A 135,658-nucleotide genomic window follows, 5' to 3' on the forward strand; every position below is an offset into this window, starting at 1 on the left:
CCGGCGGAATGATGGACTGCTGTGTCAGATGGAGAGAAAGTGAAGGAGAAAAGAAAAGGAGAGGGGAAGGGAGGGATGGAGGGAAGACAAGAGGGTTTTTTACAGACAGGAGGATGAGGGTGAACGGTGGCATGGGTGGGGGTTAAGGGGGAGGAAAATGTAAGGAGGAGGGTTAGTGAGACGGGGTGAGATTTAAGCAAGAGGGTCAATAAAATGCAAAGAGAAAAGAGACGACTGAGGAAGAGATGAGAGCAGGAGGCGACAGCCGAGTGAGTTCATCTTTATTAATGGCCAAAGAGCAGAGAGGGAGTTATTAAAAAGGAAAAAGATGAATGAAAGAATGAGTGTGAATGAGGGAGGGGGGGGGGGGTATATATATGCCACCCCCCCCTTGCTCTCTGAAATGCAATAATAACACTGAGGAATGGTCCAGCAGCTGGACTGAGGGGTGGAGGTGGTGGAGGAGGAGGAGGAGGAGGAGGAGGAGGCCGGGTCATTTAGAGGAAGCAGCCAGTGGAGACCAGGCAGGGGAAGCAGAGAGACCCACACTCTGATAAATAACCCCATATGGGGCTCTTTATTACCACTGATCATAACCAAAATGCCATGTCACACATCAGGCCCACAATTTTTTTTAAATCATCTGCTAATATCTATATATGAAGACCATCTTAAGTATCTGTATTGTATCGTCTGTATAATCACGATACGACATCATAATACATGGTCACGATACGGTGTGTCACATTACATTGCACAGTGTCACTGAACAGATCACACTGAACTGAAATGCTTTAAAACTAAAGGGCATATTGTGCAACTAAAGAATAATTCACTAATGGGACAGAGGTAAAGGTGAAAAACAATGACTGATGTATTTACTTTTGCCCAAAGGTTAGAAACACTTGAGCTTCAGGTATGTTTACAAATGTTTGCAGTTGTATGTAACATCTCAAACAAAGAGTGATATTTCTTCATGCATAACTGGTGAATGGAGACTACACACAGTGAAAGAAACAGTTAATGCATCTTCCACTGAATGATGGTCTCAAATGTGAGTCGAAAACAAGCTCCTGTTCTTTAAGTCCAGGGAATGGAGATGCATTTAGGAGCTCAGTGTGACATCACTTGATGTACGCTTGATGTGGTAATAGTGAAGACAAAAACATTCAGCAGTACATATCTAAATGGCTCCGGGACAACAAGCTGCATCACCATCAGGCTTTTAAAAAAGCATTTTAAATAGTGTCTGAGGATAAATGTTCCCCTGAAGTCTCGCTCCTCTGCACAGACAGAATCAGGCATCCTGCTCTGCAGGTCTTTATGTTTCTGTTTCCACAGGACATCATCCATCACGGCTGTGATTTCCAGCCTTCAGGATGCTCAGATGTTTCATAAATCACTGTTTGGAACTTATTCTAGACTGAAATGACAGCAAAGCATAAATACAACCAGCAGTGTTGAGCACAGCACAGCTTTGGGTTCAGTGTGACTGCCTTTCCGACACTAAAGAACTGCACTGTTGAGTCCTGCTATCGAGAAATATTGTCAACATCCTTCCATGCTATGCAGCTGCAGTACATGAACTGACCAGTTGTGTGGAGGGTTTGACTTTGTGGAGATGCCATTGTTCTCTGTGTTGACTCTGTCGTTGCACAGCTGCAAACAGCAGAGTGCAAACAGCACCTATCAAAGAGCTTCAGATGATATGTGATGACAGAGTCCTCACCAGTTTTTTAAATCCTAAAGTCCACATCTAGGCAGCTTTGTGCATCACGCAGTGTGGTCAAACCTGCTATGCTCAATATATATACCAATAATGGAACAAATGACTAGAATAAAAAAGCAAACATTCAATGTCAGACTGAATAATGAACATAGTGCAGCTATAGAGCCAAAGATTTATCTGTGGAGGGGGTGGAGACCAAATCTGAGCTACAAGAGAGGGACTATTGGACCAGAAACAGATATGTTTTTTCACAAAGAACACATTGTGTCTATCCTCTATACAAATGCATTGAATGCATTTGCTTCCTTATTAAAAATATTTTAAACATTTGTGCTTTTGTTTACATTTACACATCACAGATATGTGAATCTCTATAAAGCTAATATCAACCATCAGTCAAGAGTTGGTGTCTGTTCTTAATAAACTGCTGTAACTCTCTTAATTGAGTAAAAGTTTGAACCCCAGACTTAGAATTCTGTTTATTCTTAAAAGACATGCAATATTTCAGAATAAAATATTTGCACAAACATAACAATGCCAAAAATTGTCTTGCTTGCATCGCTATGATTTTTTCTGCATTACCGCCACCTGTAGAACGTTGAGATTTTTTACATTGGCAGAAATGTGTGTTATGTTGCCAACATGACAGGCAAAAAAAACTCCATATGATTTCTTTAATAAATGATAATGCATCAATGTTGAGCCGATACTCCTGCTGCACTGACTTAATTAGTGCTGTGGAAATTGACTTTGGACTTTATTTATAACAGGAGGATGAGAGTTTGTGAAAACTGGGAAGAGAGGATTTTACAAATGGTTTTCTCTACCAATGAGGTGAATAAAGGAACGTCCCTCTATTTGAGAATTTCAAGTAAGTTAAATCTAGCTCAGCTGAAGTATTGTATTTACATTTTCCTATATTTTAAGATAAACTGATACAAGGGGTGGAAAAAAACTCAGTGTCTCTGAAGCTACGGCCTCAGAGACAAACATGCAAAGCAACAAATGTTAGTACCAGCACAGAGCGGTGAAAACTAAACACGTGCACACACCACCAGCGACACGCCTACGTGCACAGCCATACAGGCTGATGAGTATTATGTTTGGGATCCTCGGGCTCGTGCATCACCTTTTGTGGGACAAGTAAGGTGACTCCTGGCAGCCCAACGAGAAGTGGCACCACATATATCTCTTAATAGAGTCACTCACGGCTCCTCCCTCCCTCGCTCTTTATTTCCCTCTGTTTAACAACCACACACATACACACACACACACACACATTCACACGCAAACTGATGAACTGGTGCACAGCTCATTCATCTGGACTTCTTAAGACAGATTAGCTGCTCCAGCACCGTGGCAACTACTCATCTACCATTATTACTTAAGCATGTATTACTCCCGACACATATTTACTGGCCGAGCAGCAACGCTCCCGACTCTGCAAGATTAATACCCACAGACAGGAGTGGAAGTACATCTAATCAAGTACAAATATGAGGTTCTTTTCTTGTATTCATAGTTATTTGACAGCTATAGTTAGTAGTTACTTTACAAATTAAGATTTTATGAACAAAAGATATTATTTTTCCTGTACACTACAGCCAACATGTTGGGTGTCATATTATTAAGTTCACTGACTGTCTGTCCTCAGCAGTGATGACCCTGATCGTGGCCCTGTAGTGGTTGAATTCACAGACTCGTGCAAGTCGTCCTTCTTGGGCATCAATGTGTCCAAAACTATGATGAAAAACAAGAAGATTCCTATGGTCATTTCTCCTTTGCTGTGTTGGAAACGGTAAACCCATTTCGATAGAGGTTTAGCTGGCAAGTTAGCAGAACAAGTCTGTAATATAGGTGTTGGTGGCCGGTTGTTTCTCCGGCAGCTCGTCAACAAATGCATGTGTGTGCAGCTTATTTCATGGGGAGGCTCAGAATGCATCTCGTATTTACGACAGTGAGTTACGCATCCCACCTGTAGGAAGAGGCAAGAGTTTGTCCGAGAGCAAATCTTGCATTACGTTGCATAAAGAGAAACGTGATTCGTATCAGCAGGTGGAATTAGGCTGCAAACTAGCGTGACATCACCAGAGTAATCTGGCTTCTGTGAATGGGACCAAAATGCCTCCGGATGCAATTGGACGGAGCTTCAACTAAACGAAACGTGTGACACTGCATATCGCATTATTAAGTCTGGTTTCCAGGAGAGCTGGAAACAGCTGCTTGCAATAGCAATATATTGAACCTGAGGTATTGGTACTTTTACTTAAGTGAAGTATCCGAATACTTCCCCCTGCACAGCTCACAGGGGTGACTTTAGCGATTTCCACCCACTATAAAGCACGCCGCTTATATCATTACCTAAATAGAGAGAGAAGTCAGTGGTGTCTGACAGTGGGACAAGTGCAGAGTGGAAAAAAAGCGGATGTACATGTTAAAAGATTGAAGTAGTCAGCTGAACAAGGGATGAGAGGTGAGAAGGGAAAAAAGGGGGAGAATGAAAAAGAAGGAGCTGAAGCCAGACAAGCTCATTAAAGAGAGGGCAGCCGTGAGACAAATGATGCATGGAGATGGCAACACCTCCCCCCTCCCATCCTCCACCACCACCTCCTGTCTGGGTAAGGAGGTGCACGGAAAAGTGCACGTGCGCATAGGACTGAGAAATACTCCTGGTGCCACGGCTCTAATGGAGAGAGGCCAGGGCCGCACGGCTGTTGACAGATGACTTGTCAAGGGAGGAGGAGGAGAAAGGGAGGAGAGGTAGTGATTAGATAGTTGTGCTAATGCTTGACCTCCTCTCTACCCTGGTGTCTGTCCTTCATGGAGGATGAAGAAGAAGGGGTGGAGGAGGAGAAATAGAAAAAGGGAAAAAGAAAAGGAGGAGAATGACAAAAACTGGGGAAAATGCTGAGACAGATTTTTTCAGAGAGAAACAATTCATTAATCCACTCATCAGGGATTTATTATGCAACATAGTTTAAATATAAACTGTCAATAGCATATCCAGTATTGTTTTACTTTACTTCTAAGCTTTGTGAGTAATGGGTACATTTAATTTTAAGTATTTTACTCTAAGAGTAACTTGCAGATAGATTTTCTCAATAACATTTTGGAGAAGTTTTCCACATAACTAAATAGTTTTGGCCCAGATTTGGCCCAAACTGCCACACCGTCATCAGGCCCACATACTGTGTGGAGTGATGACACTTGGGCGGTCCGCTCCTGTTTGCCAGATCTGGGCCACAAGTCAACCACGGAAATACAGAATTTCAACGTAATGTGCCAAAAGTGGCCTGAATTTGCTTTGTGCTATTTGGGCCAAATTGTCCATTTACCACGTGGGCCACTTTCAGTCTGCATCCAGATTAAAACATTGTTTTGGGACATTTGGGCCACATTTGCTTTTTTACAACTGGGCCACTTTAGGCTCACATTCATTTCATCCGGGCCAAAAGGCCAGAAGTGCTGCATCATTGCCTGACCTGTCCCTAGTACTGTATGTATGCTTTCCGGGTTCCTAAACCATCACAGATTTAAATAAAATTTGGCTTGTTGATCTGGTAACATGAGAAACCAAATCCCACACTACAGTGGGATTTAAGTTATTTTCACTCATTTCACTTAAGTCATCTTAGATAAAGCTCCTCACTGCTTTTCAAATCAAGATTTTAAAAACTTAACATATGATCATAACTGATGAAAATCATTAAATGTCACCTAGGTTGGAAGCATTAGCGTCCAACTGCCACTTGTGTCAACATTCCTTCTTCGAGCCACAATAACTCACGGAAACTTTGACACACACTGTGAAACACGCATTTTTAGATTAGGTGTGACTTACTCTTTCTGTTGACATCATTATATCCGATGTCCATCCCGAGAGAAAGTTAACAAAGCCGCTTAGAGTCCAGACGAAGAAGACGCTCCTTTCAACTCCAGAACTTGCCTGAGATTTATCAGATTTTAAATCACTTTGCTTGAGTATAAAAGTTCTTCAGCGAGATTAATCTGTACATCCATGGTTATCAAGCAAACAGGAACTCATGATGTCTCATTCGGCATGCTTTGAATTGTGTCAGTTTGCCTAAATGTTATTAAATACGGCATTGGAGCCTCTACTAACAGGAGCCTCTGACTTCAGTTTGTGCTTTCTGATTATATTCCCTGAAACATCTTGGGAAATGTAGTTTCCAAACTTAAAGCAGGATTATTTACCAAATCATAGTCAGACAAAAAATATCTATTGAAATGAAGATATCCATTAACAGTAAGGTTTTCTTTTTTCATGTTATCAGATAACTAATAATCAATCACATTGATCCAATCATGAGATAATACTTTATATGTCATATTGGTTTATATATAATATACAAATGTCTATTCATTAATATTAATTTGTCAACTATACTATGTTACTAATTCTTATTACTAAATAAATACTGGGACTCCAGGACTTTTAATTGTGGAATAATTTAATTGTGATATTGCTACTTTTACTAAAGTAAAGGAAGGAAAGAATACACTTTTAATGACTACAGAAACTGATGATTTAAACCCAAATCAATGTTAATTTATGTTTATTTTGTTGACGTGTATGCTTGCCTGCAGCAAATCACACATTTTTACACGTTCGTCTGACCAGCACAAGGTCAACAGTCACAGGAAAAACTATTTTATTATTGAGAATTTATTTCTTAATGTAATGTGGCACTTTTACATTTGCTGTATTGCTGCGTTTGCGTCTGCGAACCTGAATACTCCCACCACCACTCATGTCCTGGGTTGAGTTATATCTCGAGGTGGCCTATACCTAAACTCCAGCCTAAAAAATGTGTGAGGAGATGTACCAGGCACAGTGCCACTGGGTCTGTGGTTGGCTGAGAACGGAGCGGAGCAGGTTGGCAGCATGAAGCCGGCAGCTGCTGTGATTAACATCCAATTTCTCCAGAGAGACGCAATGTGATCAAAAATCTGATTCAATTTAGGTCCATACTGTAACAACAGCAGAGATACAATCTCCTATATCACGGCCGTTTACTTTTGTTTTGTGACCCCCTGACGGTTGGGAAAGATATATATTAACAGTGGCGGAAATTACATTAACTTAAAGTGCTGCACTCAAGTTCTACCAAATTCCTGTGCTTTACTTTTTAATTTCTTAATTTTCTACCTAACTGTTGCACTTTTTACTCCACATAATTTATCTGATAACTTTACGTTCCAGATCAGTTTAGTAAAACTAAATATAAGCAATAAACACATGATGATATTTTATTATGGTAAGATAAATAACCTTGATTGTGTGTTGAAATTAATAAGCTATCCAACAGGATAGGTATACACCAAATTTACCTTTAACATGAACAAATTAGCTACATTCCAATAATTTACATTCATTCTGAAAGGGACCATTGTGCACAACTTATTTTCTTTTGTAAGTAAATTAATTAACAAAAACAAATTGTAGGCTATAGAACAATACTTCAATCATTGTATTTAACCTTCTGAAATCTGCAGTCACGTCAACATTGTTTAATCACGTTACGTGTCTTGTTTTTAGGTCCATTATGTTGATAATTGATCAAAAAGTGAAAGAAGAAATAATTGTCTAGTCATATATGCAATGTTGTGCTGAAAATAATTCAAAAGCTGTCAAAGTGGTCCGGTGGCGTGTACTACAAGGTCATCAGGATAAGCTTTTCAGATATCACTCTCAATCTGTATATGCATGATGGTACCTGTTTATTCAAGCAATGTGCAGGTCTGTCTCTTGTAATGGGATATTTTTAAAGTTCTGTATTTAGGTAAAATGTCTACAGAGCTAAATGTAATAATGTGTGATAAAAATGTAAAAATAACCTCCTACCATTTAAGATATTTCTGATGAGTAAAACAGAATAAAACAAAGAAGTTTAAATACACTGATCTTGAACAACAAAAAGACATTTCCTAACATCTGAAGAATAAATCTGTGGCGTCTCTCTTTCTAAATGATTATTGCTTGTCAACAGCTAATGAACACATGCAGCAAAGAAGCTCTAATTTACCTAAATTCCCAGACAACTTGTCTTGCAGTAAACACAGCTGTTAAAAAGGGTTTGAACATTTTATTATATGGTACAGTAAAGGCATTTTCCAAGAGGAGAGTTTTATTTATCTATGTGCGTGTGTGAAAAGATACCTATCCCTGTGTGTGCATTACTGGGAGATAAGACAAGACAGCTACAGGGACGGAATAAAAAGAAAACAGTTTGCACAGGAAAGGCAGTCAAGAAGAGAAAGGGGGGGAGGAAGCAAAAAAAGAAGAAGTAAGAAAAAATGAGTGGGTTTGTTGGGATTCAGGCAGCCACACTGGGACTATCATTACCATACATCAGGACAATGAATGAGGCTTTCAGCGAGCGGTAATAAGAATTTGATAAATCATGAGCCAAGAATTAACTAGACGTCAAAACAATGAGAGCACCCTGATAGATGAAGAGAGGATTATGGCATAGATTAGTCAGAGCAGGGTGTAGGAGAGGAGCTGTGGAGGAGATGAGGAGAGAGGAGAGTCCGTTCAAGGTCAGTTGAGGTCTGAGAGAGGATGAGGAAAGGTCGGCCCCAAAGACAACAAGAAAAAGTATAAATAACATGATGGAAGAAGGAGGAGGAGATGGAGAGTAGTCCCAGAGAAGAGGCTGACTGGGGAGGTGATGGAGTGGAAAATGGGGAACTGAGTAAGGGTCAGGGAGTGATAGCGACAATAAAAAGCTCGGAGATGAGGGCATTGTAAATTAATGGATGATACAGTAACACCTGCGTTTATCTGCACCGCGGCTCAACGGGTGATAAATTAAAACCGAGCTTCTTCAGATCAACATGTGGGGGTTGGGGATGGTTTTAAAGGAGCTGAAAAAGAAAAAAACATAAAAAAACAAAATGCAAAACGCAATGAACAGAGATGAAAAATAGCCACAAATGGAACCAAATCTGTGTTGGCTATAAAGAAATTAAAACGTTCTTCTAATTCAGACATGAAACAAACTGAAATGTCACATTTACAATAGATCATTTTCTACAGATTACGTCAATGTTGTATCTTCTCTCCTGTATGTGTTTGTTTTTCTCAGTATTCGCATAGTGGTTGGTAGGATTCATTAATTCGCAGTTTCTTTAAGCCCATTTTCTAGAGATAACTTGAATTAAAAACTTGGCTGATGGAAGCAGAATTTGATTAAGCAGAATCTGTAGGTGATGGACAACACGTAGGGCCGGAAGTCTTCTGGTTTCTGTTTCTAGATTGAGCAATCATGTTCGAGCAGGCTTTGGTTGCCCACAGGTAAACAGTCCATGTGGAGAGAAAAAGAGGAGGAACACATTGACCGATATCCATCGACTATTGGCTTTTTAATTTAACTACATTCATATACAGGAATCTGTTAAAGAGATTGGCCAAAATGGTGTCTGGACCTAATACAGCTAAAAAGGTATGGACATTGAACAGTGTATGACAAACCTCTAAGATTCATCCTCCTTTCTGGAAAGAATTAACAGTTTTTTGCCGATATCCATTCGGTTCAATGTTGACATATTCTATAATGGGTGAAAACTTTGACGTGCTGGTGTTGCTGATAAAAAAAATTAAAGATCAACATCATCATTAGGATTCATCCTCTGGGATCCATGTCGGAACAAATTGACATTGAAAATGGAAGAAGGTTTATCCAAAAGTCGTCAAAACCTATTGTAAATGCTCAAGACCTTTGACGTTAAGCCAAAGTATCAAGCTGCTGTTGGATCAGTGAATCATAAAAGTCAGTGGGATTCATCTTCTGGGAACCATGGAAGTATTTCGTCCATCCAGCAGATGTTTTATTCTGGACCAGCACGGCTGAAAAGCAACTAAGTCAGCACAGCGAGCCATAAACGCCCACTGCAATTCTGCTGCAGCTTTGGCTTTGACTGACAAGTTTTTCATTAACATTCCACTTTATTGTCTGTCTCCCTCGTCCCTCCCCTCCCCTCACCCCTTCTGCCTGGGTTATTCCTCTGCTCATAGGGTGAGGGATGTGACAGGGGGATGTTTATTTAATGAGAGCAGTCTGGAGGGGGTAATGAAATCTAGCCTAACACCATTAACAACCAGGCTTATCAGCTCGCGGGACACACGTCATCATGCTGCAGCCTTTTGTTCTCTGGCACGAGGCTGCCACCGACCCAAAGGACAGATTACGGATTCTCTGAAAGCCCCTGACACATATCCTGAGATATTAAAAACTGACCGCAAATCTCTGTTTTGAAGTAACTCTTATCATTTCTCACGTAGCTACTCACAAAATGACATGTTAGGCAGCGGGGGGGCCTGATAAGAGGACAGGTGTCTGGCAGGCGCATGTAAAGTATCTGTACTGTGTGTGTTCAAGTGTGGGAGGTGGTTGGTTTGTTACCTGACCGCACAGACACAATCAATCTACCTCCATGTCGCGGTAATTGATGCCGATGGATGGACGTGGACTTCTCTTTGTCTGACACGCGTGCACAGACAAGCCCCGAGCCTGCACATTAACACACCCAGGAAGACAATAAATACATCTTTTTTTCCTCACTCTCACGCCGCACTCGTTTCCAGTCCGTGTGTTTTGGCCGTAAGTGGCGTCCTGGTCCCCCTCTTGAATCGTATAATATTCTCAGAGAGGCTCGTTTGCTGCACATTACATTAGAGCGAAGCTGCTGATGGCCACACAAAAGCCATGTAAATGAGCTGTGAGAGAGGCCCATCAGTCATCATGCCAGATGCATGCTCCCATTATTATTTATGGCCATAATTGGCCCGTGTTTCCTCAGGCAGTGACTCTGCACTGATGGATCTGATGATAACTTTGCTCAGCCCAACAATCAGAGAGCAGTCAGAGCAGAGGAAAGGGAGGACGAGAGAGGAGAGAAAGTTTGCACATGAGCTAAAAAGAGGAACGAGCTGTGTTGAAATGATGCAAAATGTTGCCTGAGCCAAACTAAATTGCAGAGCAAGTGTGAATATGAGTAGCAAAAATTCAGATTCATCGAAAACGCTGATGAATCCTAGCTGCTGAAATGGAATTTACAAATCAGTTTGCTGATTCACATTGTTTCTGTAAGATCTGGTCAAACACTATACTTGGCTGCGTTCAGGCCAACTGTAAAAAATGCATCCCTCTCATTTTATATATCTGGTGATGCACGGGGCGCTGGCCAAAAACGTGTTCAGCAAAAAAGTTCGACCAGGCTCAACTTTAGCTTCAAAACAATTTAACTTCATCTAGACACTGTGTTGGCCCGTGAAACACATGCAACCACACATCCACGTGGTGAACTGCTTTATAATGACCATTGTATAGATAAAAATCCCATTCATTTACTGAATACAAATTCTGATTATCTGCCATAACAACATCCAAGGCAGACTTACCACAAGCTATTAAACTGTGAAACAATATTAGATCGTCTTGAAGAAGCCACAACTCTGTATGATATCAAGAAAAATAAGTTTTATATGCCATATCAAGGAAAAAAACTACACTACCCACAATCCTCAGGCTTAATAGCAATATCTCTAATTGGGGGAGCTAGCTGTTACCGTTGAATTGAGTTTACCGAAACTGCTCATGTCGAATACACTAAGCTACTCTCTTATACACCATGGAACTCTAAAAAACAATAATGTACAGTCTTCTACCCTTTCCTTTATGTCCCTTTTCCAACAGGAGCCATTCTAAAAGTGGGCAGTCACTGTTCACTCTATTCCCTCTGTTTACCTCAATGTTGTGCACAGTTTCTCCATTTGACAAGCTTTCAAACGCAATAATCTGTCACTCCAGCTTAATTTAGAGTTTTTAGTTTTGTATTGTCTCACCCTATGGTCTCACCATTACCTTAGATGACACAACCCCAGCCTATACAAACCTCCTTATATTATTTAATGCAACTCTGCTCCAGTCTGAATCCCTTCTTAGTCACCCGTCAACTTTCCATGCGGTGCAAATTATAACCAAATTTCCAGAATACCATCACAAGAAAATGCAAATCAGTGGCCGTCTCATTTTCACTACTGTTTCCCTGCACGCATCAAGATAAACGTTGGTGTCAGTTCTCCACCATGAAACCCATGCAGGAGAAGAAGATTCAACAGGACATTGTAATTAAAATAAGGACCCATAAAAAACCTCAAACTGCAGGAAACTCCTCATTGCTCCGCACACATCTAATGTTTTCATCTCTTCAGTGGAAGCCAGAGCGGACGTTTAAATCATATGTTTCATGTACGTCAGCCTAACGTTCCGTCTGCGGCTGGTTAGACTTGTGGCCGACTCCACTCGTTATGTACTGTTGAGTACAAAACCAGGCCTATACAAACACTGTTTATAAGGTTCATAACTCAACAGCCACCCATTTGCAACAGACATATCGCATTATGATTGTTTCTGTGGCTTTCACAGTATTTTCATGAGCTTGTGAGCAGGAAGGAAAAACCACAGCTGAGTTTAGAACAGAGCTCTCGGTTGTATTTGAGGAGCTCCACCGCTAACATCCACCGACTCGCACAGGAAGAATGGTACAATCAGATCAATTTCACAATCAGAATAATTTATTGAGCACACAATCAAGTCGGTGTGTGGTGTGGAGTCGGACATCCAACCCTGCCTTACTTTTCTACTTTACACAGCAAAGACTCCTTCTGTTGGCTCCCCCTTGCCAACCTCGAAAGGATAATCTGTATAGAAAACGGAGGGATGATATAACCAGGGTCAAATAAATCTCTGGACACTTCACCTGTAGTCAACCCTGACCAATGTCATTATTATTTTGATTATTGAACTCATATTTAATTAGATCCTCCATATATTCACAGGGTATGATGCACAGGACACAGACACAAGGCAAAAATTGACTAATTCCACAAATTCATTCTGGGCTGATTTAACTCTCCTAATATGAGTCTTCATGGGCCGTTGTGCATTCAACAGCAATCATGAGAAACAGAGGGTGAATTGAGATGAGGGTTGTCAGGGGACTGACGATGGATTCGCTCGGCCTCCTCCGGGATTGACAGGCAGAGCTCGGAGGTCATTGGGTAAGTGGTCTATCTTGGCTCCTCGCCTCGGATGTGACTCTGACCTCGACTCCTCATGATCCCGGCCTGCGTCTGGTCCTGCCTCAGCCTGGCCACGAGGTATCCACTCTCTGTCGGGGCAGACTGAAAGGCGTGTTGGTGTCGAGGCTGCACGTCACGGATTGTCGTCAGTCATCAAGAATGTGTTGACAAGTCCTGTCAGTCTGCCTCTGCCTCCTCCAGTTGGCAGGTAGATTCCTTGTTGGCAGCTCTATTTCCCCCTTGTCTTACACCGAAGGGCATCACATCAGATTAGCGTGTGCTTGTTGCGTGCAGGTGCACTGAGCAGGCATATCTAATGTGTGTGACTCTGCCAGGCTGACTCAGATAATGTGTTTTGCCGTGTGCATTTGGCCCAGAAAATGCTGACCCCACGTAAACCGATGATTTGTGTTTCCTCGAGGTTTTTCCCCTTTGAATGTTTGAGCGTTTGCTCAGATAGAAAGACATAAAGCACAGGACTTGCGTGCAGATTGCTGTCCCCTTTCTGACCCGGTTATTACACAGTTGATGGACGTAGACATTTACAGTAATTCTCAATCCAAGGACGCTGCAACAACAAACCACCACAGTGACTTACAAGAATGAATAGGAACTTGTTTGTCTGAGCTATTTAGCCTCAGATCTCTTTAAAACTAAAAGATTTTTATTAAATTAATAAAGTTTATTAAACTTTGTATTCTAGTATTTGTATTTGAGTAAATCACATGAGGGAGAACAATGACTATTCCATTTGCAGATTCCATTCTTGGTTGTCCTCATCCAGTTTATTTGAATATGGAAATCCTGGAACAGGGATTGGTTTTGCATGAGAACACATTTCATTTGAAACACAGATACGTTTCATGGAAGACATACTGACATATGGTAATTCTGTTTACCTGATATTCATCTTTATCTTAATGTGCTCTGGCGTCCAATCCAAATTCAATACCCTTCAACGTTTTTAGCCCCAGGGATGGTATGAACCTCAGAAGATGAATCCAAACGACTATGACTGTTACTGTAGCACATAGCGTTACTAAAATTCTGCCTCGGATGTACCTGGTGTCCACACTACTGCGGAGTTTTAGAGCCGCTCAAACAGAGAAGTTTGGAAATTCTGCTGACCCCGTTTTAGCTGCGTTTTTGTCTGGACAGGACAAGGAAATGGAGATATTTGGAAACAATGATGTAGTAGACGCTCACAACCACCTGCTGATTGGGTCTTTTCGGTCGCGATGTAGCCTTCGCTGATTTGTCAGGCTCCAATCAAGTGACACAGTAATCAGAATTTACAATAATTTACAAGGTTTGGTACTGGTTAGGTAGTTGTGTATAACATTTGGAAAATGCTGAACCTGTAAATTGATAAATAGGAGCAATGTTACGTTCTGCGGCATGAATGCCGTCTCAGTTCTCAGGTTCAGAGTCTCTGAGCTTGATGTTGAAGCCGCCTCAAGTCTCACAACCAAAACCACAGGATTAGTTAAGTGAATAGAATTTCCTCTCTGGCAATAGTGGCTCACGACCTGGTGTTTTTCAGTGCCTCCAGTTTAGTGTTAATCTGACCCTTGTTTCGTACAATGCCACGATTTCCACATGTACGGCTCCTTTTTTTATATAGTTCAGTGCATGTTTGAAAGCAGCTACAGAGTCACTGACACTGACGAGATGCTGTGTTGAGGAAACACGAAGTACACAAATTAACAAAACACAGTTGAAAACAACAATGGCAGAGTAATCAGCAAAGGCGGGAAGGCAGACAAAGACAGGAAGTGAAGTGAGAGAGAGGAAAAACACAAGGGAAAAGGGTTTGAAATAAAACAGGAAGTAAAGAACTCAAAGTGTAAATAAACGTATAAATTAAAGAGAAGTAATACAACAAAGTCCATAAACACAGTGAGCATACATTTATTTGATCCATTGTAAATATGAAATATAAATGGTATGTAACTAAGTACATTAACTCTGTTACTGTAATTGGGAACGTTTTGGATCTGTACTTTACTAAAGTAGATTCATTTTCAGATACTTTTACTTCACTACATATATCGGCAAACCTGCAGATAAATATGATACTTTTACTTTTTGTCAATTTATTTGCACTCTTACTTATGTACTTCCTCCACCATTGATTAAAGTAAAGACAGGTAAGGTAACTACTAATTCTGTGCAGTCTAATGACTTTGTTGAAACTGTTTACAGGAATAAATATCACTCACAGTATTTATTGTCATGTGCATTCTCCTAAAACCATTATGACATTAGAGGACGATGAAAGCAGTGTGTGTGTGTGTGTGTGTGTGTGTGTGTGTGTGTGTGTGTGTGTGTAGAGTAGATTAATGACCACCCACCAGTTCTGATGAATGGGAGATGGTGCTGCAGGGAGAGTGAATGTGTACAGTAATATGTGAAATAAAACATGTGGTGTGGGTTGTTTCCAAATGATCTCACTCCCTCTCCACTTCTGAATATCAGTGAGGAGCTCGACCTGGACAGCGAGAGGTGCAGTTAGTCACAACATGGTGCAGCGGAGTTTATAAATGTTGACTGGTGAGTTCTCTGTGTGGATCATGTGGAATGACAGAGCTGGAGGAAAGCTGTTGGCTCAGAACACGTCTGTCGCCTGGTGTTGACAGACGTGCAGTCGTGTCTTGGCTGCTTCCACTCACTCGATCACATAATAACAGAGAAAGACGGAGCTGCCTCGGCCATGAACTTCGTTTTATTCCACTTGACATGTGGTTGTGAGAACGGCCCAAACCTAAAATTAGTTTCCTGCTGTCTATATATTCCTGCCGTGCTTGCGGCATTGCTCCATGGATTGCAAAGTTGGCCGTCAGGCCGTCAAACTTTAGTCATGACTGAAATTTCTCTAAAAATATCAAGTGGATTTGCCAGGAAAGTTTGTAGAGATACAGTATGCATGGTCACCAGAGGAAGGATCCTAACTGAGGGATCCCTGACTTTTCCAGTAGCACCACCATGAGGTTGACATTTTTTCCAATGTAATTTGATTGTCACCATACAATATCCAGTTTATTTCTTTGTGATTAGTTATTTTTATGAATATATATTATTCTATTGATATTTATGAATTATATTTAAAAAATTAAGAATTAAAAAAATATTCATCCATATATTCACAAGATTTCTAGAAATTGAACTTACTCTCTACTGGAAAGAAGTGCATAGTTATACTTTGTATTTATTTTCTTACATATTTAGTTCCTCATTTAACAAAGTTATTATTAAAAAATATGATTGAAATACTGAATGATTTATTGATTCCCTAATATATTAATTTACAATTGTATGGCATTTACACTTAATTTAGAAAAAAAAAACTCAAAAATTACACTTTGAAATATAAAAAGTGCTGGGCCAACTTAAAACAATTCTTTCGATTTGTAGCACAACAATTTCTAAAGTTTGTTTAACTTAAATTTAACAACTTTTATTCACACAATTGACAACTTTGATTGCAAAGTCTATATAAATCAATTTGCGTGTAACCAGTTGAAGTTTTTACAGCGTACAGTCAGTGAGAAATAACTTTTAGCTTTAATCTTGTAAATAAATAAAAAAGACCTCAAACTCAAAAGAATTAGAAGAAAAAGAACAAAATGTCATTGCATCACTTTCTCGAGTCAACAGGTTGTTAGTCCTTGAAATCAGTATGAGAGTTTCTCCCTCTCTCTCTTTATCTCCCTCCTCCCCTCTCCGGCCTTCGCTGCCTCGGTCTTTAAAGCATCTTTCACGGAAGTCAGAATGTGCTCTCTGGTTCTACCAGGAGAGGATTGATGCATCTCCCGCTTCTGTGACTGACAGAGCATGTAAACAGCTAAATGTGCGGCTCAGAGCTGTCTGGCAGCCGGGGCCCCTGTGTGCAGGCTGATGTCCTGGGGGCCTGTGAGGGAGGAACGAGGGCCGAGGGCTGGCGCGGCTCTCAGACGCCTACGCCCCTGATGCACATACTCAATGTGCAAAGTTGGTATTCTGAGCCGTGCATGTTATTTGTCCTTATTAACTCGTAATCTTAATTAATTCATGAACATTTGGATACGTTTTGGAAGCATGTGCGATGCTTCCTGTGATATGTCCTCACAGCATGTGTGTGATTTTAGCTCAGTGAAGCTCAGACGGGAGGAAGACTGACAGCTGATTTTTGTTAGTAACACACACACAGAGACACACAACAATGATAGTTTCAATATTACTCGCAGTTAATCCACTTTCTCCATCTGTTTGCATGAGAAGCCCTATTCGGACCAGTTCCCTGTTTGTGAAGACAGGCTGATGCCTCCCCCTGCTGGTCACATTCAGTACATCCACACACTACAAGAAAGAATGGTGAAAATGTACAGGTGGGGAAATACACTGAAGGTACAGAAAACAGAAATAAGTGTGACTAAGTCTCCATCTATGGAATTTTAGTGGAATTCCCTCTCATGTTAAAAACTCTTTTTATTTGGTGAGGTGGGACAATTCATGTTCCTGCACAACACCAACACAAAACCTACTCAGTCAAAACTTTATACAGACTTCGGACACAAGTTTTTTATTTTTATTTTGTAAAGGACAGAGAGCATTTAAAATGTATTCACTCTTATAATATGTGCAATATTCATATGTCTGTGCATTGTATTTCACTGCATATATTCTCACAACTGTATAATCTGTTTACACTTTATATAATACTTCTATTCCATTATAATTTTCACATTTTCTCGCATTTATTATATCGCATGTTTATTTTATCATACTAATGTCTGTTTTTGACCGTCCTCTTTGATGCTGTAACAAGACAAATAAAGAATTGTCTTATCTTATCTTATCTTTTCTAAATATACATAATTTGGTTTCCATCCATCATCTATACTACTTTATCCTTTAAGGGCAGCAGTGGAGCTGTAGCCAATCCCAGCTGACATTGGACAGGTCACCAGAGTATTGCAGGTCTGACTTTGACAAACATTTACGCTCACATTCACACCTACGGTTAATTCAGAGCCTCCAGTTAATTTAACCCCAATCAGCATGTCTTTGGGTTGTGGGAGGAAGCTGGAGAACCTGAAGAAAACTCCACTCAAAACAACTAAATCACTGCAGCATCCTGCTTCTCTAAAAATAAATCTGTTAAAACGTAGCTTTGTTACTCCATTAGTCAAATATTTAATAGATGTTCCTCTTCAGGCATTAAACTGTTTTTATGAAATCCTTTTGGAAGTTTAGAGGGAAAATGTGTCCTTAACGAATACATTTAAAAAGCATGGCAACGAGCCCCAAATGCGCTGATCCTCTACTAATTCACCAAAGAACTTAGGTACAATTAAAAACACGTTTTATAAGAATATCCTACATTCAACGTTTATCTGTAAAGCCGGGAGATGTAGTGCAGTTGCATTTAAATGAAAATACCCAACACATATTTTTGTCCATTGAATGTGATTTATTTTCTAATCTTTACATAGAAAACAGATAGGACAAAAAAAAAAATCTATCTTTGAAATTTTAAACGTACAGGTAGGTTTTCACTGTTAGGAAAAGTTATCCAGTCTATTTCCTTTAGTGTTAAATACACGATTCTACAATGTTCTCAACTGGTCGTATGATCTGTCTTTGACATATATAAAAAATAACTTTTAAATATATAGTTTCTTTACTTTGTGCATATTCAGCATTAAGGAAAAGGCATTAACATGAGGACTCCACAACAAACTAATACTGTTAAACAATATTATATTACATGATGGGGCTGCGGGTGATTATCCACATCTTGCATAATATAACATGGATAAATGAGTCGTACATATTTCTATATTTCATCTCTCAGACACGTTGCAGTTAAATCAGGAGATGTTAACACAGTGTAATAAGGAGGAGGCTGGAGGACGACTAGACGACCACCTGAAGGACGTCCACAGCCTTCGAGACTTTCAATTGGGTGGACTCGGACTTGTTGCGCGCCCCTTTCTCCGGCGTGCTTATCTTCTCACAGTGGCTCTCCGGCTGACCGCTCTTCTGGTGGCCGAACTCAAAGCTGATCCTGAGCTCTCCCATCTGACAGCGAGGGAGAACGTCCGGGATCCACTCGATCACAAAGGGACTGGCCTCCTTCTGATCTGCCGCCATGCCAGGTCCTGGCAGAGACACCACAGTGTGAATGTGTGCAGCTCTACAGTCGTAGGTATCACAGCTGGATACGGTCACTCACCGACTTTGAGGAAGGTGCGGAGCTCCATGGGTCTTATGGCCTGCGGCCGATCTGTCCTGTATCCCTCTGGTAGTTCTGGCTCGGGAAGAGGCTCGGGACAGCGAAAACGGGAATAAGAGCCATCTATGTTTTTCACAAAACTCTGATAGACCTCCAGAGGCAGCTGGAGGGCAGACAGTGAGGTGGAGAGCGAGAGAGGGAGAGGGAAGAAGAGGTGAGAGTGGCAAAGTCAATGAAATCAGAGTTTAAATCCACTCTGTCATTTTATCTAAAACAGTCTGTAAGTGTGGAGTTGTTTTTCCAAAATGTTTTATAAGCACAAATACAGCAACTCATTCAGATGAGATAACAGAAGCATAATCATTAACAAAGTAACAACATAATGCAATTCATCTGCCCAGGGCTTAAAAAGTGTTTTACATATTATGCTGGAGTCTTATTTGAAGGCAAAGTAGATGAATGATATTTTTAAATAGACTCATCTTCTCTCATCTAGATTTTGGCAGCAGCAGCTTTTTCAGTCTGACTCAGAAAGCACAGGACACAGGATGAAAAGTGAGGGGGACATGTCTCCTCGTCCTCAGTAGAACTGACACCCTGGCCTAAGAACAATGAGGAGTTTACCTCTGGCGTTTCGAAGAGGCGTTTGACCTGCATGAGGTTGGTGATGTGCCAGGTGTACTTGGAGAAGGAGCCGAGAGGAAGTCCATCATTTCTCACAAAGGCTGACGTCAACACAAAAAAGACACAAAGAAGAGAGTCCAGATTTATTTACATGTTTGTGGTCTGCTTATCCAGTGGTGGAATAAGAATTCAAATCCTGCTCTTAAAGCAACACAATGTTAGATTTGCTCTTGTGTAAACTCTGGTTTGAGTCTCGCTTCACACACAGGGGCACACACATGTACATTTTATATAAGCTACTATATATACATACACATTATATACTGTATGTATCCCATATGTTTCATAATAATGCATTTGAACTAGGGTTGCAAAGGGGCGGAAAGTTTCCATGGGAAGTTAAGCTCGGGAATTTTGAAAAAAAAAAAAATATACGCAAAGTAACGCTGAGCAATAAAAACATCATTCAAAACTCTATTTTAAAGATGTATGGAATGCAGCACACGCTGCACGTTGCAATTCAACCCTCCACTGTGCATTCTTCCATCACATGCACAGATAATTCCCAGCATCCTGCACACTACAGCAGGGCTATTGAGGCCTGCTGTAGTGTGCAGGACTAGTCAGGTAAGTTTCGATGATATTACTGGTGCAAATATATTAGCATGCTGATTGAGGATTGTTCATCTGTTCATCTAGCCTATTTCTATTAATTTATCCATCAATTGTAAAATATTTTTACAGACGAATCCAATTGTTTGGCTAACTATTTATATCTCTGGCATTGCATTATTGTTTTTTTACAAACTTTCTTCTCATCTTATTCTACAGAATCTCATGTGTGGAGACATTTCACTCCATCCAATGTAGAAGGAAAAGGCTGTGTACATTTGCAAATACTGTGCAAAGACCTATGTTAAGAATGACACAACGATGCAGAAGCATATAGCCAAGTGCCAAAAGTTTCCTCAGGGCTCAAATCAGCCTATGACAAAACAAAATGTTTATATTTTTGTCTGTATATGACAAGGTAAATACAGTTAGTATAAATTACCTACAACATTTCCAGTTTATTCCCGTTTATTCCCGTTAATTCCTGTATATTCCCGTTAATTCCCATGGAAAGTTTCCAACTTGAATATTCCCTGAATTTTGCAACCCTAATTTGAACATTTGAAAACTACCTTCAGTGACTATTAGCAGCACCGGGACAAATCACCAGCCAATTAAAACATTCATAAAATGTGTACTGTCCTCAGTACATACTGAGAATACTGAGCTAGCTTTTTCTTATAGTTAACTGTGTACTCCAGCTCACAGCTCATGTTCTGGTTGGTGCGGTAGAGTTACAAAGAGCTATTCCAGGCACCCGGGGAGCCCTGTGGCAAAGGAAGAAATGCAATTCTCTGAATTGTAGGTTGGTGTACCACTGAAAAGATTTTAAAGCTATTATTGTGAGGTTAAAAACAACTAGATTTACACACAGATTCAACAATGCTAAATCATGCATGGTAGAGAGTAGAGAAATGTACGCTGTGACTGACATAGTATTATATACTGTATGGCATTGTCAGATTGTTGATACTGATGCATCAATGCATGGGTATTACTTACTACTGTAGGTTTTCCCACCTGTTGTGAAGTTTGGCAGCCTCCTCTTCTTCGATCCGAGCGAAAGACGATGCTGCAACGCGTTGAAGAACTCCTGAGAAATGTGGTACACCAGAGGTTGTGGTTTCCCTGAAGGATAAATGACAAAAACAACATTTCACTGTGAACTGTGTTTACTTAACAACATCTCAGTTGCTTTGCTGAGAACAAAGTTATTAGAGCTGATGAGCTTCATATCTAACTGGTTCCTATATGCGGGATTTCAATCTTCTTTAGCTTTACCATCGAACTGGTAGTGCATGGTCTGGTGGATCCTCTCTGTGACACTGGCCAGCCACTGATGGAAACCCAACGTCACTGTGCGCTCGTCCACAACCTGCGTACCCCCTGAGGCATAAACACACAGATCAGATGATCAAACAACACAAAAAGCTCACATTCATTATTGTCTTACTTTCTACAATCAAGATATTTTGTCTAAAATTACTCAAAGATTTATTTAAAGGCCTGAATATTACCGGTCATGGAAGCCAAAGTATGAAACATATCAATGGTTAACATGGAGAAAATACAGATTATTTACTGAGACTGATATAACTTTTTTTTGTTTATACATCCCAATATTAACCTTGAATGTTAAACGATTTAATCTTTAAATAATCCTGAACTATTTCCATTACTTTTTGTGGAGGGCTAAAGTACAATCTATAGAAGAACCCATTCAAGTTTTGGTGCAGATCTAGGATTTTTTTCTTCTTTTCTTTAGCATTGCAGGATATTGATCTGGGTCCAAACCAAAATTGAATTGGTTCTTCCCTGACTCAAACCACATCCCTCTAGTGTTTTTGTAATCCACCTTGCGTTATCCTGCTGACTAACAGACACACATAATCTCCTTGCCTATAGAAAGCTAGAAATATACTTAAGAGGTTTGCAGGGCTCTTTTCTGGATGAAGATCTGCAGATACTTTGGTTGTGTCAGTCATGAATTAAATGTTAAAACCGCAGAGTTCTTTTCAGAAGTGGATGAGGATTAGTGCTGCAGGAATAGACAGAGGGATGATAAAGATAAAAGCAGATGTCTGAGACGATGCAACAGTCAGATTGCAAGCAGCAGGGAGGTGAGAAGGCGATAGAGGGCGTGGGCTCAGTAGGAGGAGGCAGCACCTGAAACCTTCAGCCCACCAGCCCACTGGAGGGTTCTCCTCTGACCAGCTCTTCTCAGGCTGGAGGCTGACACTCCCTCTCTTCCCACACCAGAGGCATGGGGCGCTGAGGGGGGGTGCACAGAGGCAGGAAATGAGAAGAAGGGGCAAGTTGGGAAGGATAAGACAGAAACAGAAACAGAAGGAAGGACTATGAAGAGTCAGACAAACATGCGCTGCAGACTCATCCTGCATTTCTGAGTGGTTGATGCTCTGTAGCAAGTCTTTCAGGGGGCATTGAGATGAAATCACCAGAGAGAGATTCCTCCAGGCGAACTTTCTTTGCTTTGTGATGAGAGTTGGCTGCTTCGGCCTGATGCTGCAGGGGCTTCTCACTGTGACCTGCTGAGCCACTGGGAGAATTTCGCTGCACAGCTGAGAGGGAAAAACAAGGAGAGAAACACAAGCACAAACAGAATAAGTTAAAGGAAGTGTTTGACGATTGTTCAACTATAGTCCAGGCAAATTAGCGTTTTACGACCGACTAATTATAAAATAATTTTTTTCATCATAGATTATTTCTATGAGGTGTCCAGAACAACATACTAAAAGTCCTAAGAAATCCTAGTTGAGGAAATATGTTTAATTCTCATCAATGTGTGCCAATGAGGCCAGGCAACAATACACCCCAAAGGGGGTATTTTTTTCCTTTACTCCTACTTCTATTTTTGGCTCCAAAATGGGCTACTTTGCCTGGACTACTATTCCTTTCAGACAGGTTACGGTACAGCTAGCGTACCACTGGGCGTGTAGCCGATGAAAGGAGCGAACTCGGCAGCCAGTTTCTCATCGCTCGCAAAGGCGCACACGCAGGCGTAGAAGTGAAGGCAGGGTTGTGGTGAGGCCGAGCTGGGAGGAGAGTGAAAGGCTCCACCTGCTCCATCAACACCGGGTTTGTTCCTCCTGCTGTTGCTGCTGCTGCTGCTGCTGACCTGGCAGGCACAGTGGAAAAAACTGTGCTGCTGCTGCATCTCTCTGCCCTTTCTCTGACTCTTGGAAACCTCGGACAGTCCGGCGGCACCCACGGTGAGATGCAGGAGGCCCAGAGGATGATGGGAATCCGTGTGGCACTTCACCACCAGCATGTCTTTGGAGACGCGCTGCACCAGGGGGCCCGGCGACTCGGTGGCCAGCCTCCACAGCTCCTCCCTGGCCTGGATGGAGGCCTGTAAACTCTCCAGCACGGAGCTCTTTAGGGTCAGCGGAGTGGCGCGGCTCTGACACTCTATGGCTTGTTTGATGTGGATGCAGAGGCTGTCCGAGGACTGCTTGGAATTGGCCGCCCCCGAGTCTGCCTCGCCCTGATTTGACCTTTGACCTTGCCTGCAAGAGGGCAGAAAGCAGCGGCCCAGGTTGATGCGGGTCAGCAGGGTGGCGCCGTCACCGGTCGCTATGGCAGTGTCGGTAGGGACAAGCTCAACGAAGCCCAGCTGTGTGGCTGTGGCTCCTCTCCCTCTGTGACACACTGAAAACACCTGGACTCCTCCGCCCGTGCCGCCGCCCAGGACTCCTCCTCCGTCGCGCTCCTTCCCAACCCTCTCATCGCTGTCTATTATCACCTTCACCACCTCCACCGCACATTTCTTCCTGGTTCTGACTCCCGCTGAGGCATTTCGGAGCGATACCCCGCAGGCCTTGTTCTTGCAGCTGAGCCCCCGGGTGCCGTTGTAGACGCCACACTGAGGACACTTGCGGATGCCGCGCAGGGTGGCCCTCCCCAGGTTGGAGAGGAAGGATGGAGTCGTGGATGTGCTTTTCCTGCCGTCTCGCTGTTTCGCTGCCAGGTTGGCCTGAGTGGTCAACGTCTGCGGAGCGGAGGAGGAGATGACGCTGGAGGAGGAGGACACTGTCACTTCAGTCTCCATTCTGCTACTGAGAGTTCAGCTGGAGGTGAAAGGATGTGAACCTTGTCAAAGAGGGAAAAGAAATAGAGATGATTTTTAACTACATAGCTCAAATGATGTTGGTAGAAGTCATGACCTTTGATCATGAGTCTGATGTCAATGATTTCAAAAGTTTTATCCAAGACCGAATGTACAAAAAAACAAAGACGCAATCGTTGATTTTAGAAGATTACAGCTATGTATCAAACAAACTTTAACTATACCGTATGTCGATATCATTCCTCAGTTCAAAGTTTTTTATTCAATCTTTTAAGGTGTGAAATGCTTTTATAACTATATTCCATCTGTATTTAATAGATCTGTTGTTCCAGTGGACTGTGAATTGTTTCCTTTTGCTGTGGTTTTGTCTCTTTCTGGATATTTTGCGTGTTTGCAGATGTTTTTCATGTCTCTGTGGTAATTATTTTATTTTTATTCTTTCATCACACAGACCAAAACAAAACAAGACACACAATTCAAACAAAAAAGAAATAATCACAAAGGACAAAAAAATCATAATAATATCTGTGGTAATTTTGCATCTGTTTTGCAAAAAAACTACAAAAATAAAGTGACTATTTATTATGCAGCTTGATCATTTTACATTATTGGATCATTAGCAGTAATGCATTCACATGCCAGCTGGCTCAGGATGGAATAGATTTACCAAGCTGCTGTATATAGAGCTGATACCATGAGATCATTCAAAATATATATATAATAATTACTTTGAATTGTAATTAATTGTTTTAAAACTTTTTGAAGCAACAATGCCAAATCATGTACTGGCTTCATGTTATTAGCATGTTATTAAAATTCGTTTGTCATATATGAGGATATAATGAATTGAAATCGTTGGATTTTGCTACTAAGACAAAACACAAATCTGAAGACACAGACAGATTCAACAGGCCCTTAGGCAAATAATCCAATAATTGAGTCAATAATCTGCCCATAATGTTAATAAACTGCAGCACTGACTTTGTATTCATCTGTAATAATTTATAATTTTTTGTGATAGTGTTAATGTGTTTTGCACGTTTCACCTTCATTTTAAAAGTATCAAGTATTGGAGCCTATAATATAAATATTGCAGGGTAACAGAAAGAATATGTTACTCAGAATTTTTTAAATCAACTGTTATAATAAGAAAAAAATTAAAAAGAAAAGAAAATTAATTTAAAACTGCACATGAGCAGAAATCTATAATAACTGACTTTCTCCCACTGTCAACGATTATAGATTAGTCATCATTGTCATCCCTGCACACTGTACAAAACTAATTTCGCTGCAGGAACAACATATGAAATTAAAGTTCAAACTATATGTTTTAAGATGCATAATGACGTGATTAAACTTGAATGAAATGCACTCAGCCTTATCGAGTTCAGTGGCTGAACCCACGTGGCTGTTGAACACGCAGCTGCTCGCTGTGGACTCGCCACCTGTGTGACGCGTGTGTGCGTGCGAGTGAAGTGCTCACAGTACCTGTCTCCGGCTCTGTTTGGTCAAACCAGCTTCACTCTGGCTCCAGATCCGCCTCGACCGTCGCCATTGCTCCTTACATCCCGACAGCCGCATTGCGCCTGTAACGACACTCCCTATTGGTCAGAGCAGGTCACGTGAGGAAGAGGCAGGAGAGAAGGGCGGGTGGAAGGGGGGGGTTGACTCTGTCGGAGCGGTGAATCATGGGAGCTGGAGTTCACGTGCACCGATGGCTGAGTTTGGCAGGAAGTTGAAACATGGGGAAAAGAAAATAAGTTTTCAGCTTAAAATTAATTAGTTATTATGCTCAAAAAGTAATGCATCTAATATGATATATTATACATGTAGACTTGATTATGTGGATGAGCATTAAAAGAAAAACACCTATAAGTGTGAATATCATTCAATCAATCAAATTTGATTTGTATAGCCCATATTCACAAATCACAATTCGTCTCATAGGGCTTTAACATGGTGTGGCATCCTCTGTCCTTAACCCTCAGCAAGAGTAAGGAAAAACTACTAAAAACCCCTTTAACAGGTAAAAATACGTAGAAACCTCAGAGAGAGCCACATGTGAGGGATCCCTCTCCCAGGACAGGCAGAAGTGCAATAGATGTCAAGTGTAGGAAAACATTCAGTTAAGGATCGTTCGGTCTCAGTGTTGGGATCCCCAGTGTCGGTTTTTAAGTGGTTGGACAAGATGTTCTTGTAAGTGTGAATATGAGTTCAGACAGAGTGAATGCATTTTTTTTAAAGATCTGTTTGTATGTATATATGTTTCACAGGGTTGGACTGGGCCACAACAGATGGACGAGGGGCCTCTACTGCCTCTCACTCAGCAGAAATGAAGCCAAATCATCCCAGATACCAAGGCTGCCATCTTGTGCATCAGGAGCCAGAGTCTGTGCAGTGATGATGCAGCCACAGCAGCGAGGTCACCTGTTCCCATGTGCTCGACCAATCGCGGTTCAGTTTCAACCGTCAATCATGCCATTTCCTCCTGTTTTTACAGCATCGAATAACTAATCAAAACCAAACTTACACCTCACGTGGATTTGATATTTTAGTTTTGTCCCTCCTCTTTACCCTGATGTCTCAATGTAAATATCATTTCTGATCTTTGCAAGTTCTTTACTGCACTCTCATTGAAACAATGCACAGAAACATTAAGAGGCCTTATGTCAAATTACATTTTAAACCCCTTTACTTTAGTATTTACATTTAAAAGAGCTGCATCTCAATTTAGTCCATCTAAACCCAGAGCTACAACAATTGGCAGATTAGTTTTATCCAGGACACATGCTAGAAAATTACAGACCTATAAGATAAACAAATTTAAGTTTAATTTCCCAATAATATAAACATCAAAAGGCTATTTCAATTCTACTTTAACCTCCAGGACAAAACTGAATCCTTCATTTAAATGTAATCTTCCTGGAATCAAACTTACTTACGAGAATATTTTTTTAGTTGAATGTTGCACATAACCATTAAAATTAGTATAACACGACCTTAGTGTCCTAATCCTTGCATTTAATCAAAACGTATAATTTTGTCATTTTTAAGCAAAATTATCAAATATTGTGATTCAAATTTGGGATGTTTACAGAATGTATGATCTTACAAGGCAAGGTGTAGGAAGACATCACCCTAAGATTGTGCATTTTCTTGAAAATCTGAAAGACCAAATCATGATCAAACCAGATTTAAATTAATGTCAAGTTGCAGCTATACACCAAAAACTGGAAATCAGATGCTCGTTACTAGGCCTCCTGAGAGAAAAACACGTGTAGTATAATGACCACGGAGACGTCTCTCCCTCCACAAGTTGTTTCAACAGCCTGGTTGTAAACATCAGATGCAAACAGTGTGAATGTGAGCTGTTTGAAGCATCAGCATTTTTAATGGGACAAAGCAAAAACACAAACCATGGGACTGAAGCATCAACAGAACTTCCCTCGCCAAACATAGGTTGAAAACATTCTCAGGCAACCGCCTTATCTCTGGAGATTTTTGGTTAAATTAAAAGTAACTCACTGATAAGGCAACACAATGGATGTTCCTACTATATTAAAAATAACGGTGGCATCAGTGAAAAACAATCTGATCCTCGTGAGGTTGTTTCTTAAACTACAAAGACAATCGTTATTTAGGTTTAAAATAGAATAACTTAAGTTATGCATCACTCGTCAATTTAAAGGCTGTTCGCATTGCATAGCAATGCAGCTTGTCCTCCAAGCTTATGGAAGAATCGAATGTTGCACTGTCTGTCCTGTACACGGACCGGCACTTGACAGGGGCGCTACGGTCAAACAGCTGTTTCTGAAATCCACTTCCCCAACCAGAAGCAAGCACGCTTCCTTTATTAACATGTTGTCTTTATACAGATTCAGTACAATTGAACAGACTGTTTGGTTATTTACATAAAAACAGACTTCCAAATGAAATTACAAAAGAAGGTGGAATGCAAAAACATAAAAAAAACCTAGTATTTCAAATTTTGCGAAAAGATAACCTTAAGTATTTGTGCAATAGTTGTCTGCCTAAAGTAAGGTAAGAGTGGCAGTAGTCCCTGCAATTGGTTTTTATTTGAGATATTGAAAATCTAATTTTAAAAAATAAGGTTGACAGTTGACAGCCACTTTGTGTTTTATAAACAAACATAAAGGTTTCACATGTCACATGGTGTCACTGCAACGATTCTTTATAAGACAGTCCTGAAATGAAACAACAAAAAAGGCAAAAGCTCTTTATACAATGTCATCGTTTTTAAAGTTGCTCACAAGAAAAAAAAAGGGGAAGAAAATGACACATTTTTCTATTATATCTGGAGCAAAAAAAGGAGGCGTAGTCCTTTTTTGTCTCAGGGGAGAGATGAACTGGACGTTGTCTTGTGTGTAAAAGCATCAGTTCATGCACACACACGTAAGCACACACACGTTTCGTATCCTCAGACCGGACGCTCAGTCTGTTCAGTCCATTCAGGGAGATGAAGTGAAGGAGCGCTGGAAATGTGACTCGTCTTTCTTTGTTTTGGTGGTATCCGCTTTCCCTCAACTGGCCTATATCTACTCAGTGATTCCCTACATTTCACAGAATGACTTTACAACACCCCGAGAACTTGCTTGGACTCATGATTCACGTCAGTAACGGGTGGACAGACCAGACAGAACAGTGGGATCGAGATGTTCCAATCGAGCAAAAAATTACAACAAACACCCCTTAGTCGACACTCATCTTGTGGTTGCGTTGCATTATAATGGACTATTTGAGTATTTTCTGTGGCAAAGTTTCTCGACTCTCCTCCCTGTATGATTGTTAAACACTGGTATAAAATCTGCCCTTACTCTTTGGCTCTGAGGGGCTGAAACAAACAAAACCTGCTGTTCGACTAAAGACTATTTTAAACTGAACTGTGGAAGAAATATCTTCATAATTTATCATTTTCATTTGGCCACTTATCTGCAGTCATTAGAAAAATGCACCAAATCATAAAATGGGCCCAGGAATGCACAGTGCATTAGCATTAGCTGTGTGTGTTCTGGAGTGGAGAGATTTGATTACACTTGCAGATTTGGGCAGTGGGTGAGGTTATGAGCTGGAAGGCTGATAAAATGGCGCACCAGCCTTCCTAACAGAGAATAATTTCTTGTGGTAACAGAGAGAGCGCATCTAATGCACTGCTTCCCCAGCAGAGTATCATCCTTTGTGACCTCAGAGGCTTAGAGAGGGGACTACTGGGATCAGTGGGTGTGGTAGCCAGCAGCGCTCATGCCGGCCTGGTTGGTCAGCATCGTTCCGTTGACTCCCTGTCCAGGCTCCACCATGCTGCCGTTGCTCACGGCGCCCACTCCTGTCCATCCGGCACCGGCATGTAAATGACTGTAAGAGCAGAGAGAAACAAAACAGTTAGACAAATAAAGTCAAGGAGAGCCAAGTTTTAAAGAAACAGGACATTGTCAGACCGCTGCACAGTCGACACGACACGACTTGCTGTCTTGTGATTCCAAGTCTTGTAGACACTGAGTTCCAACTGTAGCTGTATTCCCCATTTTCATATTAATTATTTGTGATTAGAACTTAACAAGCAGCCAAATTAACACTGCTGGAGGACTCGAGGTAGAGCAGTGAGTAAGTTATGTGCATGCAGAGAGGAAGTACGGACATGTAACTATGAGATAAGCTGATTTCAGAATAGCAAAATAAAAATAGATATGTTTGCATGCAGAACACCAATATTTGCAAAAGATAATCTTTGCATGTGCACTTCTTCTGCGCCAGGCTCCCCTCTGGTACTCACTTGTAGCCCTGCTGATCCCAGGTCTGTCCATAAACTCCGTAGCTCGGCACCTGCCATCCATTGGGCACATATTGACCAATCTGCTGCGTGTTACTGTACCACTGACCCCACTGGCTGTAGGGCTGCGCCGCGAAGCTCACCGTGTTCTGCTGACATAGAGAATGATATTTTAGGTGGCAGAGTATCAAATGACAGCAGCTTCACACAGCAGCCATGTCAGGATCTCACAGTCACTACAGCAGTTCACCAGCAGGGGTTAATTGAATGTAAGAATTTCAGGGTGATGATTAAAAGATGTAGGGGGTGATCCTTGTTCATACCTGTGGCATATGTACCTGCTGAATGGGGCTAACCATGTCTGTTGTTTCTTTGCCCCAGTAACACTTAACAACATAGCCCTCAATGGACGTGCCATTGACCGAGACAATGGCATGAGCTGCTGCCTCATGGGAGTTGAACCTGCACGCAGAGGAGAGCATACAAATCAGATTGCTTCATATCAAGTCATTCCATCGAGATATTAGGGTAATATATTTAAAGTATCATGTAAGCAAATAAATCAGAAAGTGATCTCACCTAACAAATGAGTAGCCTTTGTCTGGGAAAACACGGATTTCCATTATTTGGCCGAAGGGTGAGAAGGTCTGTCTCATAATTTGCTCTATGAACAAAAGAAAAAGAGGTTAATATTTCATTTGTTTCTTAACCTGCAGCTTGATCTCATGGACAAGCTGTGACTCACCTGTGAGGCCTGTGGTGACTCCTCCACAGTAGACAGTGCAGTTGCTGGGGCTGGACTGGCTCACCACCTCTTCAAAGGACAGCTGCTTGGTACTGGTTGCTAAAAGATAAGAGTGATCAGCTTAGATTTGATCTTACATGTGAATAATACCTTTTACAACACATTCATTGTGAATTGATACCGGTTCAAAGTAAAACTGGCCAAAGTATGTCAAATATAATCAACATAAACCAGTAGGAATATTAAAGTCTGGAGTGCATGATAGAGTGCATTAGATTATTGATATTTATATTCTTTTTCGGACCTGACTGACAAATGTTTTTCCAGTTTTTGTTCTGAACTGATTTTACAGATATTTCATTTACGTTCTTGTAAACTTTGATGTAATAAAACTCAAACAGTTTAGCTTTTTGATGTTAGTTCATCACCACAAACTATTTTTCATATTGATCCCTTATCTGATGAAGAGCCTATTACAACTCATCACTTTTCCAATCAATCCATTGGACCCGTTTTTTCGATAACATTAATTGTAAAATGCATGTCTACAAACTAGGCAGTGATGACGCAAGACAAAAAGGGGTCCCAAAGCTGTATAATTATATATATATATATATGACATTTAGAAGGTACATCTAGTAAGTACAACAAAATTGCCGCTATATACCATTTTATTTAGTCAACGAAAGGATCAACATCTTATGGTTTTATAAAAACAGGATATGACTAAGTGTCACCTTGGTTTTCAAGTAAAAATCGAAAACCTCAGATTACTACTTCCAACTTCAAAATAAGAAATCAAAAAGATTTGGTTAAGATTTTTTATTTTTTATTTTGGGAGCAGGGCTACCACAAAAATGTATTTACTTTTGTCCAGCTTTGTTACAAACTACCATTTCCTCTTTGCCGTGTATTATAAAAGAATAGTGTCCATAATCATCCATATTCCCAATTATGGCAGTGAGTGAAACCAGGGAATCGCTAAAGTTATAAAAGCGTATCCTGGGGGACGCATGACTATCTGATAGTAGTTGAGCTACTTCCGTCTAAGTAGATGAAATAGATCTGCTGCTGGATCTAGCTCTCAAGAGTACATTCCTTAAGTGTGCGTCTGAACACTGTGCACCAATTTAAGTCCACTGGTCAATCTAATTACTGAGGACTTACTTTCATTTGGAGTTTTAGGAGCAGGCTTCCTCGTGGCCCAGTTGGTCCTGATCTGCCGGCCTCCCAACCACTGCCCTCCCATCTGCTGTATGGCATTCTCTGCATCCTGATTGTACAGAGGAAACACACAGAACAAACTCCTGGGTCACAGACACCAAATGCAAAACATTTGACTGTGAACCTTGGCTCCGACTAAATCAATAAACAGAACCTGCTAATGTTTTCTCAGTCCTCTATCACACAGGCACTACCGACACACTTACCCATTTGTTGAAGAAGGACACAAAGCCATAGCCTTTAGATTTACCTGTGGCCATGTCTTTCACCACTCGACAATCCCTGTGGACAAATATAAACACTCTGTAAGTCAAGAAATACATTAAATAGAGTGATTAAGTTGTGATATTAGCAGAGTACCAGAATAATGTTATATAATATCTTTTGTTGTTTAACTGGGGCGATTTTAAGTTTTATCTATGGTGGGGATTTGGGTCGAAATGACAATGATATAAGGTTTAAATATAAAAACAAACTACATTAGCATTTGCTGTTATATACTAAAGATTGTAGTAAACTAAATGCATAGATCAGTCTCAAAACAAATCCAATAAAAAATACCAAATTCAAGGAAGAATTTTTTTTTCAAATAAACATTCAGTTTTTCATTCAATGTATTCAGCTGTGCCATAGTGCTCCACTGTTAAAACACAAGTAAACTACTGGTGCACTGGGTGACATGTTTGAGGTCTTCATGAGTTTACAATAATCGATCTGATCTTAATATATATCATGAGTCCAAATAAAAGTGAATGAATGAAAACGTATAATTTTTTTGTGACTTGTGTTTTAAAATTGTTGTGGTGGAAACCAATAGTTTTGGGGCTGGCAGCCACAGCTCGGAGGACAGAATTGTACAGACTAATAATTATGTGAGTACACTTACGATATTTTCCCAAAAGGAGCAAAGGCTGCTTTTATGTCATCTGTGGTAATTTCAGGACTAAGATCCCCAACAAAGACATGGAAGTGACCTAAAAGAAAGATTCAAATTGTAACATGCGGTCATTCATACCAATATGGGTTTATTGCGTTCATTTAATAAGACAATTAGCCAACTGACAGGTTAGAAACAATGCAACATTGTGATCTTGTTTCTTAATATTTAGATGTGCTACTTACTGCTTGTGTCTTTCTTTTGACTGGTTGGCGTTGTGGCCCAGTTGACCTTGACCTCCTGTAAGAGACAGATGTGGAGAACGGGGAAGAGGAAAAAGGTGAGGCGTAAAATACACTTGCAGAGGAGAGGAAGGTGCTTTTTTTTCTGTGATTAGAGGTTTGTCACACCACTTTTACTTAAGTCATATTTTGTGATTGAGAACTTTTTATTTAGTAAGGTGGTGGGGTCTCTGTATGCCACACTTGGGTTCTTAAAACCACCACTTAAAATTGGTCATCATCTAATTTTACATACCTTTGCATTAATTAATAAAACAATCAAATACAGTGGAGAATATCAAAGGGATTTAAAGATTTCACCTTCATAATCAGGAACATTGCACTCTCAGTCTAGAACAAATTTGGAGCAAAACTGAAGGAAGTAAGGTCCAAATAACAAGGGACTTACAAACAAGTGATTTTTACGAACTTGTTATACTCCTCAAATGGTCCTTCAATACCTGTTGAGGATAGAATATTTTCAACTGAGTGTATTTTTCTTGAAGTTGCTCTTATGTGGATTCTACGTGGAAATAACTTTGCAAAAAGAACACACAGCAGTAAAATGTAGGGGGAGAGAAGAGCATCAAGTAAAGTAGATCAGAGAATCTAACATGTAGAATGATTAGACAGCAGGGCCACGAATAATTAATTCATACACAGATTGGAAACGCACTCAAGGAAAAACCTCATTAAAACAGACAGCATGAAGTGACGATTAACTGAAAATGTTTTTACATCTGTGTTAAGGCACAAAATTACCCTGATTTTGATCAGTTAATGAGTTAAACCAGTTACGTAATTTGGAAAATTAACCTTTAAAGCTTATGTGAGCTTAATGTTAAGCATGTGTTGAAACAAGATGCAACATGACTACACTTAGATATATTTGGGTCTCCTGCGCCTACTAATGTGAGAGAATACATTAAAACAAGTTAATAATTAATTACTGTGGGCGACAAATTAGCTTTTAAGATTAGGACAAGAAGTTGCTCATTATTCCACCGAATGTTTTTATATCATGAAAATGAAACCCGAAAATCGCACATTGTTGTATGTTTAGTTATTATGATTTCTGGACTCTTTACAGCATTAACATGGCAGAGATCAGTCGTGTTCCCACCCCAGTCATTTCAGAGAGTGCACAGACAAATATTGTGCACATGGGAATAAAACAAATTAAGTGAAGTGGAAGAGGGAAGTAACATGAGTGAGATAAGGTTTAATAAGATACAAGCTTTTCCAGTTGCTTCATTTCAACCCTGCCCACCAAGCCTTGCCCCCGTGGACTCACCCAGGAGATATGATAGCTTACCTTACCCAGTATTTTCCGACCATTCATGGCTGCAATTGTGGCAGTGGCATGTCTATGCTCATAGAACTCCACAAAGCAGTACGGATCATGACCTGCCGTCTGGAGTGTACAGGAAACACAAAGTAAGTCAGTGTGGCTTCTGTGCAATTCTTAGGAAACATAATGACCTCATTTGGCATTAAAATGGTGGGAAGTAAAGCTGGCTGAAACTGGTAATATTAGAGGGATCATCAGCTCAGCAAAAAACACTTGACAGTGAAAATAGATTTGGATGGTCCCTGCACCCCACTCAATAACTAAAGCATCAAACAAAATCTTAGTATATGTTACGTGTTAGAAATGAATAGAGGCTAATATACACTTATCAGTCAAGCACCTAATATCAAAAGGCAACAGTTGTGGATCAACAGGATGAAAAATAGAAGAAGCAAAGGCAGATTGTAAGGACAGGAAGTCAGGCGCCTCTCATTGATTCCTTAGAAGCAACAATGTTGTTAGTAGTATTTTCTAAAGTTAGAAAAAGATGACAACTGAACTCACATCTACTATCATTTTACAGCTTTTGCAGGGTCCAATTTGGCCAAACAACTCCAAGATGAGGGCCTCTGTCACGTCCCGGGACAGATTCCCCACATACCTAAACAGAAATATAAACAAACAGGACAGAAACAACAGTAATTGCTTAGCAAGACGCTGTTTCCAAATCCATGTGAATTTAGACTCTGTGAACAAGTTCTGTTACTAATATTAGTGATGGAAGAAGAATTTAGCCCTAAACTTCATGAACATATCACAATCCAAAAATACCTAACTTAAATATAGTGTCTCAAATAAGTTATTAATGCTTTTTTGTCACATAGTGACCGTAAACTTAAATGGCTGCAGCCTCGATTTGCTGGTTTTCATAACATATATAAAACAATACACGAGGTCCACAAGGATTCTGGGAAAAGTTTTTTGTGCCGCATTCAATAGACAAATGATTAGATGATTACTCATTAAAATTGTCTGCAGATTAAACAATATTGACCAAAGGCTAACTCTACGATAATATGTTTTAGTTTTATAGCAGCGTTTCAAAACGAAACAAATCTCTGTCAAGATGAGAAGATTATCTTCAAATCGAAATAATTCTTGTCCATACTTACACACCTGGAACACATCACACAACCATAAATGCACATGGGTCATGCACATTAATCAAATGTCTCCATTTCCTCCCGTTAAGGATGAACGCAACCACAACATTTTCATACTTAAAGGGCGCCAGCAGTGTTTCAATTCTCTGTTTTAGGGGTTATGAATCTCCGGAGCAGTGCGGATGCCAGGCATACACGTTACTCTGAATTAAAAAATAATAATTGGAAGTCTAATAATCTGCACCAAATTGTACAACCTCATAAAAATTATTCAACATAATTTTCAACATCAACATTCATAAATCATTTTCCTGAGAAACTGTGTGGTGAACTGCTACCCCTTTAACTAGATCTCCATAACCATTTATTGGGTTTTTCTCTGGCCAATTCCCCATCCCTACCCTAAGTGGTGTTAATTGGTTCAGTACGTTTGAAACAAATCAGGAAATTAATCCTTTATTTTGTTAAGCTAATAGTTTACCATTGTGTTATAGTGTTGATAACTTTTAGCTCAAACTTAATTAGATGTTTCTAGTTCTAGTAGTTTTCCAAATGTGATGATTGGTGTTTTTTCGGTATCATACACGATAGTGAATAATTGTAGATGCTCGACTATTGAAAACAAGACATTTGAATGTCAGTTTGATCTGAGGGTTAATTTAGCAAATTACCATTAGATAATTTCTGACATATTCCCGTTTTAATTGAGGATAAATAATAATATCAATAACAATATTGATAGCTTGTGAGAAACGTGTATGTGTAAATGCCAACATCCCATTCCCTCAAACAAACAAACAATAAAACACCTACGATCACTTAACAATATGTAACAAATACAGCCATTATGAGTATTTTTTATCCACTCGTAAATGCAAATGTCTCAAGGCTGTTTGCAGGAAGTGATTCTGAATTCAATAACTATCTCTTCAACCTAATATACTGAGCAGCCGAGGACAAGTATTATTGAAATACACAGCTACTGACCTTGCTTTACCTCACTGTTGGGTTTAAATAGACTTAGCTTACTGTTAAGGCGGTTAATAATAACAAACCAAAACAATAACATCTGCATTCGCCTTTGTTGACATTTAGCCACGTAGCTTGTAGGAGAATGACCCATACACATAGATTCATAGGCCTCGGCCACAACATGTTTACAGACAAAGTAACGCAGAGGGTGATACACCAAACTCCATTGAAAAAGATGGTAGTTTAATGATCTGCCCATCGTCAGTCTATGCCGAATTAATCAAATGCGTAAATTAGCGAAATTCATCAAACGCAAAACACACCAAACACTAATTACAAATAACAATTCTTCTTTGATTCGGTTTTCTCGATGCAGCAGTGTGAACAGACGGATTTTTAGAGATTTTGATTTTTCTGGAATTTCGCTCGCTGGTTAGCATGCAAACCTGCTTGGTGATAACTGTGCACTGGTGAGATCGATACACTGCGTTTTAATTCAATAACGTGTTCATTTTAAAACACACACGGGTGCGATGTGCAAGTGCAGGAGAAAACCAGCGTGTAGAGAATTGAGTTCGCTCTGAGGAGACGAGCCACTGCTGCCTGTTACGTGACGAAAACAAGTGGTTAGCCTGTTAGCTAGCTAGCTGGCGGTACCGCAGACACACGCACACTTACAGGGTTTTGGGCTGGTCATCGTCCATTCTGTCACACTTGCTGGCCGAGAACAAGTCGCAACCCTGGGTGTAAATCCACGACTGTCGCGGGCAGCGGCCTGTGACACCGTCCGGTGAGTTTAATGCGCAGTGGAACTGATTTAGCGCCGCTGTTGTCTCCACAGTGAACAATGGGGGGAGCCGACAAAGATGGCGGACGGACCGGGCCTACATGAACCGCGCATGCGCAGTAGTTCATCGAAGGCAACTTCTGGCCACCAGAGATATCTCGAGTAAACACTATATTACAAGTACTTGTACTTTGTTAATGCCTGAATGGATTTTTACATTAAAAAAGACACTGAATTTACTTTCTAATTTGAAATATCAGACACAGATTTCATTCACTTAAATCAAGTGTTTTCTAATATTATTGACTAATTACACAATGTCCACAGAAACACACATTAATTTATGAACAATATGCTTGGTTTTGGTTAACATTTGTCTCACTTAAGTTTGGTAATTTTTATATATTATTGATAGATAAAATAAGACTGGATGGATTACTGAATAGGCTTAACAGGCACAGGCCTTATTTCTATCTATAAGCTGTATCAGTCTCAATGTCTTATTTTATCCTAACCTATAGTGATACACCAGAAATGAATTGTTGATTATGAGTCATCAGATTCTGTGAGGGCAACCTCTTGCCACATTTCAATGTACTGACCATCGGCAAATCAAGCACAGTACACATTATATACGTATTATTTTTTGTATATCTAAATGTAAAGTTTAGTACATTGCATTTATTTGCAAACTTTAGTTAGCAGTTACTTCGCAGATTCTGATTAATACTGATCAAAAATTAATTGATGATGCATTACTAGAGCTTTGGATGGGTTATTGAGTGGACCATGAGGTACAGGCCCACAGCACTAAGAGGTCAGAGGTCATCTGCAAAATTTTAAGAAACAAGACACAAAGCAACTACCAAGAAATACTAGTCTCCTGACTATCTGTCAGATAGGCCCCTGCTCGTTTGGCTGTGGACAGCCCTGTCAAAGCTGGTGATTATAACAGAAAGCGCCACAGGGCACTTTCATGTCTCCACTAATGTTCACTCTGCTCTCCTCAGATTTCTATAAGCACGCCACCTACAGAAGAACACTTGATAGCTCTGGTCGTTGGCTGTATTAGAGACTGATGACAAATTTCGTGCCGTTTTGCGGTGGGAATCATGTGCTCCTAAATGTGGAGAAATGTAAAGACCTATTTAAAACCAGAGTGCAATTAAATAAGTATAAAAAATGTAAGCAAAAAACAGTCAGTACAATACGGCTTTGATTTATTTATTATATCACAGTTCCGTACTTCCCAGCAGTATATAACAATATTTTTTAGGATAAAACTAATCAAACTTTTTACAATTGAAATTGAATTCAACGCTTTTGCTTTAAGACCTGCAAGTTCCCTGTTACTGTTTATTTAACAGTTCTCTGAGCCAAATGTGGAGATCTTACATCCAATCTAATATTTCCACATTTATTTCACTTTTTTCTCCTCACTGTGTCTTTGGTAGTTTATCTGAATGAAATCAGCCCTTCCATATTTGAGCACCTGCAGAACACAACTACCAAAATGTTTATAAAACACAAGAAGGAATCATGTAAACTTTTTTTAAAACAATGAAAGTCCAGAAACCTGACTTATTGTCACTCTGACAATTCAACAACAGCTTTGTCATCAATTAACTTCAAATTAATGACAAATACATAACTTACATTGACCTGCTTCCAACTAATTTTTTTATTTCCCATAAGTCCCGAGGTCACCATGCCTGTACCCTGACGCTGCTGCAAGTGGGTGAAACAGTCCTGTGCAGCATATACAGAGATGAGTCAAGGCTCTTTTCTCTGCTCAGTCCCACTTTCATCTGGGGCAGATGTTGTGATCGGTGACAAGTTTCTCCATTCTCTTAATCTTGCGCTTGTTCTTGGGCATAGGTTTGTCGTACATGCCGTTCTTCAGTAGATGCTCCTTGCTGTGATGAACCTGAGCGCCGTGGTCCAGCTGGAAGGAGCACAGGGCTTTGAGGGGCCTCAAAAGAACCTGGACATACAATTTGAAAAGGGAGAAATTAATACGAAATACAATTATTCAAAATGATTTCCCATTCAGTTACTTTCGATATATAAAAAGGTTAACACTGGTGTTATAAATCCAGAATGTGCATGTATCAAAATAACTGATGAAGGGTAAGCATTTGAATTATTTTAAAATTATAGACAATAGGATCAGCAACACCTATAATTGATTATCAATTTTGCGTTCTACAGTGGTAGTTGAGACTTATGCCTGTTTCTTTCTGGAAGAGGACCATGTGATAGGAGCCTGATGAATCAACAAAGGTTAGGTCATGACTGAGAAGACCCAATCATCAGTGGTGAGTCTTTACATCATTGTTTCCAAACATGGCAGTTTTCGCCCTTCTTTACTTAAACGCAGTCCTGGAGTTTTGACACGAAAAAGAGACCCGTAGCATTTCCAAACATCCCTGTATTAGTGGCCCTGGCCAGGTGTATCTGTAGCAGAGTTGATGCGAGTCAAACCGAAAACAGAGTCCCCCCCCCCTCCCTTTCCTTAACATTACACCCCCTTGGAATATATATAAAGAGCAGCTAAACTAACTCTGTAAGTAATTTCAGATTCACTGTGCAATCTGTGGGACAAAATGCTTGTCACATCTATATTTTCAGACAATAAATCATAATTATTTCATCACATCACCTCTTGGATGGCGTCATTCTGCTCCAGGATAGACAGAGCGACAGCAGCACATTCCAGCGTGGACAGACAGATGTTAGAGGGTTGTGTGCGGATCACGTACTGACTGCACAAAGTCCTGTTGAGCTGCACCTGGTAAACCAAAGCAGAGGTCATCAGTAGTAGTGTGGTATTATCACGCTGTTGGCAATGGCTCTTATTGATTCATGTCTAGAAGTTAAGAGATAAGCTGATAATCAGACAGCAGCATGATCTACAGATTTGTATTGAATAAAACGTCTTTCAATACCATTTGTGTTTGCCTTTTTTTAGCAACACCAAAGCTTGTCTCTGTTTCTGGAAAGCTAGCATGCTATAATAGAAAAATATCACACAAAGGGGCAGCAATATACTGGCCTTTTTTGGTGACTCTTCTTAACAGCAATAGTGGGATCCCGGTTTAAAAGGGGCTATTGGAAAAAGGCCTTTCTCTATAACCACTAAGATTTTGTGATTTAAGCTGATAAATAAAACACAAATGGGACACAACAGAGGACAAGGATTTTCAAAAACTTTAGCCAACTTCACAAATTTTAAATTTTCTTCACCCCACACTGACTCATTGATTCAAACCTGTTTGGGCAGGTGGAACAGGCTGTTTTTCAGGAACATGCTTTTAGCCTGGTTCCAGGTGCCGTCGATGATGATGATGTTATGTTTTACAGCTCCTACTTCCTGGTGTTTCACTAACTCCTCCAGGTTTTGAGAACTAGGGCCTGGGTACAAGATCAGCGTCCTGCTGTCCCGACACAATGCAGCAAGGTCTGGGTGCCTGAGGGGAAATGAGATTAAGAGCAAAACAGTGTTGCAACATCCGGATATCCGTGTTTTATATGACAATAAAAAAAAACTCCTTACTTTTCCTCACAGAATCGCCTTCCTACTATGACATTGCATTTTCCTGGAGGCAAACAAGCAGCAAGTAGAGGCACTGTGCGAAGAACTCTGCTCTCCTGAAAGACACGTGATTTGACAAGTTCATTAGAGCCACAAATGTAAAATAAAGACATAATGATTGTCATCAGCTAGGATGCATGTTTAGTGTTTAATTGTTAAAACAATTACATACAATAGAGTCTGTTCAAAAATGGCAAATAAAATAAAACTGTATTTTAACTGATAAGAAGTAAACAACCCCTTCAGGAAACAAACATTACAATTAGCATTTCAACTAGTCAGTGCTGAAACTGATTGACTTTAAAAGTGAAAGGGTCTGTATTTGTAAAGAATGAGAAGGTTTAAACTTTTCCATTTCGCTCCTACCTCCACCACAGAGTTTGTTTACAACCATTGGTTCACCAGCAGGACTAAACAAAAATTACTGTACAGATTCCCATGAAACCTGGTGGAAGGATGAGATATGTGCAGGGAGAGAACATGTTGGCATGGATCAGGACAAAGGGGCAGATTCTGGAAGTGTTTGTCACATTTTTTACCATTGTGAGCTAGATCCTACTTTAGGAGATTCACTTGTATTATTGATGAAAAAGATGAGGCACATTTAAGGGACTGCTAACCATGAGTGTTTTGAATTGGACTGTTGAAATTTCAATGTTGCTATGTTATATTCTCTACAATTAATGAATCAATAAATCAATAAATAAATATAGATAATTACTGTCAGTTTTATTGATGATTAAAACAACATTCGTATTGCACTTTGCTCTGGGTTTGCACCCTCATGGTTGGATGCACTTATTGTAAGTCACTTTGGATACAAGTGTCATCTGCATGCTATGATATGTAATGTATAAAGCATGCAGATCCATTTTGACCTGTATGGACTCACCTCTGCGGGATGCTGCACTACGTACAGGTATGTGGAGATCTCCAGGGGTTGTGGTGGCAGAAAGGGGCAGAGACACACCTTCTGAGGGCGACTACATGGGAGGAAAGTTGAAGACGTGAAGCTGTGTTTTGCCCGTTACTTCCCCTTGCCTATAGCCCCCTCTCTCTGTTTCAGCTGATGTGCAGATTGCTCTGTAGCGACATGAATCTGTTCCCTCATCAAAGCATGCCACTGAGGGACGTGCTGGGACAATGTGTACAACCGACCGTTAGGCTAGCTACATAGCATTAGCTTCGCTTTAATTCAGCTCTCACCGGCACCGCAAACACGTCGGTCTTCTCTCCTCGACCTCGACCGGAAGGGTGGCCAGGTCTCTGAAAGCGTCGACCAGTCCGTCTTCCGTCCCGGAGCTGTCGCAGGTCCCTGGTCCATTCTCCTCGGGAGACACAGTGGGGCTCAGTTTGGGGGCATCTTCCATGGCGGAGTTAGCAATATGCTAACTTAGCCAACTACTCAAACTCACCGGCTTTACGCCGTACCCACCGAGGTGGGCAAGGGCCCGCCCATGTCCTGCATCTGATTGGTTTAGCTCAGAGCTGCGGCTCTGTGATAGGTTTAGAGAGAGGAGTGGTGATTGGTTGGTCAGAGTCATTTAAAGAGACAGTCCACTATAAACTTCCATCTTTCCAAATAAAAAAACGACATTAGTAGTACAGTATCAGTAGAGTATCAAACATTTGATACATTTATTTTATCTCTGTGTCCACTCTGTCAATTAATGCCTCAATTGAAGGATTATATATAATATAGTAATAACTTCAGACAGACAGACAGACAGACAGACAGACAGACAGACAGACAGACAGACAGACAGACAGACAGACAGACAGACAGACAGACAGACAGACAGACAGACAGACAGACAGACAGACAGACAGACAGACAGACAGACAGACAGATAGACAGACAGACAGACAGATAGATAGATAGATAGCTAGCTAGATAGATAGATAGATAGACACACAGACAGACAGACAGACAGAGAGACAGACACAGAGAAAGACAGACAGACAGATTTTGATATTGATCAAAACAATTCATAGATAATATTAAAAGTAACAATTAAACATTGTCTCCTTGATGAAAATGCATATATTTCCCCGGATTCTCTACTCGTATCACGGTGACACACACGGGTAAAACTGTTTTTCAGGGGCATTTTAATCCAGCAGGGTAATATTTTGTGATTGACAGGTCATATTCTATAAATGTCAGATATAGGGCAGATTTTCCTGTGTATCCGGCCTTTTATGTGATAAAATCTCTTTGTTTCTAACAGCGGTTTTGCTTGTGAACAAAATTTTTAGAGACCAAAGAGGATCCGCAGACCATCAATTAAAACCTTCATCCTCATTATGATCTTTATGACAGTTGTTGCATGTTGCTTATCTAAACACATTTTCATATTAGATATGATTTGTCTGCACTATTTTCTCAGATAGTGAGATATTGATGAATTAAATCTAATCTCTTACCACACCCTTACATTTTACAAACAAAGTCCTTCTTTTATACTCTTACATAGAGCAGTGAATAAAGTACAGCACTTACTTTAATGTGATTGTAGTTGTCATGTCCATGGAGAGGAGCACAGTTGAGGCTGTGAACGGAGGAACTTCAGCTGCTCTGTCTTGAGTGAGATCCTCCTGATGGTGGCGCTGCTGGATAAAAAGCAGAAAAAGCAGCACACACTCTTGACTTGACTGCTTGAGACTTGTATGTTACAGAACATGTGGTTCACAGCTCCCTCTACAGGCTAGAGGTTCCTCAATACCTGTGGAATTTAAAAAAAGGGGAAAAGGGTATCAATAAAGTACATTTACATATATTTTGTGATGTATTTGTGGAAATATTCACATCCCTCCTCCTTTTCCCACGTTTAAGAAGAATTAAGCCTCAAGTTGGTCTGAGCTAATTGCCCATTTCATGAGCAAAAGAAGCTGAGGGGTGGTTTATTATTTTTTGAAATAGCATAAAGACATAACAAATAAATGTCAAAACAGGCACATAAACATTACCTACAGGCCCTGGTCCCAAAGGCGTTAAGATAGAACAACAGTGTTGTGTACTCTTTAAACATGAATTTACAACTGAAACACAGACAAGAAATGGAATAATTCATATTAACAATAGCACTGACACTTATCTCCTCCTCCTGATGTTATAATATGAAGTTATAATCTTATTCAGACCCTACAACTTTTTACAGGGTGATATGTTCTTACTGCATGCTGCAATGCCCCCAAGTGGCCAGAAGAGTCAATGAATGAGGATAATAGGAGGTCAGGGGGACTGAATAGAGAAGTTTATGGTAAATTATCTGTCAAAGAAATGTCACAGATGGGTGTTGCCTTGCTCACCACATTAACCCATCTGAAATCAAGCACCAATCACCCAGAACAGGGGGAAATCCTTTGTCACTAAGAGAATTGTGTGTGGCTGTGTGTGTGTGTGTTTTCTGTCCTCAGATTTGTGGATAGCAGAGAAACCTTTATTGACTTTGGTCCAGAAAAGTCGATGAGTCCATCAAACGGGCCAAGACACGCTTCAGAGAGGAAGGAAGAGTCCAGTTGACACAGATAACTTGGAACAAATGCTGACAGGTCTGCGCTGGAGAGTAATTCACAAACAGCTAATCCAAATGCATAAGCGTAGACTATTGGGTGCTCAGTGCAGGAGTGAGTTCTGTTTTCTGCTGGCTGACAAATAATTGACAAGCTGAAAATGAAGAGAGATGATAAACTGTTGCACTATTTTTTGTGATATAATATCCAAGGCTACGCCCGTCCAGTCCACCGAGTGTTTTCCCGCGGCCCCTGCAGAAAGCTGAATGTCCAAAAGAGGAACACAGGTCTCCCAGCATGCAACGGGACAACTTGGAGCGACAAAGGGCTAATTGGAGCTCTACTTTGAGACAGAGATAGAGATAGAAAAACAGTTTAACAGCACAATGCCTCTCGTCATCCAACAAACATGCTCAGAGGCTGCTCTTATTGTGTCAGGAGCCCCTGTAGACCACTATGTAAACATCCCCTCTGTACTCCATCTTGACTATATTCAGACCCTGAGCAGGAAGTGATTTCATATCCAACATCCACCTCAGTCTTCCTCTCAGGTGGTGACCGTTCGTGGCAGCAGACCTCCCAGATCGAAGAAGAGGGCGATGCAGAGCGGGCAGAACCGATTCTGGTTCTCACAGAAACTCCCTTAGTAAACCCCCCAGTAAAAACTTGATGTGAGAACACAGCAGGAGATCCTCCAGAGGATGCCCCAAGAGTGAGTGGGGGGGTTGATGAGGTTTCTAACATGTAATGTACGCGACAATAAAAAATAATACGAGAGTGGTGCCATACATGTAGAAGACATAGACAAAGATGTCAAGAGAGTTTATGTTGATACGGGCCAATGCCAATTTCGTGATCTCCACAGCTGAATGAATACGTTACATCCTGCTTCTATCTGCACCACCCCTCCCCTGAGAAATCCAAAAATGTATGTGTTGTTTTGAACACGTATGTTCATGTTAGAAAATCAAACTCCGGAGAAAGTCCAGGCTCAATTCCACGGACATTCTCAGGACTTCATGTCTGAAAACTGCTGGGCTATGTACATAAAAGCCCATAGAAAATAAACATGAAGGTAATGTGATATGAATCATAAATGACAAATTACATGTAGGTTCAACATCGAAATTGACTTTTCAGAAGTAACTTAAAGCACAAAAATGATTTGGCCTCCCCTCTTCATACAGGTCATTCCAGAGCCGTAGACCCCTGACCACAGAAATACGGTCCCCGCTGATCTTAAACCCAAACAGTCTGCAGGTTCCTGTCTGAGAACTTCAGGCTGCACTTGGGTTGTTGATGAGGGGAAAGAAACTCTGGAGCGCGGCCATGAAAAACTCTCAAATGTAATCAATAAAATCTTTAAATCAATCCTAACATAATGTGATGCTCGGAGCTGAGTAACACGATCTCTCTCTCTGCTTTATGTTAGATGTCCATAGCTGCATCTGTTGTGTGGGTTGATTTATGAGGAAACAAAGGGATCAGTCTCTACGTTTGTATCTTTAAACTCATCAGTTTGCTGGGGTAGAGCACATGCACCCTGTTTGCAACGTTTTATGTTTACTTAATGTAGAAAATTTAAACCATTAAGCATGGTTCAGTGATGTTAAGGCAGTTATAGAGGTATTTAAAATATATGAAAATCAGGCAGAAATAACCCCCAACCTGCTCCTGTAGAAACAGTCTGGTTTATGTCTTCTCAGTTTATAAAAATGTAATAATCTAAATCTTTACAGTTCTTTTGGAACATTAACCTTACATCTGAAAACCAACATAATATCCACCGTGGACCTGTCAGATTGACCCATTCAACTCCACTGGAGCATAAAGTTGAGCCAAGGAACCTGCAGGGAGCTGAGAGACGGACCAACAGGACTGACACGTTATAAGGTTCAAGCTGTGTGGAGCAGAGCCAGAAAACATTATCGTCCCGTATTAAAACATATACTCGGCCTGTCGGCCACATGTCACGGGGTGATACGTGCTTGGTAATGAGACAACAGAGAGAATCAATGAAAGGTAGACATGGGGATGAAAGAGAAATATATAGAAGGATGCCAAAGGGTTTTATTCATTTATGAGACATTATGGTCCAGTAACTTTCTTTTACCTTCGCCAAGGAGGTTATGTTTTCATAGCTGTTTGTCTTTAAGCAGGATAACGCAAAAAACAACTACTGAACCAATTTTTTTGAAAATTGGTGGAAGAGTAAGGAATGGGCTGTGGAAGAACTCATTAACTTTTGGAGCGATTTGAACTTCTCTTTAGCTTAATTCATCATTGCATGATGTTGTTTTTTTACATTTTTGGCAATTTCTCAAGAAATAATACAGAGATCTTTATGACAATAACAGATTTATATCAAGCATGTTAACAAGTGAAATTGTGAGAAGATATATATTTAAGTTTTTTTTTATAGTTCCTTGTCTTTATATTGTATTTTTTACTTATTTATTACCTTTACTGAGTGTGTATTTCACTATTCCTTTATCGCTGCTGTAACACAGTAAATATCTTACCTCACCTTATCCACATTATTTGCCCATCCTAAAATAGGCTTACAAGACACCATTATTTAGAAAATCAAACCAAAAAAGAAATAAAGAAACCAGAGTAGCAGCTTCAACAACACAACTAAACTAATAAACCATACATACCAAGGAGGCACGCTTATAAGTATTGAAATTAAAAACCCATTCCATTCTGTCATAATTTCTAGGTTTTGAACATTATACGTAAGATATATAGTCTTAACTCATCATGTTAAGGACAACACAGATGAAAATGTGGTTTGTTCTCAACCTTTATTCACACATATCACACAACCTGTCCTCCTCAGGATTTTTTTCAAATTTTCCAGCTTCGAGGGTTTCTGATCTCAATACAAGGATGTGTAATATCGTGGCCAATCAGTCTGTGTGGAGGTATGTGCTCTCCGAGTTCCCCTCTGCCTTTCTGAGTGAAAGTGAATCACTCTGTCATTCCCAGGTTGAGGATTCAAACTCCAAATTGAGCCTAATGTTGGTGTGAGCTCATCAGTCTGGTACATTTACAAAAGCACTGAAGTTGAACAGTGGTGCTACTTATTATTTTCAAACGCCTAAAAACATGACAAATCTGACTTGAAATCACTGGGCCTTAACCACAATGAAAAAAATATAAGGAAACGTATAACAAGCATAAATGCATAAACCCCGATTAAAGCTAGTTTTTATAGTTACTTGTGTTTGACTTCTTTCAGTGATTCGTGAGTCACTAAACTTTACGAACCAAACAAAGACCACCGAGACAGCTGAGACAAAAAAAAAGTTTTCACAGAGACAAACACACCTGTGATGACCTCCAAGGTTACTGGCCCTTCACTCATGTTTGCTTGTGTCTGTGTGTAAGTGAGCCAGTGTCCTTCTGGTTTAAAAGCTAAATAAACACACAGTGAACTGGGGTCAGAGATTCTCCAAACATGTGAAATTAAGAGTGACTTGAGCTGAGGCTTGACTCTCTTGTTAAATCGTGGATACAACATTGAACGTTAAAACACACAGTTCAGTCTCCTTGGTTGTCTGAACTGTTCACGATGCTGTAAATGTGTCCACTATACAACTGAACCAAAGCAACGACTGGATCCAAAACAGAAGTGAAACTTTCGGATTATCTATCGACCATCTGTCCCCCCCCCGCTGTGAGAGGGTCCTGAGAACAACCTGCCGCAGGCAGACGAGTGAGGGATGAAATGAGGAAATCCAAAATAAATAAAAGGAGGGAAAAAAACAGCAGGGGGGGGGTGGGAGACAAACAAGCACAGGGCTGGTTTTACACCGACCTGCTCCGCTGACTGCTCTTCACCAGCTTCTGACCAGAATTTGATGAACCACTGAGAGAAGAGACGCTTCTCTTTGTTTGAGCAGGAGAAATATTCAGGTCCCTTACTTGAAGTTATTTCAGGAAGTGTTTTTTAAACAATAGATGGCTAATACATAATGTAGAAGGTTTTCGGTAATCATATCAAAGAATTATCAGCCGACACCGCAGTGTCCCTTAGCTCCATGGAGCTTTTAACACCTTTCATCTCATTGTTTTGGTTTTCCACCGACAATTATACTGTTTCCATTCCCTCTCACCATTGTGTTTCTTGTGTTTCAATGTAGCCGGCAGCTCTTCTGAGAAAACCCCCCACTGTACACGACTATACCTCAAACTGAACGGCAAAAAGACTAATGGTGCTGCTGTTATTCTGTGTTTACTAGAAACTTCAACAGACAATTATATATCAAACAACAATCAAGTTAACAAGCTGCTGATTTGTGTGGACAACTTAAATTGTAAGGGGAGCAATCAAATATTTGTGAAATAAAATGTTTCGGTAATAGCTTTCTAGAAATAATCCAGTTATAAAGTTTGTTGAAGCATGTTAATAATAATAAGTTTATAAATCACATTGGTTCAAAATGTCCTGCTGGACTTTTCCAGAGGGTAAGTGGTCAAATATTGTAACACTCTCCTAATTAAAAAAGCTTAAAAAGACCATGAAACCATGAAAAAAAGTATAATTACTGCTAACTATAAATAAGACTCTTATCAGAAGGTTGTTAACTCTGTTTATATCAGTAACAATCAATTAATACGTCCTGAAAGCAAAGAGGATTTTCATACCCCCTCCTCAAGTGGAGTAACAGTCTTGAAAAGATAAGTAGGCTTCACACACACACAAACACACACACAGACACACACAAATCACTTTCCCTCTAAAGGCTGTGAAGTGACACTGAGGGATTGAATAGATGGTACCACAGGCTCAGCTGAGAGATAAGAGTTAACAGCCTGAAGTTTCTAGACGGAGATGGAGAGCGTGAGGTCACTGAAGCCAACGGTAACCTTCATAACGCTGGGAATCCTTTTCATTCACTGGCCCATCCTTTACTCTTTGACCCCCCCCACCCCCACCCCTTCATGGATTACACACACAAAAGACAGGCACTCACACAAACAGAGATAACGAGTAGAGAGAAGGAGTCCCAAGCTTTGATTGGTCCGTGAAAGTGCAGACAGCCAATGGAGCAGGACACTGATAAGAGCTGCTCGTGAAGTTGGTGATCAATGGCCACACACACCATCTGTATAGGCGTGTGACTGGATGTTTGTGCTCCTGTTAAATCTCACTGCACTGATTAACTGCCACAGACACACACACAGACACACACACACACACACACACACACACACACACACACACACACACACACACACACACACACACACACACACACACACACACACACACACACACACACACACACACACACACACACACACACACACACACACACACACACACACACACACACACACACACACACACACACACACACACACACACACACACACACACACACACACACAGACACACACTGTGTTGTCCAAACGGATACAGACTTCACCAATTTCTTTTAAATATTTTTTTATTAGGTTCCGCCAAAGAAGTTTGTTTTTTCGTGTGCCTTTGTTTGTTTTTGTGTTCGTTTGCAGGATTACACAAAAACTGCACGACCCACGGAAAGACCAATTACATTTTGATGTTGAAAAACATAGATTTTTGTGTTTTTACAACATTCTTGCTGATTTCCCAGAGAATAATTCATGGATCTTGATGAAAATATTCAGGAGAACTGATATTTATGATTGTAGGCAATTTGGTGCAGATCCAAATAAAAAATCTAGATCTAGTGATTTTAAATTACTAGACCACAATTTCTACTATTTATACTTTTGCAACTTCAGCACAATCTAAATAGTTTTCTTTATGCACCTACAGCACTGTAACCCCCCCCCCCCCCCCCCTCAGCCTTACCAGAAACCTTTCTGTGGCCTATAATCTAATCCAGGCATTATCTCATGGGGGTTCTTGGGTGTCAGGTCCTGGTTTTTGTGTGTCCACTGTTCACTCTGACATCACATCTATGAGTTGCGTGCAGTCTAGAAATGATGGAACATGTCCTAAAACATGCAGTGATCATGATCCAGACAGTAGCCGACTATTAATACATTTCCTCCCTCGGAGACAAGTAATCTCCTGACCATATGATTATTGTTAGAGCCATTACCGTGTTAATGTATACGCAAAATAAATCTGGCACTGGCTGGGATGTAAGGCAACAGAAGTGATTTGTCTAAGCAGTAGTACAAAGTTGTAGGTTTGTTCAGAGGATGCAGAGTCGTGAGCTGAGCAGCCGCTCCGTGACGGCGACATTCAGAATGACGTTAGGCCCCTTCGTGCCCAGTTGTCTCCGATGGCGCCTTTTCCAGTGAGACGTGGTTCATTTGTCAGCCTGATAAATCCCTAAGCACAGACTGACAGGCACTCTGGAAAGACGGATGAGCCTGCGGAGACTTGTTAAAAAACAGGGGGGGCTGGGGGACCCTCACTACACTGCTCTGGGCGTGGAGGCAGTAGGTGGTAGTCACACCGGGGGTCATCGTCTTGGCCTTTAAATCTCACCACCAGTGCAGAGAGCGCAGCACGTATTCATACAGTGTTGTTTCTTAGAGGGGAAACTTGAACTCACACATGTATTAGTGTGTGTGCGCTCGTGTGCAGGCATGATTGAAGCGTGGGGTTTTCCCTCTATATGGGATGTCAGCACTTCATTATGTTTTTCACCAGGAGGTTGTGCTTCTTGGGAGATGTGTTTTTCAGTGTATACATTACATTCTGGGAAACGGTGCAGATGGTGCCAGTGACAGAGACCCGAGAGAATGATGAAGAGGTGGAGGGACAGAAACATGAACGTCTGCATCCACGGAGCAGCAAACCCGGGCATCAGGCTTGTTTGGTGTCCTTGCAAACAACTCAATCCTGACCCAGGATTGTGTTATGCTAGCAGTGCCCATTCAAAACCTGCCTGTTTGGAATGTTCTGTTCTCTTGTCCTGTGTTAATGTTGCAGAGCTACTTTAGATTAAATCCTCGTCATTAGTGAGTCCTCCTCAAACAGTTCTACAATATACTGTCACATTTTATTGTTTGTGTGCTGGACGTTGTGTGCAGAGCTTTTTATAAACATCTATGGTGGAGTGAAGTTAGAAAACTTTGTGTTCATCCTATACCTTAGTTATCTGCAATGAAGATTTTGTGCTCTGGTCAACTGTTAATTCAAATTTTATTATTTACCACGTGTCCAAATCGCACCCAATACGGCACGGCACCTCCCTGGACCACTAGGGGACACACATACAAAGTGTTTAGGTGAGATGTTGATTAGTTGAACAATTTGTGAAAAACTCTTTCCACAGTCAGACACAGTATTTTGGAATTAGAAGGTAGATTTGAAAATGCAGTGACAGCAGGTTTGAGCAGCGTGTTCAAGTTTTTTTTCCACTTTCTCTGAGGCCTTTACTCTACCCTTTACACTCACAATCATATGTGCAAAATGTATTCATGCAGAAAACAGCCCTTTTTACACCTTTTCACTGTTTTTAGAAGAGCTACAGACCACCAGGCTGTGTTACTGCCCAAACAGACCACCCTCATACACCATGCTATATATCTAATTCCACTCCTGTTGCACAACGTGGTCTCGTACGATTTTTATCCTCTGTCTCAGACCGCCCTTCCCTCCTGTTCATCTCCCCCTCTATCAGCTTGCGTTGTGACTCATGTATTATTGTAGCGTTAACGTAGGGAAGCACCCGTTGACCGGAAGATCTGCTTCTGGAGATTGAGCCAGTAACTAAACGACACTTCCTGTCTCCCACTCCCCAATCCCCCACTTCTAATGTTGCCTTACACAATCATTTCATCCACATTAAACAGTTTGGCTAAATGATTTCTACCCTTTTGAGCTGTAGATTAGAGCTGTACACTTATATAAGCAGCATGGAGAACAATATTTTAATTTATTCTGAAGTAGATATTTCAAACAGTCAACAACCTTACCTGCACACTGGCTGGTGTTTGGAGAAACACTGAGATTTTTCCTTCAGGGATCAACGTACCTTTGCATACTTTATGCAAAAATTTTTAGTTTGGATGATGAATATTTGTCACATTCGAATGAATCGTGACAAAATAAACATTTAAGGGGAAAGTACAGCAAATCCTATGTGAGACATCCTCCTTCCGACATTTTGCGTTTGCCCACCATGATCCCCTCGGCAGAATGCCATATGAATCAGGGGTCGCAGGTCACAGCAGGTTTGCATTGAATCAAGCGCCAAATACACCCGGACACATGTTACAGATGTATCCTCCACTTCTCACCACCAATACATCTACATTTACGTCAGGGGGTCGTGGAAAAACTTAAGTTCGAGCTGAATGGGCTGATAATCACAACCAGGCTGGCTGAGGCTAAAAGAATAAGGGAAGGCTCGGATGATGGGGGATCAAAGAAGAAGTGGATGATTGGAAGTTGCTGCCTTGCTCGATGTTCAACGCCGGGGTTAACCATTCTGAGGTGCGTGAAGGAGAAAGGTCGGAGCACAGCGTCTCATGGCGTTCGCCTGGGTGCGGCCGAGCGGGAGGCGAGTGCGCGGCGAGCGGGTCTGCAGGATTGAGATAAATTCAGAAGGGAGTCGAGAGGAAGCGCTCTCACATCACTTCCTCTCTTTGTTTCAGCCGCTATTTTCAAGGCTTGGAATGTAGTTCCTGCAAGAGGTGAAGGAATTCAAAACAAGTTCATTAACCTCTGCATGGGGGAGCCTGGAGGTGGGAGAGGACGCTGGACGTGAGTAATTTGTTGTTGTGTTTGTGAATGACTTAGTCTTAAGGAGAGTCCATGTGTTTCTCTGTTTCTGTGGCGTTTATGAAACATTGTCAATTAACCCCTATCAAACGTGGTTTCCTTACTGTGTGTGTTGTGTGTCCTGTGTGTGTCCCAGGGTCTGTGGGAGAATGAGCGAACTCGAGTACCACGCCCTCATCACATCCTGTTGCCGGCCTGTCCTTGTGTGTGTGTGTCTCAGGCTGGGGTCCACAGACACACCAAAGTCCTGCTGTCCCAGGACACTGACATAAACACTGACCCCTGCAAGGAAGCCTGTGTGTATATGTACATGTATGTGCATTTGTGTATGTACTTGTGTACTTGCAGACTTACTATGCCCGTTATACATATCTGCAAAATGTTTTCCCATCAAACGAAAATGTATTTTGCTCAACAAGCACTGTGTCTTCCCACAGCTCGGAACACCTGACACTTCCATTGTGTTGCATTGTTGCAGACAGGATGTCAGTCGTGCATGCCGACAGGCTTTTATTAGTAAGTGGGTACGTCTCCCTTGGGGACGTCTCCGTGCCCGGCTCTCCGCTCACAGACGTACGGAAATCCACCATTTTTCTTATTAAAAAAAAAAAAAGACCTCAGCCTTGCTGTAATGACTCTCTAGGAAACTGCAGTCAGCAGCAGAAAGATTAAGTTTTAGTTAGACAACCTCTCACAAATGTGAGAAAAAAGGAATTCACTATCTTTTGGCCCTGTTGCACCTGTTAATACAATGTGGTGTATTTGTAAGTTGATTGCGGTTGTAAATCTGTAAGTCTTAAACAGTCGATTCAATACATTTTCCTCTTTCTAATTGTTTAATCTGGAGGATTTTTAGACCCCTGAAGATGTAAAGCCGCCAAGTATTTGACAAGAAATAGCAGAGTTGAGACACGTCTTAAAAATGATCCAACTTTCTTGTTCTTTCTTGTTTTTCCAACTACATATCCCACATATATTTTCATCTTGACACTTCTACAGTGAGCAGACCTGAGCTGAGATATGTAGATATACTATGAGCGATGTAGCATGACCAGCGTGTGGGGGAGTTTTTTTCCGTGTTGTAAGATTTAATCCTTTCTACAGGTAGGATGATTGTTTTTAGTGATATGTACACTAATATATTTAGATATAAGTTATGTTAATTTAACTGTCAGCTAATATACGTGAGAAAGTCTGTCAACAGTGTCTTTAACTTTGCTGCTCTGTGTTCAATATGTTTCATGACTATGTCATGTTTTGCTTGTGACAACCCAAGAGATTAAACTAACTTTAAGCTAACTCTGCATCAAATGGCAAAATGTATGTTTAATAGTGTCCATGGTCCCTTTAGAAATAAAAAAAATAAGCTGTTGTTTGTTTCTTTGAGGCTAGGTTAACATTTAAGTACTGTTCTGTTAAAGGCAGCTAAATTAAGAGAGTGGCATCCACCCAAAAAGCAACAAGGAGCATTTCCTGAAATGTCATACGGCGCCTTTAGCAGACAAAATGGCGCACTGATAAATACACACACCTCAACATGTGGATGCTGTTAGTCTGGCTGGGTTAAATGCAGTAAGTGTTTCTCTTTATGAGGAAGGAACCCATTTGGATTATTGTTAGATACAACCTAACAATTGTTTTGCTGACGGCTTGTTTATCTTGAACGCGAGCTCAGCCTCCCTTCCCGTGTTTTACCACCCTTTGTTCACAATTATTTCTCAACGCCGTGCCGTTCTTACCTTTTCCCCATCTGTGGCATCACTTTTGTTGACGGGGTAATGCCACTCACACTTTGTGGGCATGTTAGGGCCCCCGTTGCTAATGTCTTTGACAAAGTTATGAGAGCGCCTTGCCTCATAAAGCCTGTGTGCAGCAGCGTGCAGTAGCTGTTAGGAGAGAGGCCCATTTGTCAGCCTAGTTTACTGAAGCATTTTGCTCCTCGTGCGTTCCGGCCCCATCGAAGGTTACAAGGCCATTATTACTATTTTCATGCTCTCATATTCAAATGATTGACAACGTTAAGGAAGCAATGCAAAACCTTTGGGTATCTTTTTCTGATTGTTTCCAATCTACGGAGGTACGGGACCCAGTGCCCTGTGTGTATTCCACTCAGTTCAGCAGGCACATTCATAGAAATGCTGTCACTTTTGATTTGCTCCGATTTGCTCTGCATATAATCACATTTATACTAAATGGATGTCAAGGACGGTGGAGCTTTGGATCTCATGTACAACTGGAGACAGACAGAGGATCAAGTAGCTGTAATGCTGAGACTGTTGCTCGGTGTGCCTGGGGTTCGGCTGTGGTCGAACATAAATCGCCTCCAGAGTCGCTCTGATATACCATAACTACTTCTTGGCCATCTGTGCTCAGTTAGAGAGTTAGATACCTTTTTAATGAACCCATCATTACAAAGTTAGGAGAAAGTGACGGCTTTGGGCTGGTATTCCCTCTCTGCGGTCCACGCATGGCTTCCCTACATGCAACTGTTCAAACAGTACTTTACTGCATGATAGAGCTGCATTGCTCCAAACTTAGGGAAAAGAAAAAATCTCAATCCCGACATCAATGAGAATCAAGTTATAACCTGAGTAAGAGAGCAGAGTTGGGGTCTTACACACAGAGCTGCATTCTCATAAACATCTCAGGAGAACAAGGAGTCATGCTGCTCCTCTTCTGGCACAACTTCAATCTAAACCTACAATCCTGCATGTTGCATTAAATGTTCCAACTTCTCTGCCACGACATGAACATGTGAGGGGAAACTGAGACAGAGCTGCAGCCTGGTGAGGTAGAAGCAGAGCAAGGGAAGAATGTCTTCTTTTTCAAACTTAAACCTCAAAATATATAAAAATCCATTATGTTGTGCAATCAGAGATTACATTTTGGTTGTAAAAGTTGCGCTTGATGAAATCAGGCAGTTTCACTATCCTATGAATAATTAAAAATGTATTACATTTCTCATTACATTTGACAGACCCAAAAACTGAGAGAATACAAATATATCAGAGGTGCAATACACACAAGACACCAATTAAGAATAGTTTTTGGTGATTAAGGACCAGTGTAGATGTTCTGTAAACAAAAACATGTGATTTCCACAGTGGAATTTATATTTGATGTCCTGCCTCCTGGACGCTCTATGAAGATGCCACCCCTTACCTGAATGTGCCAGATATTTTCCTGTTGTTGGTTCTGATCCACACAATCTCATATGTGAAATGCAAACTAAATTGACACAAGACAACTATAAACATCACAACCTCTTTTTGGTAATTTTCTGTCTCTTTTGGGTAGTTTTTTCCTCTTTGTTGTTGTTTTGTGTGTGTGTGTCTGTGCAAATTGCCTCTCTTTGTGGTTGTCTCTTTAAGGTAATTTTCCATCTCTCTGTGGTCATTTACAGGGTTTTAACTGAGGCCTGTGATTTAACAGTCACAGAGGCTCTGACCCAGGGGCCCCCTGACCTCTTGGGCCCCTGGGCCGGGGTCTCGTACCTCCAATCGATAATACACCCACGCACCATAAGGAAGCTCGATACATGTTGTCATTTTAAGTGAATGGTTGTTATTCACTTCCTGCAGACAGTGATATCTGTTTAGTGTGTTTGCTGAAGTAATGACTCTACACAAATGAGTACTGTTCCTGAGGGAAAAGCAGGAGTTATACATCATTATTGAGATTAGTAATGCAATGATCAGGTAACTAATCTGTTAACCAATCCATAGTTTTGATAGTTGATTGGTTGTTTTAAACAGCTGCGATTAATATTTCTGTATTAACAATGATCACATGGCTTCTTGTCTATTAGCCGACCCCTGAAGTGAACAACGGACCAAATTTGTGAATATACTGATGCGTCAGAAGAGGGGAATGTTAATGAAAATAATAGTTACTTGTAACCGTAGACATGACTATTTTGTAACTAAAGCAAACCATGAGTAAAATGAGCTTGTTAACAGTGATAGTTTAGGAGGAAGCAGTCCATGTGTTGGTTGGTCTTGGTCTTAATGGACCAGTACCCCCTCTCTCTCTCCCTGAGGACAGCCCTGAGACAGATGGCTGCACAGAAACCTTCCTGCTCTCTGCTCCTCCCTGATGTCACTCAGCCTGCTTTGATGTAGTACCCCTCCATTCAGGAAAGAGGACGTTATGTTCGTGGCACGCATCAACAATCTATGAAATCTGATTTTGGTCTCAGTCACAGGAAGGGAATCACTTGTGTAGAGCCGTGTTCTTAAAGCAGATTTGTCAATTTATCATAATGTTGAAGAGAGGTGAGGGGATGAATCTGTGGTTAAAAAGGAGGGCAAATTAAAATTGGATTTAAGGAGGTTAAGTAATTAAAAATGAATGATTCCTCGGATTTCTACAAACAATAAGACGACTGATCACAAGTGCTTTGCAGATGTCCTCACTGAAAGAACTGTTTCCATTTGGTTCCAATGGAGATTTGATCGCCTTTTTTAATTTATTGTTTATTCTCAGAGTTTCTGGTCTCCTTATAGGAACCTTAACAGGACATAGCCCTTTTACTAACCTACAGCACTGCATAATTACAATCAGCCTTGAGAAACAACAGTACACTATGCTGGCAAGAAGATAGAAAAATGTTGGCGCGTCGGTCCACAGCTTTGGTCCAGACTGAAATATCTCAGAAACTACTGGATTGTCATGGTCTTCGAGGATAGGGGAATTGCAACAGTGTAGAAAAACCAGACCGTTGATTTGAGCTGAGAGGACCCAAGTCATGTGAGGCCCCCAGGTCCCTTTTGCATTGGCCCCCAAGTCCCTTGAAATGCGCCTGCCAGAGGATGCTGACTTCAATTATGCTCTGATAGTTCCTGTAGCACCACCATGAGATTTGCATATTTAGTTTTGGATAAATGCCAAAACTATTGGATAAATGCCATAAAACGTGTTGCAAAACTTGATGTTCCTCTGGAGATGAAATGCAATCACAGTGGTGATCCCCTGACATTTCCTGTCTCCAATGTTGTGTTAACTTTATAGCTATATAATTAGGTTTTTGACCAAATACCTGCAAAACAATAATTAAATTCTGACCAGATTATTTTAGCATACTAACACGATAATTATAATAATGTTTATTATTATCCAGTGAAATAAGCTTCACATCTGCAATTCTAGAAGGGAGCACTGAGGGGGCAAACCTCCACCAAAGCTTACGCCATGTCACGTCATGTTAAAGTAAGTGAAATAAAACGTCCTGGATCTGCTCGTTTATCTGTATCCACTCCAACATTTCACTGAATTCGGTTCAGTAGTTTATGAGTCTTTGAATAATCCTGCTGACTAACCATGCAGCAGTAATGAAAACATAACCTTCATTGCAGAGGTAACAAATTACCTCAAACACAACATGAGGCCTCACTATTCATGGTTCCAAGATGATGTATCCTCATGACTTCAGTGATCCCCTCAACATTTTCTTCCAGTGTGACCAGCAGGTTGAACCTTTATAAAAATATTTATAAGCACATTTATTTCAAGCACATTTGATTAGATGTTAACAGTTGTTATTTGGGAAAACATACATGCTTCGTGTCTCCTTAACCATTCTTGAAATTATTAATGTTCTCACGCCGGTATCATTTCCCTGTTTAGTCTACTCCTGCAAAAGTTGGATAATAATCCTCAGAGGAAATCTTAGGATAACCCTCTTGGAAACAACACACACAGAAAAAAAAAGTGTAGAATGCTTAATATTGCTGCTGACAAGCCGTCATTACAGTTGGCAACATGAAGACACATTTAACAGCCAAGAAATATTACATTTCTTCTTGTAACACTGCTCCTTGCTAGAAAAAAAAGGGTAGGAAAAGGAACTTTTGATTATTCTGGAACAGGCAGGAGAAAATATTTGAGGATTATTGTGGCAGCACTTTGAGAGCGTCCACACTCGACACTCTCGCAGCCTCAAAGAACAAACCTTGGGAGACCCAGGGCCACAGTTGACATGGCCTTTATTTCAAACTGTAGCCTCAGAGCGGGAGATTTTAATTACTATGGTAAATCAGACTCATGGGTTCCTGGGACACAGAGTTTGGTGGAATGTGTTTAACTCCCTAATCTCTCCGCACTGCTGATGACAGACTGACAAGGAGAGCTGGCAGCAGGAGGGCGGAAATGCTGTATGAAGGAGAAGCCATTAAATAGGCCATTACCGCATGGATTTGTGAGGAAAATGCACACACGAGACAAAATTAGTCGAGGGTATATTCGGTCTGGTCGGGTCTCTCAGAACTCTGCTGCAGTTTTTGAATGATGTATTTTAAAACTACCAGTGGACGTCGGAGCCGAGCACAGGAAGTCTTTGCATTTCCAGGAGGGCTGTGGACGAGTGCAAGCCTCGGCTTTGTGTCACGCTGAGGGTGACAGGGGAGTGATGGGATGGTGGCAGGCCTTGGACAACAGGATATCCTGTTTGGCTGCTCAGCATGGAAATCCTACACAGCAGAGACGCATTCTCCACCTCCAGCCTCGTTCCCTGGTCATTTGTGAATCAGCAAAGTTGATCAAATCTGACATAATGGTTTTTTTTTTGCAACATTTATTTGGAAAGAACACTTGATCGACAAATTCAACTTGAAGTCAAAAATGTGAGGAGGATTGGAATCTTGCTGCACAACTTTAGTGATTTTCCATGATGTCATACACGTGTCTGCGTATTTTACAGTAAACCACAATCACCCAGTGTTAACTCTGGCCTCACTTCTTTACACAGTAATGCATGTTACATCCCTATTAAAGTATCAAATCTCTAAAAGCTGTACTTTCTTCATTCTACTCCAGCTGTCCATTTTCAGCATACAAAGTACAAGACACTCTGTCAACTTCATGATTTAGGAAAGACACATTATTTATCTTAAAAACATTGGTACAATCAAAAGTTTGCTTTCAACAGTATTCAACTAGAATCCTACTGAGAGAGTGGGAGGTATTTATTATTAGCAACTTAAGTAAACATCATGTTAAAAATAATGTCTAATGTCTACTATTGATGTCCATGTATTTAATTAAAAACAAAAAACTGATGAATTGAATCTTCAATTTATTTTCTTGCATGTACTCTGTATGTCATGTTACAGTTGCATATTTGAATGTTGCCATTGTTCCAGGCAATTCAAATAAAAGTAACTGACCATTCTGATCAATTTAAATAAAATTAAAATGAGAATACATGCGAAGAAAAACATGTGAACTGACGCATAAGCCTCCTCCTTTCAATGGTTTCCATAGTCACCAGATCTCTGCCCATTTGAACACTTTAAAGAGTCTGTTCAGAGGAAAACAGACACGTCCGTGCTCACGTGGACACACACGTGCAAACTAAAATTGAATATAGCACAAAAACAAACTAACTGTGACACCAGCAAAAAAAAAATGAAGATGCACACAAGATAAAATCAACATAAAACAGGAAGCACATGAAAAACAATAATATTTTATATCTATTATTTTGTCTACCACTTTCCCGAGATTGCTGCAGCTGTTAATCCTCTTGTCATTAAACTGTTTATTGTTCACTATTGAGACTCCCTTCTGTCACACAGAGACCTCCCCTGCTCTCTGTCGATGCAACACTGAGTTGTAATCTTATTATCTGTATTAAAATGTTTTTGTTTAAACGGTTTTTCTGCGTTATTGTTGTGCGCAGCTGCCCTCTTGTTCGTGCCCCATCCAGGGTCACTGCTACTGCCCTTTAGCAAAATCTGTCAGGCCCTCTCTGACGCAGATCCTTTTCCTGTCCAAGTGAGATTTTTATTGTTCCAAGGGTGCAGGCTCCGCAATCTCACTCCCCCAGCCTTTTCCCGTTTCCCCTTGAAGAGGAAGCGCTGCTATGCTTCATCTTCTCTGGGACAAATCTGGCACAACGACTGCGAAACTTTGCTTGTGTCAGCCAAGTCTTGATTTCAAAGAATGAAAAGAGTTCCTTAAAAAGAGGAACACACACACCGATGCATATTTTATTGCGGCACCCCCCTGAGCGTTCAGCCTTCTATTCACCTGCATCCCTGAATTGAAGTGTTCCCATGGTTCCTCAGCACGTAGTAGCTCATACAAATAGCTCCTGGAATGCATGAAGGGTCAGACTGTTGGTCACTATGAGCATTTATATGAACGCTTTAAAACAATCCCACACATTAGATACTCTAACAACCGACACAGACGTAAACCTTAAAAAAATACAGGTCTTTTAAGTAGAGGAGCCGCCCGTGTTCTGGTTCATGCCCTCTGAATCCCAGCCACTGAACCATAACCAGTTACCACACATATGCACAAAAAAAGCCTCCCGTGAGTATGTGTGCACACATACTTACACACACACTCACATTTGAACTGTGTGAGTGTGAGCGCCTGTTCTGCACGTACTTAGAATGACAAACGAGTCCTGGTTGTCAGACTAATCTTAGTCAAGCTCAGCTTCAAGGCAGAGGAGGGGCAGCCTGTCTGACTTCGGTACATAGCAGCTACCACTGCTGAAAGCTTTTGTACATTAGGTACCTGATCTGAACCTAGAGGGCCTGGAACCATCAGGACAAGCTCCACAACCCTTCACTAGAATGGTGCTAAGAGCAAACACACACTTTCACCACGGCCTAAGAGTCTCCTTATGAAACCACCTCTGATTTCACTCTATCATTTTTATTTGCAAAAATGCACACACTCATAAATACCAGTCCTGTAAACATGCCTGGGGTTTTTCATCAGGATCCATGAATTATTCTCTGAGAAATCAATCAAAATGTTCAAAAACATCTCACAACTTTAAAGAAAGTGAAAAGTAAATCTTGGATACAACCCATACTTGTACCAAGGACCAACAGTTTCCTTAAATCCAACCAAGCTGCACCGCATTTCACACCCTCATAGAAAATGTTTTCACAAGGTTAAAGAACATTACAAAAAAACACTTAGATCCGGGTTGCACCAAAATTGAACGGGAACCCAACCTTCAGCTAAATCTTGTGGAAATCCTTCCTGTAGTTTTATGCGTATGTGTAAACAAACCAAACAACAAACAAATGAACGGGAGTGAAAACATAACATCCTTGGTGGAGGTGAATCATTTGAGTGAATTTGTGAATCTGAGAAGCACAATCTGACCACATGTTTTTTTGACAGCTCTTTGCTTCAGTTTGAAAGCTGCAGGAAATCTAGACCTTGTTGAAAGAGTGTTTTTGATTTTAAAATGAATTCACTCTCTATGGTAACTGACATTATCTAGATCAGCACATATATATCTTTTGTAATCCACAAAAACTGTGGATGAGTGACTGAATGTCTGTCTCTGAGCTGCAACAGAAGCTCACAGCGGGAGGAGGAGGGAAACGAAACACACTCCTTATCAATGTGTTTGGCTTTAACAAGCTGCAATTTGACAGATTTGATCTCACAGTGACCTTAAACGCTGTCAACATGAGCCTATACGAGCAGCCGCTTTGCCATTAGCGTCAGTATGTGAGTCTACAGTGAGCGGGGTTCTATCCAGCTCAGCTAATAGAAATAAACAGTTGATTCCTGTGTGTCCTCTCTGGACTGTGAAGGCAGCAGAAGGCCCTGATGTGTGTGGAACCTCTCACTGCCCCCTTCAAGATGTCGGACTGCACCACAATGGTGGTGGTGGTGGTGGTGGTTGTTGTTTGGGGAGGCAGAGACATGCTTCAAAAAATCAGATTTGCGAGGCGGTTTGAGCAGGATGGAGAGTGTTTGTGCAGGAGTGGGGTTTTATCAGCGGCGAACACTCACAGGAAGTCCGCTTTGGGATTGTCCGTCCAATTCCTGCGTTCCACAGGAAGCCCTGCATAAAAAGCAAGTGAAAAACGCCCAAAGACATTTCATTTGCCACCAGTCCAGTCACCGGCAGCACCTCGAATCAGCCCGAGAGCTCCTTTTTCCACATGAAGCCACCGAGAAGAGCTTTAAAAGACACTGGCACCATGGAAGAAGGCTCTAATCCACCGCTCCGGCGGCTCGAGCCCAGGGCCGCTGCTCAGCCTGCCCACGCACCCGATGACCCCATACTGCGAGGGTAAGATTAATCTCTAATTTTCTCTTTATTCATTTTATTTCACGCTTTTCAAAAGAGCTTGTTCATCTCCAGGTTTTTATGTGATGTACAAAGGGGTTTTAAAGCTTATTTTCCTTTATAATGTCAATATTCAAGAGGTTTGAATTTTTTTATTTTGGCTCTCGATCAAATATTTTGATTGAATACTGTTTACTGATACATGATTAGGAAACAAACACATGTTCAGCTTAACAAAACTAACAAGCTGAACATATCAACCTATCCACACAGGTCAGATACTGTAATGTAGGGTCACACCTACAGTGCAACACTGTTGTATATAATCTTTGCGATTCAGACTATTGTGTAACAGGGGAAGAATCATTATGTGCATATTGCTGCACTATGTGTGCTACTGTAAAATATACAGCTCTGCCAAAACAGATCATCACTAATTTCTGTACAAATGTGAGAATTGACATTTAATGCAGGGTCTGTGAGCTGTAATCATTTACTAATGAGACTAACGGCAATGAAGTATTAGTACTCTGCACGGGTTAACTAAAGTATGACATAAATACAAGCCTTACTTCTTCTTTTTGGCTTAGTATAACATTTATTCATTAATTCCAGCCAGTCACGTACCAATTGAACTGATTGACCTTAAGCATAATTTCAGAGGAGAATGATGGGCACATCAGAAATGACCAAAAAAAAGGAAAATAAACACCATTAATTCAAAATAAGAAATTGACAACAAGGAAGTGTTTTATTCTAAAAGATATGTTTCTTAAAATTCACTTTCCAAGCAACAAAAACGGAATTAAAAAAAAAGTACGGTAACTTTGAAAGATACACACTTATTAGATTAGAAGCAAGGAAGAAATCCCATGATGACCAGTGTGGACAAGAGGAGTGTCCATTACTGGTCATGCATACATGTACAACAATTAAAACAGAATCATTCTGTATCAGTGCAACACAGACACATGTCAAAGAAAATATTTTACTTTATTTCTCTCTTTTGATATATATTCTAAATGAACCGGGATTTCCCTCTTGTGGGGGATGAACACACACACACACACACACACACACACGAACTTTTCTGATGTTATTGACAAAAGTTTTATTGAGATGCACATTAATCAAATTGTTTTATCACTCGGTCCCATTTGATATCAGCTTCGTGCGTAAACCCCCCTCTGCAGTGACTCTGTACTCAACCATCAGCTCATAAACTCAGTGCTGGAAACGTCTCCGCAGGCTATAACTAAAGAATTGAGGTGCTGACGTCACAGGGGGGTCCTCAGTACAGGCAGTGTGAGCTGGGACCCTCAGCTGGAGCAGCAGTAGTATAGTAGTAGTAGTAGTAGTAGTAATAGTAATAGTAATATAGTAGTAGTAGAAGTAGAAGTAGAAGTAGAAGTAGAAGTAGTATCAGGAGGAGGTGCTTCCATCACCCCCCACGCTGTGTGAGTGTGAAGCCGCAGGACAAACCTGAGGAGCAGCGGACTCTTCATCCCCGGACCCTCACACTCCTGCAGCGGGTTGAACCGGGACCCTCTCTCCGCCTCCTGCTCTCGACCCCTGGGTTCGGCCTGGATTCACTGTAGCTGAAGCGGATCGTTCACGCGCACGGTTTGTGTTCATTCATGTCTCCATGCACGCGCAGCCGCGGGTATTACTGTCCCGCGTTGGCATGTGCGCGCGCGTGTCCTGCAGCAGTGAAGGAACGTGTTTGTTTATTTGTTTGTTTTGTTTTAAAAATTGCGTATATTTCTTTATTCGAGTTCGAGTGTGCATGTAACTTTGCGTGCGTGTGCGTGAGATGATGCTCTGAGTGAAGCGTGTTGCTCTGAAAGTCTCCTGGTAGGCAATTTGCAGCGCTGTAAAACAGCGACCTCTCGTGGCGAGTATGATGAGTACATGTGCCTGCTGAACTTGTATTGCGCCTTATGTGTCAGTAGGACACAAACAAAACACTCACTGATCAGCTTTTCTTCTAGAACACAAGCATTCATTTCTATTCATTTCAGTTTATCTTTTGCTAAACTTAAAGATGTCTATTCAGAATAATATTTCACATAGTTACAATAAGAATACTACTACTACTAGCAATAATTTGATAATAAATAAAACAATGTGGAGAGAAGCCAATGAATCCAATGTCATTTAAAATCAAAGTCAATAAATGATATAAGACAAAATACAAAAAAAATACATAATGAAAATGTGAACTCATAGACGGCAGATAAAACAATATCACTTAAACATAACTGCTCGAGTAAAGAATAAAAGACACATAAGTAACAGCTAAAAGCAATCAAATAAAAGCCCTTTGGTAAAAGTACATTTGAGCCATCATTAAAAAAACTTCAGATCTGAGTTCATTTTGTAAAACTGTTCCAAAAACTATTTTAAACAATTTGTATCCCCTAATTTATTAAGCTGAGCACCATTAGTTCATTGATTTGTGAAGAGTCACATGAGTTTTTAATGTCTGAACAGCTTCACATTACATCATCATAATAAAACCGCCTTAATCCAATCACACAGCCGAGGTATTTTTATACACCACACCCATATAGTATAATCTCCTGTGGGGAAAACGTTTCCCTTGTGACACTGCCAATTGTAACACATGTGCACTCAAGCGCACACACACACACACACACACACACACTCTGTCTTCAAAGCCCCTTCCCACCCTCAAAGTCCCACTCGCTGCAGTAATTTGTCAATGAACACCGGCTTTAGATGTGAGTGTCTCCAAGCGTTGTGTCAGAATGGGATCAGAGGGACATGTAGACTCAGCATCACCTCTGAGGAGTCAACCTGCCATCACACCGGCTGGCTTTAATGCAGACGGTGGAGGTTTCCCCTGGGGGGGTTCTGTTAGGACAATATCGGAGCAGGTCCAATAAGCTGTGTGTTACACTTACTCTCCCTCCTCACAAACAGCCTGCTCAGCACTTCTTTTAATCCTGTACAGTATGTAGCAATCTAATATGGCGTGAAGGCATCCGGAGGGTTCTCTGTCTTTTGTCCCTGTCTTTTGTCTTTTCGTCTCTGGGTCTGTGCAGGTGCAGGTCAGCGAGAGTTCAGTCTCCTTATGTCCACAAGAACTCATGACTGACTCAGGTTCAGCCACTAAAAACAAAGTTATACATCTTTAACTGATTTACTCTCACTCAGTTGTTGCATCCCAACAAGTGTTGCATTGTGTGTGGTGTCAACATTAACCTCACATAGCCGAGCTGTGGTCCTCTCCTGAGATCAGCTCAGAAAACAGATCTTTACGGCTGCTCATAAAACGGTTTCAGACTTGAGGATGTAGTGCAACTAAACACGTAAGATCACGCCTCCTAAAGCACACACTCCGTTTTATAGACTTTAAAATGGCTCACAAAGGAGAGACACTGAATCGGTGATGAAAATAAAAAGTTAGGAACAGGTTAGAATTTCAGAAATGCACAAATGATGGCAAACCTTCAAAGATGATAATTTAATTGTAAAAACTAAACCAGATATGACCAAATCAGGAAATGCTAATAAAAATAGTGTAATTCAATTGTTGGTTGGCATTTTAATACAAGTAAAGGTCACACTTTAAAGTATAATAAAAATAATAACTTAATAATAACTTGAGTTTTATAGCAGCTTTTAAAGTGATCCGAAAAACTGAAAAACCACTGCAGCTCTCTTTTATACTCTGGTGTCCTACTGCACAGCTCAAACTCATCCAACTAATATGAGCACATTTTTCATTTCACAGTGTGACGTGAAGACTTCCACCTCTTACATATTCAGGGTTGAAGAGAAACAAGTCTGCTGTTTCTCACCCTCTTACCTCACCTGCTATAGTCTTAAATCACAGAGCTCCTATAGACGAGTGGCAGGTTACAAACTCTGATTTAATGTGCACTCATGCTTTTGAGAGTGGTTACTGGTCTCACAGACATGACACAGCTGACTGTCACCCCCCATCCCTTCACTGCTCTTCAAAAGAAAAGGAGTTTTGAACTGTGGCTGCAGAGGAAGGAACTTTCCATTTCTGTTTCTGTGGGAACTGTTTTAGGAGCTGTCCACTTGTTCACCTCATTTCTCAGCTCCGGCCCCTGATGTTCCAAATCTGTACTAATCTCTCGCCTCCTCTCGTTTACAGGTAGCTGGAGCTGTAATCCCCCTGGAGGAAAACATTAAGAGACGTTAACTTCTGTCCAGCAAACCCTCCCTCCTCCTCCCTCTCCTTCATCATCCTCCTCTCCTCTTCCCTCCGACCGGCCCTGAGACGAGTGTGAGAGCCGGAGCGGGGGGGAACGTGGGAAAGAGGAAGACGATGTACCAAACGCTGCTTCTCTCCTCCTCCCTCTTCATCCTCCATGCGATGGGCGCTCCCCAGTTCTTCGCTCACCACGGGTAAACGCTCGCTCACTCACTCCTCTTCCTGTGTTGTCGGTCAGACTCATTCTGTTTGTTTCAGCGACGTCTTCGCTCCACTCAACATTCTCTCCTGCCGGGAATGTATACAAATCGGTCAAATGACATTTAGACATTTCAGAGTGCGCTGTCTCTCGGGACCACAGCTCCGCCGGCTTCAGGGAGTGTCCGCAGGCTCACGCTGTCATTTTCAAAATAAACCGAAAGGTCAAGTGGAGCCGAATAGGTCAAAGATCAGCTCTTAACTCTGACACATTTGCGAGTGATTACATGGGTTAGTCAGGAGCAATTAGGCTTAAATCCAACATGTAGAGAAAAATAAAAAACCTTGACACTTTAATCTGGACTTTCTCAAGCTTTCTGATCCTAGAGGAACAATTTAGAATCCGACCATCCCTCAAAAAACTTCTCATCTCAACCCAGATGCTATTTGCAGCCCAAACTCTGAACTCCAGGTCACTTTTTAATATTTGAGTCTCACGTCTCCCGTTATTTTCTGCAGGAGGAGGGTGTGTGGCCGAGACCTCCGTCACAGCGTTGTCATGGCGACGGAGTCCTACATTGAACCGGTGCACAAGCCCTACATCACCGTGTGTCAGGGGCATCGCCTCTGCAGCACTTACAAGTAAGACGAGCTTCTCTCCCCACGCAGCAGCACAACAAACACAACAAACACACACAGAGGTGGACACACACACACAGATGATGTTGGCTGAACCGCACGTTCAGGCGTTCAGGGCACATGAGGACTCCGGTCAAAGCTGTGTCTGATGAAACTCTGATAAGATGTTTATTTGATGAAGAGGTAAACATTGTGTAAACATTGCTCTACATGTTTAGGAAGGGAAAGAAGCCATAAATGGATCTTGACTTCCTCACACACACAAACACACACATACACATAAACACAAAGGTCTGCTCAGCTATCCTTATAAGGACTTTGCGTTGACTTCCTTTAATTGTGTAGTCAAACCAAAACCTTATCTCTAACCTTAACCGATTCAACCCTAACCTTATCCTAACCACAAGTCATATCTTACCATTAACTTAAATAAGGACCTCAGAAGTTGTGTTTTTTTGCCTCTTCAAATTTTTTGCTATTTATGAACAGTGTTTATGCTGGAAAAAGTCTTAAGTCAACGCAAAGTGAACTTATTTGTCAATTTCTCTTTATGTTCAGGACATAGACAGGATTTAAATGCTGTTTCCCTGTGATCCCTGGTGTAAATATATCAGTAGACATAAGTACACATAAGAATATGATTGTACTACAGTTCAGAGGACATTACATTGGCATACATTGGTAACATAGTTACTCTTTGCCTATCATTACCATACCCAAACCTAACCTTTACCTGAACCTGAACATAACTTTAGCTAAACCAGCACCTAACTTAACCTAACTTTTAAAAATGTCTTTACATTTAAAATGTAATGATTTGCTTGTTGTCCCCATAAGGAAGACAAGTCCTCATATGTGCTAAACAGATTCAGGTCCCCACAACATGAGTAAAACCAGGACCACACACACACACACACACACACTAACGTGTTTTGTTCAGGACTTGGTCATGGCAAATATTTGGGAGGAATCTAAATATCGGGTACTTTCCCTCACAAACCAAAGTTCACTTTCACTTCTAAGTTCTTGTGCACACTGTGTGGCCAGGTCTCAGACACTCACTCTAATCCCATCGCTTTGCTGAACCGGTCGCTTTGACTTCTAGTTTTTAACCTCTTGCCTCAGTTTATCACCCTGCATCTCCTTTCGCAAACCCAACATACCAGAGTCTCAGCAGACTGCAGCAAATCTCACATTTTACTACTGACTTTGCATCTCTCCTCATGCCCCCCCCTCACTCCCTCTCTCTCCATTAACATTTCATCTCTGAAACACTCAGTGGTTTCTGGATTCCACCGAATTCCCGTTCTTTCATCAGCGCCCTGGCAGCCCGACAGAGCAGGGGGGAGAAACTGGAGGGGTTCCACCTCACACATGGAGACGCTGATGGTGTGATTACCCAGAAACCCCCTAATGTCTTCTGGTGTCTGTGTTTTGTCTCGGCAGGACTGTGTACTCGGTGGCGTACCGGCAGGTGAGCCGGCTGACGTCACCTTCCCATTTCTACCCAGAGTGTTGCCCGGGGTGGCGGAGACTTCACTCTCCCAACTGTAACCAAGGTAACACAATGCTGATCCATTTTGGGAAATTCATTTGTACCTTAACATAAAGACTGGAACCAGAGACAAACTGCTAGCCTAGCTTTATCTCAAGGTAACAATGAAAACTGATTTAATTTTTAAAGCGTACGTTTTGACAGGTTATGGTTTTATGTTTGGCTGTGACTATTTCTATTTACAAATTAGGGAATTTCCCAGTTCCCATAATGTTCATCCAGCTGAGAGACAGTCAACCACAACTTTCCCACACTTCCCTTCAAATGTGTCTTGCAGCCGTGTGTGGACAAACCTGCGTGAACGGAGGAACCTGCTTAAGACCCAACCAGTGCGCCTGTCCACTGGGCTGGACGGGCCACCAGTGCCAGTCAGGTAAACACACATTTTGCATTAGACATATATTTATTGGTTTTATACATTTAAATCAATTTACATTCATACATGAACCTTCCCCAACCTGAACATATGGCAGTATAAAATGTCAGTAAATAATACAAATATCACAAAAATGGTTATGATTAAAACATCAATTCAAGGACAAAAAATTACAATAAAAAAATAATAATTCAGTTTAAACTAAATTAAAACAAAATTAAATATATATATATATAAGTAAAATAAAATACAGTCACAAACATGGAACAGAGTACAGCACACATTCCTCACAACAGATTAGTCACTTCACATTTCCAAACCTCTTCATTGTCACCATTCGTAACAAAGTCAAACATTTTTTAATCTACTCACATTCCCACAAACAGTGGTATAAAGTACCTTGATTAATATTGCACTTATAGCATCGGTCAGGCATATTAGGATCACACTTGTTTAACTTCACAGGGGTGATGTACGTTCTCATTATTCGGTAAACACACATTTACTTGCACAAGCACACGAGTTCCCTGTGCATATTCCCATAGACAAACCCTATTTCCCCATCTTTCCCTGTCTACCAGACGTGGACGAGTGCAGCGAGCGGAGGCCGTGCGACCAGGAGTGCGTGAACACCGCCGGCAGCTATCGGTGCACGTGCAGCGACGGCTTCAGGCTCAACGGAGACGGCCGCTCTTGTCAAAGCCTTCCTCCTCCTCCTCCTCCTCCTCCTCCTCCACCTCCTCCTCCTGCAACGCCTTCCTCTCCCACCCAGGCAACAGTGGGTGGCCGCACCGACCACACGGGTAAATGATCTGACGTGTTGCGGCCTTGGCGTGCGCTCACACAGTTTGTGTCTTGCAGCAGCAGCAGAAGAGAGGAACCCAGCCAGCTTCGCGGTCCATTATTACTTTTGGTACGCGCTATGCCACTCTCAACTCGTACCGTGAGTAATAATGCACTGCGACTGGTGCAGACTCCAGACAGATGTCTCGTGGCGTCGGGCCCCAACGCGGCGAGAGACGAGGACCAGTCGGACTCAGTGAAGCAAACATCTGCCTCTAATAGAGCTCCCATGCTAATACAGACATATTTTCATCCCACACACGCCATAAAATGTTGCAATGTTGTCTCCGGCCGTGTGTCTTAGCAACAACACAAACCCCTCCTCCACCACGACTACGGTGACCCCAGGTCATTCTTCTTTTTTGAATCCCTGTTCTCAGTCAGCGTTGTCGCTCTTTTGGGAATTTACGCATGAAATAAAGAAGACCTCTCTCAAATCTTTTTAACCTCTGAGGGATGTTTTATTTATATTGAGTGACTATAAATCTGAAGGCAAGGCTGACTTGTGTAATGTCAAAAACAGAAAGATATATTAGTCTATAATAGTGCCAGAGCGCCAAATTTCTCAGGCTTGGCTCCAAACTCCCTCATATTTATCAGTGTTAGGATAAAATCACACAAAATACAACTCCTCAACTGTAATGAAACGCCCCCCCCCCTCCCCCCCATGACTCAACATGATCAGTATTGCGGAGTCATCAGAAAAAGCACACAGAGAGAAGATGGTGAAGAATATGACAGATTTCTGTACTTGTAGAAAGCGATTATCTGTGGGAGTTTGAACGCTCAGCTCTCTGTAAAAAATACAAAACCGGTAAGAGGAGATGTTTCGCTCGAGGCTGCATCACTTTTATCTGTTCACAGATGTTTGAAGAGATGTAAGAGGAGGAGGAGGAGGATGAGTGTTGGACAGCATTTCTGTCTCTTCATCTTTTTCACCTCCACGTCTCCCTCCTTTTCATCCTGCTCTTGGCCAGCACTTGTGTTCTCATTCCAGCTCCGTCAACCCCTGTCTGCTGGGGGTCACTTCCAGACAACCCCTCCTCCGCTTTCTCCTTTCTTTTTTCCTCCTCACCCTGTTTCTCAACTCCTTCTTGTCTCATTAATGAGCCACATCTGGGAGAGATTGAGCCACGCTCGGTCTGCTTCCCTGCAACGGAAAGAACGGATGAGTCTTCGTCTATTTCTGGTGACCCCTCTCTCTGGGCTTGTGTATCAGTTTTTTTCGGCCCGTTCCCATATCCGCTCTGTGCTCTGAATGTCTCTGTGACCTCCCTGCAGCTCTCGCGGCCTTTTTCCTGGTTTGTAGTTTTGAAACATTGCCGTGACCATGAATCAAGAGAGAAGAGGAATTGCTGAACACAGGACTTACAAAGGGAACTTCTGAGATTCAATCCTTGATGTATATGTCTGTATTTGTATGATCTGCACAGGTGGAAGTTTCAGCCAGGTGGAGAACGTGACGGAGGAGGTACAGAGCCTGAGGGAACGAGTGGAGCTCCTGGAAAAGGTAATAATACATGAACAGGTTCACACACACACACACACACACTCACACACACACAAACAAAACCACCCAGCGTGATTCCCCCCCAGTCGTGCTCCCCATGAACACCTCTGATCCTTATTTGATGGTCTTATGTAAACTTCTTGTTTTAACCAAAGATTCTTTGAAATGCCAGACCAGCCTTTTAAAAAGTTTAATGGCTTTTTTCTTTCATTGAAATCCCGTCTGTGTTCAGTGCCAGAAGCACAATGGGTAAATAAGTATTTTTTTAGCTGCTTTAGACTATTTATTAGTTGTTTCTTCCTCTCCTCCTCTTCCTCACTCCTTGCAGAAGTTGCAGATGGTCTTGGCCCCCTTCACTAGCTTCTTCCCACTATCGCTGGATGAGGGTGTGTCCGAGAAGACTACCTTGCTGTCCCACTCCTTCCAGCAATTGGACCGCATCGACTCCCTCAGCGAGCAGATCGGCTTCCTGGAGGAGCGCCTTGGCACATGTGAGTGACCGCCGGCTGATCTTCGATGGTTCACAGATGAAATCGTAGAAGTGAGACGAGGGAAAATCCGATATTTAGTTGAACGTCATTGAAACTTTGTGTCCTTCCAACTTAAAAAAGATCAGAGAGCAACCTGAAAAAGATCAGAGAGTAAAAAGTCAAATTCTTCAGTTGTCTATAATTGAATTAAATCACATCAGATTAATAAAAATCCAATAACATGATAAAATATTGTGCCTGCACTGCAATAACTTTATTTTGGCTGTGATACGTCAAATGGTTCAATCAAAGTGGATCAAACTATTAGTGAAATCAAACATTTGCTCCTTAATTTGAACTTTAGAAAAACATTAAAGGTTCTTTTATTTTATGATTTTTGGTCATAAACCAAAATATTGGAGAACTTCGACCTGATGAAGTCACCAGAAGAAAAGACAATGATTCACCCTGAGGAGTCTGCACAAAGTGTCATGGCTTTCCATCCAGTAGATGTTGAGACATTCACTTAATACTGCAATTATCAACCTCATGGTGGCGCTAGAAGAACAGCGGAGGACCACCGGGTTTGCAGGAAAACGTGGTGTTTTGAATTTTATTCTCCATTCGGCCTATTTCACCATATTTTCAAATGATCACCACACAAAATAAAAACTCTACTACAATCCTGATCTTATGAACTATGGTAAATTGCACAATATTATAGACTGTGCAATAATCAAGTTCAATCTATGCACTTTATGATGTGAGGATCAATGGCCCTTGATTTGACCATGTTATATCTTGTGTATTTTTCTTTTTATGAATGTGTTCCTTATACACCAAGTGGAGTGGTAATATTATACATTCCTTTGTATCACTATGACAATAAAGCCTTTATATTCTATCCTATTCTATTTATAGGGGAAGTTTAAATAACTCTGGGACTCTGATAATTCTTCAAGTCTGTTGTATATTGAATTTGTCCTAAATTTAATTCCCTATGGTCTTTAACATATCTTGTTGCAATAATTTGTTGCAAACGTGTGAATAGACGTAGTTGGAAAATCTGTTATCAATCATCTTTGGACCATTTATAGTCAGTACATTGTTTGGCTGCAGTAACAACTGAAGCTGTGCTCCCAGCTCAGCAAAAAATATGAGACATCTCATCCCACAAACAGAAATGTCTTGACAGTCAGAAGCAGAGAGGAGAGGAATTTAGTTCAATGGTTTTGTTCAATGGTTCAAGGAAATAAAATACCATGGTCTTTTTCTCACTGATGACTGAATGAGACATTTATCCACAGTGTCATTATGATGTTCTTCTCTGAGAGATAAATATTAATTATTGCCTTTTGCACGTTGGGCGGGCGCAGCTCATCTGTGGAGAACTTGCATGCCCAGGCTCATGGTTTGTGCCTCGGGTTCCCAGATGGCGTCGTGCCAGGCCACTGTTCGTGTTCTCTGGCGTTGCTTCGCGTGAGGCACCTCCGGGACTTCTGATGTAGACATTTTATGCGTCGCTCGGATGAGTCAGGGAGCAGCATCGTCGACGCTTTCGCTCAGAAAGAGATGCACCCGCGACTCATCCAGGCTCAGCAAACCGTGGAGTCCTACATATGAGCTGCCTTTTTTTATTAAATGAAATGATAAATTATAGTGGCTTTATCTCGTATTTCTTGTTTTTCTTTTAAATGCCAAAAACCCTTTGTGATCCTGAAATAAAGTTTGATTGAATAGGTATGTGATTCATTCAAAAAAACTGAGCAGAATTCATTGTGTTAACCTTTTCCCCTCTTCTCTCCCTGCAGGTTCTTGCCAGGAGAATTAACCACAGAACATCATCATTCTCAGACATCTCCCCCCCCCACACACACTCATGGAAGCACCACAGCATCCAGTGTGTGTTTGTGTATGTGTGTGTGAGAGAGAGGGGATGGCAGAAAGCCGACACACAGCCTTGGTCTGTGTGTGTTAATACTGTGACGCAAACGATCTGTGATTTTCCTTATTCCCAACAGCTTCATTTTTACTTGTCTCATTGAATCACTGTCAAATGTGTGATTTGGTAACTGTATCTGTGTCTGGGTCAGTTTCTCCCCCTGACATCATCCCTGTAATGTCTAAATCAAACCTTCCTGAGGGGTCAAAGGTGAAAGTGGCCACTTTGTCCCTGTGTTTGTTTTGCATCGGTGCAGCTGTGTCCTCTGTCGGAGCCCCGGGGCAGATGTGGACATCTGTATTTATCTATTTAAATTATGATTATGTTCAGTTAGACATTTGTACCTAGTTTTGTAACATTTTGTAATAAAAAAAGTCTTAATCGCAACATGTGTGTGGATCACTGAATAATGTTTGCAGCTATGTGATCATTTCGACGCTGCTGATATAAGATTATACAAACTCTCCAGGCAGCTAACACAACACTGCAGGTCTAACACTGAACTCGACTCTATATATTCTCTAAACAGAGGTGGATGAAGACTTCAGATTCTTCACTTAGATAAAAATATCAACACTGCACTCAGTGTAAATTACATTGTGGCTCAGGAGGTAAAGCAGATCGACCACAAACCATAAGTTGCCAGTTCGATCTCAGTCTCCCCCATTTCCTGTGCCTTGTGGAACTAGAACGTCTCTCAGTAAACTGCATGCCTCAGCCAAGGCCCAACAGTCTCCTAATGAAACCAGATCAATATGGACTCCTAAACGTGCCCGATTTTTTCTAATTATTCTAAGAAATTAAATTAAAATGTTTAAAATCTCACAATGTAAAAGAAAGTGGGGGAAAAAAAAGTCGCTCCGCAGCGTGATTCAGATCCGCACCGAAATCGAATGGGTTATTCTCCGGGTCACGTCCCACCCCTCCTCAAATATTCATGGGAGTCAATCAGTAGTTTTTGCATAACTTTTTTGTGTGGTGCGTTAATGAGTAAAACATAATCTGGCGGTGTACAAATCAATTTAAAAATATTTGAGTGATAATGTGATCCTCTTATTTCAAAGAAAAATGTCACATTGTTCGAGTAAATCCATAAAACTGACTTCTTGTGACTTGGCAGATATTGGAACTTAATAGAAAAGTAAATTAGTAGGAAGGAAACATTTGCCAAGTTTGAAGGATGCAAAATGTTTTTAGTACAGATTTTTGCCATTCCATCTTTCACAAAGTGCATCCATGGGCAGCACTTTCTTTCCCTATTAAGGGCAATTTGGGGTTCGGTCTAAGGACACTTACGGCATTCAGACTAGAGAGATTGAGTTTGTACCAGCGACCTTCTGTTCAGAGGACAACCTGCCCTAACCAGTCTTCAGAACTATGAAGCAGCAAAAAATAAAAATGCATAGGTAATATAAATTTAAATTGTGCTTAGCTAGGTTGTACACAGTAAAATTACAAGAGTAACATTTCCGGAGTTAAAATTATTTTACTCAAAAATAGTATTTTTTGCTCTGATATGAGGTGAAAGAACGAAAAAAGAGTTGAGAGACACGCAGAGTTAGATCAGAATAACGGAGTCATAATTTTGACTCCTCCCAGAGGGCAACGCAGTTAAGTTTCGTTTTGTCCACCATTACACCTTACACCGATGGTCATTTCACCTGCAACCGGTCTGGAGAAAAGTCTGCTAGGAAAATAACAAAGTAAGTAATACATCAACTGTCTTTTTTACCGCATAAGTTTTGTTTTGTTCTCATCGTACAGGATGCATGTAATGTTTGGTTTGTGTTATTTTCAAATGTGTGGCTTAATTACCATGGCAGTCGCAAGACGTGCTGTGTTGCGTCGCAACTTTTTTAAAAGTGGAAGTTCACGGGTAATTAAATCAGAGGGAGGATGAGTTAAAATCTGTAGTATCCCAAATTCAAGCTCAACGAAGCCGCGCGATTTAAACATATTATATAAATTACGCTAGGCATTGCTATATGCAGCTGCTACAGTAGATGCTGCTAAGGTATCACATTAGCTTGCCAGTCATTTGACCAATTCACGTTTTTGTTCTTAGGAAAATTGATAAGTACACTGTCTTTTGTTGGTTAATGCACACATTTGTCAACTGCGGAGAATTTTGTTTACCATAGTAGTGTATCAATGGTTCGTTAGCATGATTAGCATGATTTAGCACCACATGGCCTTAACTCTGGAAAGAGTAAACAGAGGTTGTGCGCCACACCGATGCAGTGCAATTTACGTTTGTGCTCTTAGGAAACTTGGTAAGTAGACTAGATGGAACATCGTCTTTTGTAGGTTTGTGTCCAGTACACATTGGTTGACTGTTGACACAGGGAGGCGCCGTGCTGGGGCTCGACTCACGGAAGAGTGATGAAAGAAAGATAACCTAAAGATTAAAGTTACCCGGTTGATATGAACTACGCTCGTAAGTAGCCCGAACTTTAAAACACCTGTTCAACCTGCATAAACGTGGACATGTAGAAATGTGCGATAGGCTTAATTAATCAGGGAATTAATGAAGAGCGATAATGAAGGCAAACACATGACGGGCGAACGTGTGAGTGTGTGTGTGTGTGTGTGTGTGTGTATATGTGTGTGTGTGCCATGGCCCTATTATAAGAGATGTGTAAACCATAGACAGTGTTGGGGAGTAACGGAATACATGTAACGGCGTTACGTATTTAGAATACAAATTATGAGTAACTGTATTCCGTTACAGTTACAAATTAAATAGATGGTATTCAGAATACAGTTACATTGTTGAAATCAGTGGATTACATGACGGTACTTCTCGAGTTTATTCACTCTCTCGTAAATCCACCGGCGGCAAAACCCCCAGGAAGCAGCTGGAGACCAGGGCTGCCGTAAGAGCGCACCTTCCCCCGGCGGCGTGAAGAAGCCTCACCGCTACCGGCTCGGGGCCGGGACCGAAGCTCTGAGAGACTTCCGTCGCTACCAGAAATCTACGGAGCTGCTGATCCGCAAGCTGCCCTTCCAGCACCTGGTGAGAGAAGACCGACCTGCGCTCCCAGAGCTCTGCTGTCATGGCTCTGCAGGAGGCCAGCGAGGCACGCCGGGTTCACACCGGACGCTGAAGCGCCGGGCAGCGCTAATAATATCACCCGTTGATCCAGAAGTATAAAAGCATATGGTCACTTGTTGCTCCAACATTAACTGTAACAGCGTCCCAATTTAATGTCATCCATCTTCAAGAACTTCTCCGCTGTTTGCTCCGTTCAATGTCGGGTGTCGACGGTAAATTACGTATTCTCCGCCCCCCCCCCCCCCTCTCTTTTTATCTTTATGACTGCTTGTGTGTCTGTATGGATGGGCAGAGGGGGGCATTTAACAATGTGATCGGTAAAATTGGTAAAATTAAAACTCCAGGACAACAGAAGGGGAATACAAACTATGGGATGCATACTTTATCATTTATGTCATATAAAATGTCATCAATATCGTTTCAAATCATTTTTCAGTGTGTTTCCTGGAGCGATACGCTCGCGTCAAGCGCAAAAAAAAATAGACTCGACGCCGAAACGATCGCTGCACGGCGCGAGGCAGCCTTGGCGCGGGGGGGGGGGTCCTTCAGCCTCCGGTGGGGCCGGCACAGAGTTGGGAGTGGATGGGAGCCGGACAACCAGCTGGCCCGCCGCATCGGCGGAGAGAGAGTTTAAACTGCTGCTGCTCCACTGACTATAACAACGCCGCAATCATACACTTAAAAAATGCAATACAAACCGGAAGTATTCCAAGTATTCAGAATACGTTACTCAGATTAGTTAATGTAATGGAATACGTTACAGATTACATTTTTGAGCATGTATTCTGTATTCTGAATACGTTTTGAAAGTATCCTTCCCAACACTGACCATAGATAGTATATACAAACAATCGTGGTTCATATCAACTGTGTGTTTACAGGCGATAGAACGCGTATGTGTGTGTGCGCGCGCGTCTACAAGACGGCGGGCGCACGAGGACAATGACGTCACGATTAACCGTGTACACGACACGGTTAGACATTTTTGTAAACGTGCACACCCCTGCGTTCTTCTGACAGCAGTTTCTCAAATCTCTGTTACTGTTGATATGTTTTTCATATTAATTAGTTCAAGACAAGTAATCAAACCAACTAACTAACCACTATTTTTTCCTGTTCCTTTAGGATGGAGGCAACTGTTAGGGTGAAATATAAGGACAGAAAGAAGTACTTCTTCCTAACATCACCTTTTAAATTCGAAGTCTTTTTGGAAAGTGGTAAGAGAAAACATTGCATATGCAGCCTTTATTATAAAATATTGTTACCAATGCATGTTTTTGTGTGTTGCCACTACTTATGTAGGCTATAGTATGGTCAGTGTTAATATGACTTAAATGTCTTTTAAAGTTGCCAAGAAGTTTGATCTACCCACCCTGGATATTAAAGTCTATGATGAAACCAGGACCGAAATCGATGATGAGGCATTCGAATACATTCTAAAACAACAGGATATTGGGGTCTTAGAAATTGGGATCCCAAAAGCAAGTGCTGATGGTAAAATAACTTTACTTTTTAACTTCTATATATAAGTCTTTTAAACATCTCCGCAATTACATACCGTGCACATTTAACCTTGTCTGAGTTGTGCAGCTCATGCTGTAAACATTTTGTGTCCCATGAAACATTATTTTGTAGATTCCTTCAGTTCTAGCACGATTGGGGATGGTGAGGCTTCCTTCAGTTCTGGTACACTTGGCGATGGTGAGCCTTCATCAGGATCTGATGACACAGCAATCGTGATCAGAAATCCCTCAGAAAAAAAACATAAAGAGGATCGCCGTCTGGGTCGAGTAAGATCAATAGATTTGTTTATGTCTTTTTTGTAACTTTGTTGCAACCATATATATGCTCTTGTTAATCTGTGTACTCTGTGTGTTCTCTGTGTACTGTCAATTGTCAATCACCTCTCCCAAGATGATTGAGGACATCCTCAAGAGTAGCCCTGGAGGTGATAAGATCACACATGAGTATGCTCGCACAAAAACATTGTCAGATGTCAGAAGACGTGACCTAGTGAAGATACTAGTTGCACATCTGACAAATGAGCATGGGTAAGTTTTTTTTCATAAACTCACAAGACTGATATTAAATGAATCTTAGTTGTATTTTGGACAGGATGGTAATTTGATTTGTGTGTATAGCACAAGCCCCCCTAGGAGATTGAAGGAGGAATACGCCAAAGGAATCATCTGCCTTTTTCCTTACTTGGCTGACCCCCGGAGCAAGCTTGGCTATGTAAGTTACTCCTGCTTTTCTGGTGAAATGGTTTCAAATCAGTCACGTATTTATGGGTGAAAATGTATATTTGTATTTACATGTGTTTCCCCTTATTTTCAAAGGAACATTTTTATAATGCTGAAGATGGAAGTGGGTATTTGGCTTGGAGAATCAAAACTCTGCTGAAAGAGGTGTCCGAGGGGCGATTGAAACGGCCACGACAACTTCAAACAGGTCAGTGATTAATTTGGAACTTGACCACTCGTTTATTTGGTCTAGGTTTTCTTTTGAGTATTAAACTGGCATGTTGTCCCAAACCTTTAGGTGGGCCAACTTCACACAGGGATCCATTGAAAGAAGACATCCAGTGGGACGAACAGCAGTGTCAAGAAGCAATTGCCCTGATGAAGCATTCTACAGATGAAGTTGTAGTGAAGGAGAAAATGAGGCTAACCCTGGCCTATCGTCAGAAGTTGCTGCACGATCCTGAGAACTCAGCCGACATCCTATCTGTTTTTCCTAATTTCTTGGACATTCCAGGTTTGGTGAGTAATACTGTTTTTAAAAAAACAAGAACTACAAAGTAACGTTTTGTGTAATTTGTTATTGTTTGTTTTGTCAGACAGAATGTAAATTTATCTTTCTTTACTTTTACAAGTTTTGCTATCTGCCGAACCTGATCAGACTTCAGAAATGATCTCTGTAGCTACTTTGATCATCTACTGTGGGACTTACACTAAATGTCTTTGCCATGTCTTGTAGATTGATCAAGATTTCAGGAGTCTTTTTGGTGACGCAACCTCTGCAAAGATGTTGGAGAAGTGGACCACCAACTTTCAAGCAAAGGTTGTTACTCAGTGTCGTGGACTTACACTGACTGGAGATGTACAAGACCTCATCCAAAATGCTGAAGCCACTGAAGTAGATGATGGTAATGTTTTCTCCTTCGACTATTCTAGATGGAATGGGGATAACCATTTTATTGTGCATTAAGGCACATTTTGCCACTCACAAAGTTACTGGAGTTATATGTACATATCAACCTGTTGCCTTGAGAAACGGAAGTGGCTCCTGTCATTCACATGTGAAATCATTGGGAATACAGTAATTGAACTGCACAAAGTTGTTTTTATAGTTTCCTACTCAAAACTCATGTCATCGATCCTTTTGCAGGCTTTATTGGTTATGGATAATCCGTCTGCAGCTCTGTCTTTAAATCTGAATCAATATGAAATGCTTAACTGTTCTGTTTTTGTTATATTTTCCCCAGGCTGGGACAGTGACATGTCATCAATGCTGTTGCTGGTTCACCTTCTGCCACCTTCAAGCCAAGGCCGAAAAAGACCAGGGAAAATCTCAGCCAGACAAGCATGCGATAGTCTTGTAAAATTCATCAAGGTGAGCTTTGTGTGGAACACAAAGGGCTGGAAAATACTTCCTCTTTTATTATGCTAATAGTGCTGGGCCATTGGGTAACGCTTAAATAACTAACAAAAGGTGGCCACACACGTTGCATAACACTGACCTTATTTGCATTTACGTGTTTCGACGTTGTCTTCAGAGTGTTTTACAGCGTATGCGCTAATAAGTGTTATGCTTAGTGTGCCCTCTTCTTTTTACTCTTATTGTAACTTTGTAAGAATCCAAAACATAATAAATGACCATGCCTCCTTATTCAACCACAGATTGGGACCAGCATCCAAGGACACCTAGACAACATCTCTGGGAGTCTCCAGCCATACCTACTTGCTGTTGGTGCCAAGAAGAGCATGATCGAGTCTTACTACATCGTGATCGACAAACATGCTCTACCCTGTAAGACCTCAACTGCACTGGCTTGTGTTGATGAACTTTTCAAAGCACATTTCGTCTTTGGCACAAGATACTGTCAGGAATTGACCAATGTGTACACCTTTCTGCAAACCACTGTCTATGACATAGATGTGGAAAACACCAAGGTAAATCCTAGAGTTGCAGAGTTGAGGGCCAGGATGCTGAAGTAAACTCCTATGATCTGCTTCATTTGTGCAAGATGTCATGCCAATGTCAATGCCTTGATTAAGCACTTTAAGTTGGTTCATGGTCTTTGTCCCGGAAAAACTCTCAGGTTAAAATGTGCTCAAAGGGGTTGTGCACATGTATATAATAGTTTTTCTGGATTACGAAAGCATCTCACTAGGTGTTCTTTGCGTGACAGTTCAAGTGTTAATGAAAGTTCATCTTCAGCCAGTGCCGTTTCCGTTGGGGATGTAGACCTTTTACCACATGAAAATGTAGCTTGTGAATCTGAACTCCTTCAAAAAAATATAGTGAAAAGTTGTGCGACAATTGTTGCAGAACTGAAAGTTGCTGGGGTAGCAGAGACCACCATTAATAATGTTGTCAACTCTGTTGGTGAGGTTATTGATGACATACAAAACGAAACTCTAGTGTCAGTGAAAAACGGTTTATCTTTACAGGAACCAATGAAACTCTGCTAACTCTGAAAGCAAGAGAATGCAGTACTTTTCTGAGCAATGGGGGAAAATTGATCCAGTCGAATATGTCCTTGGGACAAGGTTTGCTACCAGACGTAATACGACAACTGGGTCATTTTCTCAAGTTGTTGTCCGAGATAAGTTTACATATATTCCCATTCTTGAGACGTTGCGGTTCATTTGTAAGCATCCTAATATCAATGACTTTTTAAGTAGAGATTGGGAAAAGAAAGAAACGTTTCTCTACGATATACAGGATGGAGAATTCTTTAAAAGTCATCCCCTTTTCTTGAAGCAAAAGTATGCGTTTCAGATCCAGCTCTTTTTTGATGAGTTTGAGTGTTCAAACCCCCTTGGGTCCAAGCGTGGAATACACAAGTTAGGAGCCATCTATTTTACGTTGAGAAATATTTCTCCAAAATATAACTCAAATTTACTTGGCATCCATTTGGTTTCGTTATTTCACGCACAAGACATCAAAACTTATGGATTTGATAAGATCCTTGAGCCACTGGTCAAGGATATATCTCGTCTTGAAACTGAAGGAGTTCAGATTCCCCATTTTGATCATGCTGTTTACGGAACCATCATTCAAGTTACAGGAGACAACCTTGGTATCCATTCTTTATTTGGTTTTGTAGAATCGTTCAGTGCTCGTTATTGTTGTCGTTTTTGCCTACTGGAGAAGGAAGATTTTCAAACGGAGTTCAGTGAAGATAGCAGTAAGATCTCACTTCGAACCAAAGAACTTCACGCAGAACGTTGTGAAGTTATCAAGAGTAACCCTCATCTTCCTTATGTTATGGGCGTGAAAAAGTCGTGCCTTTTAAATTCCTTGCAATATTTTCATACGGCGACAAATTTTTCAGTTGATATCATGCACGACATATTTGAAGGGGTTGCCCAATTTGAGATGAAGCTCCTTCTGCAACACTTGGGTAACAATTACACAACACCGGCAGAAATACACAGACGAATTCAGAGTTTCAATTGTGGTCGCTTGGAACAGTGCAACAAACCTCCAGGTGTTAATTTAGTTGAGGGTTCTAATGACTTAAGCCTTAATGCGACACAAAGCTGGTGTTTGCTGCGCCACCTCCCGATCATATTCGGGGATCTTGTTTGTTCAAGTGACCAAAACTGGTATCTATTCATTTTACTGCTTCAAATAGTCAGCATAGTTTTGTCTCCAGCCATATCGAGTGGCATAACTATATATTTGAAGCATCTGATTTCTGAACACCACAGTCTATTCAAGTATTTATATCCCCACAAGAAATTACTGCCCAAACATCATTTCTTAATCCACTACCCAACGTCGATGCAGAAACTTGGCCCTTTGATACATAGCTGGTGCATGCGCTACGAAGGAAAACACAATTACTTCAAAAGACAAATAAAAAGTTTTAAAAACATTACAAAAACATTGGCCAAAAAACACCAATGTCATGTGGCATATTTGTGGCAAACATTTAATCCAAATGAATTGAAATTAGGCCCTGGCAAAATGGTCCCCTTGAATAGACTAGAATCCTACACAGAGATCGCTGTTAAGCTCAATGTTCCCGTTTGGACAAAGATCTACAATGTAAAATGGATAAAGAGTTTTGGGAATTTGTATCGGCCTGGGCTGGCTGTTTGCATAAGAGTGGAGAATGAGATGCCTGTGTTTCATGTAATCCAGAATATTGTTGTAAGAGATGAGTGTGTTCTTTTTGTAACGACTGCTATGAAAACTCTTTATTTAGAGGAACATGTCCATGCTTTCAAGGTTATGCACACCGCAGAAGGACCGATTGTTTTGGAATTTAAAGACCTTTTGCACCACAAGTCTTTTGATATTCTAATGTCATGTGGTCTTGATTCAGATTTGTTTATAATCCCTTATTTTTTCATGTAATGCTTTTTGTTTAGAATGATGTCAACTAGGGCTGCAACTAACGATTATCTTGATAATCGATTAATCTGTCGATTATTTTCTCGATTCATCGATTACTAATCGATTAGTGTTTTGGTCCGTAAAATGTCAGAAAATGTTGATACATTTTCCAAAGCCCATGTTGACGTCCTCAAATGTATTGTTATGTCCAAAAGACACAGATATTTCAGTTGACTGTCATAATAGGATTAAAGAGACCAGAAAATATTCACATTTGAGAAGCTGAAATCCGAGAATTTGGACATTTGTTATTAAAAAATTACTCGAAACGATTAATCGATTATCAAAATAGTTGGCGATTATTTTAATAAGCGATTAATAATCGATTTGTCGATTAATCGTTGCAGCTCTAATGTCAACAGTGTGCATGTCCGATTAAACAACTCTATTGAAAGAGTTAACTTAACTCTTTTTAGAGAGGGACCAAATGTTATCCAAAATAGAGTAAAAATTTCTTCAATTTGAGTCAATTTTACTCTTGTAATTTTACTGTGTATGTGTCACTGGTTTGAATATTAACCACAGCAGAGAGCAAAACAACTTAAGAAAAAAAAAAAAATCTTTATTTATTCTTTTGCAAGGCATTCACGTCTACCCAGAAGAGCTGAAAATCAAGAACACTACATCATCAACGTTAACCCGATAATATGAGTGTCTATACCGTGTGTGTATTTACACACATATACAGTAAGGGACCACACACACACACACTCACGGCTCTGCAGCATGTCAGCTCAGTTTCTCAAATCCATCTAAAGCTACCGCCAATTACACTTTAATAGCTTTGGTGAAATACAGAGATAAAAAAACTTTGTCATCTTTTTGTTTTTCAACCCAAACTCAGCATGAAAAATGCTTTATTAAGGTTCATAATACTTTGAATCTTTTTCCCTTCCAATATCTTACATATTAGTTTGTAAACGGGAAAAAAAAAATGAATTAAAAATTGCAGGGTTATTGCAGAGCCGGTTTGGTTCAAGCCCATGACACAAAGCTCACAAATCACATGTTTGAATTACAAAAGAACAATGAAATTAATGGATAAAACACTCCATAAGCAAAATGTATATGGTACAATTCATATTTTTTGGAAGAAACCAATTTGGTACTTTTTAGACATTCAAACCACTTGTTGCAAAGGTCAAATCTGCTATTACAGATAATAAAAAGTCAATAAATATATTCAAACTATAGGGGGAAAAGTGATTTGTTATAATAATTATTTTTGTTGGGTGTATATTTCATACCAGCCTTGAACATAAACAAAACTCTGTCCGAATGGGAGCTCAGAAGGTATCAGTAAAACTAGTGATGAACAGCAGTGTACAGGCTTAAAACCAGAGTATTGATTAAATCCATTCACAAGATGATCCGTGTGTACATCAGCAAGTCAGTCCAGATTTAACAATTAATGCTCAAATAATAACATTTCCTCGATTTAACGCCAACTGTACCAAAGACAGCGCCCCACTTTAAAAAAAAAAAAAAGAATCATACATAAGTATCCTGAATGCTGAAATACATTCTTAGAGGTTGTTTGATTGGCAAAATAAGGGAATTTACAAACATTGTAAAGGCAGTGAAAAATGTGAAATTTAAGACCTGGATGTAAACTTAAAAAATTTAATAAAAAGTTATGTCACTTCTATGAGGACAGAAGTCATTAGTACATATTATGAAAAAAACGATTTAAACGATTATAAGCAAACAAGCAGAACAATCCAAAGTGCAACAATAACCACCAATCAAACTTAAGGCCAAAATGTCAACAACTTTTTTAAATTTTTTTTTATAATTGATATTTTCTATAAGGTTAGGTAATTACTAAATAAGAGGATCACAACCAAAACAACTGTCATATTAATTAGTAAAAAACATTTCACATTTCCATTTGACAAAATACATTTGATGCAATTAAACTCTTCTGAGATGTTGGGGGTGTTAGTAATTAGTTAATCCTCAAGTTCAGACCAAGTTAAAAGGATTCTTGAGATCTAAATAACTCCATATACTCTTTACTTACAGCAAGAACCACATCATATCATTGGTAAAAAGGTAAATATCTTCTTGGTAAAGGGTCATCAGTCAACACACGACTGATTCCGGTCAGTCAGTAGAAGGGTCATTACATCGGAATCCTCCCAGAAACCACTTTGTCATGGCACAGCAGGTGGCTTGCACTTTGGAACAGTAATGTTGAAACCGTTGGACATTGCACTTTATGAAAATCACCTTTTTTTGACACTTCTTAAATAGGTTCACTTGTGAGTTCCCTGCGAGGAGCAAAAAACATGTGATCACTGCTTTGAAAGAAAAACAACAACCAACAAAAAAATGAAAATGATTAGCCGACATGAAAATAAATAGAAAAACTAAAACAAAAAAAATTCTGCCAGAAGACACTTTGGAGCTCGGTGCTGCACGCACGTCATTTCTAATCTTTTGGAGACACACTGAAAGAAAGCACAATGGTACATCAACCACGCACAACACTGAAAACGGATCACTCCATTAATCCAGTACAGATGGGTGCTATTGTTTTTGCACTGGATCTCGTAACCTTGAATTCCTCGCCTGCTGACATCATTAGGTATGTCATGGAGCTATTGGTCTTAAGAGTTGAAGAGCCAACATGGATGCGGAGTTTAATTTATAGCGACCGAACTAAAAGGAGTCCATGGTCAAACGTTGTCGACCTCTTACCTCCACGCAATCCAACGCTCGGAGAGACCCCGCTTCCTTTAGTCTTTAGGCAAGAAACTGGAATGCAGAAAGGGGGAGAAGACACTAAAAGTAAAAGGAAGGAAGGAGATAGGGGTATGTTGAATGTGTGTCGAGCATTCAAAGGTAACTAAAACAAATGCAGCATGAGCGAAACACATAAATAGCCACTGACGTTTATGACCAGAAATAGAGAGAATGCAAAGTTCATCTGCTCGACAGAAAGCCAAAAGACGGAGGGGGAAAAAAAGACAAAGAAAGTGAAATGGCGGTCAAACAAGACCTCGCATCCGAAGCAAGAGAAAAGCAAGGTAGAGGGTGGAGAGAGCCATCCGAAAGGCATGCATGAAGAACGACACACATCCATACTGTTCGGCTCGTCCGTCCGTCACTCCGCTCACGGCGTGCTGCTGCAGACAGTGACGGCGTGCGGCTGCAGACACAGTGAGGGTCGGGACGGACTCTGCTGTATGGCCAGGCCAGACGCCGCCTGGACCAGGCATCTACGAGACAAGACATTTCATGACAAGCGACCTGTGTCTTGTTGTTTCCTGGCCAGGTAATGGGACAACCTGGGGGTGGGGGAGAGCAGGGAGCTCTGGAGGAGGGGAGGAATGGGTCTCAGACAGGGACACGGGAGGAGGAGAGGCAGAAGTATGGTATCGCCGGGTTCACCCTGGACGCTGAAGCGACTCGCAGCGCTAATCTCTAGCACGCAGGCGCCTGGCTGTTCACAACGGACGCGCATCTCTCAGCGCCGGTCAGCCCGCGATTCTGCTTTCTCCGCTTGTTGTTGTATGTAACCCGTTCAATGTACTGGTTTGGGGGTAAATGATGGTCTTTAAAGCCCCCCTCTCTCTCTTTTTCTATATCACTGCTTGTGTGGCTGTAGTGGATGGGCAGAGGTCCCCCGGCAGTACAACAGCCACACAAGCAGTACTGTTGTACTGCTTGTGTGGCTGTAGTGGATGGGCAGGGGGGACATTTAATTATGTGATTGGGAAAATTGGGAAAATTAAAACTCCAGGACAACAGAAGGGGAATACAAAGTATGGGATGCATATTTGATAATTCATATCAAATAAGATATGTCATCAATCAAAAATTTCTTTGTGTTTCCTGGCGATACACATGCCGCAACTACCGGTGCAGGGCGCGAGGCACCCTTGGCGCGGCGCTTCAGCGTCCGGTGTGAACCGCACAAAGGTTTAACAGGGGGGTGGATAGGAGGCGCCTGGCATTCCTTGGCGCTGCGCGGCGCTTCAGCGTCCAGTGTGAACCTGGTGTAGGTGTTCAGTGCTTCGAGGGCCCGTTGCTCTGGGGAGCAGAGTTGCAGGTTTCCAGGAAGACCGGGCGCATCGCGTTGAAGGATTTGTCGAGGAGGGACGCCACGTCATCAGTTGTCATTCCTTGTGTGTCAATCTTTGGAAGGATCTGCAATCTGATGGTCCCTGTGGAGGCACAAAACTTTCCTGTCAGACGTCACGCAGAAAGTGACTGTTTGCATGCAAGTCATACACTATGGGGGGTGGGGCACATCAGACTGGCAAATAAAAAGGTTTACCTGATTTGAACTGCTTTTCTTTCCGTAGGTAGAAGCTGTTGTAGGAGGAGAAAACGATGGGTATGATGGGCGCCTGGAAGACAAAAAGGAAAAGACTAACAAACTATTCAAATATGTACGATCACCTCTAACACTAAAATGTACACTATCATCTCTATTCCCAAAATATGTACTGTATTATCACATCTTATTTTCCTAATTCAGAGTGGATTTGATTGTTATTTTTTCCTTAGTTACTTAAAATATGAGAAACAAACAAGAAGAAATGCTCAATGAACCAGCATAACATTCTCACACACACACACACACACTCAGCACGACACTAGGAATCTTCATCTCCTTCAGCACTGCTATTAGAGGCCGAGTTGCTCTCCCGAGGCACGAGTGGCCCTTCCACGGGACAGGCTGAGCCAAATGTGGCTCCCCCTGGGGGCTGTCCTGCTTCCACTCAATCAGGCTGGCTGGGTACAAATGGAAAAGGCTGCACAGTAACTCAGCAGCGGAGAATGCTAAGATCGCAACTATCAACATTCACATAGAAGTGAAGTCTGCCCGAAACACAGACCGTTTACTGCAGACCTCAAATGAAGTTATTCTGCCACCTAACGCCAACACACGTAACACATCCAAATGGGGGTACCAAGATCAAGTGAAATGTACCAGATGGAATGAAATTCCCAACGGGAACTCCTAATATGTCCGATTTTAAGGGACGTAAGGTCACTGTGACCTTGACCTTTGACCTCCAGGCACCACAGTCTAATCAGTTCATCTTTGAGTCCAAGTGAATGTTTGTACCAAATTTGAAAACAATCCCTAAAGCTGATATAAAGATATCATGTTCAGGAAAAACATAAACACTTACTTCATGAGGCCAGCGTGGCCCTGACCTTAGGCAAACAAAAATGAAAAGAGTGAAAACGGCTACTGAGAAATGTGAATATAATTATAAAATATGTTTGGCTCATTGTGAAACTGCAGCGAGTCCTAAGACGTCAGCAGGCAGAGCTTCAAAATGGCCCTGGATGCATTTACGTTCACAAATAAAAAAAAGAATGTGTACACATTGTCCTAGACCACCTCTGAATGTGGAGTAATCGGTTCTGAACTGTTTACTCAATGTGTCTTGCGATATTTATCAGCAAGTCACAAAATAATGGTCTCACAACTTGAAAAACACACACACACACACAATCAAACTTTTGCTGGGGGTTAAACAAGTTGCAGTTTGTAGCCAGATCAGATTCAATAGTTTTTTTAAAATAAATAATAAGTGTGTAGTCAGTAGAGTGCAGTCATCTTTGCGTACCATCATTTGTGTATTAAACATGGTGAAATCACACTGTTGCCTTGCTTGTGCCACATAAGGTTGCTGGCTCCCCCATGTGTCTAGAAGCAGCACAATGCTGACAACATGACCTCTCACTCTTTCAGGAGACAGAAGTTTCCAGAAGACTAAAACAAGCCACAGTATCATCAGGGCTGTTCTGCCACTGTAGTTAAGTATGAAGAGGATGAAATCTTCGCTCACATGTATCACCCTACTCAGGGTAAGAAACCCAAAAATGAACGTGATAAGAGGAAAAGTACTAACTTGTGCCTGCACTGCCAGGTGGAAAGCGCCTTTTTTAAACGGCAGCAGGTCGGCATTCTGATTTCGCGTTCCTTCCGGGAACACCCACAGACGAATCTGTGAGGGCAACAAGATTTGGTCATTTTATATCATTCCTTTACTTATCTGCAAAAAAAAGACATATTTAAAAGGAAAAAAAATTTGAGTTGTGCTGGTGAGATTGAATAAGCACTGTGTTTAGGAAAGTGCCTTAACAAAGAAAAAAATTATTAAAACCCCAAAACAGATAAGATATAACCCCTCGAAAATGTAGACATTTTATCTAAATCATGGTTAACCAATTAAAAAAAATGTAGCAACATAAAACAAAACGTATTTAAGATTAAACTATTAAATACACAACCAATATCAAATTTACTCTTCAAGATAGATGAGGCCAGAGGAAACTAAATTCAAGTATTCTGGCTTTTCAAATAAGCTTGGAGTCTGAATTTAAAGTGATGCTTCCCTCAATATAACACAGTACTGACAATGAAGTGTTCTAAATCTTGAAAATAAATGATGCACATGTCGGCTCTTATATATGTAGATCAATGAACTGGCCTTAAAAAAAAATCTATCAAATGAAATGCATACTATTATATTTTAGAACGAATATTACAAATTCTAACTGTGAACCATTCTGATGTAAATGGACTTCATGCATCATTACTGATAAATCTGTATCTGGTTTTGACAACAGGCAGGTTACCTGGTCGTCCATCATGGTTCTGGCAGCCTCAGCCATGACACTCCTGGCATCGCTCGTCCTCCTGCGGTTGATGAAGACGATGCCGCCCAGCCAGCAGACGAAGCCCACTGGGCCGACATACATCAACTCTTTCTTGGCGATCATGGTGCAGCGGTCTGGTAAAATCTCCATCAGGCCTGAGGAACAAAGGAAAACAACGTCAGTCATGTTAACTTTTAAACACATAATAAAGGCAGAGCTAGTGTTTATAGACATTTTGTTTGTAAACTGTGTCAGAGATTAGGTAAATGTGATTTTGTACATATTATTTGACATAAAATTACTAACAAAATATATAGGGTTGTTTCTCTGAATTAAATACATTCACTCTACAAGTATAGGAAAACGAAAAGAGATAAAGATAATTTAAAATCTCATTAATACAATGAATTTTATGCACCTCTTTGCTCTGTAGAGTAAAATGTATCAAAACTTTTAATATACAAATATGTTATTAGGGTATGTTCATGCAAACTGTTACTAATAGTTCCATTAAACTCTAAAGATATAAAGTGGATTAGAGAAATATGATCTTCTACATACTACAGGTGGTTTATCTTCTAACCAGGTAGAGAAATAATGTCATTCTAGCTTTTGATGGAATTTCAAAAGCAAACAAGCTTTTACAACTAAAGGCTGAAACAAATATGAAATGTTGTTTGGGAAGCATGAGTAACCCCTACCCTATCTCCATCTAGTCTTACTTACACAATAACTGCTTCATTTTTCAAGTAATTTTCACTGACATAAATATATTTCAATATACCAGTTTAATCACATTCATGTTTTTCTGTATTTCTATATATTACGTACACTTAAGTTCGCATGTTACTTATATACTTGCTGCTGTAATACCGCAAATTTATCTTATCTTAATATCAGGTCCGTACAGGGCTTAAGAGAAATAGTGAAACTCAGTGTTACTTGTTTTTGTTTGAACTCAGTTCCTGACAGGATTGTTCCCTTAACAGCAGTTCCAATGACCGTGACTAATGAAGGTGTAGATGTGATTTGATATACATTTGATTATTTTGTCATAAGCCATTGCTTCTGTTTTGTCTTGAAATGGATGTGATGTTGCTGAATTGAAGCAGTAGGATCACAACACCTGTCTAAGAAAATGAATGAACCAAGTGTGCATAATCTTGGTTCCAGCAGTTCTTCAAACTCACTGACATCCTGAAATCCATCCTGAAGAAGATGTGATAAAATTAAAGCCCCTGAACCAACCGGTGACCTGACCAAGTTCTCCTCCCTTAGGTATATGGAGGTAATTGTCTTTTATAATGTAAAAGGACCAGATCATCATGACTTGATGGATTCTCTCTTTTTTTTAAATCTTTATAATTTATCCTTATTATATCAATTATGCAGAACACCTAAATCACCACCCAAAAAAATTGACCTTCCCAAATAGAGGATATATTAATGTTAAGCTGCATTCACTGCTTTTACACTAGAAGTTACATTCACTGCATTTATACTAGAAGTTACCTTAAAGTATAAATCCTATCAGAAAAAGTGCATAAAAGCTAGCCTTAACTATAAAGGTGATGTGAGAATTTAAGTTCCGAACAGTCTCATCACATCAGCTCTACGATGTGCAGCTATTAATGTCTGGGCGTAGCTGTTGGCATGGTTACTTGGAAGCCGAATCACACTCCTGCCGAGTTTCTTCAGCACTAATTAGATGCCTCTCTCTCCCCCTGCTGTCAGCACCCTGGCCTGGAGCCTGGCCTCGTCACTCACCAGCTCTGAAAACACACTCTCTCGTGTGCACATGCTCTCGCACGGACGTTGATGAAGAGATGACATACCTTCGCTAATTTACTGTCCTCAACAATGAGTGAGAGGAATGACGCAATATTGAAAGACATGCCCACACATGCATAATCAAAGATGAACAAAGTTCATGTCTTTGATGCATTGTTGACATTTGAAGTAAGTTTAGGATTCTCATTGTAATTTAATTTTACATAACTACGTCATCACTTCCCGACTGCATCTATCTATACCTGACTTTGATTGGTAGGTAGACAGGCATGAGTATGATGTCGATATGTCTTTCCTTTTGAATGCGGCTTTGTCTCCTTGGTTATTTTTCAGTAATGGCAGACATTCTCTGCTTCATGCTCAGACAAGCCTGAAACAGGATGTCAGCACTGACCAAATTGAAAATAAGGTAAAAAAACTAAATCCTTCCACTTTATGACATCGAAAACATAGACAGTCATTCTTATAGAAGCATATTCTCCCCAGTGTTTCCCCTACCATTCTATAAGGGGGGCGCTGCGCCCCCCCAACGGCACCTCCCGCCCCCCCTGGAAGGTCAAGTTAATTATTTATTTTATTTTTTATTTTTTAATATGGCGCCAGATTTCTACATAAATAATTTTAAGGTTACATTACCTATAAAACAGGTCTAAAGTTTGCATTTCTGTCTCGACATGGTTGCGCGGTTAGAGTTCTCCTCTGCTCTGTATCACGCACGGCGGAGTTCCATCCAGATGCGCGCACACACTGACACGTGCGCGCACACACTGACACGTGCGCGCACACACAGGTGAGCAACCTCCCACCAGCTGACAGAGAGCATCCATCTGAAAACATGTCGCATCAACCACCTGAGAAGCAGTTAAAAATATCCGCGTTTTTTGAACGCTCCCAGGTGGATGATGGTAACAGCCACTCTCCTGTGAGGAGCAGCCGGAGGAGCTCTCCTGCTCCGGGTCCGAGTTCAGAGAAGAGCCTGAGTGCTGCACGTCCTGCCCCAGACAAGAATCTGCTCAGTCACCACCGGATGATAGGTTCTGACCCAGCTTGGCTGTCAGAGGGGCAATACTCCCCCTGGTTGTACAAGACTGATCTTGGTAACTTAAGTATTACACCGGACGCAGTTCTCCAGCGCGCAGGCGCCTGGCTGTTTCCACGGGAAGCGCATTTCTCAGCGCCGGTCAGCCCGCGATTCTGCTTTCTCCGCTTGTTGTATTTAACCGTGAACGCACCTCGCCTCGCAACCTCAGCCTGAACCATTATTAACCCCGCTTCGTCACTTCCTTCTAACACTGTTTAATCTATTTTCATCGGACCATTGTTCAAAGCCGGCAAATCTGACGTGAAAAGATTTTTATTATAGACGGAAGTTTCAAAACGGTAACTTAACACAAACTAGGGTTATGGCGAAGTGCTCTATTCTAACTCGTCCTGTTTGATTGCTGTGGTAACAGTGATTTCAGGTGGTAGAGAAGTCGTTATGCGGAGATTGCTAGTAGGATCTCGACTTTAGTCTTCTTTCACTTTAAGCGCATGCTCCATGACGTCTTTACAGTGATTTCAACCACTCCGCTGCAGCGTTTCCTGCTTCGTGTCAACATCTGCACATAAATACATAGCTCGAAGCAGCAAGTGATTTACTTTTCTTAAAGAAAATATTGGAAGTAGTTGGTTTAAACAAAAACTGTTGGCAAATAGACTATCATTGGTTGGCCGTGTCTACACAAAACAAGTCGAGATGGAAAAACAAACAACACAACCAATTATATAAGCAAACGCAAAAACAACTTTCAGCCAACACAACCAAAAACAAACACTGTGTCATGGACTACTACTACTGCATATTCACGCACACAATTCATTTTTTTAATGGACCTCCCAAATGGAACCCTGGGTAATCAGGCCCAGTGTTCCACTCACTATAATGCCAATATAATTTTTGAAAAGATATTATATATCTATATATTGCCAATTCCAATTCTTAGACGCCCTTTGTGCTGACTCAACACAACTTAGAAGCTGTTGAGTCTTATATATGTATTGTACAAACTGGCTAATGTGTACAACTTCAGGCAGGGTTGTGTCTTCACTTTGTCGTCCCTACAGGCAAGATACCCTACAGGTGTATTGTCACCCTGCTGGAAACAAATGCAAACACAACCCCAGGCCCATTCAGTGAAGATAGTCTAATGATAAATAAACAGGCTTACATGTAGATGCGTGGACAAGCTGGCGGGCAGGTATACAGGCAGGTAAACATCCAGGCAGTTAAAATGCAAAATACAGCTAATAGACACAAAAGGTTAATTTGGTCTATTAGTGTTCTTAGGTAGAATCAAGAGGCACTTGTTTATTCTGTTGTGTTGATTCTTTGTTGTCGCTAGAAGTTCAGATGCACTTGTCCAATACTATTTTAACCTCAGCATCTCGGGTTCAAAATTTGTCAGTTGAAATAAAATTTGGTACTTGTACTTTTACTTTTGATACTCAAGTACATTTCAACACCAGATACTTTTGATACTTAAGTACATTTAATATGAGCAACTCTAAGACTTTAACTCAAGTCATTTTCTGACGGGTGACTTTTACTTTAACCGGAGTCACTTTCAAGTAAGATATTTGTACTTTTACTCAAGTATGGCTTTCAAGTACTTTATACACCACTGTTTCTAAGAATGTTATGTCGCATACGTAGACAGCATAAACAGGCAGTTGTGAGAGGAAACCAGACCCGGCCATTTATAGTCTCCCTGCCAGTCCTACAGAAGGGACAAACTGGACAAACACATGACGTCTGAGCATCACAGAATAGCCTGTCAGCGCCGAAATACAATGTACAGTTCAAAATCATTAAAAGAAACACATCATGATTCCTTTAAGTTTTTGTGTCCGTGTTTGTCCCCCCCCCCCCCCCCCCAAAGCTGTAAACCTAGGGGGAAACACTGCTCCCTCTACTTGCTTTCTTTGAAATGAATACTGTAAATGTTAAATGCACAGTATTCATGTAGCACTTTAAGTGTTATTGACTACCTTAAAGCACAAGTTGTTTACATCTATTCATGCACACATTTTATACAGCGCCTCTTAATGCTACTGTGAACTATTCACTTCCCCAGGTTTCCATGAAGCAGGGAGCAGCGGAGTGTAAACCTTCCTTGTTAGTTTCACCGAACAGTAGCAGCTTGTATGTGTTATTGGCCACTGAGAGGACACTCGTCACATGTGTGCTGTGGAACATATTTATGTGTAGGGTAGATCTTTCAAAACGTTTCACAACTTCTCTAATGTACGTGCACCAGTTTTCAGTTCACCATTTATAGGGTTTCAAACCTGAAAATCAAACTAATGCACTTGAAAAACAGTGACAATTTGAATTTGTAATATATTTTAAGACAGGTGGTTTTGAAGAAGGAAAACTCAAATACAAAGCAATATTTGTCAGGCTATTAAAACATGATGCAAGGCTTCATTCACCTTTATAAGATTTTAAGATCCAAAGACTTTTTTTCAGTTTCAGAATATGTCATGATATTTCTCTCATACCAGACTGGATGTTTGTATGCTAAAACTAAAGTGGACACTGTAGCCTATAAGTTAGTTTCATTCCATTTGTTTAATTTGTGTGTAGTACGGGACCCACCCAATACATCCAGGGAACTCTGATGGTTGGCGATGATGACGTAGGGTCCCTCTGTTTGCAGATGCTCCAAACCGCTCACTTCATACCGCAGACCCAGGAAATACTTCACGTGACGAACCAGGACGCGGATAATCCTGAAGGGAGGGAGGAAAGGTTAATTACCGCCCTGAATTTGTATAGGTTACTGTTCACAGTCATGTGAGTGCCGTAGGCTATGTGTTATTAACCAAAAGCCTCACTGGAAAGGTAAAGAGTTTAAGAGGCTTTTAATAATTAAAATGTAATTTGACCTTGTGCCAGTCATTGTTGTCTCAATGTAAAAAACATCTGGTAGCTTAACAACGTGCAATACTACAAACAACAGCATTGTTTGTTTCATGGTTGGTTAGTTAGAGAATTGCCTGTAGTAAGTGCAACGCTCCAATAACTTTGAAAAACACTGTTCTAACATCTGCCTGTTTCACACAAACACTGGAAAGAAACAAATAGAGCAAAGTTATGCTTCATATTATATACCAGTGTCAAATAGGGTTGAGGATCATGATCACAATATTTAGCCCAGATTGGGACTTAAAATAAAATCAAGACTTTACAGTTGATTTGATTGATTTGTGGCCACTAGGGTGAATAAAAACTTTCAATCAGGCCGACAAATGTACCACCACCACAACGCCAACATATATCCTTGCTATGGGAAACAGCTGCCTAGTCGACAGGAGGAGTTAGTCAGAATATTCACTCTCTGCTTTGTCCTCACCAGCTCTTGAGAAAAACAAATGGGTATTTAGCTGCTCAATGTTCAACTCTTTACCAGTTTTATTGCAAAACTTTCTGGAGTTCACCGACTAAAACTGTTGTGACATGTTGTGGATATCAAGTTACTTTGTCAAGGTTCCAAAAAGAAAACGTCAACATTATCAGTGGCATTGTTTCCTGTTTATACCCCTCTGGTCAGGGTTCATCTTCTTGGACTTGTCGAAACCTTTGTAGAGGCAGAGATAACAGCTGAACTCTGTTGAGACATATCGAAGGTGAACTCTGCCCTGACTTGGAACGTTTTCATTGAGATGGTAATCAGCAAACTTGATGTGTTTCTCACCTACTATCACTGTGGAACATGATCCGGTCCCATTATGGCCATATCCAAATGAATGTGTCATTTACACTGGGCATATGCACGACGACAGTGTAAACAGAAAGCAGATGGATTACTCTGCAGTTGGTTGCTTACTCAAAGAAAATACTCAGAATGATAAATAACAATGTTGACAGTAAGACAAGTTATTTCTTTCCTGGGGCTGACAAATAAATAGAAATGTAAGTCTTCATAAAGTTCTGTCCTCTCTTTTGGAAGAAGAGTCGTGACTGATAATCTGTCAGAAGGCGAATGCAGGGGATTGTGTCATAATCTCAAAGCCTCATAGTTTTGCCGGTCTATTCTACAACGCAGCCCAAGACTTTCCAAACGTCTCCAGTGGTGTGGACATCAGGTCTACACTAACCAACAGTAGTGCATTTTAAAAACTTAAACGTTCATTTGTGGATGCAGCCTTAAATACCCACACCTCAGCTCTATGGCCTTTTGTCCTCAGCCCCTTCAACACTTTCAAAGGTCTGCCTTGTTTCCCCACTAGTACACCTCTCACCTCCGTCACACAGTGTACAGCTGCTTACAGTAAACTCTGGTGCTGGAAAGACTGACATGAGATCTGTGGCATTTTATGTTCAGACCAATTCAACACTATAATGAACTACTTGTGTCTCCATTAAAAGCCATTATCTGATCATCTGTTGATTGTGGTTTGCTATTTTTCCTCTTGGAGCCTAAGGCAGGAAATGGTAGCAACAAAAAACAACTACTTCCAAACTGTGGTCCCACACAGTGCTTTAAGCAAAGATTAAGGAGTATGTAGATGTATCCATTAAATTGTGTAACATTTGAATTAGGCTCAAGAAACTCAAGTGCAAAACATTGATTCATTCAATTTGTTTGCAATTTGCCACAAACTCAAATCCTAAATGTTCCCAGGAATCAGCTGAATGCAGATTTTACATCTAAGTGAAGGGACATTCAAAATGTACAGATCATATATGTAAGTTGAAGATATTAAAGATCAACTGAAATGTAGTGATGCATAAACAAACATTTTCTTTAAAAAGTATACTTTTACTAAGAATGCATAAAACTGAGGATATTAAATAATAAATAAAGAATAGAAACAAGATCACACAGAGAAAATAAATAAAAGCACCGATATTGAAACTCATTGTCCAAGCTGGAATTTCAAGAATTTTCCCATGCAAATATGAACCACAAACTTTGTATAACAAACTAGCCATTCTCCCACAACAGACTCCTACACCAGCAACTTGAATGACCTTCCCTTAGTCACTCCGAGAGAATTCATCTGATAAAAAAATAACCCATGTCCCTTCCTCGTTGTTGTCCTGATATGCCCTTCTTTTAAAAAAATGCCTTCTACCAACTAATTTCAAGTTTTTCCTGTGGTAATTCATTTGCTTATAAGTTTGCTATCTAAACCGTTTTCAGACATGATCTGGAGAATTGGCTACAGAGTTTACCCAGAGTTTGCCTTTCACACATGAACACACAGCGGGAGGTTCTCTGCAACAGCAACACATCCTCTACATTATTCAGGCGAGAGGTGCAGCAGCCGGTTGCAGTAGGCAGAGACAGGAAGTGACGTATTGACACCACTATGGAAATCAAGGGATTTTCTAAGCAACACACAGACATCGGTGTTGACTCTTATCACCACAAACTCTTTTGACATCTTTGTGTGTGTCTTCTACGTCACTGCTTTTTCAGCAGGAGATATTTGTTTTCGCAGTGAATCCAGCAGGACAGCCCTACTGTGCTGGCGGGCAGGTATACAGGCAGGTAAACATCCAGGCAGTTAAACTGCAAAATACAGCTAATAGACACAAAAGGTTAATTTGGTCTATTAGTGTTCTTAGGTAGAATCAAGAGGCACTTGTTTATTCTGTTGTGTAGATTCTTTGTTGTCGCTAGAAGTTCAGATCGATTGTCCAATACTATTTTAACCTCAGCATCTCGGGTTCAAAATTTGTAAAATTATACATTATATATATATATAGTGTTATAATTTTTTAGTCAGTGGAAATAAAATTTGGTACTTGTACTTTTACTTTTGATACTTAAGTACATTTCAACACCAGATACTTTTGATACTTAAGTACATTTAATATGAGCAACTCTAAGACTTTAACTCAATTCATTTTCTGACGGGTGACTTTTACTTTAACCGGAGTCACTTTCAAGTAAGATATCTGTACTTTTACTCAAGTATGGCTTTCAAGTACTTTATACACCACTGTTTTTAAGAATGTTATGTCGCATACGTAGACAGCATAAACAGGCAGTTGTGAGAGGAAACCAGACCCGGCCATTTATAGTCTCCCTTCCAGTCCTACAGAAGGGACAAACTGGACAAACACATGACGTCTGAGCATCACAGAATAGCCTGTCAGCGCCGAAATCCAATGTACAGTTCAAAATCATTAAAAGAAACACATTAACATCATGATTCCTTTAAGTTTTTGTGTCCGTGTTTGTCCCCCCCCCCCCCCCAAAAGCTGTAAACCTAGGGGAAACACTGAAGGGCTATCATCTCTTATACCGCTTTACATCAAAATAAGCAGGTATACGTCCGTGGGTAAACCAGCTATATTCCCATTGCCAGTTGAGATATTTAATGTTCAACGTGATAAATGCCCTGGAAACCAACACTTAGAAAGTGGGAACACAACAGAAAAAAGCACCATGGAGAACAGTGATAGTTACGGTGTTTTCACGTCATCTCTTTTACTTCACTTCCGCTTTCAAACTAAACACCAACAGAATGATTTTAGAATCGGCGGAAGTTAAAACGAGTCATAACGTAACGGTGCAGCTTCAGCATCTAGACAGGCAAAATACAGAAGAAATAATCACTTTCAGGTTTTATGTTTCCATTGCTGCCAATGGAAGCCTGAGCAGATAAAACCTGTCTCCTGCAGAGTAATTTGATCCAGAAGTGAATGCCGATTGTATCCATTCCCATTGCGGACAAAAGCCAGATGAAAGTGGGTTATTCGACCAGTGGAAAGGGGCCTGAGAGATTCAGTCCAACAAGTGGTTCAGAAAACATGGTAAAGCTGATTTTGTTGTTCTCTAAAACTGGTCTGACTGTTTGTGTATCTGGTGGCAAGAATTGTTTGGGGTACCAATACATTTTATTTGGAAAGCATGGAAAACCGACATAAACATAATTATAACCAAACATGAAAAGGTTAATTTAGAGATTGAGCATAAATCTCATCACTTGCGCACCAGAATTAAAGTTTTAATACAGTACGTTTGAAGGGGAAGCATATTCAATAGCCAGTTCCCTTTGAATAATGTCCTAACTACACATCATATGAAATAAATTAATATGTGATGACCTTGCTAACTTACAAGATTATTTGTTCTTAGATATGGCAATTAATGATGATTTACAGTATACATTTACAATGCTTTCTATTCTCAGGTAGTAACTATGACAGATTATTACATCATTTTCAAGGTCTGAACCCTGTGTTTATAACCAATAAACTCACTTTAAGCAAAGCTTGCACATATATATGTTTAATTGTTATATTATTATCGTAATATAACCTATCCGTTAGGCCAGAATATAGTCTTTGGCTTATCTTTCATCACAGACGTACAGTGATAACTCACTCAGTCAAGTGCAAAAGCCACTGGTTATGCAAGGACTCATCCAGTGTTACAGCAATTGTAAAATTGTTCAAGGGGAATTAAATGGCCTCGGTTGGATTATTTTTATGACCAAATTACTTGACTTTCTTCTAGTTCATTCCGTTATCAGCCTCTAAATAAGTTCCTTCGGAGCCTGCAGAGCATGATGACAGATTGATTGATCAGATACCAGGACAGGTCTCGTGCAACCTGACTGCACACAGATAAAAAGGTGAGCCTGACCTATTATGCAAGAAATATTACACCAGCAAACAAAGACACCAGCAGGGAATCTAAATCAAGTGTTAAATGTTTTGAGGGCTGTTCAGGACATGGGGGTGGCCACAGGATCAGAATGACACTGCACATGATAGATTCACTCAGAAAGCAAGGGACAATGGGGAGAAGCTGGGTAGTTTTTACAGTGTGGGTTTTTAAAAGGTCAGTACAACAGACTGAGTGACAACACCACTACTTAGTCAAACAGACAGCAACACTGACCGTCTCCCACTCGTGTTAGAAGTCATTACACAGTATGGAATCTGAGCTCAAACAATTGTGAGTGAGATTGTGTCTGTCCTTTATCTGTTGTCATGAGATTCGGACTGATAAATACCACTGGAGCCCTGGCCTCAAGTATTTGTTCACATAACTGACTGATAGTTTCTCACTGCATTTGCCAACAACAGTGTTCAGGGAAATGCAACCATAACTGACACCTCAGTTCTTTGGCTGCCTTTTCTAACTGTACATGTAAACGTGTGTTACTTATTCTCATTCAAGTCTTCCAAGTCAGCTGAGAAGCAACTATTGCATCCCAGAATACAAGTGTTTTACGGACCTGTTAGAAGAACCAAAATCTATTCACCCCGGTTCAGTTACTTTGTCAAAGTCAACAGGTTCCACTAACCTTTGAGCTGTCAGAACGGTACACTGGTGCAACATGACACCGCGACCATGTGTAACAGGACAGCAAAACAGTTATTCCAAGAGCAGCGCAGGCTACTGTTGTATCTGACAGGCCTTTTGTCAGCAGATCCAATGCCCAGTGAGGTTGCACTGAGGATAGACCTCATAACTATCCCAAGTAACCCAGGGGAACTTGCCATCTGGCATCCATCTATTCAAGGTAATTACTGGAATGCAGTCATCTGTGTTCAGCAATTCCTCCTTGCCATCTAGGCTTAACCACAAGAACAAAAATCCCCACCCCCCACAACAGAGTGGGCACTAACCCTCAAGGCGTGCTACATTTCTAACAGGACAGATATCGGTTGACTAGGTCAGTGTGTGTCAAGTATGAAATAATCAATTTCCACCTGTAGTAAGGCTGAGGGGTCTTTCATATAGAGCTCAAATCTGCATCTACAGCAGATGTTCTCAAACTGGGGGGCATGGACAACCATGGAAAAAAAAAAGTTAGTCATGTGATTTGCAGAAGAAAAATAAGCAAATAAATGCCGCCATATTGACATTTACCTCACAACTACCCAAGTGGTATCCTTTTTTAATAAATTGCTTCCCCTATTATGGTTAATTATAAAAACAGAATGTTTCAAGTGGTTTGAAGTTTTTGCAGCTTCTGAAAGGGGGCATGCGAGAAAAAGTTTGAGAACCACCGATCTACAGTATCTTATCGACCATTGGAGAGATATGGTGGTAAGTGGTGCTGCATTAGACTGGATTGTATAAAATAAGAAGTTTCTATTAATCTGCCCCTCACATATAAGTAACTGTAGGCTGAGAGACGCATGTAAATATGACCTAACACCACCACATAGCCTCAAGAGCTCATTCAGACACTTTGAATAAACTAAACTGAACAATCACAGGCTCCATAGATTGTTTGCTTACTTAATTTCGAGGTGACAGCCTTGCTATACTGTAAAACTGATTTAGCTAGCATGCTCTCCAGTTTCACCACATGCAGCGCCCGTGGGAGTGATGGGATGTGGTGGAATTCAGTGGAGCAGATGTGCTGAGCTAACACCGCCGGACATTCTTGGTAGTTAATTGCCGTTATTTAGCGGAAGCACTGTCAGGAACCCATGTTGGGACGAGTCTGAGCTGAGCTGCTTTCAATGAGGGTAGACACGACAATGCTAGCAGTGTTGTTTCCAGCTAACACGTTGCTACAGCCGGGGAGTCAGGGGGGCTAACGTTAGCATGTGTGTGTGATTTAAAAGCATCAAGTATTTGACTTGTTTGGTTTTCCTATACAGTGTGAGACATGCATATAAACTACAGGCTCCTTGTGGGAGAAGTGATGGAACATCATTGATAAGCTCTGCGATGAGAAGACCGTTATTTAAAGCTAATATCTTATATGTATATTTTTGAATGTTTAATATCAACCCGCGACTAGCCAGTAGCCAGTAAACTCGCCGGCTAACAGGCTAACGCTGGGGCTAGCAACTGGACGTGTGGCATTCATTACGCAAAACCCAGCCCCCACAAAAAAAATCTCACCTCATGTTCTCTACGTCTCTGCCGCCGCTCTTCAGAATGCACAGCGGGATGGCGACCAGCCCCAGGACATTCATCCAGGCCACGTAGAAGCACTTTTTGAAACAGAAAACAAACGTGCTGCTGGTCCACATGAGCAGCGGCACCAGCAGCAGCGGAATCAGCCACAGCTCGTCCATAGCGAGCCGCCAACTCTCCACTGACAGCGGGAACACACGAGGGGGGCTCTGGAGGAGGGTGGGGGGATACACCGTTAGCACGCCGGTAGTCTACGGGGCGAGGAGGGAAGCGCCGGGACCCTGGCGAACATCACACCGTCAAACAGCACTTCTTTGCGGGCACGACAGCAGCAGCTGTGCCGAGGCTCGTCCGCAGCTGCCCAGAAATGATCGTGAAGCTCATCTGTTGCTAAACGTCATCACGAGGAGGAGTCTACACGTCATCAGTTGTATTTTTTTCTTCCATTTCCGGTTACTGGACCATTCTGACGTCAGCACAACCTATGATCACAACTATCCGCTATCAAAGCAATGTTTGCTTTAACTAGCAATTCCTCCTTTTATACAAACATCAAGGATACTTTATGTTTGGACCTAAGTGTTTGACCCCACATCCAAATGTCCCTTTGCCTTATTCAGCCCATCTGGCTTCACTCTCTCCAAAAGGGCTGTCCAGACCAGATTGGCGGCCGATTACTTATGTCTAAATGGATTAGCAGAGATAATCCAATCCTTGGCTGTAATCTCACACTGTCCGGTAGTCTTGACTATGTTGTTTCAGCCCATGTGGAGGAGCTGTACTTGAAATGATTTGGAAGATTAGGACGAATGGGTCGTTAATCCTGTTGTAATATGTGCAGTTACCCTGATCATTGGCTGAAACCAGTCTACTAAGAACAGGCACAGCTGATGTGTTGCTCTTTGTGAAATAATCAGACGCAAGAGCGGGATGGAGACTAAAGAAACAGGTTTTACAGAGGGCCCTTTAACCCTTTGATACAAAAGCTATGCAAACCCCTTCTAAGGCACAACATGGGTCAAAAAAGACCCGTATTGACCTACAATGTTATTTCATACACGGCTGAGTGTTTCTTTGCTATATTTTTGGAAATCAATTTATTTCATCATTTAATATTCAAAGTATTCATTAAATATCTTGTTTTTGATTACCACAAATCATTATTTTCATTTTATCTTTCTCAATTTATGAACTAAAATATTTTTTTTTGCATGTGAAAACATGCAAAAGCGTGTGTCACACGGCGAAAGAGTGAGAGTTGGCAGCTCTGCAGATGTAACAGAATAAAGTTCAACTGTTTTCATTAAGCCTGACTGAGTGAAGTAAATAAAGAAAGCAGCAGAGCAAAACAGAGACCGTCACACATAGACATCCAATTCACCCAAAGAAAATCTTAATCTCCAATCTGAGCAGAGACTAGGTATGATATTGACATGTGGCTCAATTAAGTACTCAATCTCTTAAACTTTAAATCTTGAAAGAAATTATTCATTTGTGCGCATGAACTCGATTTTGTGTGGTGAATGTAAACTCAGTTGTCATAACAAGAGCACCAGGAGAGCACCTTGTTAACCTCCTTGTATACTGCATGCTCAAAACATCATAGCATTGTTTATTTAGGCTGCTCACATAGCATTAACCTCAAATAAAATCTTAAACACATGTCTCTTAATAAGGCTACATTGTGGTACATAGACAGTCATTGAGGCACAACAATAGTTTTCTGGTTGAATATTCAGCTCAAGTCTAGAAGGCCCAAAAAGTCATGATCAGATGAACATGAATCAGAATAAGTTCAGGTAGTGCACATCTTTAGCATACCACCCAAAAATCCTGCATTCCCTAGAATGCAGGAAATAACATCTACTTAAACCAAAATTTCATGGGGGTGGACCTTCAGCTATGTCTTTGCTTCACAGAATGTAACCAATGTTGTCCATCTCCAGTAGGTCGCCCCTATCAACGACTTTGGGCCCCACAAACCACCAGAATGCAGGGCACAACATGGGTACAACACCAAATAAATTCCAATTCCCTGATATTTGAGCCACCAACGTGTGTGGCTGCATGCGCGGCAACATTTTGGTCACCCCCGACAAAATCTCACTCCAAGGTTTTTTGAAAAGTTAGCAGCTCTGCATTATGGATGATGAAGAACCACTATGGTTGTGGAGTAACACTTTGTGTTTTAGCATCATTAACTCTGGAACACCCAAGCTTTCGTACACAGCACACATATTTGTCTACTACAAGGAAAATACTATTTTTGACGTCAACTCTCTAATGGCGGATTATGTGAGTGAATGTCAAACACATAAAGTGAGTTGCTGAAATTGAGTATACAATGTAAGTACAGGCAGGTCAGGAAGTCCAAGCCCAGCCCCATGCAGTGCCTTAGCAGACAGCAGCAGATGTCTTGCCGCGCCAAGATCAGCTGACTGCTCAGCTGATCCCCTCCTATACATTCATTTTGCAAAGCTCATATTGCAACACTCTATTTAAGCCGCGTTAGCTGTTTGCTCTTCCTTCTTCAAGGAAAGCCAGTTCACAACCCACGTCCACCCCAGCACCTCCTTATCACACGGAATCTGACATGATCAACGTCATGTAATGTAAATTTTCATTGTTGCCTCTGTGCCAGGGTCTTCCAGCTGCCGCTCTCCTAGCCCTTACTTTTCATGAAGGCTCATGGAAGTATAGAGGGAGATCCCAGAACAGAGTCATACTACCGAATCTAACTTATTGCAATAATTTAAATCAAATTGATTTTGACTAAAATGATCACAACTGAAATAAGATCAATAAAACCTTATTATGCAGGAACGTTTTTGAACAGAAAACAGTTTTCAATAAAGTTAAAGTTGAGTTAAAACCCTTATTTCTTCTGAAAACATTTTATTTAGCACATTTAGCACCAATTGCCATGTGCATGTGTGAGTTTGTGGACTGTATTTCTGAACGGAGGGATCAGTCACTGTCTTAATGCAGATGGCTGGCCCTGGGGTGCATGCTTTGTGGGCCCGTAACTGACAAAGTATGCACAACATTTTTAATGGACTGTTACAGCTATTGTATCTCCACCAAACATCCATGACAAAGCTCCCTGTCTAAGCATGTGGGTTCGATGCTGACACAAATGCAAAGCAGAAACCTGAGACACTCATGTTTAAGGTCGGTAGTTCCCTTGGGGGTCACAAGATATTTATGAATGGTTACAAGATAATGTGCACAAATCAAATACAATTTAAAAACTCTATGAAAGGTCTTATTTTTTCCAGTATTGTTACAAAAGCTGGAGATATTTTAATTAAATGTAAAATAAAAGTAATATTTTGGGGGGTCATGGGTTGAACTTTTTGTAAACCCCTCTTTATGTAATACAAACTTTTTTAGTCTTGATAAAATATATAATATCTGAAAAATCATTTGTTTGGAAAACTTCATAATCCTCAGAAGTAATGTGGAAAGTAAACTGGTGAACCCAAGCACAGTATGGTAACATGCACTGGGAATCAGTTAATTAGGTATTTATTGGAAAATAGTTGTCTGTGTAGAAGCTTGAGAGCCAGGGGTTTGGGGCCGGCAACAAGGAATCTTGGAAAAACTGATTTAATAGCAGGAATAGCTTTTGAATTAGCCAGAGAAAAACAAGGCTGGAGCGTAACAACACTAACTGGTCGCAGAGAACATGATCTGGAAGACTGGAGGTGATGGAGCTGAGTATAAGTAGGACACACGCACACGTACACACACACTTGCTTTGATTCCCTGGAGACTTGCTCTAACCTACTATAGCCTAACACTAAATAAAACCATAACTTAACCTCAGAACCTGTCTTCACCTTAAAATGTAATGATTTACATTATGGGAACTCGCTCTTTTTCAATAAGGAAACATGAGTAATGCCCAGAGCACAAACACACAAACGGAAACCAGATGCTATTGAGATGTAACAACCAGGAAACTTGATACACTACAACACTTATACTATAATATATCAACCAGCATGGTAGTGCTTATGTCATCTGTTTGTTTGTCTTATTGTTGGAGATGAAAGTTAGGATACATGTGGTTGTGATGTATTTGTGTCTATGACGGTGATGATTTTGTGGAAATATTTATGACATGTATTTTCTTTTGAATGTGTGATTATAATGTGTATTTTATTTGGTTTTATCAGATTTCTCTATTTGTTTACAAAAATCCTATGTAAAGTGTCTTAGAGCAATGAGAATCTCTACAGACAGAAATAAAAGCGCCATTCAAATAAAATCTGATATTATTATCATAGTGCATCAGTGCATGTAACGCACTTTCATGCATTTTAGAGGATCATAGCAATACGTTCACCTGATGTAGCAACAAAAATGAGCTTGTTGACCGATTAAACCAAAATATGACTCAAGTTGCCATTTCCTTATTTCCTCACCATAAATGAAATCTGCCATAACACCTTTCACTTCTGCTTGCACTTTAGCACCAAACCCCTAACCCGCAAAAGCTGAAAACCTCGCTGGAGGAACTAGATGGTTACGTAGTATCCTGAATAAATTAAGGAGATATATCAGATTGAACTGTTAACGCTACATTTATGCTACCATCAATATTTATCACACCAGCATTTCTGCAGAAGGACTTCACCTCTCCGCAGTCATTATCAGAGATACCTCTGGGTGTCCATTAATGAGGTGTAAATGTGCAGTTTACCTGATAAAACTAAATCCGTGTCTGTGTCAGCTGGTGCTCCCTTAAACCAATTACGTTTCCTGACAGCACTGTGAAGTAAGTGCTGATTCATCTCTTCCTGACAGTGTGGAAGGTGTTCTACAGGGGATGCAGAGATAAATGCTTTTCAATTTTCCTCTGCAGATAAAATATTTTCTTCAGAGGCCTTTTAGGAAAAAGCTATACCTGAGCTAAGACAGTTGAAACAGCCCATCTTCACATTAGACGACTGATTCAACTAAAACTTCTGAATCCCCAAGAGGAAAGCCGGGTGAAACTGAGGGTGCACTGTTTGCTGGGAAGCTATCATTCTCAATGTGGAAAGAAACCTCTGATAGGGGAAAGATCCAGCTGTTGTGGTTCGGTGTCAAATCCAGGTTCTCATCGCAAAAAAGTGTGTAAAAACCCAACAGATGTATGGAAAACTCAGCAGCCTTCAGTGCCCATACAGGAAACTCGTCTTAATCCTTGCGAAAGGTCGATCCACCCATGGTCTTCCGCTCATCTGAGATAAGGTGGCCGGCCTAGTAGGGTCTGAGGTGTCCCCAGGCCAGATCCTCTCCCTCCAGCAAGTTCCCTCTCCACCACTGGGTCTCTTCCTGGTTTGGCGTTGCATGCAAACCTCCAGCATAAGGTGTACTAGAGGCATCCTGATTAGATGCCGAACCACCTCAACTGTCCTCAACCTTGTGAGAAGTGATCAAGACTCAAGAGAAACAGGTTATTCATGAACATGGCTTTGACATGTGTCACATGAGGATTCACAAATGTTCATTGTATCAGAAACCTTTACTTTGGAGTTTTTTTATGAAACTTGTGCAATTGGAGGATTACAGAAGCTAACCTGAGGGCGAATTGAATCAGAGGAAGAGCCACGACTGGTGAAAACAGTTGATATGATGAAAGTATTTCATGTGACACAAGTCACTGATCCTCCTGCTCTCAGAGGAGCTGTTTACTCTTATTTCTCAACATCTCAAAATACTCAATTTCAGTAGTTTGTGGTTTTGTGTTTCCACACCTGGTGTCTGACGTTGACAGCACAGACGATCCTTGAGTACCCCCTGTTGGTAGAACATTTTTGATGTTTCTACATGCAGGCTGTATGACAGCACAAACTAAGAAATGTAGTAAAAACAAGTTGGTCTACTACCAATGACTCCCAAATATCTGGACTGACGCTAAGACAGCAGACCAATTAATTTAGTCAATAATTTGTTTCTTGTTGCCGTTTTATTTCAGTAATACTTGTGGGCTGTAATGTGTCTATAGTTTAAGAAATCAACAGTTAAGAGAGCAAAATATATATATTTTTAAGTTTTCACTTAAATCTAAATCTCCACTTATAAAGGCAAATACAGCTGCAACATTTACTGTACATATAACAATATCTTTATTAGGATGATAATCAACATTATTGCCACCCACACTTATGACTTATTTGGTTGAACATGCTCTGCACATGCATATACATTAGCAGCTAAATGGAATCCTGCCAACATTCATTTAATTATTTATGCATGTTTTATTTCCCATCATCACGTGTTAAAATGTTTTCAATGAAAAAGGGCTATGTAACCCAAAAGTTATAACTTGCTTATAGATAACAATCTATGCCAAGTGAAGTGTTGTAGCAAATACATTTTGCATTTTTACTGCATGGAAACAAGTGGCTTCCTCAAACAATGTAGGTATAAAAAGAGTATATGGTCCCCTTTGGGAAGTGGTAAGCGGCAATATGAAGTTAACATGATTTCTTGTAAATTAGTGGACATGTGCAAAAACGTGTTAATGATTGTTGGAGTGTTTTTAGTACATTAAATAGAATGCCATACAGTTTTGGAAGCAAAAACCATGAAGTAGCTGTACATCTTCCAACTGTCAACAGGCCACTAGAGGGGAAGGAGCACTTCCTCTCAGGTTTTTATATTTCAGGTATGAGGTGAGCTGTTTCAGGTAGTGAGTAATTTCAAAAGATCAACTTACTTTGCTTTAAATTTGTGTAATATGCACCTTAAGTTGTGTAGTTGTTTATTATGTAGTTGTGTTGTGTTTATTCATCAAAAATCCTTTATTGCATGTAATGCTCCCTGTGGTGTTTTTTCTGTTTTGAACACATCTAACCACTAGATGGTGGTGTTGTTGTAGTAATACTGGCCAGAGAATTTGCCATAACATACCACAGTGACAATGGTGGCCATGATGATTGCAACTGAGGTGTATGTATCATGTCTAGATCACGTGTTGAGGAATATAAACACAGTACATTAATTGAGGTAACTGACTTTAAAGGCCTTTTTTCACAGCAGACATCAGCTGGTGTCACCAATAACATTTACAAAGACTCAATGCTGTTTGAGCCATGACATCAGACACTGTAGCATTGACTTATTTACATACACTCATGATATTCCCACTGTGACAGGCCAAAATGTCTTCTTTATGGTATAAATAATATATTTGCAGCTCTTCGAATATTTGCAGCGTCTGAGGAATCTACAAAGGAATCTAAGAGAAGGGCACTTAGGAGAGTGCATACCTCAGCTAAGGCCACATGATTGTCTAATATTTATAACAGAAATATTTTTTTAAATCAGCGATTGTATAACTAATACTTTATTTATCATAAAATATAGTTGAAGAACTGAAGATACAATTCTGGATCTGCACCTTAATCCACATCAAAAAATGTAATGAGTTTTTCCACCAAGCCCAGGCCTCATCTTTCAAACAGGTTTTGTGGAAATCAGTTCAGTAGTTTGTGCCTAATCCTGCTAATCAATAAACCATCTAACAAACAGACATGGGTAAAAACACGAGCTCCATGGCTGAGGTAAGAGCTGTTTGAAAATACATCAGGGACAAGATGGAGCGATATAAGAAGGCAAAATAAACTCTGCACCTTCCATCGCAACATCCTGTGTGGTTAGTGGAGGCTTGTGTGTGTGTGTGTGTGGGGGGGGGGGGGGGGGGCAAGTGCAAAGTGAATCTAGGGTGCTGTTGCCTGCATGATATGAGAGAGAGAGAGAGAGAGAGAGAGAGAGAGAGAGAGAGAGAGAGAGAGAGAGAGAGAGAGAGAGAGAGAGAGAGAGAGAGAGAGAGAGAGAGAGAGAGAGAGAGAGAGAGAGAGAGAGAGAGAGAGAGAGAGAGAGAGAGAGAGAGAGAGAGAGAGAGAGAGAGAGAGAGAGAGAGAGAGAGAGAGAGAGAGAGAGAGAGAGAGAGAGAGAGAGAGAGAGAGAGAGAGAGAGAGAGAGAGAGAGAGAGAAAACATTTCAGGGTAATGTTCTCAAATATACATAGAGAGAGGGTTTGCCACCAGGGCTCCTTGGCTCTGGAATGAATTGAAATGATGCATTTAAAATAATAAATAAATATGTTAAATATCAACTAAAATGTACTTTTTTGGGAAGGTGCCAGGCTATTTTAGTCTTACAGTTACAGTTACGGTTTATGTTCTTCCTTCTGTATCCCAAACAATTGTTTAAGTTATAATTATTCTTATTGTGATTATCATTATTAGAGAGAGAGAGATGAGGAAGAAAATAGCAAGCAGTTTGTATGTGGACCCTGGGGGGGGGGGGGGGCTGCTCAATGAAACATCTGCCATGGGTGGGACCTTTCAGACCAGCATTAGTGAAGACTTAACAGCACAACCCTGCAGGGACCCACCACCACTACCACCACCACCACCACCACCATCATCATCAACCTTTCTTCTTTCCAGCCTGTGCGCGCGCACCAGCAGCTGTCACTGGGTTTGAGGCGGGTGCCCGCGCACAGCAGAGCAGCACACAGAGACTCCCCCCGTGTGGAGATTATGCCGCAGCTCTTGGCCATCTTGTCTCAGACAGGATGAGACTCTGAAGAAACTAAATTAGCTGCGAGCTGAAGAAGCTGAAGAAGAAGAAGAAGAAGAAGCAGCAGCAGCGGTGCGTGTGTTTCCTCTCTTCCGCTGACTGACACCGCACGGGCACAAATTAGCTCTGCGTGCGCGCCTGTGCGTGCGTGGGAACCGAAAACACCTCGTACACGAGCTGTGGATTATCCCGAGGACGCCGCACTGAAACCATGAGCTGGGGCTCGGAGCTGTGGGTGAGTCCGGACCTGAAGCCGTGCGTGTGCGCGGACATGGATGAAGCTAACGGGATTGTGTGTGTGGGGGGGCGCAGCGGCTCCATTTTTTGTATTTTCATTCGCCGCTAAAACGACGGTTCGCTCTGCGCCGCTCTGTGGTGTCATGTTAGCCGACAGGGGGCTAATTTGTAGCGGTGATAGCCAGAGTTTGCGTGCATGTGTGTGTGTGTGTGTTTTCTAATGTGTGTGTTGAAATCCACCACCACTTATCTGTGTAACATGGTGTTGTGTGCAAGAAGGGGCGTCCAGAAACACACGCAGCTAGCTCCACATCCATTTTAAACCACGCTCTACACACACACACACACACACACACACACACACACACACACACACACACACACACACACACACACACACACACACACACACACACACACACACACACACACACACACACACACACACACACACACACACACACACACACACACACACACACACACACACACACACACACACACACACACACACACACACACACACACACACACACACACACACACACACACACCCTCACCCTCGCGCCGTGCTGCCGTGGTTGTGTGTCCATGTTGTGGTGACACTTGTCGTCTGCAAGCCTCCGATGGACGTGTAAGCTGGTGCATCTCATAGGTTGTGTCCTCACTGCCATCAGAGGAGGGGGGGCTAAGAGATGAAACAATTAGTAAATGTCGTCATTTAATTTTCACCAATAGAGTTATAACGACTTCATATACATTGGTTACGACCTAAACGAGAAGGTGAGAAGATATGATACCTAATTGGCTCTGATGTTCTACCTCAGATTGGTCAAATATTTTTGCTGTATAGCTTTAGCGTGTTATCAAAGGATAATTTGATGTATATCTCAATAATTATCGTTATCGACTGACATTTTTTGTATCTTGATAACATGGGTTTCCATATTTCACAGCCTAACGTTGAGTTCTCCTGTTTACCTGCACCACATTGTTGTTTGATTTCAAATCAGTGGTGGAGAGTTAACTGGTTAATGAATATATTATATTACGTCTGAAGTTCAGTACAACCTTATAATCATTACCATCAGAACAATTGGATATTTCATGGTGTGAACATTTTGTATCACGTGTTTAGTGACCAAAATTATCACATTTATCAGTATTTTCATGGTCATTTGGTCATGTTTATACATATTCAAAGTAACATAAAAATATATAGCAGCATGTTGCACATTATTAATTGTGCAACATTAACATTGTAGAAGGTCAGAAGTAATTTCAGAATGATAAGACAGCAAACTAAATATTATATTTCATAAGTTCAGTTCCCCATGACAGCAAATTAGACTAACTGACTCAAGACTTAAGTTCAATAATTCACTGAACTTCAGACAAATACAAATAATGATGTCACTGACACTACCAACTGCTACTAACTAACTATCAATCAAATCTCCAGGGTAAATCCTTTAATTAAAGATTGAAAGCCAAATGAATAATTGCTTACAAATCCGAGTCACCACCTCATTAATGTCTGATTTTATTCATCAGACAACCAGAGCATACCACTGTTTGTGAGCAACACAAGAAGACAAAGCAGGAGCCGAATGACCTTACTGCACTTCATTCCTGTGCTATGATGTCACTTCTTTTTTTTCCAAACCCAACTTACATTGACTTTGGAAAAGCTTAATTTATCAGATCTTTGTATTAGCTCTTATCAAACCACACTGCTGTATCAATGGACATATCCCCCCTACCTTCACAAACTGTAACCTGCAGCATGGTAACGGTGAAGATTACAGGAGTGTGTCAAACTATTTTTACGACTTGATAATGAGCAGTTGGGGTGGGTTGGAATTCCTGCTGTCAGGGTTTTGTTTCAGTGTTCCGTGTTGTTATTTTGTTGTGGAAATGATCCGCTGGGAAGTCATTCTGCTGTCTGTGTTCTGACATACAGGTGAACAGAGGCATTGGCTTGTTGTTGCAGGATTCACTTCAGAGTGACTGTGTGTACTTGTGTGTCAGTGCAAGTGTGCAGTCGTTACTCCGTGGCGTTTCTATTTGAACCTGAGGGAGGGGACACCGACTCATTTTGCACCCCTTATACAGCAAGCAACATTTTTTTACATGGCTTGTTCAGTTTAATGGACATCCCTATATAGATTATTGAACATCAATGATCCTGCAAAGCACCTGATCACAATTCTTTCAGTATAAAGCACTTGTATTTATTTGATAAAACTGCTGTTTTAAGTTACAGTTGTTTCTCTTCTACCAAGCAGCAAAGGGGAGATAATTGAGTGAGGGATGTGTTTTCCTTTCTAAGAAAATAAAGAGGCACTTCCATTAATTCTCCAGTAATTTACCTGGTCCAGAGTTCACAGACAAACCCACCAGTGCCCCACATTCTTTGCATTTTCCCTGTGTTGTCAGTGTAGTTTTACTTTACTGCTGCAATGCTTACCGAGAAACGCTGCAGCCCAGGTAGTCATGCAAACATAGCCTTGAGGCACTTTGCAGGCTTTCATGTGTACCTTGAGTCTGGAAAACGTTGTGTGCAAGTTTTTTTTTTTAAACAGAGCCCGAGCTTGTGCAGAGAATAATCTATTACAACCAGATGCCGGCTTTTTTTTTCTTTTGCGGGTTGAATGGAATCCAGACACTTGTTGCTTTAATCTTAGTTCCCTCTACAGGGCAGTGCTGCCGAGCTGTGACTCTACAGGTGGCTGTTGCTACTGCAGAGTGCACACTGTTTACTTTTTGTTGTCCTAAACATTAAATCTTCTCAGCACTGTGGCAGCACCCTCACTAACATGCAGTGCAAGATCAGGATGTTGTGGGTTGTGATTAAGGCTACAAGTTAAATATTACTAGGGCTAAAACTAAAAATGATTTTTATTAAAAAGTAATCTTCAGGTAAATTTCTTGACTAAACAGTTTATGAAAGAAATATAGGTCAATGTATCAAATGCATTTTTTTTCAATTCAAAGTCCAGAACACAGAAAATGTCGTTAATAGTTTATTCTATAAAACACAAATAAACAGCAAATCCTCACATTTGAGGAGTGAAAAGTGAGTTTTAGTGAGTGAAGTCACAGATGAGCAGATGTTTCTCAACCTCTCACTGCTGATGTGAAGAAGGACAAACGCTGTGATATTCATCCCCATGACTGTATAATAGCATGGAATTGAAATTTTATTGATGTTGAGTCTGAGCTTAACTGAATCAAATTACATTGATCAAGAATAGCCCCTTTGAGTGGATGAATGTGGGTTGAGAAATGACTCGAAAAGAGCGCTCACATTCACATAAACAGAAATGAGTGTGGTGGACCTTTATTTTTTCGGCCTTGTGAGTCACCATTTGTAGCCCACCGCACTCAGTTGATGGACTCCAAAAAGTTGAATGCCTTTGGTGCAACATCACAGCACTGATAACAGTCTTCACTGTTTTCCTAAAGAGAGACTCTGGGGATGTTGGCATGAAAATTATGATCATCACTGTCCCATCATTACCAACATGGCACCAACAGAGGTGGTGCAACTTGTTTTCTTTTTAAGCAAGCAGAGGAAGAAGTACCAATAACTATAGCATGCACAGAATGGACCCCAAATTCCGTCCACATGAGTCTTTTATGTACAAACGCTACCAGGAAGAAGGAAGTTGAATGTGGTGAAACGCATGACTGTTTCTCTGCGGAACAGAAGTAAAAAAAAAAGAGGAAAACTTTTAAATGAATATCTTTTAATTGACTATAGAGGCATTACACACTGAGTTTAACCATTCTAAATCAGTCTCGAATGTTTCGAAGGAAGCCTGAAGAAAGGGAGACCGCAACACCTCAGAAGTATTTCCTTTTGGGGCTTGAATGTCAGTGCTAGAACTGGCCCTGTAAGCAGCAGCTCTAGGTGCTACTAACCAGGCCAAACTTGTATCGTGAGAGGAAGTCAAACAGACAGGTGCTTGTGCCACATTGACACACACACACACACACATACAGCAGATCAGATAGAAAATCGACTTTAAATCTTGCTTTGTGTCAGACAATGTGACTACTACACCTATGACACACCTTGAAAGTGTCACTTCTCTTGTGTATGATTTTGGAACAGGATGTAAACTTTGTTTCACACAGGAGTTCCCTAACTCTCATCAGATGTAGGATGTAAAAGTGAATCTTTCTGCTACACAAATTGTTAATGAGGCAACATGGACAAGGCTGAAACCCTTCTCAAAGAGCAGCTGCTTAAGGTGAGTTAAACCAGCAGAATTGGTCGATGGGTGGTCCCTTCCTGAGCCTACTTTGACGGTTAGATGGTGCCTTACTTTGTTTATTCAGCATCAGCTGAGGCGTCTTCCCACTAGGGACAAATTCTCTCGTCTTTTGAATTGTATGCACATGTCAATCTGTTGCCCATCGACCCTGATGTAATTGTAAACGGAGAGTGGTATCGTCCGCAGAGGCCTTTTAAATGTCACTCGTTTTTGTTCTTGTCATTAAGTACCCTGCCAGAGGGGCCGAGGACACAAAACTTCAGTCACAACGTCGTGGTCTATCTTGTTTGCATGGATTTTTAGCCATGCATACACGGCAGTGAGGCGTCAGGGCAGATCTCCTGATGTAGAGTTTTATTCTGAGCATTTACATAAAACCTGGTGTTAGACTGAGAATTCCTGCCAGTCCCCCCCCCACCTCAACTTCATCTCTTGCTGCTCACTTGACATTCAGGCCACTTCCAGAGCTGAAACCCGAGCTAGTTTGTTTCCTTCTGTCAGTGTGTAGGACTCAGGAGGGGGTGAGAGACTGCAAGACTTGGCAGACTTCGACAGACCTGTACCCGCTCACCCCCTCTGCATTAAATCTTCCACTCACCTCCACCCACCTGCTGACTCAGTGAAACTACCCCAAGCCCATTATCTCCTCCTCTCTATTCTTCGAGCTCCAGTGTGACGGTAAAATGTAGATGAATGGATCCACATTAGATCTTAAGGCTCCAGACTGCACCCTGGGGAGTGAAGAGAAGAGATAAAGGAGACAGAAAAAGGGGGTGGGTGATGGGGTATTCAAGCAGTGAAGGGTCACAATGACAGATGTAATTGATATGCAGATGAATTGCCATGAAGAAGCCTTTTTGTTTTGTAAATTGGCAACTAGTTTGATCATCAAATTAGTCATTTAGTAATTTCCTTAAATCAAAAACGCCCATAATTTGATAGGGACAGCTTCTCGAGTGGGAGAGTTTACAGCTTTTTAGTGTCTTACAATGCAGTGATTTGGATTTCTTTGTTTTTTTCAGTGTTGTTCGTAAAGAAAACAATATTTAAAGTGATCTCCTTGCGGCAAATATGTCTATTTATGTATGCTATAATAAAGATATTCTGTCCAAGTGTAGTCCCTCTACTTCCTCCAAACTGAATAGGGATGGTCAGCTATTTTGTCATCCTCCTGTGAAACGGTGACTCATTCCTTCCTGCCACAGACTACTGAAGCCTCTAATTTTTTTGTCATCGTCTTTTCTGTTATTTGTGTTATCGGACTCTAATCACTGCTGGGACAGTGGAATTTATAGCTTTGATGGGCCTCAGTCACATGACCACCGGCATTCCGTCACCTAAAGCCTTACACATTTCCATGTTCCTCTAATTACTATTGTATTGTACTACATCCTGTTAGTGTCAAATGATCTGTCGTCATTTGTTTCCCCTAACAGAGCAATGGAGTAACACTAGCATAGAGATGTTACCGGTTTGTTGGCGGCTCAGTCAATATTCAAAGTGGAGGATACTGCATTTTTTTATTTAGAGTGTCCTTTGAAACTTCTGCTCATTGTAGGCAACACAGTGTAGCTCATTATAAAGTTATATGGCAGTGATAGCATGTGAGTAGCGGGACAAAAGTATTAAACATAGACTGTATATAAAGATGGATGACATGATGGCTAGACAGCTTAAGCCAAAGCGTTTCGGTTGCGATTTGGTGGCTGGCTGTATAGGTCATTAACCCCACCTCCTCTATGTAAGTGGATTGGACATCCAGCAGACTACATTTCTCTCAAAGAAGGTTTCCCTTTGTTGGTCGAATGTTTATTTTTCCAATAAGTTTGGTATTATTTGTTGCTATAAAAATGGAGTAAAATGTCATAACTAGCAGTTGAGACTGATGGTCAAAAGCCTGTATCACTGGACCTCAATAATGCGGCTCCATCCAGACTCTGGTTCCAAATGACGCAAACGGCCTTTCCTATCCAGGATATTTTGGCTTCATTTCTGGATAGTGGAGGGAAGTGGAGATACATCATCCATCTTTATACAGTTTATGATATTAAACCACAGAAAAACCAATGAAGAGACACATACTAATGAAATGTGTTTCACTAGCATTTGAGTTTATAAAGTAAAGACAAATAAATGGCATTGTACTCACATGTGGTTTGAATATCAGTAAGAAACATTATAGTAACTGTTTTTCAAACATTCTCAATTCTACATGAATTAAGTTACAAATGAGCAGGAAACTTTCCAGAAATTTAAAGGAAATAAGAAAAAACTGTGTTATGCCTAAATGAAATCAGAATTTTTATTTTATTTTATTTGTCCAGACGTTTTATGACAGCACAGTCTTTGGTGCAGCTATCTAGCAAACACATCCACTGCAACTGTGTGTGCCAAAGTGCTAAAGATACTAGTGTAAAATGTACTGCCTCTGTTATTTCAGTTCTCCATCTGTCATCTTTTGTGATCATGAAGTGAGGGAAAGTTTCTTAGGCCAAGAAACACTTGGGTTTGCTGCCTTTGTCACAGTAATGGTCGTTTGTTTTGCTTCCTAAAAAATTTACCAGATGTGGTCAATAGACATGGTCAGTGTTAAGATTTTCAGTCAGAACTTTACGGCTGCTTGATGTGAAATGAGTCAAAGCCAGCGTAAAAACGGGCTCATGAAGCCATGCTTTTACTACATTTTATAGAATTTTTCCACTGCTTGAAAATATGAATTGCCAAAGAGTGGTCAAGCATTTACTCCAACCCCCTCGTGCTCTGTTCATATCATGCTGACTCACTTGCACTCCCCAGGCTCTCTGAGACAGATGTTCATGGATTCCCATTTACTGCGATATAGGATGACAGAACTGCAACAGACCAACTCTTTTTTTAGAATTGTTACACCCCATCTCAATATACTCAATTTTACCTTAGAAATCACTGGGGGCCATACAAGTGTATCAAACAAAATGAGTTATTTGAGTCTCTTCGAGTTGACTGACCTTCTTTTTGACATTTAAGTAGCTCCATCTTTACTCATATTCTAAGATGAGGCATGTCAGAGTGAAACAGTGAATTTATACGTATCTCAAGTCCTCTGAGGCCTCCTTCCCTTGAAGATAGGATTGTAAAGTGTCTCTTCGAGTATCAGCATAAAACCTGTAGTTGTTTTAAATGGAGAGTAGAGCTGTGGCCTCCCCAGGTCCTTTTTTGTTAAAAATTGTTTACTTTTCATTCAGTAGAATAAAAGCAGCTGATGAACTCAAACAGCAAACTCTGTTTGGTGTAAGAGGTGGAGATCCGATATAATATCTTAATCTCTCGAGCCTAACTCCCAGGAATTAAACATGTTTTCTTATTCAACTATTTCATTTAGAGTTCATTATTCTGGAGTTAATCTGAGGGAGAGTGAGACAGTGTTCACTTTACTGTAGATTTGCCCAATGATTCTTACCATCACTCATGCTATCAACCACATCAGCTACTGGAAATATGAATATGTGTTAACTATTCCAACAAAGTACAATCCAAGGTTATTCTAGCCGTCCCTGCATTACTTCAATCTTGTCTAATGACACCGTTCTACAGGATCTTAACTAAATGAGCTAAATTATTTAGGCAAACACAGCATTAAATAAAAACAAGGGTCAGTCTTCTTCGGAAGCTGAATGACTAACTGATTTTCAAAGAAAAAAGGGCGGCGGTATGCTACAAGACGTTTGATGGTGAAACAAATTTATGTGTCATGTTTGGCAGTTGGAAACACCAAGGAACATTGACACTGCCTTGTCATGTCCAACTGCAGCTCTGTTGCTCTAAGGGTGGAACAAGAAGATGACCTGGATCACGTGAATCTTCCGTAGACAAGACTGTGAAATTTCAGTTCAGCCTTCATGGTCTTGAAGGCCCTCTCCTTCATGGGCTGTGGGGAAGGGGCCTTCTCAAGGAGGCAGCCCCTGAATTGGGACACAGCTAAACAGAAATGCAATACATGGTTGGCACATCGGCCACATAGGACATGAGTCCTATTGCAGTATGTACTGTATGACTTAATCTTCAGGCAAGTGATTTGACTCTTGTCATTTGAAGCTAGGTCATTGAGCTGTAGCTGTTGTGAGTAAAGAGCCATTACATGAAGAGATGCCACTGACAGAAAAAGCATCAGACAGATCTATTTATGAAGCGAAACTGTTTGCAGGACACATAGCTCAGGTCGGTGTATGTCTAAAACACAGCTATGTTTAATCTGGTCTCTCATTTACTAATATCATGTTTGCAAATACACTTAATTGTAAGCTAGTTCTGATCCCCCAAATTCATCAAGATCCATTTAAGCTGTAATTCAATTTAATAAATGTATATTAATTATAAAGGCACCAGATTGACCAACGGCAAGGGAACATGTACTTATTACGTTCTTCAGCGGAGATTGGGTATGTGGGACATAACATTGTAGCACCTAGTTTCTCGGCAAGAGATTCAACCGAACCATGTATAGCAACTATACGTTCCGAGGGCAGCTGAGCAGGGGTGTCATTTACAATAACACTTAATTCAAATTTTGACCCACAACAAATTCCATGCCATGCATCATGTTTCCTTCCTGGATGCAATAAATTCTGGAGCTTGGCTTCCACAAATGATGAAAGCAGCGTTGGATCATGCTAGGTTCAGACAGACATTTTGTAATTATATTCTTGTTTGATTCGTGTTTGGACAGCTTCTGGACATGTTACTAGGACACTGGCAGGAAACGTAGTGGTAAATGTCCAAAGCAATTGACCGAAGACATTTGTTTTCTCACATACAGCCCTTTCAGAAAATTTCAGTGAAATGTCTGGTTTCAGTGTATGTCTGAAAGCAGCAATACTCTCGCCATGTAAGTCAGAGCCATTGTACCAATACTTATCCACCAGTTCCCATAAGCTTTAACTGCCATATCCATTCAATATTATCAGTCTGATGGGCTCAGGACTGCCCTATCACAGGCAAATCTGGATTGACTCATTAAAACAATAACCATGGATGGATTTCACTTGAAGCCAATGACTTACTATAATGTAGCAGTTAAGTTTATAAAGTGTCACTGCAGTTCTCTCACATTGCGCAAATATTTCCTTGATTTCAGGGAAAACGTTATATAAGAATTAAAGAGCTTTATCCTACAAAATGAACAAAAGCAGGCAGCTCAACAGGCTAATGGCTAATGTGTGTTTGCGGGCCGAGCATGGTTAATCCACCTAACAGCCTATTGGGCGGTGAAGGCAGTTACAAGTGAGGTGTAGTAATCAGATTAATAACAGCGTCATCTAATCAGGTTCTGTGCTGGTTCAAATATTTCTGTTGTTCCCTCTCATTACACCTTGAGTTCTGCCTGGACTCTGTGTGCTACGAATAATGAAAATGATCTTGGATAAGGCTATCGGAGGCTATATGATGTGTTGAGATCCAGTTTTTGCATTACTTTTGACCAAGACTTATTCCCCTTTGTGATATCCCACTGAGACGGATTAACTACATTCTGGACTTCGTTTTTGCTGCTTTGAAAAACATGACCATGTTGCGCAGAAAAAGTGAGTTTTTTGTTTTCCTGGACAGCGTTCGTTCTGTGAAATCAGAAAAAGAAGAGCAAAAGGAAGAGAACCCGCTGAACCCTTACCAAGAGTATCTGCAGGTGCTACTGCAGATGAAAATGACCAGTGATGTAAGTGAGCAGAGACGTTATTCTTTCCATTTAAACAGAAAGTATCATGAGTCAAGCAATAGCAACAAAGGCTGTTTGCCAGTGACTCAATGTCTGTAGCATACAGGGGTCCAATGGAACATCATGACAAGCAGTGAGTTTCCGATTTGTGAAATCAAGAACTTGTTACACCCATGCCCATTCATTTAACAAGCGGCAGAGCCTAAAAAAATGCTGCTGTAAAAGTCCTGTTGTGATGTGAATGAAACAGTTGAGCACACTTCCAGTCACAGTGACTCACAACCGAGAGGAGGCAGTTTCCTGTCGCTTAACCGCCATAAGAAAGTTTGATAAAGTGAAGTGACAACTCTTGCCTGACATGGACAGAGGTACAAGGAGTTAAATACCAACTGGGACCGTGTACTGGCAGGCCCAGGCAAGAAAACATTTTAAGGACACATGAGCGTGATGTGCGTGTGTGCATACACCAACGTGCATTCTTAGATTTCAGACAGGCAGAGACGTTGTTTCTATAAATATCTACATGGCATGCAAACAAGAGCTCTTACACCTAAGGTCACCCACCGCCTCAAACAGCTGTTCATATTTTGGAGAAAGTTTGTGAGTCTGTGCATGTGCATGTGGCATTTGCCTGCAAGGGGACATGTGCATGTTTAGTTCTCTCAGAGCACATCAGCTAACAGCAGTCAATTGGTGACTGATCCTGATCACAAATTTGTCAATTAAAAATTGGCTGACCATATATCTTCTTTACGCTTGACTTAAAACACACTTACAAAAAGATATATAGGGGGAGGGTCAAAATAAGTCATAGTCAACCTTTAATAACCTGAATTGAACAAGCTGTAGGCAGCTATTCAAGCATATCATCATCGTCAGTCTTTGTTTATGTGTGTGCACATGCGTTTGTGCCCACTGTCTCTTTGCTGTGACTCGTTTCTGACACATGGGTTACACTGGGCTATGGCGTTGTTGTTCCGCCCCATCTTTCTCTGACAAAGCCTGTTGTGTGTCTGAGAGAGGGCTTGGCATCTCCCCCAAATATTTGTTCTGGCTGCTTTACACCCACTGTTGCAAGATACAGTGAATGACACATTGACCAACTCACGGACGACAGTAGATATCAGTGGTTCTGCTTTACTGAAAACAAAGCATTAGGCCTTTTCCACCTCTTTGGCTTTATCCGTACAGGGAGTATTAGTTTCTCCTGGAAAAATTGGGCTATTTATTAGTGTCTGAATTGGCAGCACCTTCACAGTCTAATGAACCGTTTTGGATGAGTGTGCAACTGCAGTTTTAGGATTGTCAGCAAACCAGATTCCTACACACATCAGAATAAAAATATCTGTGAAGATTTTCAGTTATCAAGGTCATGGTTTATTCAGGAGTTGTACAACCATACAGGCAACAGGACTTGCTTGTGTTTCTTTCAGACGTCGCCCTTCTCATCCAAGATGCTTTTACAGTTCTAGTATAGTATATACAAACTACACTAAAACTATTTCTCTCAGAGTAAGGAAGAAAAAAGATCTGATTTATGTGGGTTTGGATATGAGGCAATCAGTGCGCACACTCTTCTCCCGTCTCAAACGGTTAAATACATATTCTATGTGGGGGCTCAATCCACTGAAAAGAAGTCAAGCTCAGTAGGAGGGATTTGGGTTCTTTTTCTGAGATGTTTGCCAGGGTTCAGATGTTTTTCAGGACAAGCACACCCCCTCCAAAATTTGCCAACTGTCCTTGCTCCTTGCTCAACACATTAAGGAAGAAAAAGACAAAAGCATCTATAGGCCCTTTCGCTCCATTGTCCTCCCCCTAGCAGAACATCTGTCCCCTCAGCCTCTGTGGATTAACCCTTACACTGGCGTGACGTCAATTTTTCTTCATCTCAACGGGTTTCCTGTCAAGAGCTAGATCTCAAAGCCATCACTGATACAATCTGAAAGCTTGCAGCTAAGTTTAAAGAGTGTGAATCGTAGTTGCCAAAACCAACTTTTTTCTTTGAATAACATTTTGCACATCAGATAATTCAAATTTGTATCTGGTTTTAATGCTGGTAAGTCAACAGTTTTATTGATCTCAGTAACATTTACATGTGCATGTAAATGCCCTGTCAATTGTATGTTGGTGTTGAAGTACTAACTATGTCAGGCCTGTACTCTTGTTCAGTCAGGCACACTATGCACCCATCTGAAAAATTCTCTTTCCACTAATACAGCACCAATTACAAGTTGATTGGACTAGAATTACATAACAGTTGGCAACGTGCCAAACAATAGAAAAAACATGTTCTAATAGATATCTGAGAAAACAAAAAATAATACATGAATACATACCAGAGTTCAGGTGGCAGGCATCTGAATCTGAATGTTTTTTGTGTTAATGGTGCATACAAATGGGTGGACATCATGACTGTCTGAATTTATGTATTTATTTGGACTTGAATCAGCGATTTCATTTTCCCATTACCTGTTCATTCCCTGCAGCCGACCAATGAAACAGCTAAATTGTTTCTCTCTTCTGGTGTTTCTAATGGTGTATCGATTTTTGCTATGATCGCCAGAGCAGCAAACCAACCCCTGCAGAGGTGGTAAAGCTGCAATAAAACAGGAAATGTCCCCTGGAGCTTTTGTTCAGAGGTTTTAAAACAACACAGTCCTGTTTAATTTCATTTTATGACTTTTCTTAATCAAGCAAACTTGCCTGTTTTTTAAGGTCATTATCTTTTCTTGTATGTCATGAAAAGATGATTTTATCTTGTGATTTAACCCCAAATCTTGCTAATGGTGAAGGACTGTTAATACTCTTTGCTGCCCTCTGTGGTAGAAAAGAGAAAAGTCAGCCAAAAAAAGCTTTACTGTGGAACTCGGATATGAACTGGATTTGTGGTGAAGCATCAATGTATTTTTCTGAGATTGAAAATTACACAGAATGGTACAGCACTGTATTTTATTGTCCCCATCATGTTAGATTAGCTATAAATGAATGGAAAGTTAAGTATTTAAGTACATTTTATATAAAAAAGAATATCTTGATAATAGTCTGAAGACTTACTATATAAAACAAGAACTGAATTTACATTGGTCAACATAGGATAGTGTTTGTAGTAATATACATTTGAAACAGCCAGGAACAATCTATTAGAATTAGGCTGTACAATTGTACTAACTCTTAAATCAGACTGATACTCAGCCTCCCAGCTGTGATCTAAATATTAAAGTTGTGTTCTTGAAGATGGAACATTTGATTCCCTCATGCTTTAGTAAGAAATCTGAATCAAGGTGGGTATGGCATACTCTGTCTCTACCGTTACATATACTTTGTAAAGAGGTAACTAGTGAATGTAGACACACTGAATGCTGGACAATGCAGAACATACATTTGATATAATGGAAATCCCCAAATTTAAAACTGGATTTAATGCTATTGATTATATATTTAGTTGTTGTTCTTATCAGCTTACTTGTTGACAGTATTACTTGTTCTCAGTATTTGGTCACCATCAGGAATCCGATGAATTGAATAGCAGCAGCAGGTCTGTTATTTAGGTGCAGGAAAACCACCATTCATTGTATTACACACTAAATTATTTGTTCTTTGATATGTTTTGTGTTCTTCTCTTTGTGTTCTTCTTTTTATGCATGCATCAATATTTTATTGTATGTTTTTTTTTACCAGAGACTGCAGATGAAAACTAGCCTGCATTGCTAGATATGGCAGATTCACATGTTGGACTTCAGTGAGCGTGTAAATTAATTTACACACACCCTTTTAAATAAATCAAAATAAATATAATGGCCATTCATTGATTTATAACTGTAGCTGTTGTGGGGCAAAGATGACCAACACATGGAAATCCTATGAGAACATGTCCGTCTGCTCCAGTCTCCTCTCTGTCTTTCTCTATTCCATCAGTGTTAAACAGAGAACCCACCCCCCCGTTGTAGGGATAGAGGTCAATCGGCCCTATAGTATGTCTGTGATCTGAAATGGTAGCTAAATAATGTGCATTAGTTCAGATTAACCGGCAGTCCAATACATTAAACTTGTACCATAATCCCCATCAGCAGTTGGGAAGGGTTGGAGGTCAGGAGGCTGATCCCTAAACAAACGTGTATTTGTGTTTCTTTTTAACAGCACATGAGCAACCTATATTCATGTTCACTAACTGTTAGGTTAGGTGCTGTAATGGAAAAATTATTACATATCATGACACAACAAGCAATTATCAATTCTGGATGTTTAATTCAAACCGTCTGCGGACGGTTTACAAAGGTCAAGTCACGACAACAGACTTGACCTCAATGGCACAGAGCTCAAACATCACGGTGACAGATATGAGGGCAATGGCGATGAGCTCTCAAAAGTACACTCCATTTATACAATCAGATCCCTCCTCTCCACAGTAAAATACATTTGTCCAATCAGCTTCTCTCCATGTCGTTTACAGGAAGACCAGACATTGGTCTCTGGCGGTCTCTTTGAAGTTTGAACAAGATGCTAAACGCATCTTGTTCCAGACCCTGTGAGTTTCTCAGAGATCTCCTGTCTCTGCAGGTCACACCTATTAGCCTTTGAAGCTCCCTGCTGCAGAAGACTTAATTGGCCCCTGTTGAGAAACCTTTTGTTCACACTAGACTGAGAAGGCCACGTCTATAAGGCCCTTCAAGAGTATTATGCATAGTGTTAACTTGACCTAAACTCTGACTATGAGTCTTAAACACCAAAATACATCTTTCAGTAAACTTCTTTCTATATAAATGTAATCTGTTACATTTGAACATGTCTAAATACAAAATTCCCATCACAATTCCTCCCTTTTTATCAATCTGGGATCAACATCTTTATAACATCTCATCATTTAGATTGGGAATTTTCCAGGATATGTGAATTAAAGAAGTAACACTAGTCTTAGTGCAAAAACAATACAACAGAGTTACACAATTGAAAATGATCAGTTTCTACAAACTTCAATAACGTATTTTACAATTATTAAAATGATGATCATCATATTATCAAAATGTTCACTGTATTGGTGCCACACTTCGTCCTGATCGTGTGTCGAACACCTCCTTGTTGAAGGACATCTTGTTTCAGAGACATCTTGTATGCTCTGACTTTGATGATCAGAAATTTGATGTTGTTCCTGCCAAGCATTCGTGAGCAGGGAAACCATCTCTTTTCCCTTGAATGCTTCTCAATCGTATAATCATGTGTTGCTGATCTCCTGTTGGTGCGGTTGTGTTCAGCGTGTAGCTCTTCAAATGTGTTGCCTCTCCTTGCAACACCTAAAAATTTCAGACTGAAGCTCACACACTGGCACAAAGCACTTCCCGTCCTGTAGATCCACCCCTGGCTCTGGAAATCCTCCTGCGTTGGCCCTCATCTCCAGGTTGACCTCTGCGACCTTCCTGTCATCTGTGTTGAGAGGCATTTGGCTTGCACTCGTTCCATCGACACGTCCTTAAGCACAATCCAGTCTCCTGGTTTCAGGTCACGCAGTCCTCTCTCCATGGATTTAGATAGAATCTCCTCGTCTGCCTGTGGATTTTAAAGAGTACAGGAAACAGTTTAAAACAATATCTACCAGTTTGTTTTTCAATGTGTTTTTCAATGTGTTTGTTATGTTTGTTTTTTACTTCCTTCTCTCTCCACTGTCCCATCCCTGGCGGGATGTGGCATGATGTTGCCTTGTGTTGATACTCATACTCACCAGTATCCATAAAGCTATACTTATGAATATGTTACCCTTGTCAGCGGACATCCTTTTGAAATCTTCCATCATGGAATGAGTTCTCCGAACAGTATCTGTTTCACCGCTGGAGAATCCTGTTTAGATGTTTGGGAAACACTTCTGCTTGCATAGAAATCATGTCATAAAACAAAACAGTATTTATTTATTTCCCTAACCTACTTTATTTAACTTAATCTTTATTAAACCTCTCTATAAATGATTAAACCGTTTGTTTTGAGGTGGATGTCAATCTTGTAGAATCTGGATGTCTCTATTTTATTTGTAACTCAAATTACATAACTCTGTTAAAAAAGTTTTATTGAATATTATTTAGAGTGTTTCTTGTGTACACCCAATAACCCAATTCATCTATATCCAGCATATGTTACTCCTCTCTCTTGACACACTGACTCCAGTCATGTGTCAATCCAACCTAATGAGAAAACATACACAGGTTGAACAAAATCATCCATATCCCACATCAAAAGTCCATCGACCACCAAACAAAACACAGTCTATCAAGACTACTTAATTCCTAAACTAATAAACCCAAATCTGCATTCTAAAAAAAATTTAGTTCGATGTAGTCTTGCTAACCGCTCCTGTAACCCACATTAAATGTCAGTGTTAAGAATCATTCAACTGCCTTCCATGTCCTCTGCAGACTGCATACTGTTTGCAACCAGTAACACAGTCAAGGCAAGACAATGGTGTGAAGTCAATCTCATGAATTTCTTCTTCAGCCCAAATCACATGCAGAACCCCCATGCAAACAAGCTATCAGTGTAAATCTTGACACTCTCGCCACTAGCATATTTGCATCTCTTTGGTTCATGCATGTAATGATGGGGACGGTTTTCCTTTGTTTCAAACAGAGTCGTAAAACCCCTCTGTCATTCGTTATCACACTGTGATGCTGAAAACCTGTCATCAAACACTTCAGTTTCACAATATTCAGCTGTTAACCATTTAAATCTGCTCTACTGATAAAGTTAAGAGTTTCCTAGTTAAAAACTTTCTATTTGTAAATAGTAATGTCTATCATCCAAAACAATACTGTATCATAGCTGAACCTCCTAGCTGTTGAAAAGTGAACGTTATTTTCTCCAGCAAATATCATTGTTACAGCATATGACACTAGTAAAGTCTTATTTCAAAGTATCACACATATCACATTACTCTGTTCTCTCAGAAGCTGCCATTGCTCTGAGACTTGCTTGAAACTTTGCATCTGTTGCTTTTCCCCTAAAGGAAAAAGTTTTTCTGTTTAAACAAAAGATTACTCATATTCCACAAGAAGATTTCAGATATTCTTTTCTATTGCGTCTGCTCTTCTGATCAGACCAAAATCATATATGTGTCCGTTTCACAAACATGATAGTACCTGTTATCAACTCAGGGAAATCAATAATGTTTACAACAAACTAAAAATGTCAATCAATTACATCAAAGAAATACATTTTCATGCAGAAATGTGTTCAGAAACCCCAATGTGATTTAGCATGAAAGAAAATCGTTTGCGATTAACTTTAAACCTTCCTTTTTAAAATCTTTTAATTTGATTAAATGTATTTTCTTTTCTTATAGCCAATGTATCTATCAAAAACTACTGAGACAACACCGTATTTACTATTCTAAATGCAACCAAACTTATTTTATCCTTAATTTACTTACTATATAACCTTTAAAACTAAATTTGTCTTACCAAGTGTTTAGATAAATCTAAGTAAATACCATTTGTGCTCTAATTTGATCTCTCCCCTTGCTCTTTGCAAGAGGATGTTAATTTAGAGGTGAGAAATTTGTCTCGGATCATCCATTGATACGCTTGTGTCAGATCCCCCTTTCTCGTTTAAATAAATGCAGATGTTATTCAACTCTGTCTTCCACTACTGCCCTGCTGTTTTAAAATTTAGCATACTATTCTATCTTCCCCCTAAATTTTACCCAGCAGTAAAGTGACAACAGAGATAAATGTTTGTCTTGCATTTAGCCTCTAACCACATTATTAAACCCCAATGATAAAAATGGATCTATCTACAACTTTTGCATATGTTTTTCTATCATTATGAGCTATATAACATTCATTCTAAGAGTAATATCACACTATTCACACATATTTACTGGTGCTTTTAGTTCCTGAACCTAAAAATAGATTTAATTTGTGTGTTTTTAGCAATTAGTTTTATTGATTTCTAATTTCACTATAATAATGTTAACCATATGCTTTATGTGTAACATTAATTCACATGGTGTCTGCAGCTGTGTTCTTACGATATTGAAGTTTTGTTGAACTTCTCTCTCTCCATCATGGTCTGCTCTTGATGGCATTTTCTACTGTTCCCAGCTCAACTGCTGGTCAGTAACACTGTTGTGTGGATTCTCAGGGCAATTTCTTGCCCAGTGTCCTGCTTCAGCGCATATGAAACAAGTTCCATCTCTCCCACGTCCTCTCTCTCTCCCACGTCCGCGGGCTTGGCTTTTCCAAGCATTTGGCTGGGCAGCTTTCAGCGTCCCTGTAAAATTAGCACATCTTCCACATGCAAAATGGTGGAAACTGAAAGCCTGCTCACCTTCACCTCCACAACAAAGCTGAATTCTGGAAGTGTCGATTGGGACGTTTGAGGCCGACGCCTGCTCTGTCTGCAACGATCTCCCTCTCAGTGGAAAAGTATCCAGATCAGAACCTATTTGGAGAGACTGATACCTGGAGATTATTTCGGTTACTTCCTGTATTCTGTCTCTTATGTTGACTTCAGTCAACCAACACTCAAATGCTCTCCAGTCTGGCACAAATAGCTCCACATCTCTCCCTCTTGTTGCTTCTTTGCTTCGTTCTTGTTCAATGAGCAATTTGATCTTAAGTTGCTTCAACTGATTTAAAGTTATGTTCCCTGTGTTTGGAAAATCATAGTTTTTTACCCACAAGCCAAACTGTGTAACACTATAATGACCATACTTCAGAACCATATCTTGGACTGTAGGAGAAGAAATCTGTGGTAAATTCATCTCTGTAATGGTTGTTTATCAATTTAAACTCTGATTTATTCAGTAGAATACGAATCTTTTGGGAATTTAAGTTCTACTGATATGGAAAAGACCCTAATGTTTCAGAATTAATTTCTAAAGCCAATTATTTTCCTATTTCTTAAAAAACGTCTATTTTCAAATTCGTTTTAAGATTGATCTGAATCTTTTCCTTTTTCTTTTGATATAAGCCTTTAAAACTTACACATATATCCCAAATATGATTGAAATTATACTCACCTTATTCCAGTGTTGAGAATTTCAAGAAATCCTCTCTCACTCACTCCTCACTTTTTCTTTTTCAGCTGTAATTCTCAGATTAGTCTCATCAAATCATGCATGTTACTTGTATCAAATCATCAACATTTGTGTAACGTTGATAGTAACCTTTCACCTTCAAAACACTTTTTAAGAGACAATGAGAAAAACCCCTTCAGTTATAATATTGCCACTGTAATCACCTCTTGTAATTACTAAGTTTTAATTTTAATTCCTCTAATACAATTCTAAAACTCTGCATGAATCAAATCGCCTTAGAGAAAACTTCATTTCACATTTCTCTTAAACAAGACACATGTAGGTATAAAATGTATGGGAATTTATCAGATTTTCAAACAGATTATTATGCTGAGACGATACAGACCTGGCCTAGGTCTCTCTGTCACAGCTTTTCCTCCATTTCAAAATAATAATACTATTATATATTTATATTCTACTCTTCTGCTTGTTTACAATAACTATGAGCATGCCGCAGCGCCCAATATTAAAGTAATTTAGCATTAAACTCTTTCGCTAAACCCTGTTTAACATTTTGATCTTTTTTTGAAAAGAATCTTAACCTATTAAGCTTATTGTGAATCCTATACCGGTCTCTAAGACCTCCTTAGTATATACTCGTCAGTAACTCACTTCCCTGAATGAGTGAATTTCTTTGGACCTTTTTCCTTAAAAGATCTAAAAACAAGAATTATACTTTACCAGAATGAAACTGCTTGCCTGTCCCAGTCGGTTCTTTAGCCCACCTCAGTGAGCACTCCGGATTCTCAGAACATCAGGCCCACTGAAATAATAAAGGTTTAGTTCCAAACGTACTGCCCCGGCGCAATTACCTACCCTCAGCACCGAGAGCCAGAGTCGCTCACGTGGATGTCACTGCCAACAACAGCCAAATGTAATGGAAAAATTATTACATATCATGACACAACAAGCAATTATCAATTCTGGATGTTTAATTCAAACCGTCTGCGGACGGTTTACAAAGGTCAAGTCACGACAACAGACTTGACCTCAATGGCACAGAGCTCAAACATCACGGTGACAGATATGAGGGCAATGGCGATGAGCTCTCAAAAGTACACTCCATTTATACAATCAGATCCCTCCTCTCCACAGTAAAATACATTTGTCCAATCAGCTTCTCTCCATGTCGTTTACAGGAAGACCAGACATTGGTCTCTGGCGGTCTCTTTGAAGTTTGAACAAGATGCTAAACGCATCTTGTTCCAGACCCTGTGAGTTTCTCAGAGATCTCCTGTCTCTGCAGGTCACACCTATTAGCCTTTGAAGCTCCCTGCTGCAGAAGACTTAATTGGCCCCTGTTGAGAAACCTTTTGTTCACACTAGACTGAGAAGGCCACGTCTATAAGGCCCTTCAAGAGTATTATGCATAGTGTTAACTTGACCTAAACTCTGACTATGAGTCTTAAACACCAAAATACATCTTTCAGTAAACTTCTTTCTATATAAATGTAATCTGTTACATTTGAACATGTCTAAATACAAAATTCCCATCACAGTGCCTCCTTTGTTCTCAGTTTGAGCCTGCTTCCCATTTCCTGGATCGTGACAAATATTTTGCTAAGTAGTTGTATTTATTTTCCTTCATGTACTACCACAATAGTACGCGCATCAAAGTGAGTGGGATTGTGTCCTGAAATAACAAGCAGAGTTGGGCTGGTCCGTCCCCTGATGTGATCCCCCGCCTATTCCCTCCTGCAGAAACAAGGTCATGTGTCAGGAGGCCCCAGATGACAGAGTGGAAGTAAGAGCAGGAGCAGGAATTATTAGTCTTTGGTAACAGGCCCATAAGGAGGGGGCTCACAAAACATTCATGTGCAGGTTTGACTTTTTGAGTAACTACTCTTTAGCCAGGCACCATATAATTTGCATGCAATGCACACATGTAAACATGAGAAATTGGAAAAGGGATACATTTTTCACACTTTTAATATTTTCACAGTCTTAAATATATATTTTTAAGAGAAATTAAATCAATGGAACATATTTTTTGTCCATATAGCTCTCTGTGTTTATAGTTTTCAAGATCATGGCATATTTAGAAATGTGGAAAAGCTGCATCATAACATTTAAATAGAATTTATGTTTTATTTTTCTATATATTTGAATCTTTCATCATCACTCTCAGAATTTCCGACCAGCATTTGTGTTTTACAGGGCTGCAATTAATTATTTTCAGTAAAACGCCATATCTCGCAAGGTAAAAAACACCAAGTTTCATGGTAATCTGTATAAACATTTTTGGGGTGAAAACAAATATCAATATTGCTGGCTGCTTATATGTCAGATGGCCGATTTCTTCATTTCTGAAATTTGTAGCATTTGTCCTCTCTGTCTTGAAGTCCAACCATTTATCTGCTCTCAAAATGTATAAACTGTCTGGGGAAAGGTCTGTTTCACGCTGGAGTGGCTCAGACGAGACAGCTTTTCTGTGTCTGACACAGTTTTGTCTTCTCTGATAAATCCCCCCCTCTGATTCATCATTTATTAATCTGCTCTCTCTCTTGTTGCTGGGGAACATCTCTGTGTGATGGATTTTCCATTTTACTCCAGCATCTGCCGCCTTTGTCCCATCTGACATTAGCAAAGATTCTTGAGCTCTGCGACTCATGTTGCAAATCATAACCTTAATGGTGTTGTCTTATTTCATAAATATAGATTTACTTTATGTTTTATCACATTTGAAATAAAACAGAGGCAGCAACAGAGTTCATGAGGCCCCTGCAGCGTAGGCTACCTCCCCCCCTCCACATCTAATCCCCTCCCATGTAATCCCGCCTCTTCTGTCCTTTCAAGCCCCCCCTCTCTGTTTTTCTGCTCTCTCTCTCTCCCTTACTGTCCTCCTCTCCCATCCCACTTCTTCCACCTTACGCCTGATGGAGCATTAAGCCTGAATGCTGTGGGCAGCCGCGGCCTCAGATTCAGAGTGGTGTGTGTGTGTGAGAGTGAAGCTGTGCTGCATCGGTTCCTCCCTTGCTCTCCTCTTCCCTCTTCCAGACATTTGGGAAAATACTCTGTACAGTTTCTTTGTTAGCTAGTGGGAGAGGGGTCAGCGGACATTGTTCCCAACCCTCTCTCACTAAACCGCACTTGCTCTAATTTGGATACCTGGGAAATGTGGATGCCTTCTTTACCCTGACTTCAGCCCTTTGTTGTGGAAGAAGACGAGTTGGATGGACTTTTACTAGATTTGGAGATTTCAACAGGGTCCACATCCCACACACTGGATAAGATGGTGTCCCTGCAAAAAAGGGTAATTTGAGTTATGTGTGCGGAGGAGCATGTGTGTGTGTGAGGGGAGGATTTCATGTGCATGATGTGGCTACAGTGACGTTATTGTGCATTTTCCTCTGGTGATTATGAAGTAAATGCTGTGTGAGGACTTTAATTGGCACATGGGGTCTGAGCATGCTCCTGAGAATTAAAGGGTTAGAGGTGCTTGTTGAAGAAGCGAGGAAAAATAAGAAATTGATGTTTGATGGCAGAGAAACTGAAAAACAACAACAAAGAGGCCAAGGAGGTGTCTCTGTATTTCAGTAAAATGTCTTAATTGTTTGCTTTTATCCAGTCATTCTACTGTTGAGTGGCTTGTTGATGAGTGATTGCTCATTGAAACTGACTAACAATGCAGACTGGGACCCCCTCCCCACTTGAAGCACTC

General features: G+C 40.7%; 6 protein-coding genes and 1 long non-coding RNA gene across 10 annotated transcripts; 3 read left to right on the forward strand and 4 right to left on the reverse strand.

Annotated features, from left to right (window-relative positions):
• Positions 1–18,345: 18,345 nt before the first annotated feature.
• c1h2orf42 (chromosome 1 C2orf42 homolog) lies at positions 18,346–25,932 on the reverse strand. The gene is made up of 8 exons (XM_061075836.1): positions 25,868–25,932; positions 23,236–24,402; positions 22,749–22,871; positions 21,574–21,678; positions 21,313–21,420; positions 19,681–19,781; positions 19,057–19,219; positions 18,346–18,982 (listed from the first exon to the last, which is right to left on the reverse strand). Exons 2-8 carry the CDS (start codon positions 24,359–24,361, stop codon positions 18,738–18,740), a joined length of 1,971 nt encoding a protein of 656 aa, XP_060931819.1. The 5' UTR covers positions 24,362–24,402; positions 25,868–25,932; the 3' UTR covers positions 18,346–18,737.
• A 1,805-nt stretch (positions 25,933–27,737) lies between these two features.
• LOC132998323 (cytotoxic granule associated RNA binding protein TIA1-like) lies at positions 27,738–37,586 on the reverse strand. 4 transcript variants are annotated; one of them, XM_061067914.1, is made up of 12 exons: positions 37,396–37,586; positions 35,147–35,243; positions 34,607–34,705; positions 33,256–33,310; positions 33,020–33,107; positions 32,340–32,415; positions 32,077–32,182; positions 30,910–31,008; positions 30,744–30,828; positions 30,503–30,626; positions 30,168–30,313; positions 27,738–29,749 (listed from the first exon to the last, which is right to left on the reverse strand). In XM_061067914.1, exons 1-12 carry the CDS (start codon positions 37,419–37,421, stop codon positions 29,611–29,613), a joined length of 1,140 nt encoding a protein of 379 aa, XP_060923897.1. In that variant the 5' UTR covers positions 37,422–37,586; the 3' UTR covers positions 27,738–29,610. The 4 variants fall into 4 exon arrangements, with proteins under 4 accessions (XP_060923897.1, XP_060923889.1, XP_060923881.1 ...); XM_061067906.1 differs by having other exon boundaries at positions 30,168–30,316; XM_061067898.1 differs by having other exon boundaries at positions 30,488–30,626.
• A 1,128-nt stretch (positions 37,587–38,714) lies between these two features.
• Positions 38,715–42,499, reverse strand: dtwd2 (DTW domain containing 2). Its single transcript, XM_061072417.1, has 6 exons — positions 42,306–42,499; positions 41,992–42,082; positions 41,061–41,155; positions 40,776–40,974; positions 40,167–40,295; positions 38,715–39,488 (listed from the first exon to the last, which is right to left on the reverse strand). The coding sequence occupies exons 1-6, from the start codon at positions 42,467–42,469 to the stop codon at positions 39,309–39,311; spliced, it is 858 nt and encodes a 285-aa protein (XP_060928400.1). The 5' UTR covers positions 42,470–42,499; the 3' UTR covers positions 38,715–39,308.
• A 20,732-nt stretch (positions 42,500–63,231) lies between these two features.
• On the forward strand, positions 63,232–75,536 carry egfl7 (EGF-like-domain, multiple 7). Its single transcript, XM_061077130.1, has 9 exons — positions 63,232–63,409; positions 67,557–67,810; positions 68,334–68,456; positions 69,900–70,012; positions 70,286–70,381; positions 70,966–71,187; positions 72,661–72,737; positions 73,066–73,228; positions 75,019–75,536. Exons 2-9 carry the CDS (start codon positions 67,731–67,733, stop codon positions 75,036–75,038), a joined length of 894 nt encoding a protein of 297 aa, XP_060933113.1. The 5' UTR covers positions 63,232–63,409; positions 67,557–67,730; the 3' UTR covers positions 75,039–75,536.
• A 4,409-nt stretch (positions 75,537–79,945) lies between these two features.
• LOC133010482 (uncharacterized) lies at positions 79,946–80,603 on the forward strand. The gene is made up of 4 exons (XR_009680682.1): positions 79,946–79,994; positions 80,119–80,255; positions 80,346–80,439; positions 80,544–80,603. It is a non-coding gene; the product is annotated as an uncharacterized LOC133010482 (long non-coding RNA).
• Positions 80,604–80,635: 32 nt separating this feature from the next.
• On the forward strand, positions 80,636–82,547 carry LOC133010474 (uncharacterized). The gene is made up of 5 exons (XM_061078065.1): positions 80,636–80,655; positions 80,746–80,966; positions 81,184–81,352; positions 81,692–81,819; positions 82,107–82,547. Exons 2-5 carry the CDS (start codon positions 80,826–80,828, stop codon positions 82,422–82,424), a joined length of 756 nt encoding a protein of 251 aa, XP_060934048.1. The 5' UTR covers positions 80,636–80,655; positions 80,746–80,825; the 3' UTR covers positions 82,425–82,547.
• Positions 82,548–85,378: 2,831 nt separating this feature from the next.
• agpat2 (1-acylglycerol-3-phosphate O-acyltransferase 2 (lysophosphatidic acid acyltransferase, beta)) lies at positions 85,379–104,537 on the reverse strand. Its single transcript, XM_061067808.1, has 6 exons — positions 104,133–104,537; positions 96,899–97,032; positions 91,447–91,622; positions 90,717–90,812; positions 89,123–89,195; positions 85,379–89,009 (listed from the first exon to the last, which is right to left on the reverse strand). Exons 1-6 carry the CDS (start codon positions 104,306–104,308, stop codon positions 88,852–88,854), a joined length of 813 nt encoding a protein of 270 aa, XP_060923791.1. The 5' UTR covers positions 104,309–104,537; the 3' UTR covers positions 85,379–88,851.
• Positions 104,538–135,658: the final 31,121 nt, after the last annotated feature.

This window comes from Limanda limanda, chromosome 1 (assembly GCF_963576545.1).
Source record: "Limanda limanda chromosome 1, fLimLim1.1, whole genome shotgun sequence".
Taxonomy (NCBI): domain Eukaryota; kingdom Metazoa; phylum Chordata; class Actinopteri; order Pleuronectiformes; family Pleuronectidae; genus Limanda; species Limanda limanda.

Coding starts and splice junctions, on each gene's coding strand:
- c1h2orf42 (XM_061075836.1), bottom strand. CDS start 24,361: ATGGAGACTGAAGTGACAGTGTCCTCCTCCTCCAGCGTCATCTCCTCC. Junction 21,679..22,748: donor CCTGGAGGAATCTCTCTCTG/GTGATTTCATCT, acceptor TTTATGCCTCAG/GGGGTACGCAGGTTGTGGAC. Junction 19,782..21,312: donor GCTGCCAAACTTCACAACAG/GTGGGAAAACCT, acceptor TGTTGACGTCAG/CCTTTGTGAGAAATGATGGA.
- LOC132998323 (XM_061067888.1), bottom strand. CDS start 37,421: ATGGACGATGACCAGCCCAAAACCCT. Junction 35,244..37,395: donor GATGACCAGCCCAAAACCCT/GTAAGTGTGCGT, acceptor ATTTCTGTTTAG/GTATGTGGGGAATCTGTCCC. Junction 33,311..34,606: donor GTCGGAAAATACTGGGTAAG/GTAAGCTATCAT, acceptor TGTCTCTTACAG/GAGGTCAAGGTCAACTGGGC.
- dtwd2 (XM_061072417.1), bottom strand. CDS start 42,469: ATGGAAGATGCCCCCAAACTGAGCCCCACTGTGTCTCCCGAGGAGAAT. Junction 41,156..41,991: donor TAGTGCAGCATCCCGCAGAG/GTGAGTCCATAC, acceptor CGTGTCTTTCAG/GAGAGCAGAGTTCTTCGCAC. Junction 40,975..41,060: donor AGGCGATTCTGTGAGGAAAA/GTAAGGAGTTTT, acceptor ATTTCCCCTCAG/GCACCCAGACCTTGCTGCAT.
- egfl7 (XM_061077130.1), top strand. CDS start 67,731: ATGTACCAAACGCTGCTTCTCTCCTCCTCCCTCTTCATCCTCCATGCG. Junction 68,457..69,899: donor CGCCTCTGCAGCACTTACAA/GTAAGACGAGCT, acceptor TTGTCTCGGCAG/GACTGTGTACTCGGTGGCGT. Junction 70,382..70,965: donor GGGCCACCAGTGCCAGTCAG/GTAAACACACAT, acceptor CCTGTCTACCAG/ACGTGGACGAGTGCAGCGAG.
- LOC133010474 (XM_061078065.1), top strand. CDS start 80,826: ATGAAGCATTCTACAGATGAAGTTGTAGTGAAGGAGAAAATGAGGCTA. Junction 80,967..81,183: donor TCTTGGACATTCCAGGTTTG/GTGAGTAATACT, acceptor CATGTCTTGTAG/ATTGATCAAGATTTCAGGAG. Junction 81,353..81,691: donor AGCCACTGAAGTAGATGATG/GTAATGTTTTCT, acceptor TATTTTCCCCAG/GCTGGGACAGTGACATGTCA.
- agpat2 (XM_061067808.1), bottom strand. CDS start 104,308: ATGGACGAGCTGTGGCTGATTCCGCTGCTGCTGGTGCCGCTGCTCATG. Junction 97,033..104,132: donor AGAGACGTAGAGAACATGAG/GTGAGATTTTTT, acceptor CCCTCCCTTCAG/GATTATCCGCGTCCTGGTTC. Junction 90,813..91,446: donor GAACCATGATGGACGACCAG/GTAACCTGCCTG, acceptor TTGCCCTCACAG/ATTCGTCTGTGGGTGTTCCC.